This window comes from Pelodiscus sinensis, chromosome 17 (assembly GCF_052426305.1).
Source record: "Pelodiscus sinensis isolate ZL-2025 chromosome 17, ASM5242630v1, whole genome shotgun sequence".
Taxonomy (NCBI): Eukaryota; Metazoa; Chordata; order Testudines; family Trionychidae; genus Pelodiscus; species Pelodiscus sinensis.
In genome coordinates this window covers 35310165-35449388 of record NC_143068.1, presented here as the reverse complement: position 1 = coordinate 35449388, position 139224 = coordinate 35310165, and the positions used below count along the sequence as shown (strand labels likewise).

General features: G+C 57.7%; 1 protein-coding gene across 2 annotated transcripts; it reads left to right on the top strand.

Moving 5' to 3' along the window:
• The first annotated feature begins 45838 nt into the window (after nucleotides 1–45838).
• Nucleotides 45839–134978, top strand: CTNNBL1 (catenin beta like 1). Of its 2 annotated transcripts, XM_089769773.1 has the most exons (16): nucleotides 45840–45995; nucleotides 73054–73242; nucleotides 75832–75938; nucleotides 79077–79218; nucleotides 83700–83795; nucleotides 87248–87341; nucleotides 88631–88722; nucleotides 92104–92176; nucleotides 92410–92468; nucleotides 93442–93590; nucleotides 103945–104126; nucleotides 121920–122017; nucleotides 122884–122964; nucleotides 131625–131762; nucleotides 132245–132317; nucleotides 134393–134588. In XM_089769773.1, the coding sequence occupies exons 1-16, from the start codon at nucleotides 45966–45968 to the stop codon at nucleotides 134479–134481; spliced, it is 1692 nt and encodes a 563-aa protein (XP_089625899.1). In that variant the 5' UTR covers nucleotides 45840–45965; the 3' UTR covers nucleotides 134482–134588. The 2 variants fall into 2 exon arrangements, with proteins under 2 accessions (XP_089625898.1, XP_089625899.1); XM_089769772.1 differs by lacking the exons at nucleotides 121920–122017; nucleotides 122884–122964 and having other exon boundaries at nucleotides 45839–45995; nucleotides 134393–134978.
• Nucleotides 134979–139224: the final 4246 nt, after the last annotated feature.

Genomic DNA, 139224 nt, shown 5'->3' with positions numbered 1-139224 from the left:
GCGCTTAGCCACTCATTGTGAGCAGACACGGCAATACAGAGCACATCGAGGGGCAGCGCTAATCTGAGAATGGCCAGACAGCGATCTGACCCCCATGCATCCTGCCCCTCATTGCAGTGCACCCTGCCATAAGTGTGCTTGCCTGGAACCCCCTGTGACGTAGTGGGGGCACTTGCTGGGCTGTGGTGACCTCTGCTGTCTGGAGCAAGACCCAGCAGGGAAAACCTCATTATGCAAAGGTGACTCCAAACCTGTTGAACCAGCCACCCCCCATGGGGAGAAACTAAGGAAGGTGGAATGCTGCCCTGGCTGGGGGCAGGGCTTGGAGAGGGGGAGTTGGTTCCTGGCTGGAAAGCAGGGGAGAAGGAGCTGGGGAGGGGGGCTGGGACTATTTCAAGGGGAGCACTGAGGCCTCTTAGCCCCCAGTTCCTGTAACCAGATTACATCTGTGCTGTGCTATATCCTGGAGGGGCAATAAACAACCTCCATTCTACTGGCTGGTGGAGTCTGTTCATGCCATTTCGGGGGTGCAGGAGATGGGAAAATCCCGACGCGCAGTCACACCCGCCTCCCCATGCAACATGAGCAGTAAAGGCCAGGTGGTCGAGAGCCTGAGTTTTTATTTAGGGACACAAGGAAGCAGGGACAGAAAAGACGCTCAGGGCAGGAGCTTCGGGGGCGAGGGGAGAAGAGAAAGCGGCTCATTACGCCCCCGTTCAGCAATCGCACAGGTGTGAGAGTGACAGCCTTTTGTTCTGGGACACATCCCTGGGGTTGAGTGTGAGACCGCCCTTGACTCTCCCCTGCCCCCCGCCCCCGGGACCGTCGAGACATTCTCCTGTGTCTTTACTTTGCAATTCCTGGTCACTTTTCTCTCCCCACACCCTGCTCACATCGCCTGCAGCAGCGTTTTCCTCCACTCTCTGAATGGCGCCATGTCCAGAGGGACGGATCGCCTTTGCTCATTGATTGTCATGGCGAGTACGCTTTCGCTTGCCGATGGGTGACGGCCAAACAGCTGGAGGAGCCGGACACGGAAAAGTGAAGGGCAGGCGCTACAGGAGATACCTTGGGGAGCAGAAAACCCGATCTCGTAACATACAGGGACATCTGTCCAAGACAACAGGCTTGAACAAGGTTATGCTTTCAAGGGCCCCCTGTGCAGCCGGTAGAGCACAGAGACCTGGGAACAGCCAGACGTAGTTTGGTGGCAGGGACAGGTCGGGGATCCCTCTTTTGCTTCTGCTGTGAAGGGATGCACCACACAGTGCATGCAAATAGCAGCTGCTCAGCTAGACAAGTGTCAGCGTCTGCAACGGGGGCACGGTGGCAGCAGGGCAGGACCACGTGTCTGGCAACCCCGTTCGCTGGAAGAGTGCAACTTTCCCCTGCCACGGGAACCTGCAGGCGGGAGGGGAAGCTGGTCTGGGTGTTGCAGCGAGGCAGGGTCCCAATCGGCGCCCTGTCGGGAATGAGCCACCCGTGTCCTGCGGGTGTATCAGACACGGTCGCTCCCCCCGCTTCAGCCGGGTCGCCCTGCACGATGCCCATTTCCTTCGACTCACAGAGCCGATGCCGACTGAAGGTGGCCGGAGCCCTGGCTCTGACACTGATGCTTTGCGCTGCGCTGATGCCAGGGGCCTCGTGGCTGGCTCGCCGCGGGAAGGCGGCCTACCGGGGAGGAGGGCATCAGGCTGCCTCCCCAGCAACCTTGTGGGAAGTGTGACCGAGTTCCTCGGAGAGCGTGACGGGCTGTGCAGGGAGGATTCCCGCGCCATCTGCAGACATGGTGACAAGCTGTCCCGGGAGCCCCCGCTGCGCAGCCCGCCACGGATCACACCAATCGCCCTCACCCGCTGGTAGCAGGATTCCACGTCAGAGAGCTGCGTTTCTCGTGCTGCTTCGTAGTCTGCGAGAACCGAGTCCTCTCCCCAGGCAGCACTGGGGCCCGGGACCTCCTGCTTGCTCCACGCTGGTGCTCGTCGGGGAGCCTGGGCACTCCCGGCCAGGTGTGCTGCTCGGTGCTGCCTGCTCGCCACGCTGGCCACACGCGTAGCCAGGGCTTTTGCTGTGCACCCGCAGAGCAGCCGAGCTGAACGTCCTGGCCACAGCGGGCACAGCGGGGCGCTTGCCCCACTCCGGCTCTCCAGGCGAGGACAGGGCCCAGGCCTTACCTCGCTCTGTCCACGTGGCGCTCTTCCTGCGGACTGGGATTGACACATGGGGGCTTGTGAGCCCCTGACCCCCACCATCCAGCTGGAGCACTGCTGCAGGGCAAGCCCCCATCCCTCCTGCTCCCCAGGGAAAGTCTTTGACCCCATTCCTCAGCTGGAGTGCCAGGCGGGGCAGATGGGGGTGCACATCTCTTCAGCCCCTTCTCCTCTATTTTCCAGGGCTCCTGTCCAGAGCATCTACCACCCGCAGGGGAAGGAGAGGTGCCCCGAAGGTTCCTACCATCCCACCCTCCTGTCACTGTCCCCTCCCACTGTAAATCGGGGCCCACCCAGATGGCATGGTCTGCCTATGCCACTGGCTCGTACTTGGGAGGGCTGGCTCCTTACTCCACCAACCACAGCAATATTCGCCTCCTGCCAGGACCAAAGGGCTGGGCATTTTCCCAGGCAAACGGTACCTTGGCGCTCACGCCAATCCTAGATTTTGCCAGCTGTCTATACTGGCTGCTTGAATTTGCGCAAGAGCACTGACTTTGTAATGTACAAAATCAGTGCTTCTTGCGCAAATACTTTCACGCTCCCGCTCGGGAAAAAGCCCTCTTGTGCAAGAATAGTTGCGCAAGAGGGCCAGTGTAGACGGGAAGAACTGTTTTGCACAAAAAAGCCCCGATGGCTAAAATGGCGATCGGGGTTTTCTTGCACAAAATCGCGTCTAGACTGGCCATGGATGCTTTTGCGCAAAAGCATCTGTGCCAATCTAGATGCGCTTTTGCAGAAATACTTTTAACGGAAAAACGTTTCTGTTAAAAGTATTTCCGCAAAATCATGCCAGTCTAGACGCAGCCATAGGCTGTGTCCGCACTGCACCCCTTTTCTGGAAAAGGGATGCAGATGAGACAAGTCGGAATTGCAAATGAAGCAGGGATTTACATTTTCCCCGCTTCATTTGTATAAACATGGCTGCCGCTTTTTTCCGGCTCGGGGCTTTGCTGGAAAAAAGCGCCAGTCTAGACGGGGATCTTTCGGAAAATAAAGCCTTTTCCGAAAGGTCCCTTATTCCTGATTTTAAGAGGAAAAGGGGTGCAGTGTGGACACAGCCTTAGGGTTTAAACCCCAGCCCTGGAAGAGGGCTGAGAGAGCGGAGCCCACAGCAGCTGGGGCAGGCATTAGCCAGCCTGGCAGGGGGCAGGGCTGGGAGAGAGTTAGTTTCTGTCTGGGAGCATGGAGGAGACAGCCTAGGGGAAGGGGCTGGAATTTAGGGGCCCAGTCTCCCCATCTCAAGGGCTGAGGCATCCTAGGCCTGCCCTGTAACCAGATTCCATCTGTGCTGGGCTGTATCCTGGAGAAGCAATAAACTCCCTCTGTTCTACTGGCTGGTGGAGTCTGTCCGTGCCACTACGGGGGTGCAGGAGACGGGAAAACCCCCAACGTGCCGTCACACACGCCAACTTGCCTTTAACATGAGAGTGGCCAGACCGGGTCAGACCAAAGGCCCATCTAGCCCAGAGTCCTGGCTGCTGACAGGGGCCACTGCCAGATTTTCCAGAGGGTGTGACCAGATCAGGGAATCCTCACGTGATCCCTCCCATCGCCCATTCCCAGCCTCTGGCAAACAGGGCCAGGGACACCCCCCCGGCCCATCCTGGCTACTAGCCATTGCTGCACCTCTCCTCCGTAGATTTATCTAGCTCTTTTTTGAACCCTGTTGAAGTCCTGGTCTTCACAACATCCTCTGGCGAGGAGTTCCACAGGTTGACTGCGCTGCATGAAGGAAAACTTCCTTGTGTTTGTTTTAAACCTGCTACCTGTTCAGTTTGTTTGGTGGCCCCTAGTTCCCCATCACACACTGAGCCGAGCTGGTTGCCACATGGCCAGGTTGTTCCCCTGTTGCTACATTTTGCGTTAGAACTGGCCGGCCCCTTCCGGAGACTGGTGGGAGCTGAAGCAACGGCTCCCTTCTCCTGCGTCCAACGGAACAAACGGCTGCCCCGGGAGGGAGGCGGCTCTGTGCTGGGATGAGAGGGCAGCCCTTGGCCCTCCCGCGCCCCCGCTGCACACGCTGCACAGGCTGGTGTGTCCTGGCAGCCAGGGAGCGGGGCGCAGCCCAGTGGTAAAGCCCGACTCCTGGGCCGGGCGTCAGTGCTTTGCTTAACGTGCACGTTGGGGGGGGGGGGGATCGTGAGTTACCGTTTTAACACCGCGTTCCTTCCTGGCGTTTTAGTCAATTTCACCATAAAATGCAGGAAAAAAGACAATGCCCTGGCAAAGCGTGAACCCACTGCCCCAGGTTAGAACCCCCTCCTGCACCCCAACCCACCTGCCAGCCTGGGCCCCCTCCTGCACCCCAACCCCCTGCCAGCCTGGGTCCCCTCCTGCACCCCAACCCACCTGCCAGCCTGGGCCCCCTCCTGCACCCCAACCCACCTGCCAGCCCTGAGCCCCCTCCTGCTCCCCAACCCACCTGCCAGCCTGGGCCCCTCCTGCACCCAAACCCACCTGCCAGCCTGGGTCCTCTCCTGCACCCAAACCCACCTGCCAGCCTGGGCCCCCTCCTGCACCCAAACCCACCTGCCAGCCTGGGCCCCCTCCTGCACCCCAACCCCCCTGCCAGCCTGGGCCCCCTCCTGCACCCTCAACTTCTTATTTCTGGCCCCCCCTGGAGCGCATGGAAAGCCCCTCCCCTCCCCTCCCCTCCCCGTTTCCCCTCCCCTCAGGTCTGTGGGGCCCACAGCTGATTTTAATGTGGGTCGCTGGCCCTGCCAGAAGTAAGGGTTCCGGGCCCTGGCCTAGCTGTGCCTGGAGTGGGAGCGGAGCCCAGCCCCGGCGCACGGGAGCCCTCGCGGGGGGTGGCTGCAGGGCGGGCTCGTCACGGTGAGGGCGAACGCTGAATTGTGACCGCTGGCACTGGAGTCAACGGGCTGCGCTCCCTATAGGGATGGGCGGGGCAGGACCCAGTGGACAGGAAATGTGGGGAGCTGGCTTGGCCGTGGGGCAGAGCCGTGGGCAGGCCTCGGTGCAGCTCCAGGTTTCATGCGGGGCAAGGGCACCCTGCCACAGGGGTCCGAGACTGTGGAAACGGGACCAGAGACTCGCTGGGAGCCCCCGTGCTCGGTGACCTGTGCCCGGGCACCAGCAAGCCCGTCGGCATGGCCTGGGTTCAGCCCACGCCGCGTTCAGTGCAGCGCAGCGGGCAGGTCCTGGGGAGACCAGCCAGGGAGCGGAAAATCCCAGGGGCTGTTTCCTGACACGCCAGGCTCCCTGCGGGCCGGCAGGTGGCACTGTGGTACCGTGGATCCCAGGCCCTGGCGTCTCTGGCGGGCTCTGCGTTCTGCCTTTCCTGCTGCCCGGGTCTCCCAGCTGGAGGACGGAGGTGCTGGCCGTGCAAGGCCGGGGCAGGCAGCGTGCACCTCCAACAGTGCGCAGACAGCGCGGGCGTCCGGGCCTGGCTGCCGGCTGAGTGCCGTGCGTGGCACAAGAGAGACGGGCTCCTGGAGCAATGTCTTAGCAGGAGCAGCTCACCCGGTACCGTCCTTCCACAGGACCACGCTGCCGGCCTGCCGAGGGCCGTGCCTGGGGCCTGCCCCCCCGGAGGCGGCGCTGCCCAGGCTGGAGACATGAAAGGGCCGTCTCAGGGCACCACGCACTCGGCCGGGTTACTCAGCGACACGGGGAGAACTGGGGCAGATGGAGAACGCCCCCTTGCTCGGTGCCGGCAGCCCGGCCTTGGAGAGCTCGGCTCCTCCGCCAGCTGACCAGCACCAGGGGAGGTGGGCAGAGCAGGGCCTGGCATGCCACACCCTGGGCCACGGCGCTGTGTCGCCCGGCAGCCCTGGCCTTGTGCCATTGCCACAAACGCCGCCCTGCCCTGGCACCGGCCCAGAGGGGCTGTGACGGGCCCAGAGCCGGGTCTCCAGGAATGCGCCCAGGCATGAGAGCAGATGGGGAGTCACGCGTGGGGCGCACCCAGCGGAGGGCAGCCCTGCCACGCGCCCTCCCACGTTTGCTGCAGGCTGGGGCTGAGAACGCCCTTGGTCCACTCACCCGCTGCGCCCCCTGCTGGGCAAGGCTGGGGCTGGGAACGCCCTTGTCCCACTCACCCGCAGCGCCCCCTGCTGGGCAAGGCTGGGGCTGGGAACGCCCTTGTCCCACTCACCCGCTGCGCCCCCTGCTGGGCAAGGCTGGGGCTGGGAACGCCCTTGTCCCACTCACCCGCTGCGCCCCCTGCTGGGCAAGGCTGGGGCTGGGAACGCCCTTGGTCCACTCACCTGCAGCACTCCCTGCTGGATGATAATTACCAAGCACAGACAGCGTGCTGTGAGTTTCCCCTCCCCCAACCCCATCCCTGCCCTTGCAGCGCTTGCTGGGTTGGCCTCTGCCAAGCGTTGGACAGGGCAAATGAGCAGCTTAGCACAAACCAGATGAAAAGCCCCCAAAAGGGCCGGGTTCGCACAATGTCCACCTGCCCCAGGCAGCCCTGTAGCCCGCCGGGAATTCCTCCATTGTGGGGAGAGGAAAGTGCCCAGTGGGGCAGGGCAGGAGTGGGGAGTAGGCCTCATGCTGCCTGTTCTCGCGAGGCTGAGGAGAGCGGGCAAGCTGCGAGTGTGCTGGCATGAAGGGAAGAAGGACAATCCAGGGATTACAGGCCAGTCAGCCTTACCTCAGTCCCCAGAAAATCATGGAGGGACCCTCAAGGAAACCATTTTGAAGCACTTGGAAGAGAGGAAAGTGATCAGGAATAGTCAGCAGGGATTCACCAAGGGCAAGTCGTGCCGGGCCTACCTGATTAGCTTCTCTGACGAGGTAATAGGCTCTGTGCACATGGGGAAGGTGTTGGATGTGAGGTACCTTGACTTCAGCAAAGCTTTTGATCCAGTCTCCCACAGTATTCTTGCCAGCAAGTTAAGGAAATCTGGGTTGGATAAATGGACTGTAAGGTGGCTAGATTGTCAGGCCCAACCGGTATTGGTCAATGGCTGGATGTCAGGTTGGCAGTCGGTTTCTAGCGGACTGCCCCAAGCATCAGTTTTGGGGTCAATTTTGTTCAACAACTTTATGAATGACCTGGCTGAGGGGATGGATTGCACCCTCAGCAAGTCTGCAGGTGACACTAAGCTAGGAGGAGAGGCAGATACACTGGAGGGCAGGGATAGGGTCCAGAGTGACCTAGACAAATTGGAGGATTGGGCCAATAGAAATCTGCTGAGGTTCAACAAGGACAAGTGCACAGTCCTGCCCTTGGGACGGAGGAATCCCAGGCATTGCTACAGGCTGGGGGCCAACTGGCTAAGCAGCAGTTCTGCAGAAAAGGCCCTGGGGATTGCAATGGATGAGAAGCTGGACATGAATCAACAGGGGCCCTTATAGCCAAGAAGGCGAATGGCGTATTGGGGGGCATTAGGAGGAGCATTGCCAGCAGATCCAGAGAAGGGATTATTCCCCTTTATTCAGCTCTGGTGAGACCACATCTGGAGTGTTGCATCCAGTTCTGGGGCCCGCGTTATAGAAAGGATGTGGACGCAGTGGAGAGGGTCCAGCAGAGGGTGACCAGAATGATTCAGGGGCTGAAGCACATGAGCTACAAGGAGAGGCTGAGGGATTTGGGTTTGTTCAGTCTGCAGAAGTGAAGAGTGAGGGGGGATTTGAGAGCAGCCTGCAACTTCCTGAAGGGGGGTTCCAAAGAGGCTGGTGAGAGGCTGTTCTCAGTGGGGGCAAATGGCAGAACAAGGAGCAATGGGCTCAAGTTCAAGTGGGCAGGTCTAGGCTGGAGATTAGGAAAAAACGATTTCCCTAGGCAGGTGGGGAAGCGCTGGGCTGGGTTCCCGAGGGAGGGGGTGGAATCTCCATCCTTAAAGGGTTCTAAGTCCCGGTTTGACCAAGCCCTGGCTGGGCTGATTGAGTTGGGTCGGTCGTCCTTTGGGCAGGGAGCTGGACTCGGCGATTCCTGACGGCTCTGCCCGCCCGAGGGTTCTAGGATTCTGGAGCAAGGTGTTGGAAAGTGACAATGATCAGCACAAGCCACAATGGGCCAGCTTATCACAGCGTGGGCAAGCACATGCTGCTGGGCTCCAGGCCACCTTGCGGAGACAAGGGCAAGTCACAGGTCACAGTAATGCTGACAGGTCCAGGGACTTCCACACCCACACATGGGCACCCACAGCAGACAGCAGGGAGGGAGATGCAGGCTGAGGATCTGCTGGCCTGAACGTGGGAGGTTGAGTGGGTTATTGGCTGGGATGAGGCCCGTGCATGTCCTCCCCACTGCCCATACTGCCCCTCGCACACCCAGGTACTATCAGTGCCTGGTGCACAGCTAGCTTGCACTAGTGCAGCCCGTGCATCTCCTCCCCACTGCCCATACTGCCCCTTGCACACCCAGGTATTGTCAGTGCCTGGTGCACAGCTAGCTTGCACTAGTGCAGCCCGTGCATCTCCTCCCCACTGCCCATACTGCCCCTCGCACACCCAGGTATTGTCAGTGCCTGGTGCACAGCTAGCTTGCACTAGTGCAGCCCGTGCATCTCCTCCCCACTGCCCATACTGCCCCTTGCACACCCAGGTATTGTCAGTGCCTGGTGCACAGCTAGCTCACACTAGTGCAGCCCGTGCATCTCCTCCCCACTGCCCATACTGCCCCTCGCACACCCAGGTATTGTCAGTGCCTGGTGCACAGCTAGCTCACACTAGTGCAGCCCGTGCATCTCCTCCCCACTGCCCATACTGCCCCTCGCACACCCAGGTATTGTCAGTGCCTGGTGCACAGCTAGCTTGCACTAGTGCAGCCCGTGCATCTCCTCCCCACTGCCCATACTGCCCCTTGCACACCCAGGTATTGTCAGTGCCTGGTGCACAGCTAGCTCACACTAGTGCAGCCCGTGCATCTCCTCCCCACTGCCCATACTGCCCCTCGCACACCCAGGTATTGTCAGTGCCTGGTGCACAGCTAGCTTGCACTAGTGCAGCCCGTGCATCTCCTCCCCACTGCCCATACTGCCCCTCGCACACCCAGGTATTGTCAGTGCCTGGTGCACAGCTAGCTCGCACTAGTGCAGCCCGTGCATCTCCTCCCCACTGCCCATACTGCCCCTTGCACACCCAGGTATTGTCAGTGCCTGGTGCACAGCTAGCTCACACTAGTGCAGCCCGTGCATCTCCTCCCCACTGCCCATACTGCCCCTCGCACACCCAGGTATTGTCAGTGCCTGGTGCACAGCTAGCTCACACTAGTGCAGCCTGTGCATGTCCTCTGCCCTGCCCACACTGCCCCTCACAAGCCCAGGTATAGTCAGCGCCTGGCACTCCACGACATGCGTCCAGCTGGAATCTCTCCTGGGCCCTGCCCCTGGCCAAGGCCCGGCTTTGGGTGCCAACGGGGAAGGGCCAGCTCAGCGCTGTGGTAGCCGGGCATCTCCAGCCTTCCCTGCCCCTTGGCTGTGACTGTGGAACCCAGAGCCCTCCCTGGGCACAGTGCAGTGGGCAGGTGCCAGGGTCCGTCCAGCGTGCTCAGCTCCGGGGCAAGGCACAGGCAGCCGGGCGGGACCTGTCGGGCTGTGTAGCAGACGCTGGGCCCCTCTTCCCTGCCTGCCGGCGTGTGGGGCAGGGCAGGGCAAGGCCTCTGGGTGTGACACTGCCCATACTCCAGAGTCTGTGGGGGCATCTGTACCTGCCGCCAGGTCCCCAGCTCCCGGCAGCTCGGCCAGGCCCACGGGGACAGGCCGCTGCCCTGCTTGCCTGAGAGGAGGTGGCTTGCTGTCCGGTGTGGGGCAGGAGCTCCATGGGGGGGCATGCAGTGGGGCGGGGGCCGGCATCATCCTTTGATCCCCACTTTCCCGGGCCGGACTGTCTGTTTGCCCCCTCCCCTCCCGCAGGCTCCTGACCGAAGCCCCGTCTTCCCCCGCCCCCGTCCCATTAGCTCCGGCTCCTCGGGGGTTAATGACGCCAGCTGCCTAAACGCCTCTGCAAAGGCTGCGGCTCAATAATGGCCCTAATGGTGCCCATCAGTAACGCACCGAGCCCTGGCCGGAGGCTGGAGCAGCGAGGGGGTGTCGACAGGGCCCGTGCGCGTCTCTCCCGCCCTTCCCTCCCCGGGCCCGGGCAGTGGGTGCCAGGCTGTGACCCCGGCGGCGGCAGACCCCACGGCCCCTGAGCTCTGCCCGGGGCGCGGCGCGGTGCGCCACGGCCCAGCGGCCCCGCGAAGGCAGCTCCCGAATGGGGTTTTTATTACAGCCATACATCACCGCCGCCTGCTCATGCCGGCGGACGGCGGTGATTTTTCTTCATGGTTTACAGACAAATGAGGGGAAGGAAAATTGATGTGAACTTTGCTATAGCGAGAGGTCGGGCGCGGGGGAGGGAGTGATCAGTGCGGTAATGCAGAGCGGCGGGGCGCGGCGGGGGCTCCCGCGTTCGCTGGCACTGGCGTGTCTGCGCGCATCCGGCCTGCCCCGGGGGCTGAGCCTGGCCCGGCCCTGCTCCCGCACGGCTCATTGGCACAGGCAGGGACGGCTCCCGTGTCAGGCTGACAGCTAAACGGGCTGGGGCTGCGCAGGGTTTGGGCCCCATGGGGTCCCAGGCCTCTCTGCCCACTGTGCTGGGCTCTGGGGCCGGAACAAACCCACGGATGGCGCTGCAGCCTCACAGCCCTTCCCCTCCACTAGGACACAATGCAGATCCCTGGTACTTCGCTAATGGAGACTCTCCCTCAGCAGTAGAGGGGCTAGGACACTGCTGAGCAGTAAGGGGGGTAAGTGTGAGGCTATGTCCACATTTCACATGCTGCAGCCACAGCAGACATTAGCAGAAATCTCTCAGGCCCCTGCCTGCCCCACACAGGACAGCAGCCCCATCCCCACAGGCCTGACCCTAAAAGTTGTGGCTACCCCAACCTACAGCTGGATATTACAGCCAGAGGGCCGGGAGCTGGAGGGGCCTCTGCACTTGGAGCCAAGCCCCCACGGGGGTCTGCAGCCAGGGTGGAAGGGCTGAGGCTGTTGGCTGCGGACGCATTAGGAGAGCTGCAGCCAGGAGCTAAGAAGCAGCAAGCCACCTCCTCACTTCCCTCGAATGACCTAAAACCCGCGAGGGCCGCGGCGGGAGGGAAGGAGGCCTCCGAACAAGGCCGCCAGCACCAAGTCGAGAGCTGGTTAAGGAGAACTTGGACTGGCAAGGAATCACCTCGCAACAGCTGCACTTGTGAAACCTCATTTCCTTCTTGCTGCGTCTTTACGGGCCGCACTTCCCCACTGCGCGTCTGTCTGATCTGCCTGGTGCGTGGCTTGTTCCTGCCTGTTCCATAATTCATTTTGCTGCGGGGAATCAATGAAGGTGGCGGGGGAGGGTTGGTTACAGAACTTTGTCACCGGCTTGGCTAGTACAATGATTGGTCACGGTCCAGCTAAGTAGGACTCAAGTTTCACGATTTAAATTAGGGTCCTTAGGAAGTTCTTAGGGAACCAACTTCAGGACCCAGCCCTAGATCGGAGCTGCCAGACCCCAGCGCTCTGCCAGTGACAGTGGGAGTCCCCCGGATGGGCCGGATCAGTTCCGCGGTCTCACTGGGAGGGTGGGGATGGGATGCGCAGCGTGGGCGTGCGGTTCATGACCTAGGATACTGCCGGGTAAGACTCTTTCGCTGGTCAACAGCCCCGCACCCCCGCAGAGAGGTACAGGCGGGTGGGTGCCTCTCAAGGGGTATGTCTACACTACCCCGCTAGTTCGAACTGGGGGGGTAATGTAGTCATACGGAGTTGCAAATGAAGCCTGGGATTTGAATTTCCCGGGCTTCACTTGCATGAAGCCGGCCGGCGCCATTTTTAAATGCCGGCTAGTTCGGACTCCGTGCTGCGCGGTTACACGCGGCACGAACTAGCTAGTTCGGATTAGGCTTCCTAATCCTCGTTCCACTAGGCGTACAGCTAGTTCGGATAGGAAGCCTAGTGTAGACAGACCCTTCAGGATTACACCTTTGGCCCGAGAACAGGGTCAGGGCAGGTGCCCCTAGAGCAGTGGTCCCCAACGCGGTGCCCGTTGGCGCCCGCCGGGGCATTTATGTGCACTCGCCGAGTGATCGGGGCCAGCCCTGCCCTGGGTGCGCGGCGCGTGTGCAGTGCTGGCCCTGGGCGCGGGGCGCATGGGTGGCCGAGACGCGCGGTGCATGGGGGGCGCCAGCCCCGGGCACGCGGCACATGGGAGGCCCTGCCCCCGGGTGCCCGGCAGCCCCAAAAAGTTGGGGACCACTGCCCTAGAGCGTGTGGGTGACAGAAATGTGTGTGGGTCACAGCTGCCAGCTCCTCGTACTGCCACACTCCCGGATATTGGAGGCACCTCTCTGGCTAAGCCCCCCCGTGTGCACCCACAGCCGTGCCCCTGCGGCCCCTGCCGACCAGGCCTCGAGCCTCTACCCCAGCGCGGCTGTCACAAGGTTTGTCTGCCCCCCCCAGCGAGACCAGGCCACGCGGGGCCTCGGGCGCTGAAACGTGGCCCACTAGACACCAGGGGGGCAGAGCTCTGGGCGCTCCATGGAGGGGTGGCCGCGCAGAGGGGGTGCTGTGGGAACAGTGGGTAACCTGGGCCTCTCTAATTAGGCCAGAAGGGCGCAGCAACAGGCCCCCCTCAGTTCCTGGCCCCCGTCCCTGGGCCAAGCTGCTGTGAGGTGCTGCCTGAGGCGGACGCACTCTCTGCTGGGGTGCTCAGCTGGTTCTCCCTGCGGCTCTTTCACCCGCTCCTCCAGACCCGGCCCTGCCTCAGGAAACCTTCCGCCTGCCCTCAGCGCTCCTAGCCCGGGATGTGTGTGCGGCTGGTGCCTCTCACTCCCTTCATCCCCCCAGCAGCTGGCAGGGCCAGAGGAATTGCGGTTCAGCCGGGCTCGGGCCAGCGTCGAAGGCCAGGCCTGCCCTCGGCGGAGACAGCCGCTCCCTCCCGGCGAATGTGCGGCTGGCGTCGACAGCCCTTCGACCGACATACTGCGGCGACCCGCGGCCAGTCTCCATCTCCCGCCAAGTGGAGACGCAGGGAAGGTCTCTGACAGCTCGTGGGGAAACGCCCGCAGCGGGCTTGCCCCCGGCCAGTGACAGCGCCCCAAGCGAGCGAGGGCTGGTGCTCAGGCTGGGCCTGGCTAAGCCGGGGAGGCTGGAGACCCCCTCCCTGGTATCAGCCACAGCCTGCATCCCAGAGGGGAAGCCCCACAGGCCAGCTGCAAAGGAGGCGCCGGCTAAGGCAGCCGGGGGCCAAGGTGAGGGGCTTAACAGGCTCCTCGGGAAGCAGCCACTTGGCATATTAATAAAAGATACAAAGCGGGCTCCTCGGCCTGCGCGTGAATAGAAATCTGTCCCTATAATGGGCGAGGCTGCGATAAGGGAGTGCACACGCAGAATCCATTACGGCTTATCAGGCTCGCTGGGTGATCTCTCGTGACCCGCTGTGGAAAACACCCCGGCGGGCTGGCGGGAACCGCGCTGTCATCTCCAGGCCCTCGGAAGGGGGGGAGCCCGCGAGGCAGCTGCGAGCAGAGCCAGAGGGAGGGCAGAGGCAGCTGTGGATGGACACGAGGGCGGGGAGCTGCTCTCTGGGGCATCGGCCCTGGTGCTGTCGGAGGGGCCTGTGGCACTGACGTCAGTGGAGGGACGGGGCTGATCTCACGGGCGCTGGGGCAGCCCCGTCTGCCTCTTGACTCCTGGGTCTGTCCTGCCCCTCAGACAGCCCCGCGGGGGAGGGGGGTGCTGGTGCTGTGCCTGGGCACAGGGCCAAGCGCCGTCGCGGGGCGGCCTGCAGGGAGCAGCTGGGGCAGGAGAGGCTGCGGATGGGACCAGCCCAGCGGGAGTTCTGGGTGCCAGAAAACTCTAGAACCATGAGAACGGGCCCCCCCCCCCCCCGGCCCATCCCTTCATCTCCCACGTCAGCGATGCAGAACAGACCCCGCGCGTCCCACGAGTCCTCAGTGGAGAATGCGAAAGGTTCAGCTCCACAGCGCTCGGAGATGTCCAGCCGCCGAGCAGCGACGTGGGCAGAGCCGGCCGCGTCCCCCCGACTTCGTTATGGCAAGTAGCAGCTCGGCCCGGGGCCTGGCGGGCACTCACATGGTCTCTGCCCCACGGAGGCCTACGCTGGACGACCCGGGGAGGAGCCCCGAGCTGTGACCGACGCTCCCGTCTAGAACACCAGGGTGACCCGGGCTCGTTCCAGACCCCTCCATGCGGGAAGGGTCCAATCTCTGACCTCACGGATCAGCTCAAAGTTTCTGAAAGGTGGGGCAGCCCGACTCCACCCAGGTGTGCGGGGCAGGCCGGGAACGTCCGGTCCGAACCCTGCCGTGCACCTGCCCTGGCTGGCTGTGCCGTCCGCTCCGCAGGATCAGCCAGGCCTCTTCTTCGGAAGGAGGGATGGAGAGAGGACCAATCGGACAGTCAGGGTCTTGTCAAGTGATTGCAAGAGCGTTTTGTAAAATCCCTAATGAAATATCTTCTCTGGACTCCAAAGAGACGGATGTGTAAAAATAACCCAGCCACGACATTCCAGAGATGAATGGGAGCAAAACTTCAGTGAACAAGCAAAAGAGCAGCCTGCTGACCTTAATCAGGAGTAATATTATTAATGCCTTTTCCCCAGGTGCGTCCAAAGATTTGCATGTAAAGCAATTTGCACAGTAATGAGGAGAGCTGACCGAGCGTCACCCCTCTCACAATCTCCATCAACTCAATAGCAACAGGCTGGGGAACTGGTTTCAAAGCTGCCGGGCTTGGCTCCCGCTGCCCTTCCCTCCCCGGTGTTAGGAACCCGCCGCCCCTCCGGGGCCAAACCTGGCAAGGAGGTAGGTGGAGGGGCCTCCCTTTCTCTCCACTTCTCCGGCTTGAGCTCCAGCTGTCTGGACGTTGTGTCCCGGCCGGATGCTGCTGGCATCTCCTAGACGGCGTTTCCCACAGGCACAGCGCCTGACTCCTAGCCACGTTTGAACTGCCGATTGCATCCCCCGCGGCTTCCCTTGCATGGGGGTCGCAGCCTCCTGTCCCGCGCCGGCTGCGGTGAACCGGTCCCACTCACCCCGCCGGCAGCGGGGACCCCGTGCCAGCATGCCCCGCACTGCGGCTGAGACACACCGAGCCGAGTCGGGGGCAGGAAGCTCAGCACCCTGACCACCGGGGAGTCTTTTCCCTGCAGCTGCAACCGGAGCTGGTGAGCCCAGAGCCGTCATGGCTGCTGGGGGCCTGGGAAGAGCGGGGCTGGATTCCAAACCCCACCAGCCAGGACGAGGCCATAATCCAAACCCGGAAGGTCCCTGGCCGTGCGCGAAGCTGGCTCCACCCTTCAGGCCCGAAAGGGAGGGAAGCAGGGAGCTCCTTGCTCCCCAGCACCCCACCCTTGGTCTCGGGCAGGCCCTGCCCTAGGGCCATGCTCCTGCTGGCTTCCGTGGGCCCGTATGGCAGCAGGCTCCTCGGGGCGTCTCCACGGAGCCACGGCAGAGGGCGGGGAGCTCTGACCGAGGGGCCCCGGGCTGGGAGGTGCAGGTGCGGAGGGGAGGCTGGAATCGGCTCGGCTCGGCCCTGGCCGTGAAGCGGGGCCGTGGGCCCGTGGGAAGCCAAAGCTCTCCAGTCCCGGGGGCGTCTGGCTGGGGCCCCCCAGGGCTCTGACCCGCGGGGAGAGCAGGACAGGCCCCCCTGTGCTGGGGGGAGGGTTTCGCGCCCGGCGCCCGGGCCGGCACATTTCAGCACTTCTCATCGAGTTCAGGAGCTCACCTGGGCCCGTCGCCTGGCAACCGGAGCCTGCTGCTCCAGACACTCACCTGCGGAGGGAGGGGAGGCAGCGCCAGACCTGCTCCTGCCCAGCAAACCGCAGGCAGCCGCCGCCCCGGGGGTCTCCCCTCGGCCTGGGCTTTGGCTTCCCCCCAGCTGCTCCGGTGGGGCCCGAGCAGCGCCCAGCCCAGCTCCCTCGGCTGCACTGCGGCTCTCGCTGGGTGGGGGCCCAGGGCTGGCCTCCGGCAGGGACCAGGGCACTTTTCCCTCCGTGCCACAGAGACAAAAGCCTGGGGAGCAGCCCCCGACCACGCGGCACCCAGATCTGTGAACCCCGCGGCCTCAGCCACAGGCAGGGAGAGCACCGGCCCTGTGCCGAGCGATGTGCCCGGCACCAGAGCTCGCCTCCCCAGCCCAAGGCGGGCTGGCGGCCCCTCCCAGCACAGGGGCCGTGCGGGGCAGGCGGGGGGCTGCCACACGGAGCCCCGGCCCCGATTCCCACCTTCGCCAGGCAGTGGCTTCGGAAAAGAGCAAATACCAAATTCTTGCGCTTGAATAGAACTTAATATAGTGTAAAATCTACAGTGGCCGACGTAAGAAAACTTAATTTAAAATCCCCACACAAATAGACTCGGGAGAAGGTCAAACGGAAGATTAAATGCTGCCGGCACGTGACCTGCTGGCGGGTTGGAGGCTCGTTTTAATCGCCGGCATTGGGGGGAGCCAGCGCTGGGGAGGGGCTGCGTGTGGCCTGCAGAACGGTGGCCCTGTCAGGCCCTGGCCCGCCGGCGCGGGACGTCCCATGGGCCATGGGGAACCGGGAGCTCCGCAGGGGGCCGTTTGGAAACGGGCTGTGAGCGGCCGGCACCGCGCCGCCGAGGGGCTCGCTGCGCCTGCCAAGTGCAGAGGGAGCCCGTGGGCAGGGCCAGGCAAGGAGCAGCGCAGCAGAGCGGGGAGAGCCGGGCAGCGGGCCCAGGACCAGCTCCCCACAGGAGGGAGGGCAGCAGCCGCCCGTTGCCAGAGGCCAGAAATCCCCCTGGGCTCTGTTCGGCCCCAACAGAGCAGCCAGAGACTGGCCCTGGAGCGGAGCTCCCTGCTCGGCCCAGGCAGCCGGGGTGGCAGCCGCTGCTCTCTGCAGGGGCCTGCGCACCCAGGAGGCCACCCCGCAGCACTTCCCACTGGCCCCCTCCTCGCCCCCTTCCAGGCCAGGGCTGGCTCTTGTGCTTGCTCTGGGGCAGCCTGCCCCCGGGCACCCCCCACTGGTGGCACCACCCTCCCCGCCGCTCCCCCAGCCTGCCTGTGCCTGGGCAGTGTCGGCGGCTCCCTGGGGAGCGCTGGGGGTCCCCGCTGGCCCCGCACAGCTGCCTTTGTTAGTTCCCACCCACCAGCCTGGACCGGGCAGACTCAGCCGGCAGAGCCGTTGGTCCAAGCCTGCAGAATTCAGCCTGGCAGCCAAGGGGGGACAGCAGGGGCCCTGCCCAGGAGCGAAGGCGCACGGCTCTGGAGCGACCCGGAGCCCCTGGGAGAGGCGCCGGCACCAGCGGGGCAGTTCCCAGAGTGTCCACAGGGAAGGAAGGTGCCTGGCCCCGGTCACAGCAGGGAAACTGAGTCTCCTTTTCCCCTGTTGAGGCAGCCCCCCCCCCCCCCCACACACACACACACACGGCGGGGCAGGCGGAAGGGGCTGCAGGCCAGTGGCGAGGCAGAGGGGACGGGAAGCGGCGCGGGGGGCCAGGGCCGTGGCGCGAGGGGGGGCGGCTGGCGGAGCGGGCGCTGCCGAGGGACCTGCGCGGCGGGGAGTGATAGATGCTCACACTCATTTAACCGCCGGCGGCCGGATTCCTTCCGACAGGCGCCGCGCTCAGAATTTAGGGCACAGCTGCTGGGTTCAGATAAGGTGCGCAATGCGGCCGGCGCGCCACGTGTTACTCAATAATGGCCGGGGGTGATGGATGGGGCTGTCTCACGCACGTAACCTCTGCATTTGGAGCCGCTCAGCCCTGCAGCCATCAATCCCGGTCCCTGGGTGGCGGGGGGAGGGGGCGAGCGGCGGGCGGGGGGCAGCTTGTTTCACTTTCCTAGCACCCCGCTGGCGCCTGCTGGCCTGGAGCCCAGGTCACGTGTCTGAGGGGAGGGAAGGGGAGCTGGGGGCTCTCCCAGCATCGGCTGGCTCCCGCCTGCCAGCGCGCTGCCTCGTTCCAGCCCCGTGTCCCTTCCTCGGGGCCCAGCCGCCCTGCCTGTGCTGGCGGCAGGAAGGAAAGGGCGTGAGGGCAGGGAGCCGTCCAGCCGCGGGACGCGAGGCAGGGGAGAGGGCGCCAGGCTGGCTCTGGGGGGTCTCTCGTCTCAGCTCCGCCAGGGACGTTCGCGGTCACTCGGCCTCGTGCCACTGACCCGCCCTTGGGACACCCCTGGCCGCCGTCAGTGCTGCAGGGCCCCGTCCAGTGTCTGAGCCGCCTGCCCCACAGCGTCCCACGGCCGTTTCCCACACTTGGCTGGCAGCTGGCCGCCGCCGTGCCCCCTCCCTCCCCACGCGCAGGCAGGAGGGACGGGCCAGGGCTGACTTGCGAAGGCTTTGCTGGGTTCCACCATGACCTGCCCTCCTTTGCCCGCTGTGACGCAGTGTTGGTACCTTGCTGGGTGCTAGGCTGGGGCGGTGGGTGACCCTCACTGGCTGCTGTCTGGACCATGGCCCAGTGAGTAGCTGATGGGACAGGGAGGGGACCTGTTCGACTGGTTACCTCCCAGGGAGAGGAACAAAGGAAAGGAGGTGTGTGGCGATGCGTTGGGGTCCCCTGTTTCCTGCACCCCCAGAATGGCACGAACAGACTCCACCAGCCGGTAGAACAGAGGGAGTTTATTGCTTCTCCAGGATACAGCACAGCACAGATGTCATCTGGTTCCAGGGCAGGCCTAGGATGCCTCAGCCCCCCTTGATATGGGGCAGGGGTCTCGGAATCTAAACCCCCAGCCTGCTGCTGAGGCTGCTTCCTCCATGCTCCCAGACAGAAACTAACTAACTCTCCTCCAGCCCTGCCCCCCGGCCAGGGCAGCATCCACCTTCCTTTGTTCCTCTCCATGGGGGGTGTCTGGCCATACCGGTTGAGAGACCCTTTGCATAGTGACTCATCCTGTTTTGCTGGGTCGTGGTACCCACGGCAGCCAGTGGGGTTACCCCAGAGCCAGCAGCATAGAAACCAGCCAGGTACCCCCACTACGTCACAAGGTGCAGTGCAGCCCCTGGCTGGGGGCAGGGCTGGAAGTTGGGCAGTTTCTGTCTGGTATGATGGAGGAAGCAGCCTAAGCAAGGGGCTGGGATTTAGGGGGCCAGGCTCCCCCAGCTCAAGGGGGCTGAGGCATCCTAGGCCTGCCCTGTAACCAGATGACGTCTGTGCTGGGCTGTATCCTGGAGAGGCAATAAACCCCCTCTGTTCTACTGGCTGGGGGAGTCTGTCTGTGCCACTACAGGGGTGCAGGAGTCGGGGGAACCCCGAAGCGCTGCCACACCCGGAACAGCACCAGCCACCCCCCTTGCTGCTGGCCGGCGCGTGACGTGAGCTCTGGGAGCAGCCTGCCTGGCTCTAGGTTCATGCTGAGCCGTACGGGGGGTCTCTGCAGGCCTGAAGCGGGGAGCTGGTGTGGAGACCCCGTAGGGCAGAATCCCCCTGGTGCTGGAGCTGGGTTTACAGCCAGGCCAGGTCCTGCCTCACTCTCTGGGGCGCGGGGCGGAATTTCCTCCCCCTCCTGGACTGTCCGTCCGCTCCGCCGTGGGGCAGGGAGCCTAGTCTCTGGGCTCAGTCACCCAGACCCCTCCAGCCCGCACCCGCCGGAGGGCCTCCCCTCTGCCCGGGACAGGACACCCGGCGCCGTGGCAAGGGGAGACCTCGCTCTTCATGTCTCCTCCGCCCTGGGCCCCCCGGCCCCGTCCTGTCGCCGCCGGCTGAGCCGAGAGCGCCCGCCGCATGGCCCGCCTGCCAGCCGTGCTGTCGACGGGGCGCTGGCGTGTGGCAGCCGGGCCTGCTCCCGTGGGCCGAGGGGCGGGCGGGACTGTGGCCCGTCCTGCTTTGCAGTCGCTCCTCGCCAGAGGGACACGCCATAAATAACGTCCCGTTACAGGGCAGTGTGGCTGTGCTGAGCCACTTGTTTTGCTGGCTGCATTATGGGCGTCGTAACCAGACTCGTATATTTCCCAGCTGTTGCCCCGGGGCCGCGATGGCAGAGGAGCGTCGTGAGTCCCCCCCCCCGGGAACAAGGGATCCGTGGGGCGTGGAATCGCTCCCGCTGCCTTCGCGGGGGGTCCCAGTAGCACCCAGGCTCCTGCCGCCCCAGCTCCACCCTCCTGGACCCCAGCGTGGCTGCGGGGGGAAGAGCCAGGGCCCCGATCCGGTTCGCGCCGACTGAGCTCCCGAGCGTCGCTGGCTTGCACCAAGGGGGGCTGGCCCCTGGGGGAAGCAGGGCCGGTGGGTGGGGGGCTGGTTCTGGTCAGCGCCAGGGGCCGGTGGCCGCGTGGGCCCAGGCATGGCTCTGGCCAGTCCCCCACACAAGCACCCGCCTCGTGTGAGCCCCCCCACGCCTGGGCACTGGGCGCAGGGAGCCCGATGGCGCCTCGTGCCGGCGTGTGGCCCCTGCAGTGTTTGCCCACAGCCGCCTGGCTGCCGGCGCACAGGAGAGAGCCACGGCCACGCCCGGGGGTGCTGCCGGCAGCCAGGAGAGTGGCCGGGCGGGTGCCCTCGGGTGGGGGAGGTGCCACCCCGAGCGGGCAGGGGCAGGGGCAGGGGCAGGCGGCCGCTCGGCCAACGCAGAGAAAGGGACAGTGGAGAAACCTCCAAACCGGGGCCGAGCGCTCCCCCGCCCGGGCGCTGCCTTGCCCTTCCCTCCCCCACCGCGGGACGCAGGGGGGCAAGGAACAGGGGAGGGGCAGGAGCAGGTGGACGTGGGGGGACTTGGGGACAAGGTGGGGGAGGGGGCGTGCAGTTGGGGGGCAGCACGAGGGGGGAAGGGGCTCCCTGCAATTCGCTCCCTTCCAAGCCTGCTGTGGGGAGAGGCTGGGGCCCCCCTGCCTGCCCCTCTGTGCCCCGGCGGGGCCCGTTCCTCCCCCCTGCTCCCCCCCGCCGTCCCCGGCATGGAGCCGCCGGCTGTCGGCGTGATGAAAAGCCTCCTGCGGCAAGGCAGATAACGTACAAGCACAGGTCAGGCAGCCCCGTGTAGCCCATCCATCAGCCGCTGCGCCACCAGCTGATGCGTGTGATCCGCACAAATGGGTCTCCCCCCCCAGGGCGCGCGGCTGAGCCAGGCCCAGGCCCGGACAGCGCCGCGGGGCTCCGGCGCGGGAGCCAAGGGAAAGCTACATCAGGAAAAGGCTCTGCCCCTCCCCGGGGACGCCCGTGTTGGCATCAGCTCGCTGGCCGGGGCCCCGGGGAGCCACCTGCCTGCCTCGCGGGGGGGGGTTCCTGGCTCGCATCCTGCCCCGGCATCCTCGGCCTGGGCATTCCCGGCCCCTGGCTCTGCCTCTCCCTGTGCGGCGGCAAACGCCAGAGCTGGGGGCACTCGGGGAACGGAGCCATGGAAGGGGGTGGGGAACGGGGGTGGGGAAGGGGGCGCTGGGGAAGGGGGCGCTGGGGAAGGGATCCAGGGAAGGGGGCCCCCCCCATGCACTCTGGTTCCCCAGGGGGTCCCCACCAGGGGGCTTGGGATTAGCCAGGCAGGCTACGTGCCCAGCTCAGCCCCCCAGGCCCTCTGCATGGCAGGGCGGGGTTGAGACCTGCCCTGGCCCAGCCTGGTCTGTGCATGAGCAGAGCCCTTGCTCCCGGGCTCTCCCACCAGTGGGACCCCACTCTGCACACGCCGCCCAGGACAGCCTCTGCCTCATCCCCCGGCCGCCGGGTCTCCTGCCCTGGGCCCCCAGCTCCGCCAACTCCCCGCTAGGCCTCCTCTCGCCAGCTTCCATCCTGGAGCCTGGATTTGGGCTTGAAGAGAGCTGGCGTCCCTGCGCGCCCTCCCTGGGCTAGGCGGCCCCCTGCCAGCCCGCCCTGTGCTGCCTGGGTGTGTGGGGACGGCTCTGCTGCTGCCTGGCTGGTCCGGCCCCTTCGGCCTGTTCGTCCTGCCCGGGCTGCCGCTGGTGCTCACGGAGGCTGTGCAAGGGGCAGGGCGGGCCCCCAGTCATGGCCTCGTGGCTGGACTAACAAGGCAGGATTTCCAAGCGAGCCCTGGGAGCCGTCCGGGGGCCCTGCAGGGGCCGGCTCTGAGCCCCGCGCTCGCTACCACGTTCTCAGGGACCAGGCTGCACCCAAGGCCGGGGAGGGGTCACGGAGTCGGAGAGAGCGGGGCGCACACACGACGGGGGTTAGTGAGGCGGCGTGTAAACGCAGGAGCAGCCGGCCGGCCGTGGGCGCAGGGCGGGGGCCTCCCGGGCAGGCGGTGAAAACGTGGGGCGGGGGCAGGGAATCGGGTGGCCACGAGAACCGGGCGTGAGGCTGCGGCCAGCAGGGCCAGGGCAACCGGGGAGGCACAAGTGGAAATCTCGAGGGGGAGCAGAGAGGCCATTTCCCCAGGCGGCTCGCGGCCGGAAGCTGGGCCCGGCTCTTGGCCACGCTTCCTGGAGGATGCTGTTGACCTGGTGACAGGTCAGCGAGGAGCCGGGGGCCTGACGGAAGAGCCGAGGAGCTCCAGGGGGTCGCCGGGTTAGCCTGTGACTTCAAACCCAACGGCGCCCGAGCGCCTCAGACACAGAGGGGACGAGTGTCCCGGGCAGAGCCCGCTTCCTCCGAGGGGCGGGACACGGCGCGCCGCCAGCTAGGCTTGCAAGGAGAAGGCGAAGGGTGACTTGCTCGCCATCTGCAAGATTCGTATTGGGCGCCTCCGGCTAGCAGAGAAAGGGGTAGCCGGCCCCCCGGCTGGGCTCAGCCAGTCCACTTCAGACTTGGCAACTAGGCTTGACTTTTAACCGAGCTAATTCGAACTAGTGCATCCAGACTAAAAAACTAGTTCGAATTAGCGTTTTGCTAATTTGAACTAGCATGTCCACATTAAGTGGACCCTGAACCGGGCTTAAGGATGGCCGGAAGCAGTGCCGGCAGGGCATCAGAGGAGGACTTAGAGCGTGGAGCTGCTGTCTCAGGCTAGCCGAGGGCTGTGCTTAAAGGGACCCGACCCCCACCCCGGACAGACAGTTCTCAGGGGTGCCCCGCTTGCAAAGCAGTCCTGGCTTGGATTGCCTGGACTACCCACACTCGGCACATCACAGCACTCAGCCATCAGCCCGGCTGCACTTGCCGCAGGCTGCCATCTGGGGAGAGGGGGCAATTGGGGGGCTGCAGGAGAGCTTCCACCCCCAGAAGCCCACAGAGCCAGCCCAGTCCTCCCCATCGGGGGCTCGTACCCCATTCCTCCCTCACCTCCTTCCACTTACCCTTCTCTAGCCCCCCTTCCTGATGTATAAAATAAAGAAAACGTGTGGTCAAAAATAGAATCTCTCTTTATTGAACAAAACTCGGGGAGACTGGGAAAAGGAGGTGGGAGAGGGGAAGAGAGAGGGTGGGAGAGGGGAGGGCAACTAAAATGATCAGGGGTTGGGAACAGGTCCCATATGAAGAGAGGCTAAAGAGACTGGGACTTCTCAGCTTAGAAAAGAGGAGACTGAGGGGGGACAGGATAGAGGTCTATAAAAGCATGAGTGGGGTGGAGAGGGTGCATAAAGAAAAGTTCTTCATTAGTTCCCATAATAGAAGGACTACAGGACACCAAAGAAAAGGAATGGGTAGCAGGCTTCAAATTAGTAACAGAAAGTTGTTCTTCACAAAGCAAAGAGTCAACCTGTGGAACTCCTTGCTGCAGGAGGCTGTGAAGGCTAGAACTAGAACAGAGTTTAAAGAGAAGTGAGATAAAGTCATGGAGGTTGGGTCCATGGAGTGGTATTAGCCAGGGGGTAGGAGTGGTGTCCCTGCCCAAAGTTTGTGGAAGGCTGGAGATGGATGGCACGAGACAAATGGCTTGGTCACTGTCTTCGGTCCATCCCCTCCAGGGTCCCTAGAGTTGGCCGCTGTTGGCAGACAGGCTACTGGGCTAGATGGCCCTTTGGTCTGACCCAGTATGGCCATTGTAAGCTCAGGGCTCAGGGTCGGGGGTCTCAGTGGACCACCTTGATTTTCATGCACACCTGCTCCTGGGTGGCCAGGCTGGCAGCTCTCCTGCCCTAGCCGGCCACTTTCCTGTGCCTAGTGCGGAGATCATGGACGAGGTCCACGAGGTCCGCACTAGACCAGGCGGGTGCCCGCCTCTTGCGGTCCCGGGCAAGCTCCCGGGAACCGCCAGCCTGGTCCCGGGAAGAGGGGGAGGGCTGGGGGGCATCGGGTGGCTGGCTGGAACTGTGCCAGGTGCAGGGTCTGCTGGCTGGGTGCTGGCAGGCTTGCACCTGGCACGGGCACCGTAGCCAGCCCGTGCCCCTTTAAGGGGGCCGAGGCCGGGAGGGGGGCAATAGAGTTTCCCTGGTGTTGGCCAGAGTGGCCACCAGGGAAAGCTGGGGAGGGCTAGCCTCCCACTAGTTCGAATTAAGGGGCTACACACCCCTTAATTCGAACTAGTAAGTTCGAACTAGGCTTAGTCCTCGTGGAATGAGGTTTACCTAGTTCGAACTAAGCGCTCCGCTAGTTCCAATTAAGTTCCAACTAGCAGAGCGCTAGTGTAGCGCCTAGCAAAGTTAATTCGAACTAACATCCATTAGTTTGAATTAACTTTGTAGTGTAGACATACCCCAGGAGAGTAATTAGCCAGTGAAGGAACTTACCCGGGTCCTGGTGGATTCTCCATCACCGGCCCTTCCAGGGCCACGCGTGGCTGGTTAGGAGCAGACCAGCTCTAGGAGTCCTTGGGGGCAGGGCTCTGGCCTGGCCTGCACTCACTAGGATCCACGACCACAATGGCGGCATTGGAATCTGTGGGTCGATGGTTAAGCTCTTGTGGCTGCAGCAAAAACGTGACCGGGGCGTGGCTCAGCAAATGGCAACGAAACTGTCCTGACCATTGGAGTCTGGTGGCCGGGTCTGGGCCCCACGTTTCAGGAAAAGTAGAGAAGATCCAGAGAAGAGCCACAAAAATGATTGAAGGTCTAAAAACATGAGCTGTGAGGCAAGGCTGAAGGAACTGGGCTTGTTTAGTTTAGAAAAGAGAAGGCTGAGAGGGGACGTGAGAGCGATTTTCAAATATCTAAAAGGGTGTCACAGGGAGGAAGGAGAAAAATTGTTTCCCTCAGCCTGAGGACAGGACAAGCAGCAAGGGGCTTAAACTGCAGCAAGGGAGGTTGAGGTTGGACGTGAGGAAAAACTTCCTGCCTGTCCGGGCGGTTAAACACTGGAATAAATTGCCTGGGGAGGTTGTGGAATCTCCATCCCTGGAGATGGCTAAGAGCAGGTTGGGCAGACGCCTGGCAGGGATGGTCTAGACGGTGCTTGGTCCTGCCGGGAGGGCAGGGGACTGGACTTGATCCCTCGAGGTCCCTTCCAGCTCTAGTGCTCTGTGATTCTGTGATCTGCTATTTCTATAAATGCCCCTGCTTCTGGGGCCCCGACTGACCGGTCTGAGGGGGGCCGCTGGCCACGCAGGGCCCGAGTCGTGTGGCAGGACACTGGGAGCTGCTTGTGGCATTGGGTCTGGCCCTGAGCTGCTTGCAACTAAAGAGCAGGCCCCATTGCGCAGTCTGGACACCCCCGCCCTCCGCGCTCGTTCTCCTCCCCGCACGCTCCCTCCCGCCTGCGCCCTGCCTCCGCGCTGCTCCCTGCCAGGCCTGCCTTTGCCCTCGTTCAATGTCACACTCGGAGCCTGTCAGCTTGAAAAAAGGTTTGCATCCGATAAGCGATCGGGCTGTCAGGCGCCGAGTGCCGCTTGCCTGTGATTTACTGCAACGCTGCTAACCGAGCACAGATTTTTCTTAATCTAAATTGAAAACTGCTCAAGTAGAAAAATAATTTCATTGCTTCATCTTAAAAGGGGGGAAGGAGACGAAGAATTGTGTCAGCTCGGAGCTCATTTGGGGAGACGAGTGAGCCGCGCACGCGGGGCCGGGCACCGAGGCACTTCACCCGGCACGACTTGGCCTCCTGAAATGCTCAGGGCCGCACGGTGCAGGGCCCAGCGCACGGTGCGGAGGCCTCGGCCCCTGCCAGCAGCATCAGCCCCCAGCACCCCTGGGCCTCCGAGCCCTCGTCCGGGTGGGCGGCGCCGTCTCCCTCGGGCCCCGGACGGCGACAGGAGCACGGGGTGATCTGAGCAGGGGTCTGGCCGGGGCTCCGGGATTCTTCCGTCCGGAGGCTTCATGGCCAAGAGCACGGGGGACCCCTGACATGCAGCTTGGCCCGCGTCTTCGCCGTGGGCTGGGGCTGCCCCTGAGAGGAGCAAGCCACCCTGGGGCTCCCTTTGGGGGGAGGGCAGGAGACCCTGTGCCCCACCCTGAGTCTTGGGACCCAGCTACCGTAACCAGCTGTGGCCGGGGGGGGGTCCTGCGGTATCACGATGGCGACGCCACTTGGACGTTCCAGGTCCCGCCCTGGGATTCCCGAGCCAGCTCCGGGCTGCGGCGGCTCTGACCTGCCACAGGGCCTGGGAAGAGCAGGGCGCCCACGGGCGGGGGGAGCTGGGTTTGCTGGCTCCGGCGCTTGGCGCAGGGACGGACGGGAGCAGACCCAGGCCCGTGTCTTCAGGGGTGTTTCTGCCCCTGGCCGGGCCCGGAACAAGGGGCTGGCCCGGGATTCCCCCTGGGTGGTTTCTGTGCCAGCCAGGGCTGGACCCTCGTGTCCCGGGCTCGGGGGGCCCGGTATCGGTTTGCTGGGTTGGGAAATGGCAGGGCTAAGCCAGATGGCAGCGGGGCCGGCTCAGGGAAAGGGCTTGCGCCCAGATCCCAAAGTGGGTTTCTACAGGGCTGGGGTGCAGCTGGCGCTGGAGTCACCCGGTCTGGGAGGCAGCCGGCAGGCAGGCGAGGGGGCGGGGAGGGGGCAGGGCTGCCTGGAAGAAGGGAGACAGACACAGGGCAGAGGAGAGGTGACGCAAGGGGGGGACACGCTGGGTCACCCCCCCCCCCCCGATTTCTGCCACGGTTTGCCAGCCAGGACCCCTCCCTGTGCAGTAGTTCCTGGCCAGGCAGCAGCAAACAGCTGTGACGGGCTGCTGAGGGGGAGATCACTGCGGGGGGAAGGGCCTTGGAGGTGTGACTCAAGCAGGGAGGGCAGAGAAGAGGGGTGTGAATCTTTAACCTGTGCCCCCTCGCTCAGCAGGTTCTAGCTGTCTCCCCCTGGCCCTCTCGATGTGTGACCATCTGTGCCTGGCAGCAGGGAGGACTGGCTCCCCCCTGCGGTGTAACAGCTGCGGCTGGTCTCTACCGTGTACCGGCCAGGCCCTGTGCTGACTATCAAGGGGCAGGGAGTTCCCCAGGCTCGCTGTGCATCGCATGGAGGGGTTTCAGATTGCTGCTTCGTTTTGCCTTGGGAGTGAGGGTGAGCAGCAGGGGCCGGCTCCCCCGTGGCTGGCCACGCGTCGGGTCTCCTCCCAGGGGGCCAGCCTGTCCTCTCTGTGACTCAAAGGCCCTCTCAGCCGGTCTCCAAAACAGATGTTCCTGGCTGAGAGGGCCCTGCAGGCTCCGGTGCCGTGCTGATGCCCTCAGAGCCCTACGGGCCAGGCAGGAGTAGAAACAGGAAGATCCCACAGGGCAGCCCTCTGCGTCTCCACAGACAACGGCAGGGGCCATGGCCGGCTCCTGGTGCCTCCCCTCCGCTGGGCCCTTCTCCTGCTGGTGCCAACCGGGTCAGGGTGCCCGGCCAGACCGAGATGCCCGCTGCCTCCCAAGCCCTCCACAACTGGGCTCGGACTGCACCGTGACTGGCCCTTTACTCACCCACCAAGCAGCTCAGCCTTCCCCCACAAGGTTCCATCCGTGTGTGGAACACTTTTTGTTCTGTGCACTGAGGCATGAGTGGATGTGCACCACCACTAGGAACGCCAGCTGCCGGCTGTGGGCAGTGTGGCTGCTCTGCCAATCAGCCGGGGGCACCTAAATCTCCCGGGGCGGCCGCCCAAGCGCTCAGCTCACAGGGAGCCCTGCTCCCCCAATTGCTCCCCTCCTTGGTGAGGCAGCTCCGCGATGTGTCGCTGGCCCCCCGGCAGCTCCGCCAGCGCAGTCGTTTGCAAAGGGAGATTTCGCTCCTCGCCAGCGGGGCCGGGAGCACCTCAAGGGGATGAGAAGCGGCAGCACTGCTCAGAGAGCTCCGGGAGCGAGGGGAGGCAGGAAAAGGACGAGGGAGGGCTCCTTCCACCTGGGCAGCTTCCTGTCTGAGCCACCCCGGGCAGGAGGGGCTGGGCAGTGCAGGGAGGGGGGAGGGCTGGACCGGGCTGGGCAGTGCGTGGGACAGCCCCGGGGAGGAGGATGACACGACACTCCCAGCTCTGGGCGCAATGGCCAAAGGCCCCTGCTTGTGCCCCATGGCCACGGTGGCGTCTCAGGCTCTCCCAGGCCCTGGGGAACCAGCTCGGCAGGGAAAATGCTTCATTATCCGGAAGCACGTTTGCAGCTGTTAATGTGACAGCGCCTGTGTGGCTGCAAAAGCAGGTCCCCCGGCCTGCCGGTCCCCACGCCAGCAGCATGCATGTGACACGTGTGTAGGCACGTCCCATGAGCACAGACGGACACATGGACACTAGAAAGGGGCCTGAAAGCCACCGAGCGTTCAGAGCTGAATACAAGCCGCCCCTCGGCCCCGGCGGTGAGCAGAGCCGGTGCTCTGCTCTGGGCTCAGAGCCCAATCCAGCTTGTGCCATCTCTCCGCACGGCCCCGGGCCCAGAACTAACGGCTCTGCACATGCACACCCGTCCGGGGCCAGCATGGGGCTGAATTGCAACCCCTTCCCTGGCAGACCCCTCTCCCGAAGCTGGGGCGGAGTGCTGGGGATCGGCCGGGACCTCGGAGAGCGAGCCAGTGCCAGGAGCAGCGCCGAGCCGTGTCCCAACGCCCACCAAATCACAGCAAGCCTGTCTCCCTTTCCTGGGAAATCTCCGGGGCTCGCCGCTGAGCCCCGCTGGCTCCCCGGCGAAATCCGTCACTGGGATCGTCACCCCGTGCGGAGTTTCCATCCGGGAAGGTGGGTCACCAAGGAAGCCCCACGTCAGAGCAGCGGTGCCAGGGAACCCAGCGGGCAGCGTCCAACCCCAACAATCCCAGAGGCCTCTCTCCGGACTCCTCCCCGCCCTTCTCTGCCCCTTTGGCTCCTTTCTGTGCCCCTGGGACCCCGCTGCGGGCGCAGAGTCCCCAGACCACGGCAGCCTGGGCTGCGGCCTGGCGCACTGACCACAGGGGCACGAGGAAGGAAGGGAGCATCTGGGAAGATTAAGCTGGGTCGGTTGCTTGAGCAGAGCCAGGTAAATGCGAGCGCTGACCTGATCCTTTCAGCTGCCCTTGGAATGTGGCGACTGGCCACGCGGAGTGACCTCCCCTGCAGCTCCCATTGGCCATGATCCCCAGCCAATGGGAGTGCAGAGCCGGCAACTGGGGCGGGGACAGTGTATGGACCGCAGAGCACTCTGGTGTCCCTATGCCTAAGAACCGGGGGGACATGCCGCGGCTCCCAAGAGCGGGGCCTGGGCCCGGCAGGCAGGGAGCTGCCTTCCTCCTGCTGCACTGCCAGGGTCCAGATCCAGCTGAAAACCAGGCACCGGGCCGCCCTGCAGCCAAGGGAGGGCTTGGAAGTCAAGCCAGGAGCTGAAGCAGAAGCCGGACGTCCCCGGAGGCCCCAGCCTGAAGAGCTCCAGGGGCCATGGCAAGGGGGGATGGTGTATGTTGGGGGGGCAAGTGTTCCACGTGCTGTCGGGCCCGGAGCAGGGCAGAGGGGCCTGCGCCAAGTCTGATGGTGCGAGGGGGGTTGTGCCTGGCCCGTGCTCTGTGAGCCCAGAGCACCGCGGGGCTGGGGGCTGGGGCGGGGCTGTCCGGCGGGGGCAGCGTGGGGACTGGGCAGCTGGGCCGCGAGGTCTCCACTCCCAGGAGGGGGTGCAGACAGACCCGCCCCCGAGAGTCCCTGGGGACCCCGAGCCAGGTGGGGCCCCGGCGGTGTTCACCCTCCAGCCGCAGGGTCCTCCCACAGCAGCCTGGTGGGCGCCCAAAGCGGGGCTGGGGGTTACCCAGGGGCACTCACAGCCAGGCTCCGACAATGCTGCTGCGTGGGACCAGCCTGAACCCGATGGTCCCTTCCTTGTGCCTATTTGGGCCTGGCGCTGGTCCGCCAGCTCCCCCAGCACTGCTCCCCGCCTCCCTGGCAGGAGCCCCGCTTCAGCTGCCGTGGCTGGCGTGTGTGGGGCTGGTGGCCAGGGGCCTGGCTACCAGTGCGGCAGGATTTCCTGAACCCCCGCCAGCCTGCATCCAAGGGCAGCGTGGCCGGGTGCCCATGCTGGCATCAGCCCTGCCGGCCGGCTGCAGGCAGAGCTTATCATGTTACTGGGTTTTAGGGGAGCAGCCAGATCACTGTTGCACCCATGGGGGGTGTTTGCCCCAAAAAGTGGTACAAAGGAGGCCATTCCAAATGAACGCTTTCTTACACTGATTCTATAAATGCTATTCCTGTGATCGTATAATGGCTGCGTGTGAAGTTATAAACATGGACTCTGTGTGGAGACTGGAAGTTTCTCTGTATGTGGTTGAGCAATAGATGAGGAATGCTCAGCCCTGGCCATGCTAATGAGCAAAACTCCCGGGAACAATGGGCCTCTGGAGGCCAAAGACACACCTGGCGGGAGACCATGTGACTCTCTCCAGCTTGGAAGAAGCCAGGGAGGGATATAAATAGGCCATGTGGCCGACTCCAGCTTGCTCTTCAGATTTGCTCCTGACTCCAGATGCTGCTTCGCAGGGAACTAGGAGCCAGAAGGAACCGTGGACCCATCCTGGCATAGGATGTGCACCAAGGACTTTTAAACCAGCAGTTGTAACATCTCTGCTGCGAGCTGCATCGAGAACTGGGAGATTCGGTGCATGTTACGTAGGATCCTTTAGCAACCTCACTCTCAGGCTTTTCTTTCTTTCAGTAATAAACCTTTAGCTGGTAGATTCTAGAGGATTGGCCCAGCGTGGTTTGTGGGTACGATCCAGAGTGTGAATTGACCTGGGATCTGTGGCTGGTTTCTTGGGACCGGACAGAACCCGTTCGGGGTAAGAGAGATTGTCCTCTAATACCCCTAATGCCCGGGGCTGTTTGGGGCACAGAGAGCGCTGGGGTGTCCGAGGGGTTTTGCTCGTGAGGCTTCTGGCTGGCCAGGCTGGCAACTGGAGCGCTTGGTGTGACTGGTGTGTGGCCTGTTTGGGAAGGGCTCCGGTCAGGGCTGTACGGAGCCCCGAGTTTGAGCAATTCGCCCTCAGCGGTGCCCAGACCCGTCCTGGCCCGTCCCGGAGCTCAATGACCCTTCTCTTTTCCTCGGCACCTTGGCTGCAGATTGGGCGAGCCAGGTGCTGCTCTGCAGCGTGGGGCCCTGCGGGGCCCTGCGGTTCCCCTTGCCCCTGCCCCCCTCCTGCTCTTCTCATGCGCCGCTCTCCCTCTCCAGCCTCATTCCTCCCCCCCCGCGTGTGCCAGCCCTCCCCCCCCCCCGCGTGCCTTGCGGACACTTCCCAGCGCTGTGCCGGGCTCGCTGATTTCACAGGTCGGCTCCCTTCAATTAGCCGGGACTCCAGCCTCTCACCGCGCGAGCGGGAGCGGCAGGTTCATCAAAATCTCATTAACCTTAATTCCACCGCGGCTCCCTCCCCGGCTGTGCCTGGGTCAGGCTGCGGGGGACGCTGGCTCCCGCCCTCCACGCTCCCTGTGGCGGAGGCCCCAGCTGCAGTAGGCGGGGGCTCCTGCCTGCCACACCCTGAGCCCCGCGGCCCCCATCTACTGCTGCTCTTGGCTGGACACCTCGCCTCTGCGAAGACGGGACCCTGGGGGGAGGAGCCCACCGCTGCAGAGACTTGGCCCTTGCACGGGGCATCGCCCCCTTGCACCCCATCCTGTCTGGCGCCAGCAGCGGGCACTGGCTGCAGGACGCCTCCCTGGCGAGCTCAGATCCGCTGCGCAGAAATGGTGGTGCCCAGAATGTGCAGGGCCAGCGCCTCTCCCCATTCAGAATCCCCCCCCCTTGTAAATATCACCTGGGGGCAGCAGGCAGGGCTGGGGGCACATGGAGCAGTGCAGGGGGCAGCAGGTGGGGCTGAGGGTGCACGGGGGGATGCAGGGGCAGCAGGCAGGGCTGGGGGCACACGGGGGAGGTGCAGGGGGCAGCAGGCAGGGCTGAGGGTGCACGGGGGGATGCAGGGGCAGCAGGCAGGGCTGGGGACACACGGGGGAGGTGCAGGGGGCAGCAGGCAGGGCTGAGGGTGCACGGGGGGATGCAGGGGCAGCAGGCAGGGCTGGGGACACACGGGGGAGGTGCAGGGGGCAGCAGGCAGGGCTGAGGGTGCACGGGGGGATGCAGGGGCAGCAGGCAGGGCCGGGCCATGCCCTTGGGGGTCCACATGGGGGTGGCAGGCTGGGCTGGCAAGAGACCCAGCCCCAGACACTGGTGGGTCCTGGCCCCAGACAAGGAATATTCTTAGTGCAGGGGTCGCCAATGCCCATAGCAGGCAGGTGCCCGGCTCCCCCCGGCGGGCCCCAGGGCTCTAGAACGAGCTTCACCAGCATCCCGGGGATCCCGGGGTCCGTCGCCCTGGCCCAAGAGGGGCCCTGCGCAGCCGGGCGGGGGAGGGGACGCTCGACTGTGCCACCTCTGCCGCTGCCAGCTGGTTCGCACCCATGTGAAACGGGGTCAGATGTTACCGCAGCAGCCGCCGCCCATGGCAGCTCCTGGCTCCTTTGGTGCCGCCAAGAGCGCTCGACTGGGGGTTTCCCTCTCAGCTCCTCCCCAGCTGCAGGGCCAGGGAGCAAGGGAGGGGCTTTCGCCCAGAGCCCCAGGCCAGGCCCCACGTTCCCAAGGCGCTCCCGGGGTCCCCCTCTCGGCGGCTGCCAGGGGCTGCCGGGGGCTCTTGCAGGCAGAGTCTCTGCGCCCCAGCCCTGGCCTTGTTTAACTCTGCCATGCGGGGCCACGACCCGGCCACGTGCCCAGCGGAAGGACTCCGGCCGGTCTTGCGCCCGGCTCTGCCAGCTCGCCCGCCCCCAGGCGACAGACGCTGAGCCGGGCACGGCGCCCTGCAGCAAATGCAGCGCGTCCGCATGGGCAACTGGGGGTGCAGCGCCCTGGGCCCCGGCCAAAATCCTACTTGCTCAAGGGGGGGCCTCCTTGCGCCCCTCCCTGGTCCTCTGGGCGGCCCTCCCTGCCCCCCATGCGCGCTGCGGCGGCCGAGCTGCCCAGGGTAGACGCCGCCTGTGCCGCTCGGAGGGGCTCTCCCCGAAAGGGGCTAGCTAGCGCCGTCTGCACGGCACCTCGGCAGCTTCCCCCCGGCCAAGCCAAACCGACCGAATGCTCTGGCGGGAGCCTGGCCGTGGTCAGTTGTAGGAATGGGACGTGGGCTCCCCCATCACCTGGCTGCCTTTGCAGGGTGCATCCCCAGGCCATGTGCCCAGCTGGTTCCTGGGCCCTTCCACCCTCTGTGGCGGGATTGTCTGAGCCGGACTGTGCTCTGTCCGCCGGTGACGGTCAGCGGAGGCCCTGGTGTGCAGCTTGGGCAGGGAGGCCGAGCTGCGGCAGAAGCAAGCCGGGGGCTGTTTAAATAGCCGGCAGGGACCTGGGTCACGACAGGACAGGACCTGCAAGAAATGGAAGTTACTTTCCCCGCTGGCCCCGCCCGGAGCCGCTAGCAGCCAGCCCTTTGCTGCTCTCCGTCCCTTTCGGTGGCATTCCCAGGCAGCAGCAGAGGGCCGGTTCCCTCCCGCAACGAGAGCCTTGCAGTGGCCTTGCCTCCAGCTCCGCCAGCAATTAGAAAAGAGGGGAAAGCGAGACGCGCGTCCCTCTCTGCAGAGCCCCGGGCGGGTCCCGGGGAGAGCTCCGGAAAGGTTACAGCCTCTTTGCATTTTACCCTTCAGTAATTTCCACACTTACGGGTGCAATTAAGAGGCGAGTGCGGCGTTATGAAGCGATCAGTGCGCGGAGACCTGAATACTAACAAACTCCAATATGCATTTGCCTTCCTGGGCCGCCTGATTTATCAGTGATAAAACGGCAATAATGCCAGCAGATTTTCATCGGTCGCTGTAATGGGGCTTGACTACATTAAATGCACATTTTTTAACTTGTCTGATAGCCGGGGCTCCTAAAAGACATTGAAGTGATGGGTTTAGTGCTCATTATGGATAGGCCATTGATAGCCACCGCGAGAACAAGTCGTCTGTTATTTTAATAGAACTGCAACCTGCGACTCCTCCGAGGCCACTCAGCGCGTCCCCACAGCCCCGCGCCGCGCAGGACGAACTGCCGGGGCCTCCTTCCAGCGCGCTCCACGCAGCCTGCCGCAAGGCCCATCCCATCTCTGCCCAGGCAGCTGGGTTCCCACAGCCCCACGCCGGGCTGGCCTTTGCCGACGGGTCACATCTCCGCTTCCCAGGGAGAGAGGAGCTGGGCTGGGCGCTGTGACGCAGTGGGGGTACCTTGCTGGGTGCTAGCTGGGGCTGGGGGTGACCCCCACTGGCTGCTGTCTGTAGCACGGCCCAGCAGAGTAGCTGATGGGACAGGGAGGTGCCTGTTCTACCGGTTACCTCCCAGGGAGAGGAACAAAGGGAGGAGGGGAGGCCAGCCCCTGGCTGAGGGAAGGGCTGGAAGGGACGTGTTTAGTTTCTGTCTGGTATCATGGAAGAAGCAGCCTAGGAAAGGGGCTGGGATTTAGGGGCCCAGGCTCCCCCATCTCAAGGGGGGCTGAGGCATCCTAGGCCGGCCCTGTAACCAGATTCCATCTGTGCTGGGCTGTGTCCTGGAGAAGCAATAAACTCCCCCTGTTCTACTGGCTGGGGGAGTCTGTTCGTGGCACTACGGGGGTGCAGGAGGCGGGGGACCCCAACGCGCCGCCACAGGTGCCGAGAGCAGGCGCACGGGGGCGAGGCGGAAAAAATCCCGGCAGGCCGGGCGGCCTAGGAGAAGCGGTCAGCCCAAGCCGGCTGAGAGGCTGCCCTGCCTGGGGCCCTCACCCTGGCCCGGTGGCTCTGACTGGGCCGGGAAGGCCGCGCCGTGTGGCTTTGTGGGGTCGCCTGCTCGTGCTTCACTCACCCGCTGGGCGGTGAGTATTTTGTCCCTCTGGCTCTAGAACGGGGCGGCCCCGCGCCCCCAGAACGAGCCACCCTGGAGCCCAGCTCGGGAGGTCGTGACAGGACTTGGCCGAAAGGGGCGAGTTTTGTGCCCAGGCCCCGGGAAGCTGCCGGTTGCGAGGGGAAGTGGGGACCAAGCCCTGGTTGGCGCTGCTGCTCGATGGGCTCAGTGGATGATGAGCCTTCCAGTGCCCCGGGGCAGAGGGCCGGCGGGCAGGAAGCCCCCAGCCAGGGGAGCCTGCCGGCGGTGGGGATCTGCCCCCCGGCATTCATTGGCTCTACGCCAGACGCGATGCTGGGCCCGGGCTGGGCATCCGCCGCGCCCCCAGGACCCCGCTCCCCGTTGGGCATGAGTAGGCCAGAGGCTGAGACACAGGCCAGGGGCTGGGGCCTTACTCAGACAGAGCGACAGGGCTGAGTCCACCCCCAGGAGGGGGGCTGGGAGCGGCCAGAGGGAGAGCACCGTGCTGGAAGCGTTTGCCTGGGCTTCTCCCGTCACGGGGCCCCCTTGTCTCTGGACTGGCCCGGGCCCACAGGAAGTGGCCGAGGCAGGAGCACTAGGCGGGATCCGGCGATGGAGGGGCAAGGGCCGCTCGGCTCTGCTCTCCTCCAGGGGGGGCTGTCCGGGTGCCGGGGGACGAGGGCTGGGTTCTGCGGGGCCGGTTACAGGTGTAGAGCCCCCAAAGCCGGGGGAGAGGGAGCCGCAGCGCGTGTGCTGCTGCATTTCAGCCGGGTGCGGGGGGACGAGGGTTGGGTTCTGTGGGGCCGGTTACAGGTGTAGAGCCCCCAAAGCCGGGGGAGAGGGAGCCGCAGCGCGTGTGCTGCTGCATTTCAGCCGGGTGCCGGGGGACGAGGGTTGGGTTCTGCGGGGCCGGTTACAGGTGTAAAGCCCCCAAAGCCGGGGGAGAGGGAGCCGCAGCGCGTGTGCTGCTGCATTTCAGCCGGGTGCCGGGGGACAAGGGTTGGGTTCTGCGGGGCAGGTTACAGGTGTAGAGCCCCCAAAGCCGGGGAGAGGGAGCCGCAGCGCGTGTGCTGCTGCATTTCAGCCGGGTGCCGGGGGACGAGGGTTGGGTTCTGCGGGGCCGGTTACAGGTGTAGAGCCCCCAAAGCCGGGGGAGAGGAAGCCGCAGGGCATGTGCTGCTGCATTTCAGCCGGGTGCCGGGGGACGAGGGTTGGGTTCTGTGGGGCCGGTTACAGGTGTAGAGCCCCCAAAGCCGGGGGAGAGGGAGCCGCAGCGCGTGTGCTGCTGCATTTCAGCCGGGTGCCGGCAGTGGCCTCTGCCTATGTCGGACTTGGGGGCTGCTTTGTGCTGCGGGCGAGCGGCGGGCTGCAGGGATTGGGCCCCCCAAAGCACCAGTCCCGCTGACCAGAAGCCCCGCAGCCCATGAGCACAGCAGTCCTGCTCCCGCTTGCTCCTCCCCCGACGTGCGCGTGTCTTTTCCAAAAGGAGGGTGCTGGCCCTTTAAGGTTCATCACAAATTAATTGGATAGTTTGAGCTCGGTCTCATGATTTCTTCTTTTTTTTTCTGCAGCAATTTGGTCTGAGATTTCTTTCTTTCCCTCTATTATCCACTCTGATTAACTCAACTGCACCTGTCAGCTTTTATTCCACGGAGCGGGCAGTGGCTTGCAGAAACCTGTTAAAATGCATGAGTTTCTTCACATGCACTCTTTCCTGGCCAGCCAGGCTGAACTGGAGCAGGGCTGGGATGGAGCCGACGGGGAGAAGGCGCTGCTGGTGCTGACCCAAAGGCAGAGCCGGTCTGGCCAGCGCATCATAGAAACCTAGGGCTGGAGAGGGGCCAGTGGAGGGCAAGGAAAACGATTTGGGGGCTGGAGCACACGACCTACGGGAGAGGCTGAGGGATCTGGGTCTGTTCAGTCTGAAGAAGAGCAGAGCGAGGGGGGATTTGAGAGCAGCCTGCAACTCCCTGAAGGGGGTTTCAAAGAGGCTGGCGAGAGGCTGTTCTCAGTGGGGGCAGGTGGCAGAACAAGGAGCAATGGGCTCAAGTTGCAGTGCAGGGGGGTGGGTCTAGGTTGGAGATTAGGAAAAATTATTTCCCTAGGAGGGTGGGGAAGCGCTGGGCTGGGTTCCCGAGGGAGGGGTGGAATCTCCATCCCTAGAGGTTCTAAGTCCCAGCTTGACCAGGCCCTGGCTGGGCTGCTTTCGTTGGGGCTGGTCCTGCTCTGGGCAGGGGGCCGGACTCGGTGACTCCCGAGGTCTCTGCCCGCCCCGGGATTCGAGGATTCTCTGGAGAATCCCCCTGGGACCGTTGGCCCTCAGCGACCTCGACTTTGGGTGCCCAGCTTGAGAAACCCAAAGCAGCGTGCGCTGGGCAAACACGCAAAGCAGGGGCCACTTTCAGACGTTTGGGCCTCAACGTGCCCATGAGTGACAGGCAAGCGCGTGTGACCCAGGAGACCCCCCGGGGAGGCAGCGCTCTGGCGTGCCCGAGTCCTGCCTGGCCGAGGCATGCCAGCCACTCGGCCCCTCCGCCCGCTGCACCTCCCCAAATGGAGACAGGCTGAGCCTGCGTCGGGGAGAGGCTACTGGGAGCTTTGGTTCCCTCCAGTTTGCGCGGTGGCTGGAGAGTCTCCGGGGGGCGGGAGCAGCAGGCAGGATCCGGGGCGCTGGAGGGCAGCACCTCTCTCTCCAGGCGGCTGTTCGTGCTGCGTTGGCCGGGGAGCCGGCGAGCTCCTGAGAAGCAGGCCCAGGTGGTGCGCGAGGCCCTCCCTGCGCCCAGCCTCCATCCAAACATTTCTCCCTGGCTGCAGATTTACTGCTTTGCAAATGCTAATTTTACATTCCAATTATAACTTGTTCCCTTTTCCTCGTTTTAATAAAAACGAAAGCATCCGGAAACATTGCGGCACCCGGGAAAGAGCAAGATCTGACATAATTAAAAAGTGGCTTCAATCAGGCTGTTTTCCTAATGGTTTGTCATATCAACCCACAGCTCCCCGCAATCCCCCTTTACTCCCAACCCCCTGAGGCATCATTTACATTTCTTAATAACCCCTCATTAATATTCATGAGGTGGGGAGGGTAATAACGGCTGAGTGCACACCACTAATTCAATTTCAGTGAGCCTCAGTGTGTTTAGTTAATCACCGGGGGACCTGGGTGACTCAGTACAATTATTTATTCGGAATTAGATCTCGAGGCATCTGGATTGAAAAGTGAACCAGGAATAAAATTAAAAAGGGATTCTCCTCCTCCGTGCTCTCCCCCTTCTGTCACCCCCGCCCCAGGCACCCCCGCAGCGCCACGCACCTTCCCGCAAGGCAGCCGGGCGGCAGAGCCCCGGGCTGGCCTGCTGCTCTTGCGCGCGGGGAAATCATCCGGCGAGCGGCCCGTTTGCTTTTTCCTTTTATGAAACTGATCCAAGGCCGGGGCCCTCTGAACTGGTGGGACAGCCCCCGGCGGGTCCACCTGACCAGACTCTGGCCTCAGGGTGGCCCCAGGGAAGGCGGGGGAGGGGGGTATCTGACCCTCACGTCTCTGCACCAGCCAGGCCTGGCCCTGCAGCGGGCGCGGCTGCCCAGGTCCCGGGAGCTCAGGGACCCAGGTAGTCGCTTGGGCCTGTCTGATCCTGCCCCCAATCAGTGGGACTGGCCATGAGCCTTCACTCCCCTGTCCCCTCTGCTCCCCACGCCAGCCTGGCTCTCTGCACACTCCCTCCCCCTCCCCCTCTCCAGCTCATGCTCATTAATAATGGATCCAGCTGCCTCCCCCTGTAATCTGCGCAATCTGGCTCCGACATGGCTGGATCCCCTTCCCCGGGCACATCCCTCCCAGGGCAAGGGGATGGCTTGGAGAGCTCCCCATTGACAGCTGCTGGGGGGGGGGGGGTTCCTGTGCCCTGCTCCCTCGCTGGGCTCTGCTGTCCCTTGATGCTAATTTCCCCTCTGTCTGCAGAGAAGCAGGCGCTGAGCCTTGCAGGCGTCAGGGGTGGGAATATCAGGTCAGTAGGGACTCACAGAGGGGCTGGGGCAGAACCCAAGCCCAATCCTCGACCCCCTCCGCCCATGTCTGACCCCTAGGCAGCATTTCCTGCCACTGCTGTATCTGCTACCCACACGCGCGGCCGAGAGGTGCTGTGTGCAGCCGCAGCGGAGGCGAGACCTCAGCGCGGGGAAAGGAAATGCTAAATAATTTAAACAGAAAATGGAATCGCGAACCTCTGTCGAGCCTCCTCGCTGCGAATGACTCTGTCTCTGTCCTGGTGGAGCAATTTACATGGAAAACCTCCGACTGGCGGCTTAATAGCCACCCGCTCGCTCCTGGGGTGTTGTGATGCCTTCCTCTGGGTTCTCAGGCCTGGATTTGTTCATGCTGCGGCTGAGACGCGGGGAGCGCACTGTGCCAGGCTCTGCAGGACCATGTAGCGATCCCCAGGCCCTGGCCTCAGGAGCAGACAGTAAGCGGACCAGAGGTTGGAGGGGAGACAGGCCCTGTGAGGGAAAGTGACTTTCCCAAGGTCACACAGCAAGTCGGTGGCAGAGCTGGGAGCAGCCATCCGGTCCCCTGACCAGTGTTCTCTGGAAGCTGAGCACAGCAGCCACCAACCCAGGAGAAACTCAAATGCCGCCCAGCTGATTAGCAGAGCGCCCAGGGCTGGCAGCGGGTGTCTCTATTTGTGGTGCACTTCCACACATGCCTTGGTGCACATAACAACATTTATTCTGCACAGGGATGGGAAATATCAGAGGGAACCTTGCTCCTGCCTCCCCTCCCAGGGCCTTACGCAGAGACACTGCTGCTGTCCTCCAGTGCCAGCCCTAGGAGGTCTCAACGGCCAAGGTAGCACTTCCAGGAACAACTGTCCCTAGAACGGGGCAGTGCAATGAGGCACCCCGGCTCTCAGCCCCTGCCGGGTCTCATTCTGCCCTCGGACGGTCTGGTGCGGGAGTCAGGCAGGGGAGCCTGGAGCCAGCTGTGCAAGGGCCGTGAGCAGCAGAAGCCAAGCCCAGCGGGTACCACGGTGAAGCCCTGCTCCTTCACTTCTGCCTCCCAGAGCTGCAGCTCTGACACCCCTGATGTGTAGCCAGGGCCCTGCTCAGCTGATTGCTGTAATGTCTGAGATGATGGAAACGTGGAGGCGCCGGCTGAGAGCCTGGGCTGGAGACGCTTGTCATAACTTTATCTGCGGGGAGCCAGCTCCTGTCGCCGGGTGATGGACGACCCGGCGCGGGGCTCGGTGCACGGCACAGCGTGGCTTCCTGCGCCTGCTAACGACGCGGCAGGTGAAAAATGAGTTCCTGGGACGAGCCGGGGGCCGGGGGCGGGAGATTCTGGGGCACGTCGCCACCTGCACCTTCCACTGGGAGTCCTGGGGAGCTGTAAGGTGCCTGGCGCTGTGGTCACCGACCGTGGCTGCGCACGGGGGCTGCCGTGTCCTGAGCCGGCGCTCACGAGGCTCCCGTCACTCTGACTGTGGCCGCATAGTGCACCGCGAAGGAGAAGGAACAAGGCCAGGGAGAGGCTGGCGGTGGGTGCCAGGGAGGCGCGCCCTGCTCTCCCGGTTCAATTCTTCCCGGCTTGCTCCTGTGCGGTGCTTCGTTTAGGGCCCCCCTACAGAAGGCAAGAGGCAGAGTCTCCTCTCCCTTGGCCCCCTCCGAGCCAGTGGCCCTGCACAAGGAGCAGGTGCGGGGGCTGCCGGGGAGAGGCCTCCCCAAGGGCTGGCTCCGAGGGGAGCGGGCTTGGGGGTCAGTGACATCGAAACAGGTCGGGCCAGTCCCAGCAAGACTCCCCGGACTCCGTGTTACCCCGTGAGGCGCCGTCTGGGCCGGGCTGCCTGTAAACGTGCCGGGGCGGAAGCGGGGACCCCAGCCAACCCGCCGCAGGGTGGGTCTGCTTGGCCGCGTCCGGCACCGCGCGCCGGTGCTGATCTCTGAGCGCGCCACGTGCCTGGTTCTCGCAGGGGACGGAACGGTTAACCGGGGGATGTGAACTGAGGCTGGAGCAGCCCTCCCCCCATCGCTGGCAGGGGCCGGCCCAGCCCGGCAGGGCCTGCCGTGGGCATGGGTCGCTCCTGCCTGCCAGAGCAGCCCCTGTCCGCGGGGGCCAGGCCAGCTGCGGTGGGGGGCGGGCGGTTAAACACAATGTTTAACTGGTTACAGATTGGGGTGCGGGGGGGGGGCTGTCTGCTCTGTGACCCGGGGCCCCTGCACTGGGATGGGAGATTCTCACTGACTCTCCCAAATGTGGATTCACTCAGGCTCAGCCTCCCAGGGAGAGACAAAGGGGGGAGGGGGGAGACCAGCACCTGGCTGGGGGCAGGGCTGGGAGAGAGTGGGGAATTTCTGTCTGGGATCATGGAGGAAGCAGCCGAGGCAACGGGCTGGGATTTAGGGGCCCAGGCTCCCCCATCTCAAGGGGGGCTGAGGCATCCCAGGCCTGCCCTGGAACCAGATTCCATCTGTGCTGGGCTGTATGCTGGAGAGGCAATAAACCCCCTCTATTCTACTGGCTGGGGAGTCTGTCCGTGCCATCACGGGGTGCAGGAGGCAGGGACCCCGACGCGCCATCACAGAGATTAACCAGGATTTTACCTCCCTAGTTGCTGCTGCTGTTCTAGCCCCTCTGCCAGCGCACTAAGCCGGCCCCTCTCACGCCTGCCCCAGGGCCGACCGGGGGGCTGAATGGCAGGAGCTGCTTTGCGTCTGACTGTGCTTCCTGTCCGCCTGGCTCAGCGGCTGACAGACCAAGGCCGCCCCCCCCCCCGCCCCTCCCCCGGTCACAAAGCTGTGGGGAGCCGCTGGCAGGAGCAGGCCCAAGTGCCGGGGTCCGGTGCCGGGCGGGAGGAGTATGGCCGACACGTCCCGGGAGCCAGTTTCAAAGCCAGCTTTTGCCTGTCCCTTCTACTTCAGAGGCAGCTGCAGGCCCTACCCTGGGCATCCCTGCTGCATTTCCGGGGGGACAGAGGCCTGGGTTGAATGGCACTTGGCTTTCCACGCGCTGCCCTAGCGCAGGTACGTAGCACAGCCTCCATTACAGGCACAGCCCTCAGAGGCTCCGAGGGGTTAGGTCACAGGCCCAAGGCCACACAGAGCACCAGTGAGAGGAAAGACCGGAACCCCGGTTTCCTGGCACCAGCCCTGGAGTCTAACAGCAGACACGCTGCCTCTCCTCCGGCAGCTGAGCCCCGTTACAGGCGCGGGGCCAATGTATCGGGTGTCTCCCCGCTGTCTTCAGGGGATCGGTACCCGGCATGGACGGGGTCATGGCTGCACCCCCTTGGAATCGCTCAGTCATGAGCCTATGAAGCCACACTCCTTCCCTGCAGCCCACTGTCTCGTGCCAGCTACCGGGCTCCAGGTCGGGACCCAGACGTGTTGCTCTCCTCCAGCCCTGCTCAGGTTTGTTTCTAACGTAATTTTGTCCCCCTGCCCCGGCTCCCTTTATTGGATACACCAGCCCTGCAGCGCCTGGAGCGACCCAGCTCTGCAGGCAGCAGTGAGCCTGGCCGGGAAGCCTTAGGAGACAGGCAGAGAGTGAGCTAGGAGCACGTCCAAGAAGTGGCTGACGACAGCTGCCTCGCTGCCCCTTGCATTGTCCTGGGCTTCCTGGTTTCACCCTTGGCCTTTCCCTGCCTCCCAGCGCACTGCAGAGCCCTGAGTAGCAGGGCACCGTGGGCAAGACACTAACAGCCAAGGGAGGCACCCTGGTTAGTTTGAGAAGCTGACGGGAGACAAGCCGCATCTCAGAGACAAAGGGTCCTAATCCCGCCTCTGAGACTGAGGCCTGCGGTGGCCACCCTTTTCTCCCTCCGTTTCCCCATCTGTACAGTCAGAAGATTCTGCTGACCCGCCTGTCGCTCCGGGTTCTGCATGGAGGAAATAGTGTCTGTAAAGGACCTGGCAGCTGACAAGCGCTATCTACAGGTACACCTCGAGCAAGGATGCCATTGGCCACTGTGAATGAGTAACAACCTCTCTGGGCCTCTCTTTTCCCACCTGCAGGATGGGTGTAGTACAGCTCTGAGTCTGCCAGGATTTACCCATGTGCTGGACTTCCCCACTTCCCAGTGACTTCCACGTGTGTGAGCTGTTGCAGGATATGGGCCAATACGTCCCCGGTTCAGTCTGACAGCCCCTCTCTCAGGCGACCCCTGCGTGTGACCCTCCACGAGGTCGCAGGGGGAAGGATGTGCCCAGAGCGGTGTGACAGACAGCGAAAGGGAAAACGGTATTTTAGGCAGATCGTCTCATTCATCAGAAACAAACGCGGAGATGGGGGAGGTTAGAGCAACAAAACATCATGTCATCATGAAATGGAATGTTGTCTGAGGTTCCCACGTACGCCAGGTTTATGAGGCTTCTGTCTGTCTGCGGAGGGTCGGCACTCCCCTCTTCATGTGTTTTATTTATTTTACAACTCCTTATGTCTTATTTATTAGCATCACTTGTCAAGCTTTCCAATAACTATATCATGCTCCCAAGTATATGTCAATACTCATAGAATGACTGTGTTTTGCCTTCGCAGCTGGAGAATTATCTGAATGCTCCATAAAAGAAAGGCAGAGGATCCAATAATGATCTTCTACTTGTCTCTTCTTCCGAGTGCAGATTTGTTGAGTTAATTTTCTCATGACTGCTCTCTCTAGACCGCACTGAAACAACAGGGGATGCTAGGGGGCCTCTTTCTTGGAAAATGTTAGATACATTTTTAATTTCATGACTGTCCTTAAAGTAGACGCCTGCTGAGATAACGGTAATAGTTGCTATAGTTATGTTACAAAAGAGTTTTACCTCCAAGTTGATTTTTAAAGAACAGCTACAGTCTCTATTTGATAAGATTTGGGACAATCTGGCTCTCTGGCTTCATTGTTCCTTTTAAAGAACGTCAGCGAATGCTTCATAGTCACCTGAAAAGCAAAACCATTTGTCCTGGCCTCAGGAATCTGGGTAATTTGCTGTTGATCTGCTTTCCCCACTAGAATGGGAGCTGTGCTGGGGGCTTGCTGGGTACCCCAGGCAAGTCTGTGAGGTCAGATGGTCGTGGGCACAACACCCCTGAATCCAGCTGATGGGGGGACATGCAGCACTTCTGTGAAATCCGCATGGGAACCCACCCGATTAGGTGTCTAAATCCAACACTCGACACCCCCACGTGGCTGCCACCTCCCTCCCCTGCGGTGCATCTGCAAAGTCACCCAAGTCCTGAGCTCACCCCCAAGCTGCTGGGCCCCCTAGCTTAGGCTCAACCCAGCTGGCTGGATTCTCACCGCAGGCCTTCCTCTGCCCACCTTGCCTGATCTCATAGGTTGGGCTCAGAGTCCACTAACCCTGTGAAAAAAGAGAGTCGGGGCACTCTCTTGGGGGGAGAATCCAATTCTTCCTGTGACTGAGTCGGGGACGGGGGGGCCCAAACCTACCGGCCTATTGGCCAGAATGGGGCAGGGCTCACTAGATTGTCCCTGTAAACATTCATTGGAGCAGGGACTTGAGCCAGAGTCTCCGCTGTGAATGCCCCATTGCTGGGCGGAGCAGCACCCATCCCTCACTCATCTCCTCCCCCCACGGTTTTAATTCGTTGCCCCAAACGGACTAGCTTCCACAGGCAATCCTGAGACAGCCACATGGGCTGGTGCTTAGGGCACACCCCTGGCCCGCAAGGCTACGTCTGCATGGCAGCGCTATTTCCGGATGCCGGCGGTAACCTGAAATAGCCGTTCCGTGTCTTTTGAGCGCACCCACTATTTGGAAATATCACGGGCTCACTAGCCCGACGTCCCTGCAACCCTCATTCCACGGGGAGGAAGGGACGTTTCCGAATAGCGGGTTGTTTCGAAATACCTGCTGTGTAGACAGCGCCACATTTCAAAACAAGCAATTTCGAAAGAGCATCGAAATAAGAGCCACTGTGTGCGTAGCGCCGATTGGGTCTCTTATTTCCACCTACGGTGCAGTGGAGATGCACCCTAACGCCATTTTAAATAAGGCAATGAAAATCCTGTGCCCGCTGACTAAGGCTGTTTAATTGCAGTGCACAGGTGCGAGCTCGTGTTGAGGCTGGGTCTCTAGCCAGGATCCTGTGAGGTGGGAGGTCCCAGAGTTCAGGCTGGAGTGCAGGCCTGGAGGTCTACATACGAATCAGCTGGCTGGCCAGGGCTGCCCCCTAACTGCAGTGAAAACGTAAGTCCCTGTGCCGAATTGGACCAGGTCTTGCAGCTTCCTTGGAGAGTCCCTGTTTGTCTGCTCCCTGCACAGGGCCGGGCTGGCGGCAGGAGGGTTTGCAGCTGAGAAGCCCGAGAGGCGCCTCCCTCCAGCCTGTCAGTCCGGTGCCCAGTGCCCGGAGCCATGGCAGACAGGTGCTAAGGGCCTCTGTGAACACAGCCCTCGCCCTGGCACCTTGGCCCTGCATTGCGCCCTGGCCGGCTTTGGCAGCTCTTGGCTCCCTTGGCTGGCTGCCACGTGCCTGGCCGGGGAGCTGGGCACCGGGCGGTGAGTGCCACGGGGCTGCAGCACCGCAGTCCCCATGCGGACCCAGCCCAGCGCCCACTGGCCCCTAGGATGGGCACGGGCCAGGGGGTCAGCCTCAGCCAGCGCCCAGGGCCAGCCCCATCCACTGGGGGCAGGTCCTGCCCATCAGCCCACAGGCCAGGCTGCAGCAGGAGGCTGGGAACACGCGCCTGCCCCGCCAGGCCCCGCCCCCAGGCCACGCCCCTGCGAGCCTCGGGCCGCGTGCGCCTGTGCGGCCACGTGACTGGCGTTCCAGCAGGCTTCGCGGCAGTGTGGCGCGCCCCCTGTCGCGCTTTACGGCAGCGCGGCGCCGGCTCGCTTTACGGCGGCGTGGGGTCGCTCTCGCTCGGGCTTGGCGGCTGCTGAGGCGCGGGGGCCATGGACGTGGGCGAGCTGCTCAGCTACCAGGTGAGGGGGAGGGGCTGCGCCTGCCGGGGGGGGGGGGCTGCGGCCTCCTCACTCCCGGGCTTCCCTCGTCGCCTGGGAAACCAGAGCGGCCTGGGCCCCGCGGGGGGGGACTTGGGGGGGGGGGCTCGGAGCGCCCCACGTGACCCCCTGTAATTAAAGATTCATCTTCACTTCCTCAGCAGCCGCCGGCTGGTGCCTTTAGCCCCCCCCCCCTCGGGGCGCCAGGCCCAGGCAGGGGCAGCCTAGCCATGGGGGGGTAGCCCCGCCCCTTCGGCCCAGGCCACGCCCCCATCGCGGGGAGCGGGGGGGAGCAGCAAGGCCCCGCCCCCGGTACCCCTACAGCAGGCAGGGTGTGGGCGGGGCCAGGCTGGCGGTTTGGGGGGGGCAGTGTCCTACCCGCCGCCCATGGGCCCAGCTGAGCTTGGCCCCCCCCCGCGCTCACGCCCTGCCCTGCGAGAGCTGCGCCGTGCGCCCCGCGGGGCGGAAGGGCCCCTCTGGCAGGGAACGTTCATTTGCTTTCTGCCCTCTTGTCCTCCGCTCGCTCGCGCTGCAGAAGTGGCTTTTGCCCGTGGAAGCCCGTGGTCCTGTGTGCGGTTATTAGTGCTGCACGACTACTCCTGGGTTTTGAAGTTACAGACTAAGGCGGCTTCCCCTGAGACTTCATCTTCAACAGAAAGCAACGTACAAACCTTTGCCATCAATCGGTCTTCAATGGCGACTTATTTGGGCATGTCAAATGTTTACTGGTGTGCTTACTGGTTAACCATGAGGCTTACCAGCTAAGTGAGCTCCGGCAGCCAGCCATGCGGGGCCTGAGGAGCGCTTAGTCATGGAGGGGGGAGACAGTGAGATCTCACAGCTGTGGTGGACCAAGTGGCAGGTCTTAGGTTAAAAGTTAACTAGTTAAGACTTATCCGGTTAAATGATAACAATTTTAACATCCCCTTGGCCATCCAGGAAAGGCAAGTACATCAGAACGGCCAGACTGGGTCAGACCAAAGGTCCATCCAGCCCAGTGTCCTGTCTTCCAACAGTGCCCAAAATCAGGTGCCCCAGAGGGAGGGAACACAACAGGGAATCCTCAGGTGATCCCTCTCCTGTTACCCATTTCCAGACAGACAGAGGCTAGGGACACCATTCCCACCATAGTCATTGATGGACCTGACCCCCATGAATGGATCTAGCTCTTTTTTTAAACCCATTAAAGTCCTAGCTTTCACCACATCCTCTGGCAAGGAGTTCCACAGGTTGACTGTGCACTGAGTAAAGAAAAACTTCTTTTTGTTTGTTTTCAACTTGCTGCATGTTAATTTCATTGGGTGGCCCTTAGTTCTTATATTATGGGAACAAGTCAATAACTTTTCCTTATTCGCTTTTTCCACACCAGTCATGATTTTATAGACCTCTGTCATATCCTCTCTTAGTTTCCTCTTTTCTAAGCTGAAAAGTTCAAGTTTTTTTAATCTCTCTTCATGTGGGACCTGTTCCAAACTCCTAATAATTTTTGTTGCCTTTTTCTGAACTTTTTCCAATGCCCGTATATCTTCTTTGAGATGGGGTGACCACATCTGTACACAGTATTCAAGATGTGGACGTACCATGGTTTTATATAAAGGCAATAAGATATTCTCTCTCATTCTCTGTCCCCTTTTTAATGATTCCTAACATTCTGTTTGTTTGTTTTTTACCGCTGCTGCACATTGTGTGGATGTTTTCAGAGAACTGTCCACAATGACTCCAAGATCCCTCCTGAGTAGTTGTAGCTAAATTAGTCCACATCTTACTGCAAGGGTGGCCAACCTAAACCTGAGAAGGAGCTAGAATTTACCAATGCACATTGCTAAAGAGCAACATTTATAGGTCACCAGCCCTGATCATCTTCCCACCACCACTCTCAGCACATCCCACCCACTGGCAGCCCCACCGAACTGTGCCTCCTTTTCCTCAGTGGGAGACACTGGAGGGGGGAAGCAAGGGTGTGACAGGCTTAGTGGAGACGATAGGAAGTGGCAGGATCCTAGGGGGAAAAAGTGGAGGGGGACAGCACCTAGGGCAGAGCTGGGGATAGAACAGTGAACACCTTCCGGCCCAGTGGCAAGTTGGCACCTGTAGCTCCAGCCCTGGATTTGGTACCTATGTAAAGAGCTGCATATTAACCTCTGAAGAACTGCATGTGGCTCTGAAGCCACAAGTTGGCCACCTCTGTTTTACTGAATGTATTGTGGGATTATTTGTCCAATGTGCATTACTTTACATTCATCAACATTCAGTTTCATTTGCCATTTTGTTGCCCAATCACTTAGTTTGGTGAGATCTTTTTGAAGTTCTTCACAGTCTGCTTTGGTCTTAACTATCTTGAGCAGTTTGGTATCTGCAAATTTTGCCTGCTCACTGTTTACCCCTTGCTCTAGATCATTTATAAATAAGTTGAATAGGATTGGTTCCAGGACAGACCAATCCAAGTAGTCAGTCCTTATGAGCAGGGCTCGACAAATAATGCAATCTACTCGCCCGTGGCGAGTAGATTACAACCCGGAAGAGCTGGTGAAGAGCAATCTGTGCATGCACAGAGTGCAGAACTGTGTGAAACCGCGCGGCTGGCGAGCCCTGCTTATGAGACATTCCCAATGTAATGTCAAACTAGTGAAGTTCTTAGATCCATAAATTGATTTCCCCTCTCGCCTCCCCTGTATAGAGTTTGTAATGTCTTGGGAAGAAAAAAGACCCTAGGTTATATGTAGATCTTTCCACGTGCATGTCATTGGCATGCTTTATGCGTGCCTTTCTTTTAATTGTCTAAATGTTTTATTTGTATGTCCCCATAGGGCAGTATCTGTGCTTTTGGTGTACTCCACACACTAATGGGATGCTATTTGGTCACTTTAGGCACAAAACTTACAAGATCAATGGACATTTCTTCATTCTTTTTTGAAATTGCTATTAAAACTTTTTTTTTCTGCAGTGTTTGCCCCTCAACTGTAGCAGAAAAGTGAAACTGACAAGTTTGTTTTTGTTTTTTTAGCTGAATGAAATGCAAAAAATAGTGTCAACATTAATGGTGAAAAGAACATTAGAGTTCTAAAATCCTCATTTCTAATATGCCAGGGTGCAGCTTGTAACACAGGAGACACTTGTTTTTAAAAGACTTTATCTGATAATCCTACTGGCTATTCTTAATAATGTTTCCTTCATTGCCCTTGGCATCAGGTCTTTTTGTGTCCTTTGGTTCCTCATCTATTGTATGAGCCTCTTGAATATAATTCATCTACCTTCTCGTAGCCCTCACCTTGAGAAGTGGGTGTGTTGGAGGTGCCTAATCTCTCTTCCAACAAATATGAATAAAAATGGCCTAACGTTGTGTCTTTGGCCCCTAGCATCCCAGGCTGCTTTCTTGTGTGTCTCTTCTAATGCTGGAAATATGGCGCCTCAAGCTTTCCCAGCGAGCTGGATGACTACTGCAACACCCTGCTGATTTGTACTCTGCTGATAGCTCCAAGTGTTCTTGCTTTCTTAACTGTAGTTTAAAGGTGCTGTCCACAGCTACCTTAAATCTTTGTCCGGAATAGAGCCTGTGCTGATTTCACATCTGTTTTCAGTACTGTCAGCCATTATATTGCACAGGTCCCTTGGGCTGTATTTTATTCAGATCCTTTTCAATCCAGCTTCCCTCCTTCTCAGTCATGTGTATTTCATGTATAACATGTCTTACAATCATGTTAGCCTTATCAGAGACTGCTACATCTGACCCCAGGCCTCCAGAGTCCTCTGGCCTGCTGGCATGTTACTTGTCCCCTTCAGAATCCCCACCGACCTCCTCGTTCTCCTCTTATTAAACCTGCCTTTCCTCAAGCACCAGCAGTCAAGGTGAAATCAACTTTTTACTATTTTTCATTGCATATACAGTATTTCAGCTACATTATGAGTTAAATAGGCTTTTGTGGCTTAGCCTGGGAATCTAACAACCGCTCCAGGTGGGTCCTGGTTTTTTTCAGCTCAAGTTCAACACATCCTTCCGGTCCTTTCCAAATCTCTTCGTGGCTTTGCTCCTGTGTTTCTGATCTTGCCAGTTTCCCGTTCTCTTCCTCTTCATCCAACCATTTGTGCTGTCAGTACTAATCTTGCTGCTGCTGATGTGAGATCTTTCCCTCTGCTGTGCTTATATCTCTCCACTTTACCAACTTTCCAATTTCCAATCCCAAGTGAAAATATTCATCACTCGCCGGGTTCTACTTTCTCCATTTTCTCAGCCTCGGTTATTTATTTCTAAGTATTTTGTGGTGCAATTTGTACCTATGTAAGATGTTATGAAAGACAGCGTTGCACTGTATTTCATTCAGTTCACTTGTTTCAATATCCCTTCTGGAAAGGACGTTTCATTTTCACACAAGAAAAAATTGAGGAATAAAAGATCAGTCCCTGTTTTGATTCTGTTCTACTCCGGAGGGGAGGGCTTGCTCACATTTACTTAGAAATATATGGTATAATTTCGGATTCCTGTGAATCTTTTGGACTCCTTGTCACTGGGGCCCCCCATGCTTTATGAAAATAGGGTTATAAATAAGCCAAACTGGAAGGCGCTTTAGGTAAGTGCATCACGTGACATATTTTTAAAGTTAGTCTATGAATGCATGTGTTCTTTTCCTGTGCATGTATCATTCTTGTATGTGAAGTTAGAAAAATTGAAGTGAAAGTCTTAAAAAAATAAGTGGACCTGTAGCACCTTAGAGACTAACAAATATATATAGTATCATGAGCTTTCGTGGGCAAACCCCACTTCTTCAGGTGAAGGGAGTTAAGGGCTCCTGGGGACAAATAAATAGCAGAAAAAGAGAGGGGATGGGGAGGAAAAGAGAAGGAAAAAATATATTGTCAATTAGTGTCCATGGTAAATGAGGCTGATAGAGTACCTTTTTATGTCACTAGGGTGTTGAATGTAGCAGGCCATCCAGTTAAGGTCGTTGTTTAAAACGCTATTGCAGGTGTCAAACTTGTAAATGAAACCAAGTCCTGCAGCTTCTCTCTCCAGCTGGGTTTTGAAATTGCCTTGCAATAATATTGTCACCTTTAGCTCCATTAGTGGGGGCCCTGGCAAGTTAAACAGTTTCCCAACAGGGTTCTGTGTGTTACCATTTCGAATATCTGATTTGTGTCCATTAATCCTCTCTCGTAGAGACTGTCTGTTTTAGCCAATATCCATGGCAGGGGGGTGTTGCTGGCACTTGCTGGCACAGATCACATTGGTGGATGTGCAGTTATATGAGCCTCTGATGTGATGGCTGATGTAGCTAGGTCCTGTCATGGTGTTGCTTGAATAGATGTGTGGACAGAGTTGATTGCAGAGATGGGATCCTGGTAGGGATGTGAAGGACTAGTTGAGTATCTGATAAGCAAATGCTTATTGGATAGTCGACACACCAGTCGACTAGACGCTCCCCCCCCCCCCCCCCACCTTACTGCATCTATCAGAAAGAGGCAGCAAAGGGGGGGGAGGAGAGGAGAGTGGCAGCTCTGTGTAGAGCCCGGGGCCAAACCCTGGGCTCCACATGGTACTGCCGCTTTGAAATGCCATGGTCTGCACGCAGCATTTCAAAGTGGCAGTGTTGTGTGGAGCCCAGGGTCTGCTGCTTTGAAATGCTGGTGCAGCCTGGGGCCAGCTGGGGAGTCCCCAGCTGGCCCCAGGCTGCATGTGGTGTTTCAAAGTGGCAGCGCCACCTCCTCCTCTCTCCCCCTTCTTTTCCCCCACCATGCTTCCTGCAGTGTTTCAAAGTGGCAGTGCCGCATGGAGCCCTGGGTCAGCGGGAGAATCGGCTTGAGTCCCCTGCTGGCCCCATGCTCCCCGCAGCGCTTTCACCTTTGAAGTGTAGCACCAACCCTGAGGCTGTTGCTACACCTCAAAGGCGAAGGTGCCCTTATCGACTAATTCAATTGTCAATGCATATTGCATCGACTATTCGATTAGCCGATTAATCTAAATTTAACATCCCCAGTTCCTGGGTGGGTTTGATGGGGGTGTGCTGCGTGCTTGCTGGAAAGAATTTGTTTGAGATTAGGGAGTTGTATGTCTGCAGGCGAGGACTGGCCTGTCACCCAAAGCCTGTGAGAGTGAGGGGTCATTTTCCAGGCTAGATGTAGGGTGTTGATAATGCGCTGGAGGGGTTTCAGTTGGGGGCTGTAGGTATCCTGCTGATACCAGTGGTATCCTGTTGTTTTCTTCGTTGGGCTTCTCTTGAAGAAGCTGTTATCTGGGTACTTGTCTGGCTCTGTCAATCTGTTTTATCGCTTCTTCGGGTGGGTATTTTAGTTTTAAGAACGCTTGATATAGATCCTTAAGTGTTTGTCTTTGTCTGTGGGATTGGAGCAAATCCAGTTGTATCTTAGGGCCTGGCTGTAAAGAATTGGTTGGGAAATGTTTCTTGGCTGGAAGCTAGAGGCATGTAAGGAAGCATAACGGTGGGTAGGGTTCTGGTATAAAGTGGTAGAAACGTGGCTGTCATGTAATTGTATTGTAATGTCAAGGAAACATTGTTCAAGGTCAGCCATAAAGATGTTGGAATATTGTGGGGCCATGCGGGCACCCATACCTGTGCTGCTGACTTGAATATAGAAATTGTCTCCAGATTGGAAATAGTTGTGGGTGAGGAGCAAGAGGCAGAGAAGTGAGAGTCTGTTTATAAATCTAGATGTGCTAATGAGACCATTAGTGATACTCGAACATAGTGGCTCAGTAAGTAAACCAACAACTTGTCAATAGTCTAGTTTTTCCTGTAAGCCTGGATCCAGATTGGTTCTGCCAGGGCATGTGGCCAGGCCACCTGATGCTGGACCATTTTTGGTCTTGTGCTTTTTCACACAAGAAGAGAGGAATTTGAACTGAATACAAAGAATTCCTGCCCTGGGCAAAGGGGATAAAAGGTGGGAAACCAAACAATAGGGGCAATTTCCAGAAGTCAGGAGACATTTCCCTCTCTTTCCCGTCCCCGTCCCCACTTACCACTGTATGTGCCTGCTGGAAACGACTCAGACTGGACGAGGGGGGTGGGGGGAGAATCGAGCCCAAGCTAGGAGGCTGCCTAGCTTATGAAAAGGATGAGAACTACTGTAAGAATGTGCATATAATACGTTTCTTATTGTATTAGGCTTAACTAGCGAATTTTGTTCCTTTTGGCTTAGGAACTTACCTTGATTTGTCTGTTTTCATTTGAATTCACTTAAATTCGACTTCTACTTAATAAACCCACTCTTGCTTATTCTCAAGCACAGCGTAAATACTTGTTACTTGGGGGGAGCCACAGCTGTGCATATCTCTTTCAGTGACCAAGAGAGTGAACGGTATGAGCTTGGATGTATTGGGGGGCTTGCTCCCTTTTGAGGGTTGTATTCCCAGGTGCTATCTGCTCCCTCTATCTGAGGCTTCCCACAGCTGAGCTGTTGTCCGCGTCTGTATTGCTCTGCTGGGGGGCTGGTATCTCCACTCGGAGACCAGAGCTTCTGGCCCAGCAGGACAGGATGGTGGGGTGCCCCAGAGGGCAGGTAGGCAGGCTTAGTGGGATGATCATCAGTAGGGATATAAAAAGCAGAGATGGGGGCTGTTGAAGACGGATTGGAGTACCCCCTCCCACAGTGGGCCCCAAAGGCCTGCCCGCAGTGGGTGGGGGACTGTTCCAGCTCCTGCCAGTTAACTGGTAAGGTGGTGCTTACTGGTTAACCATTCACATCTCTAATCAGCACACTGGATGGTAGCCCCAAGGCTCTCCCTGATCTCACTGTGACTCACCCCCTCACATGCCTATTTCCCGGCGGGAGGCCTTCCTACCATAGGAACATGGATGATGTTTGAAGCACTGGGTGACTGTATTGGTGGAAGGAAGTGGATGAATAAACCCTCTTCCTCACAGTCCTCGTGGAATTGGCTGCTGTTCTTACCGCTCAACCTGTTCTCTGCCTGTGGATACTTAAATTAAAAATGACTATATCCTGCAGCTTTCAGTCAAACACTGTATTTGTATCTGAGGGTTGTTGTGCCAACTGTGTGCTCGTCTGGTCTCTCGCCTGAAGACAGAGGTTTCCTGTGTCAGTGATGATCGGGGTTCTCAGCCTTCTTTCTTTCTGAGCCCCCCGCTTCGTCGCCAACACGCTATTAAAATCTCCACGGCCCTCCGGTGTCACAACTGCTTTTCTGCATATTAAAGCCAGGCCCGGCATTAGGTAAGCATAAAAATTGCCTGTGGTTCCACGCCACAACACCCCCACCTCCAAGCTAAGAGAAACTACCTTTCGGAGGCAACAGTGAGAGCGGTTGCACTACAATGTGACTTTTGTTGGGGAAAACGCCCAGTTTTGGTTACAAAAAACGTCCTCCCCTGTGCCTCTTTTATTTTTGACAAAGAGCCAAGGTGGACTCTGCTGTGTGTGTTATGGGGAGACCTGGCTTCCGCTAGTATCCCACACTGCCTGCCCTGATGGCTCTGCTCAGCGTGTTGTGATCTCTGCTGCTCTGCAGGCCTGTGCCCCCCCCCCCCCTTTTAAAGCTCTGGGAAGTATCTGACAGCTGAGTGAGCAGCTCCCTTTGGGGAACAAACAGAGAGCAAATCATAGAATACTAGAACTGGAAGGAACCACGAAAATTCATCCAGTCCAGACCCCTGCCCTCATGGCAGGACCAAGCACTTTCTAGACCAGTGTTTCCTAAATGGCGTTCCATGGAACCCCAGGGTTCCGCAAAGTGAAAATAAGGGTTCCGCGAGAATTCCATTACAATAACATTTTATGATTAAAAAAAATTAATTGAAAACAATTTTCATTTGTTTGCCACTAAGTGTCCCTGTGTAATGCCATTTTAGCCAGAGCGGGGATGATGATGTCACTAGTCAGTGCTGCGCGCACACCTGTGATATACCACAGTTAACGGTTTGTACAAGTTAAATGTGATTTTTATTTTTAAATCATAGAATCATAGAACTGGAAGAGACCTCAGAAGGTCATCAAGTCCAGCCCCCTGCTCTAGGCAGGACCAATTCCAACTAAATCAACCCAGCCAGGGCTTTGTCAAGCCGAGACTTAAACACCTCTAGGGATGGAGACTCCACTACTTCCCTAGGTAACCCATTCCAGTGCTTCACTACCCTCCTAGTGAAATAGTTTTTCCTAATATCCAACCTGGACTTCTCCCACCACAACTTGAGACCATTGCTCCTTGTTCTGCCATCTGTCACTACCGAGAACAGCCTCTCTCCATCCTCTTTGGAACCTCCCTTCAGGAAGTTGAAGGCTGCTATCAAATCCCCCCTCACTCTTCACTTCTGCAGACTAAACAGACCCAAGTCCCTCAGCCTCTCCTCATAAATCATATGCTCCAGCCCCCTAATCATTTTGGTTGTCCTCCGCTGGACCCTCTCCAATGCGTCCACATCCTTTTTGTAGTGGGGGGGGCCCAGAACTGGACACAATACTCCAGATGCGGCCTCACCAAAGCCGAATAAAGGGGAATGATGACATCTCTGGATCTGCTGGCAGTGCTCCTCTTAATGCAACCTAATATGCCATTAGCCTTCTTGGCTACAAGGGCGCACTGTTGACTCATATCTAGCTTCTCATCCACTGTAACCCCAAGGTCCTTTTCTGCAGAACTACTACTTAACCGGTTGGTCTCCAGCTTGTAACTATGCTTGGGATTCTTCCGTCCCAACTGCAGGACTCTCTACACTTGTCCTTGTTGAACCTCATCAGACTTCTTGTGGCCCAATCCTCCAATTTGTCTAAGTCACTCTGGACCCTATCTCTGCCCTTAAGCGTATCTACCTCTCCCCCCAGCTTAGTGTCATCCGCAAACTTGCTGAGGGTGCAATCCATCCCCTCATCCAGATCATTAATAAAGATGTTGAACAAAACCGGTCCTAGAACCGAACCTTGGGGCACTCCGCTAGAAACCGACCGCCATCCTGATATCGAGCCATTGATCACTACCCGCTGGGCCTGGCCTTCTAGCCATCTTTCTATCCATCTTACTGTCCATTTATCCAATCCACATTCCCTTAACTTGCTAGCAAGAATATTGTGGGAGACCGTATCAAAAGCCTTGCTAAAGTCAAGGTATATCACATTCACTGACTTCCCCATGTCCACCGAGCCAGTTACCTCATCATAGAAGCTAATCAGATTGGTCAGGCACGACTTGCCCTTTGAGAATCCATGCTGACTATTCCTAATCACTTTCCTCTCATCCAAGTGCCTCAATATGGATTCCTTAAGGATCCCTTCCATGATTTTTCCAGGAACCGAGGTAAGACTGACCGGCCTATAGTTCCCTGGATCATCCTTCTTCCCTTTTTTGAAGATGGGCACTACATTTGCCTTTTTCCAGTCATCTGGGATTTCTCCCGATCTCCACGACTTTTCAAAGATAATAGCCAAAGGCTCCACAATGACATTTGCCAACTCCCTCAGTACCCTCGGATGCACTAAGTCCGGACCCATGGATTTATGTACGTTTAGCTTTTCTAAATAGTTCCTAACCTGTTCTTTACCCACCATGGGCTGTCCATCTTCATCCCATCTTGCATCACTTGGCACAGAAGTCCAGGAGCCGACCTTGTCCGTGAATACAGAGGCAAAGAAAGCATTGAGTACTTCAGCTTTCCCCACATCATCTGTCACTAGGTTACCTCCTTCATCCATTAGGGGCCGCACACCCTCTCTGATCACCTTCTTCTTGTTAACATGCCTGTAGAAACCTTTCTTGTTATCCTTCACATCCTTAGCCAGTCGCAATTCCATTTGCGCTTTCGCCTTCCTGATAACCCCCCGGCATTCTCGAGCTATACCTTTAAACTTCTCCCTGGTCATTTGTCCAAGTTTCCACTCTTTGTAAGCTTCCTTACATATTAATATGTTCAATTAAACTAAATGTTGATCTCATAACCTTGTTTAGCATTTGTTTATTATTATCCTTTCTTATTTGTGGTCTACTTTTTCAGCTCCATATAGCAGACTGTTATTAGGGGTTCCGTAAAACTCTTTCAAGTTTAAAAGGGTTCTTTAGAAGTCCAAATAAAATTGAGAAATGCTGATCTAGAGCATCCCTGCCAGGTAACTGTCCAACCTGCTCTTAAATATCTCCAAGGATGGAGATTCCACAACCTCCCCAGGCAACTTATTCCAGTGTTTAACCACCCTGACAGTTTGGATTTTTTTCCTCGTATCCAACCTAAACCTCCCTTGCTGCAGTTTAAGCCCATTGCTGCTGCTTCTAGCCTCTAAGGCCAAGGAGAACAATTCCAAGTCATGGGATGCTTTTGGTTTGCCTGCACTAGGAACAGGGCTGCAGGCAGGCTGCTGATGCAGGCAGAGTGCTGGAGAGCCATAGCACAGAGAGCACACACAGCTAGGAAGGCATCCCAAGAGGCCCAGGGATCAGCACTGCCCTGTGGGACACTTTCCACTGTGCTTTGCCCTGTTTGCTGGCTCCCCTGTCAGCAATGTGGCCAGAAGATGTGGACAACGGGAGGCAGAAAAACTGGTTTGACTGTTGAAACAAAAAACAGGACTATGTAGCACTGTAAAGACTAACAAGATGGTTTATTAGGTGATGAGCTTTCGTGGGCCCGACCCACTTCCTCAGATCAAATAGTGGAAGAAAATTGTCATGACCACATATACCAAAGGATACAATCAAAAAAAATGAACACATATGAAAAGGACAAATCAAATTTCAGAACAGAACGGAGATAGGGGGAGAGGTAAATGTCTGTGAGCTAATGATATTAGAGGTGATAATTGGGGAAGCTATCTTTGTAATGGGTAAGATAATTAATGTTTTTGTTTAGACCGTAAAGTGTTGAATTGAAGCATGAATGACAGTTCAGAGGATTCTCTTTCAAGTCTGGTGTGAAAAGGTCTTTGAAGCAGGATGCAGGTAATCAAGTCGTTGAGACAATGCCCTTTCTGATTGAAATGGCAAGAAACTGTTTTTTCTTTGTGATCCTGTCTAATATCTGTTTTGTCGGCATTGATCCTTTGGCGAAGTATCTGAGACGTTTGTCCAATGTACATAGCAGACGGACACCTTCGGCACATGATAGCATCAATTATATTTGTGGATGAGCAGGAATGTGTGATCTTGATCTTATAACTCAATTGGTTAGGTCCAATAATGGTATCAGCAGAGTGAATATGTGGACAAAGCTGGCAACGGGGTTTGTTGCAAGGGAAGGTTCCAGGGTTGGTATTAGTGTGGTATGTCCTGTGGTTGTTGGTAAGAATCATCTCTGCTGATAAAACAGATATCAGACAGGATCACAAAGAAAAAACAGTTTCTTGCCATTTCAACCAGAAAGGGCATTGTCTCAACGACTTGATTACCTGCATCCTGCTTCAAAGACCTTTTCACACCAGACTTGAAAGAGAATGCTCTGAACTGTCATTCATGCTTCAATTCGACACTTTACGCCTAGGTCTAAACAAAAACATTAATTCTTACCCATTACAAAGATAGCTTCCCCAATGATCACCTCTAATATCATTAGCTCACAGACATTTACCTCCCCCCCCATCCCTGTTCTGTTCTGAAATGTGATTTGTCCTTTTCATATGTGTTCATTTTTTGATCGTATCCTTTGGTATATATGGTTGTGCCATTTTCTTCCACTATTTGATCTGAGGAAGTGGGTCGGGCCCACGAAACCTCATCACCTAATAAACCATCTTGTTAGTCTTTAAAGTGCTCCATAGTCCTGTATTTTGCTTCAGCTACACCAGACTAACACGGCTACATTTCTATCACTGGTTTGACTGTTGTCACTTTTGGTGACTGTTGCATGTCGACAGCGCTTCTGCGGCCAGACCTTCCCAGGGCATAGACAGCCTTAGTTGATCAGGCTTTGGCTTCAGCCCCAGGTGCCAGGAGTCAGGGTGGGGGTGTGAATGGTTGGCCAGTAAGCCTTACCCTTAACAAGTGAGGCTTACCAGTTAAGGTGAATCGATGGGAACTGGAGCAGTTAGCTCCCTGCCCACAGCAGGGAAGGGGGAGGCCTGCCACGGAGAGGCAGCTAGAGTGCCAGAACAGCCCCTGCCTGCGGAGGGGGTGGAAAGGCTGGAGCAGGCCCTGCCTACGGAGGAGGGGCAGGCTGCTCCAGCCCAGCAGCAGTTGGGAGAGGGCCACTCAGCTGGGCAGGAGCACCCCTCCCTGCCCCCACCCTCCCCTTTAATCAGTTAACCAATTAAACAGGGCCCTGGCTCTCTGCCATGTGATCCCACTTGAACCCACAAGTCTAATGCTGGCTCTTCCTGGAGCCTCCCCACTCTCCGGAAACCTGCCCGGGCCTCTGGTGAGAATCACTGTGCTAGATGCAGCGCCTCACAATAGGCATTTGAGTGTTCCTTCTCTGAATCCAGACTTGCACATTGAGACAGAGGCTGGCAGCTGAAATAGGAGAGAGAGGATCAAAGTTCACCAACTCCCACCCCTGCAGCAGAGGCAGTAGATTTTGAAGGGTAAATCATCTTGATACTGGTGCCCGCTCCAGAGGTGCACGATTCTTGAAGGTATTTACATTTTTTCCACCAGACAAATAAGCCACACAATAAGGATCCTGTTCTATTGTAGCCATTCTGCAGAGTCCCTTGGTCTTCTCAGCTTTCCTATCACAATCCATAATAATTGCTTTCCTCCTCAGAGTGTCAGATTTCTCTCCTCCGAACAGTTAATGTGTCCCTACTTAATCAGGAAGCTGCGTTCCCTCCGGGCCAAATTGGGCACAGAAATTTCAGGCACCGCGCCTCTAATTCTGCACCAAGTGCTGGTCAAAATAGAAGACTGAATCTCTTGCAGCAGAGAATACAATTAAACTGACTCCAGCACTTGGCTGTTTATACAGAGCTCGGAAATCCATAAGCTTGATGCGCTGCTGCAAAACAGGTGCAGATGGTCTAAAGTGATGATTAAATATCCCTACATTTTTGCCCAGAAATGCTGTGCCCATGCCCTCTGTGTCCGGTTTCCAATGACCGTGGTAATGAAGGGGGAAAAGCCACCTCCAGCTATTTCCAGATCTCCCCTTCATGGCCTCTGGGTGGGGGAGGAGGAGAGGTAATTGAATTCTGCATTTGAGCAGGATTAACTGCTGTATGGAGTGGCTACAGACTGCTTTGGTTTGAGCTAGACTGTGTTTGTGAAATTAAAGGAAGTAGTGAAAGCAGAAATTAATGGAGTAAGGCTGAGCCACACTGGCTGGGGTTATCGGCTTAAACTGTGGCGCTTGTTAAATGTGCTAAGCTTGGCTCACAGTGGAATCTGTCTCGATTAGTGCGGGTGCATGATGGTGAACAGATAACTCGCCATATTTGCTGTAGAATGAATGAATGTGATGCCAGAGACAATTAGTGCAGCTTGAGAAGCTGTGGGACTTTCTGAATACTTGCAGCCTTATTACCCCAGTGCGTCTCCTGCAACGGCTAAGCTATTCCCAGTAACTTACAGCTCTAGGCATTCCTTCTTGCTAAAATAATAGTCCCTAGCACTAGCCATCCGATGCTGTTTGGAAGGCTTGCAAGATTCATCAGGACTTGGGTTGCCTGTTTGCACTTGAACACTCATTTCAGGAGGAGGGAGAGGAAAGGGGTACTGTGTCCAGTTCTGGGCACCACATTTCAGGATCTAGATGGTGCTTGGTAGGGATGCTAACTGTTGAGTATTTGTGTGAACGTGTAGCTGCTGGAAATTTTAACGGTTATGTGTTTACACACGGGGAGGTGGGAGCCAGAGCTCATGGGAAGCTGGCTCCCTGCAAGCACTGGTTTCCACCTTCCCTTTCCCCCGCTACCTCAGTAGGAGGCAGCAAGGGGGTGACTTTTTAGCTGGCTCTCCGCAGGTGCCAGCTCCGGCCCACATACTCACCACCACGCTGCTGCCTCTGTGGGAGGTGGCAGGGGAAGGTGGCTCGGCCGGTGCCCTGCACGTATCTGCTGCTCCTTCCTCCCCTTTACTGCTTCTGATCCAGAGGCATCAAGGGAGAGGAGTGCGCAGTGCGCGTAGACATCATTAACTGATAAGCCCAGGCTACCAGTTAATTGTGTAATCGACTACACGTTGACATCCCCAGTGCTTGGTCCTGCTGTGAGGGCAGGGGGCTGGTCTTGCTCTCTTGCGGGCCCTTCCAGTGCTTGTGTTCTGTGATTGCTTCCAACTTAAAGTCCATCGTGGCTGACGTGCACAGGTTCCCTTTCCTGTGGATGTGCTGGCTTGTGTGACTCACAACTCTCAAAGTGTTTGTGCGTTTTGGGGTTCTTGAGGGGTTTTTAATGCTTAGTTCTCACATGACCTAAATTGCTTCGCTCCTGTGAGTTACTGCAACAAGCAGTGAGACTGATAGCAGGCTGCTGTAACACAGGTGCTACTAACAGGGTTAAGAGGTTGACGGGATGGCTGGAGTTTTGGGACTTGCTTTCAGAAGTCATTCAAAATTGACAACTCATAGGTTTCCCTGAGGATGCTTTCCAGCTGGTTGTAGCTGGCTGAGATTTGCTCACAAAGGGAGTTCTTTCCCTAAGAAGATTCCTTTTGGGTGGCTTCAAAAAGTGATTTCCGGGCCCCATAGTGACAAGTGGCTCTGGCTCTGCGTGATGCAAAGCGGGGATCTTTGAGTTGTTAAAATGAGTAAGTGAGCCAGCTTTCTTTAAATCGGGCTGAGGTGCTGAGAGCAGCCAGGGCCCAAAATGTGTGCCTGCATTTCTGTGGGACACTCCATTTCGTTAGTGCTCCAGAGGAAGGAAGGCAGATGCTGCCTAGAATGATTATTCATTGATTTAAGGCACATTTCCTTTTTCTCACCTCCCCGACCGACAGAGCGAGCGCTCTTTCTCTTTTGTTACTGGATCCAGGGATAGAACTCGAGTTAGGGCTTGCTTGCGTGTGAAGGTTAATCTGGAAAGAGGGGTAGCCGTGTTAGTCTGTACCTTTAACAGTGAGTAGTACTGTGGTACCGTGGGGTTCATCGAGACCAGGGGTGGGCAGAAGTGCCTCCGTGGCCCGCCAAGCAGGTTGCTCCAGCCTGTGGAGGCCCTGCCAGTCCCCCGCCTCCAAGCCTTGATTGGCCTGGGGGTGGGAGGAGCGTGCAAGTTTCCTCTCCTCTACCCCTGCCCTGCGAGGAGCGCATGGCACTTCCAAATACCTCATGCTTTGGGTGGGAGGAGGCTTCAGCTGATTGGCCTGGGGGTGGGAGGCCATGGGTGCTTAGTTGGAAGGGCCCCTCCACTCCTAGAGCAGTCATGGTCTGTGGGTGGAGAAGCCTGAAGCATCCTGGCCACGCCCCTTCTGTTTGAGGCCCTGCCCCTTTTTGTGCGGTCCAAAACATTTTTGAAGTGGCCCCCAGAACATTTTTTTTGCCCATCCCTGGTCTAGACAGCACCCTGATCTTGGAATAAGCAATGCCATTTGCGGATCTTATTTCAAATGTATGTTGAAATTTGGTGCCGTCTACATAGCGCTAATTTCAAGAACATGCTATTTCGAGACATCCTGTAACCCTCGTGGAACGGGGGTTATGGGGATGCCGGAATAGCGTGCCTGTTATTTTGAAATCTGTTTTGAAATAACGGGCATGTGTAAAAGACGCGGAATAGCTATTTCGAGATACTGGCAGTCTCAGCTGTCTAGACAAACCCTTGGAGACTAAGAAAAATATATAGTGGGGGTGTGAGAGTGTAATAGTGTAAGCAGTTAACCAGTTAGCCTGGGCTCATGGATTAACCTTCACGGTTACACACAAGACCCCCTTCCCCACGCTGCTGCTTCTGTATCAGAGGTGGCATCATGGGGCGGGGGAGTAGGAGCTGGTATGTGCAGGGAGCTGGCTTTTAAGCAGGCTCCCCTCGAGCACCAGCTGCATGCTGCTGGCTGATACAGAGGTGTCGTACTTCGGTAACTTCAGTACCTTCAGACTGTCAGTGTCAGCATCGTCTGGCCGGGTTGTCCTGGCGCTGTCCTGAAGGACCTCTGCTCCGTCGGTGGTGATAAACTTTCGGCTGCATGCGTAACTGTTGGTGCTCCCTTTATCTAAAGTGTCAGTCCCCGTGCACTTGGGTCAACATAGGAGATCTCTGAAAGCCGGCAGAAACGACAGATGCGGGCCAGGTTTGAAATCAGTCGAGCAGGTTTATTGTCAAATGCGAAGCTCTAACGGTTGGTAACCGAGATCCTACAAGGTTACACCAGTGTGCGTTATGGCCCACGTGACAAGGTACCAACACCGGGCAGGCCTATTGCCATAGAACAGACATTAACAGCGGTTAGTCGGAGTTAAGGCACTGTGCATTCTGTGAGTCTAGGCAATGACAGATGCCTAGTGTGTCCCCCCAGGTCGGCCAGAGAGCACCCTTCGCGGTGTCCTTTTAAAGACAGGTACAAACAACTTACATCACTTCTTTACGTACCAGGTTGCCACCCTCTGTTGCTTAGTTACCACTCCTCACCTTACGGAAGGGGGGCTCACTTACTATCCTTCATGCTGTCAATTCTGACCTGGTCCTGAACCTAGGTCAGTATGTGCATTAGTTTTTGGGGAGTCTTTGTACTAAGACATTTCTTATTAAGATGTTCTGTTACTCCCCTTTGGCTCACAGTCTGTACCCAGTGCCTCCCTGTGTCCTTCCATGCTCGACCTAACTTACACCATCACACAGTTACCAATAGGGCCTCTCTCTTGGCTCCTGTGTTCCTGAACCAAAGTCTTGCTCACTAGATTGCTGCTTTCATGTTACAGGCCTGCTGACTCCATGTTACCGACCTTCAACTTACTACAAGAGGAACTGCCTCCCGCCTCCCCCCACGCAAACATGTACTCGCTGAAAATGTCAGTTGGTACTCGTTTACGAAAATGCATTTTAACATCCCTAATATATAAAATCATTAAGCTTTCATGGGCAAAACCCACTTCATCAGCTGAGCTGGAGTGGAGGTAACACACAAGGGGGCTGTGTTATTGTACACAAGGGTCTGTGTTCACTGCGTTCACCCATCCCCCCCCTCGCAGGGGGTAGGCAACTCCAGCTTCCCTCCCCCCCACTCAGCCAGGTCCTGCTTCTCTCTCGCTGCCTCCCTTCCCCCCTTGGTCACCTGGGCCCCTTACCCCCTCTCCTTCCCCCTCCCCCCCGACTGTGGCACTCACCTGGCCTGGCTCTAATCCTGGAGGCTAGGGAGGCACATGGGTGCCTGCCTGCCCCACGTAGGACAGTGAGGCACGGGTAGCCAGGGCACTGTAGCCTTGCTGAGGTGGGGAAAGCAGCAGTGTGTGTGTGTGGGGGGCCTGTCCTGTCCTGTCTGCGCTGCTCACCGCCCCAGCCCTGCCGGCAGAGCCCAGTGCTGCCTGTCCTGTCGTCTCAAATCAACCTCTCTCTAGATAGATATAAATAACAGCGAAAAAAATCCTGTCAGCTGCAGAACCTGTGTTAACTTGGCAGTGAAGTGGGCTGGATTTGTCACATTCATAGCTTTGGATATGAAAATGTGGATGTTACAGGCAGGAGAAAATTGGCTTTGTAATGCGCCAACCAGTGAATGTTTTTATGCAAGCCCAGGGTGCCAGTGTCAGACTTGTAGATGATACCAGTTCCACACTCTCTCTCTGTAACTGGTTAGTGAAAATCCGTTGCAGAAGACTGGCTACTGTTAGATCCATGATCAAGTGCCCGGGCAGGTTGAAATGTTTCCCTGCAGGTTTGTGTGTGTTCCCATTCCTGATGTCTGGTTCGTGTCCATTTGTCCTTTGTCACAGAGACTGTCGCGTTTGGCCAAAGTACGAGGCAGATCGGTATTGCTGGCACTGGATAGCATGGAGCACATTAGGGCAGAGATGGGGAACCGTTTTTGGGTTGGGGACCACTGACCCACAGAAAAATCAGTTGGGGGCCACACACAAGTGAGAAATTAAACAAAAAACCAAACCAGAACCAGACCCCTCAGTGATGTGGCCCCATCTGAGAAAGAGAAAGAGACCCACCACATCCCCCTTCCGTGCCAGAGCCTCACGGGGCCCATGCTAGTAGATTCTGTGTGCTCCAGCCCTGCTGTTGGGCAGTGAGAGAGTTGGAGTGCCAGCACAAGCTCCCCGGTGCTGGGGAGGTCCCTGCGCCTTGGGGGCCGGATCCAGGCTAGCTGGGGGCCGCATTTGGCCCCCATGCCTGGGGTTCCCCGCCCCTGCATTAGAGGATGTATGAGCCCCTGATGTTTTGGCTTATATGGTTAGGTCCTGTGATGGTAGATTTTGTAGATGGTCCATTGGTAGACTGACTCTGCAATAAGAGCACCCACACACAAGGCTGATCGGGAATAAAGCCTCAGGTAGACAAACCCTTAAGTATACATGTGACACAAACAAAAAATCTGTTCCAGGATGTGCCCTCTTAAAACTTTACATTTAATGATTTTTAACATTCTAGTGTAATACATTACACCTAAGATAATTAACTCAATGAGAGTAGAGTGAAAAGTCTTTGGTTTCCCATCAGTTTACTTTTTGCATTTGACAGCTATTTTATGAATATAAATTACACACACACCATTCCTCCAGTAGAGTCAGGTGGTCCTTGCTTTTCATATGTCTGCCTGGGTCTGTCATACAGAAACAGAAGAGACAAACGTGTTAAAAACAAGAAAGTGTGATGTTGAAACCACAAACATTTGCAAGGCGACTCAAGCAGTTGAACCTAAAATTACTTCAGTTTTTTTTAAAAGTAGACTTCAAGATTATGGTTTCTTTTAAATACCAGCATGCTGTTCTTTGGCTGCAAGAGCATGCTTTCTACAGGAGTTTTTAAAAAGATGATGGGAAAATGTTGACTGTTTAGGTTTTATTTACAGCAGGGTAGGAGACTGGTTATCATCCCGAATGAATACTTGTGTGGCTTGATATAAATCCAGATGATTTAAATAAGTTATTTTATCTCACTGCAGTTCAATCATGATTTCAATTAGAAAGCAGGAAACCTTAATTTTAAAAATTGATTTTAATCTTGTTTTGTGTGGATATTTTTTAGTTATTTTCCTAAAGAAAGGTTGAATCTTATTGATTGGTAACCATTACACCATATTGATTTGTAACTAAATATAGCCTGTATGCTAACTTTGGTAATTCTTTTGGGTAACCAGCGGGATATGCTGTAGCTACATACATGTATATAGCTATTTATTCAGTTTCTTAATTTTTCCTCTTTTATTATATTAGATAATAGTGAAATGACACATTTAAGTGCACAAAAAGCGCTTTAAAAATATTTTCATTAGTCAAGAATTTCCTTAAATGTGCTTTGTATATACAAGAAAAAGATTGATTGAAACTATTTAATCAATCAGATAGTTTTACATAGAAAACATGTATCTAGGGATGTGAATGCGTAATGCTTATCAGGTACCGGTTAACCCAGCAGCGGGCACTGCCACTTCCCTGCCCCAGATGAATCAGGGCCTGTGGGTGGGGGGAGCATGCGAAGTTTCCTCCTCCATGCCAGGAGCATGCGGTGCTTAGAAGTGCCTCGCACTCCTGGCAGGGTGGGAGGAGACTTCATGTGCTCCCTCACCCCCAAGCTCTGATTGGCCTGGAGCAGAAGGAGGGGGCAAGTGAAGTTGCCTGGAGGGAAGCAAAGACTTCACCTGCTCTCCCAAACCCAGACCAATCATGGTCTGTGGGTGGGGAAGCAAGGAAGTATCTTGGCCCCGCCCCTTCCACTTGAGGCCCCGCCCCTTCTGGTGTGGGCCAGGGCCACTTTAAAAATTCCTGAAGTGGCTCCTGGTAAAAACCCCTGGGTTAACCAGTACCTGGAAACAGCCCTTGGTCCACTGCAGGTGGAGGGCTGCTCCAGCACCGTAGGGGTTGGGAACTAGCAACCCTGCACAATGGGGCGGGGAGCAGAAGTTGGCCCGCCTAAGCGTGTGGCTGCCAGCCCCCTCCGCCCCGAACGGATGGCTTTTCATCAGCATGCCCTTCAAGATGGCAGACCTAAGAGAGCTCACCCTCTCATACCTCGGTTTTATCCATCCATTGGAAGAGAAAACAAGCATCTGGGGTTTTCAGCTCCTGCTTGGTGCCTCAACTTAAATGAACAAGTCATTGATCTGAGCAAGTTGAATGAACTGAAATGAAGAATATCTTCTCTGCACCTACAGAAGAGACTGTTGCTTGCTGGAGTCCTCAGCTGACCCCGTCTCTGTACAGTGCTGCTCCGGCCATTTTGGCACTTTAAAGGGGCAGCGCATTAGGAGCTTGGGATCAGCTGGAGACTCCAGCTGATCCCTTGTTCCACTTGTACTGCCCCTTTGAAGTGTGGGAGTGGCATTTGAAAGGGACAGCGCAGCATTAACGTGTTAAAAGGGTTAAAATGTTAATCCTGCCCTGTGTTAATCACAGGTGTTAATGCAGGTCAATTGACAGCCCTAGTCATAATGTGAAACCTAGCTCAAAATCAGTTTATTTTAAAAAGACAAAAATGTGCTTACAATGCAAATCTGATTTTTAAAAAAGTTTAAAAATCATACATTTGTTACACCAAGGTATCTGTAAGTGTAAAGGACAATTTAATTTTATGAAAAGTTGTTGTAACCCTGTCTGTCCCAGGATAGTAGAGAGACAAGGTGGGTGAGAGAATCTTTTGTTTGTTTGTTTGTTTTGTTGGTGAGAGAGACAAACTTGTGAGTTTAAAACAGAGCTCTTCTTTGGTCTGGGAAACACTCAAAGTGCCTCTTGACACATGTATTAATCTCTTACACTAAACAGTTGCTTCCACCTCGTATTTAGCTGTGACTCTGAGAACATTTCCCAGACCTGAATTGGAGCTCTGTGTAAGCTTGAAAGCTTGTGTGTCTCACCAGCAGAAGTCAGTCCAAATTAAGAAATTACATCACCCACCTTGTAAACTTAGTTTTAGATTGCTTGCTGTCTGGGTCAGGAAATGTCACTTACTGCATGTTTGCACAGCGCCTAGCACAAAGGGGATTGATTTGATTGAGGCCTCAAGGCACTACACTACAGCAGTATAAATATTGAATCATTTCCATGTTGTTGCATATTTACGTTTTCCTTGGGTTAAGATTAGAAGGTGTCTCTTGAGTAGTTGACATCAGAGGTTAGTTCTGTGAAATTGCGTGCAGCTAGAACTGGGCATATGGAAATCATGTAGGCTCTTAAAAGTATATGTTACTTACAGGCTTGTGGGCACCCGCAGACTCACTATTCTGCATTGTATGAGACTGGTGAAGCCTTCTGCTGCCACCTACACATTTTTTAAAATGTTTTTTTAAAGCCACATGGTTTTGAGAAACTTTTAAGATGATGATGGTAAGTTTATGCTGCGGGGGCAGAGTTAAGGTTGTGTACCTTTGCTCTGTCTTTATACTTTTAAATAATCAGAAATCCAGACATTTTACACTAACCCCAATTTACTGGGTTATTCATTAGGCTTGATACATGCAGTGTTTTTGTAGGGTTTTCTTTCCTTTATGTTTTATGTTCTGCTAAACCTTAACTCCCGCTTAACAAAGTTTGTCTGAGAATTCAATTACATTCTGTTGCAAATGTATTGATGGCATTAATAATTACACTCCAGGCATTTTCATAATTTGTCATAATGACTTTATTACTACGTATTAGAGAAGACCCCCCTCCTCCCCAAAAAGATAGTATAATTGAGGTCGAAACAGATTGTAAATGCTGATAATATAGATTGCATGCTCAGAGGAAATGGAGTTGGTTTCATGGTGCGGTTTTAATTTAGAATTCGTTCTGGTGATGTAGCCTCTTTCTATGGTACATTAGTTTGCATCCGACAGACCATTTGCCCTTCATTACAGCTATGGTCTCATTGCTTTTTAATTTAAAAAATAAGAGGGAGAGAGAACTGAGAAGCTGGAGTCGAGGTTACAAAGAGTCTGGGTACACAGGGAACATCCAAGGAAAATGCTTGGTTTTTCTTTAACTCTTTCATTACTTTTGTAGCCTGAACTCAGTTCCATGTTTTCAGCGGGAGTTTTTAGCAGGTGCTTGGGGTGACCCCAGATTTTTCTCCTGTTCGGTGTCCCCAGCTTCCTTCCATCCCACGTTCAACCCACACCTAACGCCCTTGTCTGTGGAAATGGTTGTTTGTGGGACAGGAGCATGCTTTGCCCTTCAGGGCAGCATGGAAGGCGTGTGTGTTTGCCAGCACTTTCCCCTGAAGTGGCATTAGCTGGAAGAGTGCTTTTATTGTTTGTATCCAAAGTGTGGCTAATGGGTAGTGGGGGTTTGAATGACTGGCTGCTGCAGACAGTACCTGCTTTCAGAGCGGATCTCTGAGGCCTTCTGAGTTGTTAATATGCCCAACAGGCCTGTAAGGAGCACGCTTGTTAGAAACAAAGAGCATTTTTCAATCCAAGGGTCCTGAAGTGTTTTCCAAACAGTGTACACACGGTTCTGCGCCAGGCACGGACATAAGCCATTCTGGGGCCGAGCCCCGCTATCTGAGAGTGCGCAGAGTGACTGCCTTGGGACAGGAAGTGAAGCAGCATACCCTCGCCGGTGGAAACCACAGGGGCAATGCAGGCAGACAGAATGTAGCTCACCGAGTTTGAATGAGTCTAGCAGGCGGCCAGGACTCAGCACTCACTCTTACAGCAGTGCCAAGCCATTTCTCAGAATGAGATGTGCACAGGACCTTAACTGTGCGTCTTCTCCCAGAGGTGCCGTCTGCTCCTGCCAGCGCAGTGCCTCTAACTATGCTGCTTTTATGTGCATTAAGCTGATACGTTGAGCTGGCTGCTCCATTAGCGTGTTGCACACAGTCACCGCGTCCAGGCTTTGGTGTGGGCAGCCACCGTTTGTGGTCTTTCGGTTGACTAAAAAATAGTTATGAGGGAAACAGAATCCTGGAGACGCTTCTCAGGGAGGTGCGGGCACTTGCCATTGCTTGGCGTCTCTAGGGTGAAATTAGTTCTCTTTCTAAAAGGCATGCTTTCATCCCGCTCCAGGGAGAAATTCTACGGCTTGTGTGTGGGGCGAGGAGGGGGGGGAAGGTTATGCTCGTGCTCCATGGTCATGGAATTCCCTTCTGGCCTTGGATCCTACGAATCTCCCTGTTTTTCGGTCTGCCTTGGGGAGAACAGAATTGCTTGCGTTGCCTTGTGATGGGGTGGGCAAAGCTGACCTCCCCACTGGAGGCCTTTCAGCACCCTGGCCAGGAGCAGTGGAAAGCAGCGTAGAGGGGCAGCCTGCACTGCAGCCTATCAGAACGCGGCAGGCTGCTATATAAGGAGCTACTAGCTAAGGCCCATCAGTTCCTTCCTGGAGCTCAGCCCAGGTGGACCTCTTGGCTAACTGGGACAACCAGAGCCTTGGACAGCTCCGAGTGGGAGCTGGGCTTTCGTAGCTAAGCGGATCTAGATCCTGCGGCCAAAGGCTAGCCAGGGACAACTCTATGGAACCTGGAAAAGGGGAACTCTGCAGCAAGGCCCTAGAGAAGGGCTGAATGAAGCAGCATCCCGAGGAAGTGGGATACCTACGGACTTTGAAACTCGCAGATATCTGCTACATATAGAGTCCCTGGGCCAGGACCCAGAGGAGTGGACAGGCCTGGGTCCCCCCCAGTCCCCTGCAAACCACACCGGAGTGAGCGAGTAAACGGGGAGGCCTGAACCTCGGCCACGGGCTGGACTTTGACTCACCTGCAGACAGGCAGGTTAAATATTACGAGACCCCCTTCAGCCGCCATGGGGCGCTCCCTGCCAGAACTGAATTTGTTACGGCCTCTTAATATGCCTGGAACATTTGCAGCTCTATTTTAAGACAGTGACTATACTCAGATCTCGTGTTTCATCTCCTCCCACTTGACTGCAGGGGTCAGGAAAGATCTCCGCCCCTGCCCCATTGGCCAGATGCATTCTGGGTTTTTTTCCTTCCTCTGGGGCATCCAAGACTAGTAACCGTTGGCAATGGGAAACTGGATGGGGTGGCCCGTGCTCTGAGATGGTCCAGAGAATCCTCCTTGATTCCTGGCTGGTGCATCTTGTTTACGTGTCCAGAGCCAAAGTGGTTACCAGATTTGGGATGGGGGACGTCCCCTGCCTTCCAGCAGGGTCACATTGGCGAGGATGTTGCTTTAGTTTAGGGTTTATTTTTATATTTTTGCCTTCCTCTGCCGCCGTGGGCCTGTGGGCATCGCAGCTAACCAATTCCCTGCCGGGGGGAGGCCACACCAGCCTTGGTCTCTGATGTTCTCTGCCTATGGACACAGTGGTCTCCTGAGGGCAGGAATATTTAGGCTAATTAAAGTCACTGGGGTCAAGTGAGGGAGGCTGGTGAAATGGAACAGCCTGTGATAGACGAGGTCAGACTAGATGCTGTGATGGTTCTTTAAATTCTGTTGCATCCCTGAAAATAAATGAAATGCTCAGATTTGGCACTGAGCTGATGTTGTAGCTGGTCTGCAGCAGGATCCTCATTTTAATCAAAATCGCAGCAGGCCTTGCCTTATGAGCCTGAAAGAATTGGTGCCTCCTGGGTTTCCAGTATTGCTGCGGAGCCGCGCTCCCCCGAAGTCTGTGCTCTTGTGGGACCTGGCAAGAGAGTAACACTCCCACTTTTCTGCTCCAAATTCTCTGTCTTCAGAGTCCTGATGGCAGTGAGCTGGTAGCTGGTACCTTTGTGGAGGTGGGCTGTGAGTGAGAGATTGTAGATAAAGGCCCAGCAAAGGAGAGAGTTGTGTGTTTTGATGTCTTAAGAAGACCAAAGCAGGCTTTTCAGAAGAGAGATCTGCTTTGTGCCGTAGAAAGTTAGATGGAGAGCTATGGCGGAAAGAGAGACTAAGAGGGATTTTACACAACAAATATCATGGAACTAAAACCTGAGCAGCTGGCAGAGGGGAGGAAATGCTGGTTAATTTTTTTAAATTAATACCTAGTTTATGCAGACACCTGTTAAACAGTTGGCAGAAAAGATTTTTGTGAAAGAATCAGCTGCTCTCTCTTCAATCTAGGGCTGAAAGCGCTCCCATTCCACCTTCTGTGTCCTCCAGCAAAACATACCATCCCTATCTCTCACGGGGAGGGGGGAGTCGATTGTTTCTTAAAATTCCAAACCTAAGCTCTTTGGGGCCACCTGAGAGAAGAAAAAGCACTGCCCCCCCCCCTTCTCTGTGGGTTCCCTTCAGTTTTGCCTAGTGAATGGTAACTGTCTGAAAATAACAGGCAGTTGCAAGCAAACGTCCAATGCACATGTAGTCGCTGCACTTTCGCGTCCTGCCTTTCCTGCACCATAGTCCGCAGGCCGCACGCTGCTTTGCCTATGCGAATGACGAGCCTGATTCTGCATAAATTGGGCATCAAACCCAAGGGGGATTTTGGTGCATAAAACAATTTAGAATTGGGTTTTCACCAAGGTGAGTCAGAGGATGAGGGTGCAATAAATTCACCACTAGACCCTGGAGTCATCTGAGAAGTGGCTCACAAGTGATACATGTCCTTGATTCCTCAGTGAAAATTTGTCCACTTGACAGAACTTGCCTAGTCAGCTTGGCCATAAACACTACTGAGATTTGATATTCAAGGAGCTTTGCAAGATAAATATGTGATGTCCTGATGGATGTTCATGCGCCAACACAGGGAGGAAGGTTGGCACAACTCTTGTTGGTACTGTTCACCTGTGTATGTGTCTTTCTGCATCCCTAAATTAATCCCCCTTTCGATGTTCAAAGTTGGTAAAAATATTGTAAGTTTCCACAGTAACCCCCACTCCTTCTTTTCCTCCCTCCCCTTCTCTCCTATTTATTTTGGGTCTGCACATCCTAAACTCAAAACTACCGTCATCTGAAGAAGGGGGCTGTGCCCACGAAAGCTCATGATCCCTTCTACATGTTTTGGTAGTCTATAAAGTGCTACCAGAACGTTGTTTGTTCTTTAAGTTTATCCTGTACAGACTAACTTGGCACGGAAGCTTCCACAGAAATCTGATTAGCTGAGCTTAACACACACATTTTCACTGGGGTTCTGTGATAAAAGGGAGACACAAGTTCTTGATTCACTCACTTTATTTCCTTTCTCTTTCCTCAGCCCAACAGAGGGACTAAAAGGCCCCGTGATGATGAAGATGAGGATCTCAAAGCACGGCGGAAACAAGCCAGCGCACGGGAGCGCAGTCGCCACCGGGAGGAGGAAGCTGCTGCGCTGGAAGAAACTGATGATGAGAAAAAGAAACTTCTACAGATAGTTGACAAGGAGGGGGAGGAGGAAGAAGAGGAGGTAAATCTCCAGTGTTCTGCGCGGATGAGCTGCCTGAGATGGTCACTTGTTGTTCCAATCAGCCTTTTCCACCACAAGCCTAATGAGAAAAATAAGGGGGGTTTAAGGTTGTCTGGGCCCCAAACTCTCCCCTCTTTTAAGAGACACTCAATACATCTATCCTATGGCTAGTTCTAATGGTACTTGTGTACTGCCCGGGGAGCGATGGCATGTGGAGGAAAGGGAGAATGGTTGCTTATCTGTTTTAACAATAGCAAATTGGGAAATGAAGGACTTAAGTCCTTTAGCGACGATTGACGTTTCACTTGCTTGGATGATGAAACTAACTGATTTTCCGTTTCCGGGGCTGTTGTTTCAATTTCCAACCCTTCAGGAAAACAGGAACTTTAAAAAGGGGCTTCTGAAATAATGAACAAAAGATCTTAAGGCTTGAAAAAAAACTTTCAAAATAAAAAATCTGTTTTAGGCATAAACTACTTTTCTCAAATTTGTGACAGGGAATAGCTTCTGGATTCTTATTAATTTTCTAAATCCATTAATGTCATAGACACTCTCAGCTTCACTCACCCACCCTCCCTCTCTTGCTAGCTCTGCAGCAGCAGCAAAGAAGCAAATCTTCTGCAGGGGGAAAGACTTGGGCCACAGACAATGTTCCCTCTAGTCCAGGGGTAGGCAATCATTTTTAAAAGGGGGGGGCCACTTTACAAATTTCTGAAGTGACCCTAGGCTGCCCCAGAAGGGGTGGGGTCTGGGGCGGAGCCAGGAGATGTCTATGTTCCCCCACTCACAGACCTAATTGGCTTGGTGTGGGGGGTGGGGAAGCGCTTGAAGTCTTCCTCTCTCCCCTCCTCCTCTTCCTCTCCGGGGCCTAGAGAGCATCGCCAGATGTTTTAAAACAGCTGGCAGTTCTCACAGCAGCAGGAGACCTCACATGCTTCCCCGCCCCTGAGCCAATGAGGGTGTGGGGGCAGGGGAGTTGGTGAAGTCTCTTGCCCCCTGCCCCACCCTGCCAGGGGTGCATGGCAGCTAGAGAGAACTGCTGTCTGTTTTTAAACAGCCAGCAGTTCCCTCTGATGGTGCCCGCCCCGTCCCCAGGTCTCGATTGGCCTGTGAGCAGGTGAGTGGCAGGGCGGCCATGGGCCGGATCCAGCCCACGGAGGCCCCTTTGCCCCCTCCTGCTCTAACGTTTTCCATCCATGTGCGGAATACATTATGTGCACTAAGGCATGTGCGTCTGTGCACCATCAGAAACAGTTTAGCTGTGGGCGCTCTGCTAACCAGCTGGGCGGCGTTTGAATGTCTCCTGAGCAGCTGCACTAGTGCCCAGCTTACACACCGGCCCCAGGTTTAGGGTAGGGCCTGTTTCCCCCTCATGGGCACCAAGCAGTGCCATTGAGATCACTTAAAGGTTTCTGCTCCCCGCTGCCACTTCTCCTGGACGTGGATCGTTCTCTTTTGGTGGGGGGTTAAATGCTGCGTCGTTCTCGGTGTTCTGCTCTGATAGCCCTGGCGAGCCGGTCTGCCTGATGGCTGGGGCCTGGCACTGTGTGCGCCCTCTCTCCGAGACCAGGGGACTGCCCCTGCGGGCGAGTCACACTGCGCATCTGTATGTCCCGTAAGGCAGGTAGGACCAATGTCAGCGCTTCCAGACCTGTGAACAGTCTCCCAGAGACTGCTCTGGGAACAGCTGGGTTCCCCCGGTTCCTAGGCAGTTCAGTTCTTTCTTCCTACAGCCTTTTGTTACAGCCACCGCGCAGACACTAGCCCTCCAAGTCTTGGCTTCAAAAGGCTGCGGGTTTGCATAACTGAAAGGGGGGATTTACATTAGCCTCTCCCTAGGGATTTCCCCAGACATCCACCTACCCCCTTATTGTCCCAAGAGTCCACATTCCCAGTTCTTGTCTCTCCCACCGGCCGGGTTACGAGGGCTCAGCCCACAGTAATACCTAACTTCTACAGTAAGGTCTTTCAAGGATCTTGTAGGAAATTGCCATATCTGTGTGTCAGCTAGAAACCCAGCGCTGGAATGGCCCTTCTGTTAAGAGCTGAGAAAAGATCCTTGTATAAATGTAACCCAAGGATTGCTCTAAATCCAGGAGAGAGTTGCTTCCGGCTGTCTGTGTTGTGTGTGATGAAAAACAAGGGACATTTGCCACCGTGGAACCACGTGGGCTTGTAAAATATCCTTGTCCTTTGTGTGCAGCATTTCTGATAGTCATCTCCCTTGAAACTCCAAATCCCTTTAGAATCCAAGTCCCCTGCTGGGTCGCTTGGTTCAGAGCCGGCTCTTCAATAGCTTTGTTATTTACTGAGTCGGGGCGCTCGTTGATGCAGATAATCTGTACGGGTCTCATGGAAACATTTTGCTAACTGGACTTGCTTAGTCGGAAAACGTGGCGGCTCCTTGAGCTGTGTCAGCCTTCCGCAGAGAGACTTCGGCTGAGCTTCCTTCTGATTGCCGTTGGCTCCTGGTTGTTACATCACAGGTTTATCCAGAATTGGCTCAGCCTGGTGGCCACGCTTACTTTTTGCCAGGCTGCTGTTGCAGCCATCGCTCAGGGCTAAACAATATTTGTTTTGCTGGTCCAGGATGAACCTCTGGATGAAAGTTCGGTGAAGAAGATGATTCTCACCTTCGAGAAGAGGTCTTACAAAAACCAAGAGCTGCGGATCAAGTTCCCAGACAATCCAGAAAAGTAAGCTCGTGAGCAGTCCTTGTGTCCTCCCTCCAAGAGCCTCCCCGCCTACGCTTGAGCCTGAAGTTAATCTCCCAATCGCCAGAGGCAGTTTCACACTCAGTTAAAGGTCTGACCTGTCAACTGGCTTTGAAATTAGTGTTTTTAATTTAAAAATTGGCATTGCTGGGACTCATGCTGGTAGTGGCTGTGTTGTGAGAGAGAAAAAGTTGAATGTTATTGTGATGACGCGTCGGGTTTTCCCGTCTCCTGCACCCCTGTAGTGGCACAAACAGACTCCACCAGCCAGTGGAGTAGAGGGAGTTTATTGCTCCTCCAGGATACAGCCCAGCACAGATGGAATCTGGTTACAGGAACTGGGGCTAGGATGCTGTGACGACGCGTCGGGTTTTCCCATCTCCTGCACCCCCATAGTGGCACAGACTGCACCAGTCAGTAGAATAGAGGGAGTTTATTGCTTCTCCAGGATACAGCACAGCACAGATGGAATCTGGTCACAGGAACTGGGGCTAGGAGGCCTCAGTGCCCCCCTTGAGATGGGGGGTGGCTGGGCCCTACAATCCCAGCCCCCCTCCCTAGCTCCTTCTCCCCTGCTTCCCAGACCGAAACTAACTCTCTTCCAGCCCTGCCCCCAGCCAGGGGCAGCATTCCCCCTTCCTTTGTTTCTCTCCCTGGGGGGTAGCTAGTCGGACAGGTTGAGAGATTCTTTTTGCGTAATGACTCACCCCCTGCCCTGCTGGGCCGTGCTACAGCCAGCAGCCAGTGGGGGTCACTCACCACCCACTGCCCAGCATAGCAACCAGCAGGTACCCCCCCTATGTCACAAAATATATTCAATTCCTTGCTGTGTTACTAATAGCTTCGATTAGTAGAGCCTGCAATTTTAAAACTTTTGTTTTAGTCTGGTTTTGGGCAGAGATTTAGAAATGGGGCTTAAAGTTAGGTTTGCGGGGTCTCTTTTAGGCACCTAAAGAAATGACCTAGGTTTCAAACGCATGAGCGCCCCGCTGCACCCTAGGAATAGACGGTCTTGTTGTCTCATGCCTGGAAGACTGGAGGGGCGTTGGCTAGAACATCCAGCCCCTCCTTCTCGTTTGCTAGTAGTCTCGCATCAAGCAGACTTTCTGTAAAGTCTTTTGCTTTTCCTTTGTTTCCCTCTTCACTCCCTGTTCTGTACTCTCCTCTCCATGCTGATGTCCTGTGTGGCTGTCTCTTCAGGCTCCCACCCTAGAATTCTTCACCCATTTTTGCATTCCCTCTAAAACGTTCTCAGCAAAACATTCCCCCCGTGTTGGATTTGGCCTTTTGTTGTTGTCCTCCCCCCCACCCCCCCGCCCATCTCTCCTCATCGTTACTGCTTTCCCCTCTGTGTCTCCACGCTTCGATGCTCTTTCCTTTCCTGGCTTCTAACCTGACCCCTTTCCAGCTCCACTGTGGACATAGGTGCTGTGCACATGTGAGGGGACTCCTGCCCCCAGGGGCAGATGACCGTTTTGCGGGGCCCGCCCTTTGCCACGGCGCATGCGCGGGGCTTTCTGAAGCGCGGGGCCCGGGGCGGCCGCCCCGTTTGCCCTGCCCTATATCCGCCCCTGCCTGCCCCACGCCATGGAAGCTTGGCGAATGCTTCAGACTAAGCAAGCTGGGTGTTTCCAGTCCGTAGTCAGCCTGGCTCTCCCTAGGAAGTATTTGTTTGAGCACTGGGAGCTCCCTTCCCCAGTTAGTCCGAAGCTCTTGCGTTGGAGTCTGCATGAGGCTCAGGCTTTGCTGTTTGTCCAGCAGTCCTGAGCTTTGTGCTCATCCTCAGTGGCGAGGGAGGGGAATTGTGACCGTGCGACACCAGTGCACTATTCTGTGACGAGCCAGACCAAATCCGCGTCCTTTTTGCAAGTCCGAGTTAGCATTAAGCGGCAGCGCTGGCGCCAGGTTGTTGCCCTCTAGCTTGATCCTTTCTCCCCTCTGGTGAGGGCCACGGCTTGGAGCCTCCGACGCCCCAAGACAATCCCCTCTGGAGCCCAGGTTCAGAAGGAGTGGAAGGTTCGGAGTGGCCCTTCACTCACACCCATGCAGGGACGCTGGGTCTAGGGGCGTCAAATCCCACTTAAACGGTTACTCAGTTAAACCTGGCGTTTAACCAGTTAACCAATTAAGGGGGAGGGTTTAATCAGTTAAGGTCTCAGCTAGGCTAGAGCGCACCCACCCGCCAGTGAGTGCGGGGGGAAGCGGGGGGAGCCCCTGTGCCCCCCCCAACCACCACCACCGCTCGTGATGCTTACCGGTAAGCCTTTCACATCCCTAGCTGTGTCTGGCGCACTCACTTTGCTGGGGGTTGCCTTCATTTCATTTAAAGTCAAGTAAACCTTCAGCTGGAGCTAGGTCTCTGTTCCTGTCCCTGGCTCTCTGCCCCAGAGGGACACCCAAGCCCCCTCATACCCTTGCTAGAGCGAGCGTAACCCACCTGCGCCAGCACCAAGATGCATGAGCAGAAGCATTCTCTGGGCATGCTCGTGTAACGGGATAACTATTGCACCCCTAGCCCCGGTGGGCGGAGGGAATGAGGGGGATAGGCCCAGAAGGGCTGGCCAGCAGCCAGCAGGGGACTAGTGAGGGAGGTGGTCTGGCGCTCCCCCTCCCTTCCCCCCGCACTCACTGGCAGCTGCGGCGACCCCAGTTGCTGTGCTCCTCCGGGCTGCGTTGCTCGGGGACGGGAGAGGTGGGACATGGTGGGGAGAGGCGGGGTCTGGGGCAGAGAGGGGTTTCCTGGGCTGGGGACGGGGGGATCTCTTGGCTGGTGGCCCCTCTGCCCTCCTTCACCAATCACCCTGACTCCACCCATCAGTCTTTCCTACCGTTCCATGGCTTTCCATTTGAATACACCAGCTGGCACCCGTGCTCTGGTAAGTGAAAGATGTGACGGGCTGGGCTGCTCTGTCGTGAAGTGCTTTGGGGGGCTCGTACCCCGCTGTGACCACGGGGACAGACCGGGCACTGGGTTCTGAATCCCAGGCCTGGCTGTCCCCGACGGGGGCAGACCACAGCGGGACGTTGGTTGGAGGATTGTGTTGCTGCTTTGTTCCTCTGCCAGGCTAGCTGGTGCGCTTGTGTTCCCACTGTCATATTTTGCCCTGCCTCTGTCCACAGGTTCATGGAGTCTGAGCTGGATTTAAATGACATCATTCAGGAGATGCATGTGATTGCGACCATGCCGGATCTTTACCACCTGCTGGTGGAGCTGAACGCTGTGCAGTCTCTCCTCGGGCTGCTTGGACACGACAACACAGATATCCTTCCCTTGGTAGCCGTCCTTGCGGGCGAGTGGGCTTTGCGTGGGCACCTCTGCAGTCTCTTGGTTCCATCGCCACGCAGGCTGCTAGGGATTTTCCCTCCTCCCCTCCTACCGCGCTCAGTTTCCATCCTTTTGTACTCACCTCTCACTCTGCTGCTGACGGCTTCAGGGGCCCTATTTTACGCTGTGGGCCTGTGGAGGCTAATGAGATGACGGGTGCATTGGGTTCCTTGCAGAAGGTTTGTTTGGGCCCTCATGTAAAGCGGAGGGCTAGCCACAGACAAGCATGCCGTGCACTTCCCTTACGAGAGCTGCCGAGGATTTCGCACCAGAGAGCTGCAGTTGCAACCTGTCTGCTGTATCCCAGTGCATTGCCTGTCCTGAACAAAAGCACCATAACTGCGCGACTGTCTTTTGTTGCCATGACTCCTGACCCTCAGCTGAGGTGCAAGACAGACCCAAGATCCCTGGCGTATTGGTGAGGGACAGAGACTTTCAAAGTGGCTGTAAAATTCAATTTGCTTTTCAAAGTGGCCAGTGTAACCTGACTTGAGAACATCATGCGGTGGCCTGTCCAGCGGGTGGGTGGAGGTGCGGTGTTTGAGCCGGCATTTGTGACCTCAGGAGGCAGCATTGCCCAAGCATAGGGCACTAGACTGGGAGTTGAGACCAGGAGTTGCTTCCGTGGGCTCACTGTGTGACTTTGGGCAAGTCACTTAAATTCTGTCTGCCTCCTTTTTTCCAGCTGCAAGACAGGAGATGGTAATGCCTGGCCATTCCGCCTGGGCCATTTCAGATGTCCAGGTTCAAAATGCTGTAAAAATACGAAATATTTATTGTTTGACTTAAGGGTTTCCTTTTAGCAATTTTGTTCTTGCATTTGACACTATATGGCAAAGAAATCACTATCTATTTGCAAAGGCTGTATTATAAACACATTTTAAAAATCTCATTACACTGCAGTTTCCATCAGAGAACACTGTTTACAGGGTTGACTATTTTAACTTGCATCTAACATAACCTTGGTCGGGTAGAATGCTGATCTCGGCAAAACAGCCAACACTGCCGCTTGTCTTATCTGTGATCTATAATAGAAATTATTCTCAAGTAGATGGTTGTTAACAATTTACTGTTGTACAGCTGGAACGCCTACCATGCATAACCAGTTTCATGCACATCGTGGCTTAATATTTTATACTTTCACCAGAGACCTAGGGCTTTTTGTGGACAGCGTGCACAGCACCAAAAGGTTATCTTGAATTTGTCATTCTCAGGGAAAACACAAACTGTGGGGATTTTGACTGGGATCAGAGGACTGGTTCACTGTGACCTTAAGTGCGGAAGCTTATGGGAACACAGCTTGTTTTGTCCTTTCAGCCATAAAAAAACCTTATCTTGGGATCAGTTTTGTTACGGGCTTGGCACTGCAAGCTCCCCCTCCTTTTCTTTTTAATGGAGTCAGAACTTGTTTATCAATTAGTTTAGGGGGCAGAAATTTGGCCTGTTAGCTGTAAATCTGGAAGAGAACATATTTCTTCTTACAGGCTTTTAGAAATCTTTTTCAGGTGTGTTAGAAGCAGGCGGTAGGCTGCAGTAACACCTCCATGTAATGCCAGGTGACCGCTCAAGTAAAAAATATGTAAAAAGTACTGAAATGAAGCTCCTAGACGCACAGGAAATGGGACTCTTCATTCAAGTCTGCTGATGACTTTTCTAAAGCTAAACAGGACAAGGTTTTAAAACAGTGTCCCCAACGGGAACACCAGAGGGCGAGTTGCAGAGTGCCTTGGAGGGGACAAATCCCAGGGGATGTGCCTAGGCAGCTGTTCCACTGAGTTAGAGCAAAAAATGTGAGTGAAAGATAATGAGGCTGCGACTTAAATTAGCAGAAGCCAGGAGAGCCAGAGAGGAGACTTTTTCCTTTCTCCTGAACTCACCTGTGCAACTGGCATTCTTGTGGGTGGACTCAGTTGTAGGGATATTTGTGTGTGAACAGCTGCTTAGCCAGCAGGCGGATGCTTCTCAGTTAACGGTGTCAGTTACACTCAGCGAAGCCACCTCCCTAGGAGCACAGCCAGGTGTGCAGGGGCTGCTGGCTCTGCTCCCTGGGGCCGTGGGGGTCAAGGGCTACTGGCTCTGCTCCCTGGGGCCGTGGGGGTCAGGGGCTGCTGGCTCTGCTCCCTGGGGCCGTGGGGGTCAGGGGCTGCTGGCTCTGCTCCCTGGGGGCCGTGAGGGTCAGGGGCTGCTGGCCTTGCTCCTGGAGAGGCTTCGCTGCAGGCTCTGTAGTATAAAGCTCAGCTTTCTACCTTAGATCCTGCCGTGCGGGCAACCGTGGAGCTGCGGAGATTGTCAGTGGTTGCATGGTAACCCGGTTTCTCCATTTTCTACCAGGGATGTTAAATATCGGTTAATGGAACAGTCGAGTAACCTCATGAATTCTCATTGGTTACTTGACTGTCCTATTGTCCCCAGCGGGGGGCCGGCAGCCAGTGCCCTCTGGCCTCACGCCCAAGGCTGCTGCTTGTTTCAGAGGCAGCGGTGCAGCGTGCCAGGTGGGAGCTGGTCCGCAAGGGGAGCCAGTTTAAAACCCAGCTCCCCTCGCAGACTGTCTGCCTGTCACCCAGTGCTGCTGCTTTTGATAGAGGCAGTCGTGCGGGGTGGCAGCAGCCCCTGCCTGTTGCGGGGGGGGGGGTCTGAGCTCCTGCATCCAGCCCAAGTTGGAACTGAGCCAGGCTGCCTGCCTGCCCAACTCCGAATACACTTGAAATGCGGAGCCGCAGCAGAGGTAGGTCCTGGACCCGTCCCAAGCAGGACTGAGCCGGGCTGCTGGCCAGTCTGCTAAAAACGATTCCTGGCAAGAGGGGGGATGCACGTAGTCTGTCGCATTCACCTGTGAGCTTTTGCTTATCGGTTAATCGACGACATGATTACATCCCCTTTTCAGTAGAGGCTCCATCCACGGCGGTGCCATAGGAACCCCACTACCTCCTGACCGCTAGGGAGACTGCAGCTAATTGCAGGTAGCTGGGGGAAGCCGTCCTGTGCTGCGCATAGTGCATGTCTGTCATGGCTAGGGGGGTTGTTTCTTTAGCACTAGCAATCTACCGTCGCCTTTAGTGGTAACCCGCCATTGGCTTGTAATGGGTCTTGGGCTCCTAATCCCTCTCCTGTACATTCAGGTGAACAGAGGCCTGATTTCGATGTGGTGCAAGCTTACCCTGGGCCCATGGATTTGTATCAGCAAAGCTGATCGTGGCCCCAAGTGTAAGGACCTGACTTCTACTTGATGTTTTTTGCAATTGCAAAGGCAAGAATCCAAACCTCCCCCTGGATTTGCCTGGAGAGGCACTAGTCTCACCTCACTAAGGGTAGGTCTGCTGTGCAAGTGGAGGCGCAGCTGTAGCACAGCGGGGGTGCACCAATGACCCCCTCTCTTCCCCGGCTTGTACTTGAGCATTCCCTCGAGCTGTGGTCCATTCCACCACATCTGCAGTGCTATTGCTGCCCATGCTCCTGCCAAAATCACATTGCTAGCTGACTGCCGCTGCATGTGAAGTAGGCATGTCGGTTTGACTTGGGCATGAAATGGCTGTCTTGTGCCAGCATTTCCTGGGTCTCTCACTGTAACCTTATTAAAAAAACAAATCCCCCTCCTTGCTTGCGTGCATAAGCAAACACACAAATGGAAGAATTGGATGACTAGTCTATTAGCCTGTGGGTTTTAAAGAGAACCTTCAGGATCTTGTTATGTAGGACATCTTGACAACTGGATTTCTTTTCTGTCTCAGTGGGAATTGGGCAGGATTGATCAGTGTGTCTGAGAGAATAGGAAAGTGGGTCTAATGAGAAGGAATCAGGCTGGCTGTACTAAAGAACTGTGGCAGTCGAAAGAACCATGTGTTTTGCAGCCCAGTGTTAATGAATGGAGATTGGGCTGGCAGGCTCTCTGCAGTGCCTGTGGGGTGCGTGGCTATAGACGCATGTTTTCCTAATTGGGCCTGGCCAAAGGGGTTGTCACTTCCTCCTCCTGTTATGGCCTTGTTTGTGTCGTGCACGCTGTACCAAGTGAGCCAGGGTCTCGCTGGGAGGGTCACGCACACATCAAACTGGGGCACTTTTCGGCGCTGCTCACTAGAGCTTTAACAATTGCTACGATGTGAAAGGGCTGGGAACCAGTTGTACCAGCGCGAGAATATTTAATTGGTTTAAAAATGAGAGAACCCCAGTGGCACTGGAGACCAGTGAACTTGCCAGACAGCCAATGCCTGCTCATGCTGCGGGATTACTGCCAGTTACTGAAATGGGTTTGTTTTGGTGAGAACGAGGGCTGCTAACGGGAGGCCTGTGCCTCTGTCTCTGCACGTGCTCGTTGCTGGTCCAGCCTCTGCAGTCGGTGAGCAAACAAAGGCACCTGGGGCCAAGTATGATGATAAACGGGGTCGTGATTATACGTTGTTCATCCTTAACATCCCTCACATGTGTCCATCGCCGTGGTGGACCTGCTTCAGGAGCTGACGGACATCGACACGCTCCACGAGAGCGAAGAGGGAGCCGAGGTCCTCATTGATGCCCTAGTAAGTAGCAGTTCAGGAGCTCCAGGCTAGGCTGGTGGGCTGATCAATGGCCATGCTCCAGGAGTGGAGGCGTGTGAACTCTGGAGCCACCCGTAGTGTGGTTCGATTTATGTTGCATCGAAGGGAAACCAGAACGCTCCAGGGCTACGCGGCCACTTTCTTATTTATTGCAAGCGCTAAGCAGTTCATACAGTTGTTTACGTTTTACAAGCCTTAAAAACAATGACTACACAATTTAACCCTTAAATACTATGCGTTCTAGAGCCATAAATACAGCACACAGCAATGCAAAAGCAATTCCTAGAAGATCTACTAGAATACAATACTACAGCCTGGTTCACTTACACTTCACCCGTATGCCCCCTACAGTACCAGGCAGGAGGTCTTGGTCTCTTTTCTTCCCACGCGTCAGGACGCCAGGCACTGGGTCGCCGGTGTGGAGGGCCTATTTACTTCTAGTTACATTGAGCAGGACCTGTAGGTCGACCCTGCCCGTTCCCTCCCGTCGATTGCTCTTAGCCCATTTTATAGCAAAGCGGGACTTGGTCGTTCTACTAATATTTACCCTTTGATTCCGTATTGTGCAGGATACGTCAAATGCCCAGTGCCCCTATCTGGAGTACACCCTACTCAGGGTGTGGCTGCTATGTGCGTAGTTGACCGTTCTATGGCTGCATCTGAAATTTTTCCTTATCAGAAACAGAAGTCCCAGTGCAAGGTTGCTTGTTGTGGTCTCGTGTACCATGCTTACTCTGCATTGTTATGCAAAATATTCCTGCCTCTCTCAGCTTCTCCCTCCCAGACCTTGCCTGCGTGCTTATGTGCACCAGACTTGAGACAGGCCTGGGCGTTCTGTTTAGGGATCCGCACTGTGGAAAAGGCAGGGCCGTGTAGGCTCCCCTACCACCACTGTTCCTTTTCTACCCGTGCTTCTCTGTGTTGGGCAGCGCTGCGGTGATGCGAGTGTATCGGATAGCTCCCTTTTCTTTTGAATGGCTTGAGACTGGGGGAGTACGGTCGTGATGTTCCTTTTCTGGCATGAATGCATTTTGGGGGCAAGTTCCTTCTCTGTGTCCCCAGCCCACCTGAGTTTTGGAAGCAATGGGCTGTTTTGTGTGGTGTTGAGGGACGGCAGCTTTCTGCGTCCCATCTCCCAGCACTTCCAGTACTGCTACGGCAGGAGAAGGAGGTCGATTCTGGGACAGCAGCACAGTGGCCTATTGAATGAAATAGGAACTTGATACTTGCTCTTCGGATTCCTCTGCAAAGCAGGGCAGTTCTGCGAGCTGCTCCCACTGGGACAGTTGAAATCGGACATAGGTTCATCGATTTAAAGACCAGCAGGCCATTGTGTTCCTCTGCTCTGGCCTCCTGCATGGGCGTCCATCCAGCATCGCCTGCGCCAAGCCAAGTCATTGGTGGCTGAGCAGCGAGGCAGGGTGACAGGTGTGAACGGCATGGCCCTCTCAAGGTGCATCTCTACTGCCCTTTTTACACACGAAAATAAAATGCTCAAAATTCTTCTTGTCCAAGGGGGCAAAGACACCCTGCTGCTCCCTCCTCCTAAGGGGGGCCGAGAGTTGAATGATCTCGTATTCCACAGAAACTAACCCACCCCCAAGCGTGGTCCTGGAGCAGCTGAAATGGCGCCCCTGAAATCTTTCCGTCCCGCTGTTGAGTTAGGTGTACAGAGTAGCGGTGGGGTAGCTGCTTTCGCTCGCGGCAGGGCGGCACAGCCCTCCTCTTACAGCACCCTGCCAGTGTGAGCAGAGGTACCTTGCAGGGGAGGGATGCCGGCGACCGGCTTGTAACTGTGAGCAAGACCATCTCCTTTGCCGCGGTTTCTCCAAGTAAACGGCTGCATTTGTGAGACGCCTGGGCTCTGGCTTGGTCCCTGACTCTTGCGCAGGGATTATGGATTTTAGAGGAGCAGGGTGAGTGCTGCTGTATTCTTGCTGCTCCAGTCCCTCTTGCCTGCTCGCTGCGCTGTTGCCTTCCAGAGGTTAATTACTGTGGCCCCCGTAGAGTTCCTCTGGCTGGCCTCAGCGCTGGTTTTAATTACTGTCCCTGCACAGGGGGCTGCTGGGTGAATGGAGTGGGCGAGGGGAACTGATAGGGAGGCTCCTGTCTGTAAAATGCCCTGACAGCAGCGCATGGAACAAAGGCCCTTTCTGTGTGTTTCTTGTCACCAGCCCACAATAGCCAGGCTTTAGAGGGTTTATTGTTCTCTTCTGAAAGAAACAGCTCAGCCATGTCTGGAGAGAACAGGAGACACCTGCTGCTAGATGACTCCTTTATTTTAAGGGTGTGGGCATAACCTGGGGAGGGCTGCGGGGGGGAGAGCTGCATTATCTGCCACAGCAAGGTACGCCCTGCTGATCCTGCACTCACGGAGCGCATAGGAAACCTCCGCTGGCAAGTGGGGCTGGCCATGGGGGCAAAGCGGAGGGGTCTCCCATCTGACGTGCACTAGGAGTAGGACTGACGTAAAGCACTTTGCCTAGTGGGCTGGGATCCAGCCGCGGCGGGCTCTGGATTCCTGTTGTGCTGCTGCCTTGCCAGGGGCACGTACTTTCAGCTGCTGGGCACAGAGCGGCGATACTGACGGGTGCTGTGGGCGGGGCTAGCACGTTCGGCACTCGGACGCGTCCAGTGCCGCTGACGTACGTAAGCTCCTTGGGGCAGGGAGTGTGGCACAGCCTAGAGCTAACTGACCAGCTCCGCACGTGCCTCAGGACTCCCTTGCGGGGTGGGGCTCTCGCAGGCTCCCTAACACATCGCACCTTCAGATCCTCGTCCCGGCAATGCCTGGGGAACACTGTCCCGGGCTCCCACGGACTGCATGCCGAGTCGGACTCGCCTGTGGCCAAGGGGGCTATGTGACGGCTCACGTAATGGAAGCCAAAGCAATCGTCGTCTTTTCAAACCTGTTCTTCTGCACCTAGAACTAAGCCTGCCTCCTGCGTGACTGCCGAGCCCTTGTCTTGTGAAGCTGCCGTTGCAGGCATTGTTTCAGCTGTTTTCTGACAGCCAAGGAAAAAACTACAGAGAAACCAGCAACAAGCAATTGAAACTAGGGGAGCTGCTTTTATAGCTGACAGGCAGCTGATACCCGGCTGGTTTGTGTGTCTCTCACTTTGAAATTCAGGGAGATTAGAAGTCAGTCAGGGTGACTTAGGGAATACCCGACTGTCACAAGGTTCATATTTTTCCTTCAGATGTTTTTCTGTTTTATCTGACACAAAAATTGTCTAATTAAGACAAATGAAGTGGTGAATTTACTTTGTGAAGCCTTTGGTAGCTCTGAGATTTCAGGGCAAGATTGTGGATGTCTCCTGATCAGAGGCATGCTTGTAGTGCTTACTGATTTTTTTTTCTTTCTTTCCCCTCTCCACACCACTCCCCCTTCTCCCTCCCAACCCTTTTCGCTGCATGTGGCCTCTGTGACGTAGGTTGATGGCCAGGTTGTGGCCTTGCTGGTGCAGAACTTGGAGCGCCTCGATGAAGGTGTGAAAGAGGAGGCTGATGGAGTCCACTACACCCTCGGTAAGGGGATGTTACGGGACAGGATCTCTGACCAGTCAGCGGGGGTGGGCATACGCCGTGAGCCATCATAGACGCCAGGAAGGGCCTTGTGTGAATTCCATGCGATACTGCTTTCCTTTAGCTCACACGTAATAAAGCATAAATCTGTTCAGCGCGTAATTTCGTTACAGGAAGCGAGATTCTTTTAAGGGGCTGCTGTCTCTTCATGCATTCAAGTGTTCAGCTTCTTTTCCTGTGGCCTGCCAAAGAGGCGTCTTCGTTTGCCACCACAGTGTTTTAGGCATAAATGTGCCATTAATTGGTTACATTTCCTGGGCTCTAGATGGTATCCTGTAACACAGCACTTCTCCGCTGTTCCAGTCTAGTGTACCCCTTTCAGGAGTCCGTTTGTCTTAGGCTTGGCTTTACTAAAAGTGCTTGCTTACAAAACCGGACATCCAAATACAAAAGTGGGTCAGTGCTCTACGAACAGCTACTTACTTCCTCACTGTCGCCTGCTAATTCTAAAACTAATCAGTTGGAAAACAGAGAGTACTTTCATTTCCATGTAGCGGATACGGGGCAGTGTACAGTGAGTATCGGTGTGAAATGTTTAGTTTATCCTGAGTTGGCTAGTGCTTTTTATGCAGACTCCTACATCTGTGGGCTATCTGCTAGCCGTGTTTATGTACAAGCTTCGTAGGAAGTGAGTCTTTTCTCTGAAAAATGCTGTTTCTTTCGAGTAAGCCATTAGATGCTCCATTTCATTTTTTGCACTCACATTTGTGGTCTGTCCCAGTGACCTGCAGAACATTCCGAGCTGTGCTGTCAGGGACTTTTGTTATGCACTTAAAGGTGTTGTCGTTTCTTTGGCTCTGCATCCTTTTTGAGAGCCAGAGGAATAGGAGACTGGCAGCAGGGCTGTTTTGTTCTCATCACTGCGTGGGAACTAATCTTTGTAATTCAGCCCCTTTCAGCAGGATGGTGCAGGAGCTCTGGCTCAGGAGGAGGGAATGGTAGTTCGCTGCTAACTCCGGCTCCCCCAGCAGGAGCTGGTAACACAGGGTCTGAGCGAGATCACCATGGAAATGAGAAAATCGAGGCACTTCTCTGCCTAGTGTAGCTGTTACTCTTCATTTTTTACCGGTGAAGTTTCACAAATAAGCCTTTGAAACAAGAGCAGTGGCCCCGGGGAGGACATTGAAACTGACAGGACAGAGTGGCCATGGGCGAGGTGCCTGTTTGGGAGAGGATGGAGCACAAGTGGAAGCAGGATGGTCTCAGACTGTGCTCTGTGTCTCTCTTGTCAGCAATTGTTGAGAACATGGCAGAGTTCCGGCCAGAGATGTGCACGGAGGCTGCACAGCAGGGCCTCGTGCAGTGGCTGCTCAAGAGACTGAAGGTGAGTTTAGTACCCTTTCATCTCTCACAACGTAGCTGAATAATAAGCAACAAGCCAGTGGCTTGGAGTCGGCTGTGCTGGAGGTGCTATCTGGCGTCAGTACCAAAGGCCCAGGACTGGTGTTGGCTCTTCCATTTAATGCAGATTTCACCTCCCTTGAATTTCTCCTTCCCTTCCACTCCCAGCACCTGTGATGGCCAGTCTTTCCTCTTGCAGGCTGGAAAATGTGCCTCTTGAATTTTTTGTGTGGAAGACTGTGCTTGGTGTCCTGCCACCTCTGTAGGGGAGTGTCCTGGCCGAGTCTCAGCCTGCTGGCGTTTCTGTAACTCACATTTTTACTGAAAAATGAGGAGTCCTGGGGCACCCAAAAGACCAACAGATGTAACTGGGCGGAAGATTTCTTGGGTGAAAACTGCTTGGTCTGGTGGCTCCTTGGGTTTGGGGGTTAACAGCCCCATTCATATGCTGTATGCATGCCGGGGTCAAGTCCTTGCCTTTGTCTTATTTGAAAGGTAGCACCTCTAGCCACGGTATCCCCCCGCCGACCCCCTCCCCCACAACCCTTTGTCATCAAAAGGTAACGAAACCGCAGCATGCATTCCCCTGCTTGCATATGCCTGCCAGTGTTCTTCTGGGCCCTCACAGTTGTTAGCAGAAGTAACCTATAATTCCAGGCTGTAGGTGGGAACATAATTATGTTTCTTTTGCCTAAAAAAAAAAAAAAAAGGGAGAATCTAATTGCATTCCAGTCAGGTATGTACAGAAGGCAGCCCTACTCTCTGCTATGCAATTACTCTGACAGCTGAAAGACTTAAAAACTTAGGGAAGCAAAATTATCACCACTTGGCTTCCCCAGGGTAGTGCAGCCACACGTGCAGGCTGACAGGCGGGAGAGCCTGGGCTGAGGCGGGCATTGTCTTCCTTCTGCGGGGTGGGAGTGCGGTACGGACAGGCGGCCTTTGTTCTTGTTTGCAGCTGGCATTGCGGGAAGGTTCGCAAGCCTGACATTTCATCCTGTGACCTTTGCTTCTGGCAGCGCGTGGCTGATGGGAACGGTTCTGCCCGGCAGACCCGTGCCTGCCTCCGCCCATTGCTGCAGGGTGGGAGGGAAATAGCTTCTCTGCTTTGGGGGGGCTTTTGGTCAGCGAGCCCCCCCCTCCATCCGCTAAGTTGCATCTCCGCCCTCGAGAGCACGTTGCTGCCTTATTCCCCAGAGCAGGTCCGTCTGGCTTCTTACGAGCCCAGCGCGTCCCCCTTGACGTGCAAACAGCTGTGCTTGTACGGGAGCAGGTCTTGGGCTGGCGTAAGCATCAGGAGTCTCCATCCAGGCTCTGCAAGCAGAGTCGTGCGCTGCCCAGGATGTGGGGGTGGTGAGTCAGGCAGTGCTGTTGTGGGAGGAGAGCATGAAGCCAGTGCGGCAGTGGGGGAGAGGTCCCATCCTCGGGGGGAGGTTTAGAACAGAGGCTCTGGGCAGAGGTCCTCTGGGAGAGGAAAGCTGTGAGAGCTCTGGGTTCCCGGCTGCATTCTAGCTTGGTAATTGCATCTGTCCATCAGCACGCCTTCCTGCTCAAGGGAGAAGTTAGGGTTCACTTCCTCCCTATACAAACGTGTGTGTGTGTGTGTGTGTGTGAGTGTGAGTGTGAGTGTGAGTGTGAGTGTGAGTGAGACTGTAGATAAGGCGGTGTTCCCTAGTGCCTGGCATGCCATGGAATCGGAATGCATGGCTTTTCTTGGATACTATTACAGAGGGCCCGCGATTGCTGCCATGATCCATCTCCAGAGCTGGCAGGTGATTGGTACAAGAACATAACCTAAGAATGGCCTTACTGGGTCAGACTGAAAGCCCATCTAGTACCCTGTCTTTGGACCACACCCAATACAAGGTGCCCCAGAGGGAATGAACAGAACAGGGAATCATAAAGTGATTCATCCCCCGTCACCCATTCCCAACTTCTGACAAACAGAGGCTGCGGACGCCATCCCTGCCCGTCTTGATTGGTGGACCTATCCTCCATGAATTCATCTAGCGCTTTTGAACCCTATTGAAGCCCTAGGCTTTACAACATCCTCTGGCAAGGAGTTCCACAGGTTGACTTGTATTAAGAACTGCAGCCTGTAGAGTGCTTTGGGATCTTCCTGGGTAAAAGGCTTAGTCTAAACAGAACATTGGGCTCTTCGGTGCATCCTGCTTTTCATTATTGCCACCTGATGGAGTCTGTTTTATCCTCTCTAATGTGGCGGCAGACTGTGATGGTGGCCCAGGGGGCGCCTTGCATGGTGACTGCCCCCTTAGAGAAGCTGCAGGTAGCTATGTATTGCAGGCAGAGTGGAGGGTGATGCACACTATTGGAAGCCTAACCCCTTTTGTGTTGCTACTTCTTTCTCTTTGTGCAAGGGAAGACGACTAGCCAGGCAGTGGAAAGGAAAAGGGGTCTGCCTGTTCTGTAAACACCTTTAGCCAAGGGCCCCGCAGGAGTGCTTCACAGCTGGTTTTGTCTGGTCTGTTCCCTCAAATGACACCCCTTGGTAGGCAAAACGGGGGGTTTGACTGCACTTCCTGGTCCCAGGCCAGGGGTCTCATCGTTCTTCCAAGAAAGCCTCCCAGCCTTTTCTCTTTCATCAGGCCAGAGTGTTAGTTCAAGGTACAAGGCCGAGACCCAGAGCATCGCTACAGCCTCAGCGGGGCCTATAATCACTGTGGGCTCCTGGGCGGGGGGGTGTGGTTGAGGGGCCGGCCAGTCCCCAGCACCACTTGGACCACGGCGCCTCTTCCCCTTCCCTTCCCGTCCTCAGAGCCATGCAGAGCAGCACTGCACCACTCCTGCGGCAATTCAAAGGGGTCCAGGGCGCTCCCCCTCCCACTGGTGGGCCTGGCCATGGCCATGCAAGAGTCCTGCGAGCTGCCGGGCTTGGTGCATCTCAGGCCCTCGTGTCAGAGCGTGCGAGGTCAGCGTTTGCCGCTGAGTGGCTTTGCTGTGACTTGCCGTGCCCTCGTTCCGTGCCTGGGGAGGTGGGCGTGGCCGTTCCCCACGGGGCGAGGATACATGCATGCGCACCTAGCTGTAGCCTCCGCTTCGGGGGGGGCGGGATGGAAAACCTGTCAGAACAGTGCTCTCTAGAAGCAAGCCTCCTTCAGCAGCCAAGCCCCCTGCCAAACACACACAAGCTTCTGCCCCGAGGATCCTGGGAGGAATCCGAGTTGGTTTGATGTTTTTAAGTCGGTGAGGAGGATTCATTTTTCCGTGATGCTGTGAAATCAGCAGATTGTGAGACGATCGCTGTTTGTGTTAATTGTTGCCCGTGTGACTAGCACGTTCTAGAAATCGACATAAGCACCCGGAGCGGTGCCTGCCGGGGTTCTCAGCCTTGTTTCTCCAACAGGCCAAGATGCCGTTCGATGCCAACAAGCTGTACTGCAGCGAGGTGCTGGCCATTCTGCTCCAGAACAACGACGGTGAGACGATGCCCTGGTATTGATATTCTGTTAGGGTAGGATCAGGCTTGTTTCGGCTCATGACAGCGCTCTCTGCTGCCTCTGGCTTCCCCGGGCTGTCTGTCTCTCTCTGCAGCTTTTGTACTCTGTCAGACTGTATTGATTTTGTTTGCTGATGGATCAGTGTTAGACGGCTGTAAAATCTGACAGTTAGCTTCATTTTTTCCTCTCTTTTTTTTTTTTTCCCCCTCTAGACAACAGGGAATTGCTCGGGGAGCTGGACGGGATCGATGTGCTGCTTCAGCAGTTATCTGTGAGTAATTCATATGCTTCTGCTCTGCCATTGAGAGCCGCGCTGATTGGGGCTGGAGCAAAACTAGAGCAGGGAGGGAAGCGCATGGTCTTGCGAGGCACCGCTCTGTCTTGGCGGCTTGCGGGCGTGGTAGCACTGCAACGCTCGCTCTTCGGCGCACCCCCCGCACTTCCCAAACTTCAGTCCGGCTCGCCCCTCCCCGGCAGCGGGGCTCTCCCCAGTTCCTGGTTTCCCTGAAGCCACCTCCAGAACTGGCGCTGATGCGAGGATTAGCACACACGTGTCCCGGCATCCTCTGCTCCGTGCTCTAGACCGCTTGGCCTCCTTGCCGTCTAAGGGATGGAGTCAGGGCTGAGTGCTTAGCTGCTGCCGGAATCCCGGGAGTTAACCAAGGAGAATAGTGACCAGAGGGGAGGGCTGGTGTTTGGGGGGCAGAAGAAAAAACGCCCAGCTGTGTGGCATGGTTGGGCGGAGATTGGCTGGGAGGCGGTCAGGAGAGACACGTGAATATCGGGGATATGTGTGGTACATTGGCTGTTACAAGTGGTTGTGGATTCCTCTAGTGCACGTGCCAACTAGTTCAGAGAGGAGGTTACCGGAGTACACAGTCAGCAGCAGTTATGCCTCTGCTAATCAGCTGTCTCCTCATTAGTCTGGAGGTCAGGTAGCCGACCTGCTTTCACTTTTCCGGCACGCTCTCCGGCGTGCTTTAGGTCTGATCCCATTTGCTAGCAGCCATTTGGGACATGGCCACAGCAGCCTCAGTCCTGCCAGCTGGCGGGGGGGGAGCAGCGCAATGAGTGGTCGTACAAGCGTGTGGTTGCCACCGTCCCAGCTGCAGGCGTGCGTAGGGCTGTCGTTCTCAAGGTGGACTCCGGAGCTTTGCAGTGCCAAATGCTCATGTCTGTGTGCGCCGGTGTCTGAGTGCCGCCAAGTGAGGACGACTTCCCTTTGTGTCCCCACTGACATGCAGGTGTTTAAACGGCACAATCCCAGCACAGCTGAGGAGCAGGAAATGATGGAGAACCTGTTTGACTCGCTCTGCTCCTGTCTCATGCTGAGCTCCAACCGTGATCGCTTCCTGAAAGGGGAAGGGCTGCAGCTGATGAACCTCATGCTCAGGTACAGCTACGTCTTCCTATCCTCACTCTCCGTAACTCCAGCAGCTCCTGCCCCTCGTGCACAGGCGTCTCTGCCCTCGCGCTCAGCCCCTTCTTTTCTCCCTCTGCTTTATTGGACCGTCTCAGATCTACAAATCTCTTTCCTGAAAAACCTAAGAACACACACACTCCCATCCTCACCAGCAACCCGCCTGGCACAAGAAGAGGTGGAAAATGTGCAGCCGCTAGTGAAACACATTGGGTGGAGTCTACTGGCCAGCTGGCTGGGAAATGCAGCTGGAATCAATCCCGGTACCGGTTGAACCTCTCTACTCTGGTACAGTCTGATCCGGCATGATCTTAATGAGCTGGGCGTCCCCTTCTCATGGGCGTGGCCAAGTTTCCCACAGTCCCATCGAGTTGGTTTGCAGCTGCCAGTCCTGGCTCTCTGTGTTCTGGGCTGTTATTTAGCTCTAATTAACCCCTACACGCCTCCTAAGAGCCCAGCAAACAGTGAACATAAGAATGGCCAGACTGGGTCAGTCCAGTGGCCCACCCAGCCCAGTGTCCTGTCTGCCAACACTAGCCAGGGCCAGGTGCCCCAGAGAGAGGGGACACAACAGGGAATCCTCACGGGATCCCTCCCATCACCCACCTCCAGAGAAACAGAGGCCAGGGACACCATTCCTACCCAACCTGGCTAATAGCCATTGATGGACCGAACCTCCGTGAATCTATCTAGCTCATTTTTGAACCCTGTTGAAGACTTAGCGTTCACCACAACCTCTGGCAGGGAGTTCCACAGGTTGACTGTGTGTTGAGTGAAGAAAAACTTCCTTTTGATGTTTTAAACCTTCTGCCTATTAATTTCATTGGGTGACCCCTTATATTGTGGGAATAAGTAAATAACTTCCTTATTCACTTTTTCCACACCAGTCATGATTTATAGACCTCTATCCTATCCCCCGCCCCTCCCCCGAGTCTCCTCTTTTCTAAGCTGAAAAGTCCAAGTCCTTTTAATCTCTCTTCATATGGGACCCGTTCCAAAGCCCTCAGCATTGTGTTGCCCTTTTCTGAACCTTTTCCAAAGCCAATAGATCTTTTTGGAGATGAGGCGACCACGTCTGTACGCAGTGTTCAAGATGTGGACGTCCCCTAGTTTTATAGAGGCAGTAAGATATTCTCTGTCTTATTCCCTCTCCCTTTTTAAATGATTCCTAACATCCTGTTTGCTTTTTTGACTGTTGCTGCGCACGGAGTGGATGTTTTCAGAGAACTGTCCACACTGACTCCGGGATCGCTCTCTTGAGTAGTTGTAGCTAAATCAGCCCCCATCATATTCTATGTATAGTTGGGGTTGTTTTTTCCAATGTGCGTTACTTTACATTTATCCACATTATATCTCATTTGCCATTTTGTTGCCCAATCACTTAGTTTGGTGAGATCTTTTTGAAGCTCTTCACAGTCTGCTTTGGTCTGAAATACCTTGAGCAGTGGAAGTGTTCGTAGAATCCCAGGGCTGGAAGATACCTCAGGAGTCATCCAGTCCAGCCCCCTGCCCAAAGGACGACCAACCGCAACTCAATCATCCCAGCCAGAGCTTGGTCAAGCTGAGACTTAAAAACCTCTAGGGATGGAGATTCCACCCCCTCCCTAGGGAACCCAGCCCAGCGCTTCCCCACCTGCCTAGGGAAATCGTTTTTCCTAATCTCCAACCTAGACCTACCCCCCACCCCCCCGCACTGCAACGTGAGCCCATTGCTCCTTGTTCTGCCATCTGCCTCCACTGAGAACAGCCTCTCTCCAGCCTCTTTGGAACCCCCCTTCAGGAAATTGGAGGCTGCTACCAAATCCCCCCTCACGCTTCTCCTCTGCAGACTAAATAAGCCCAAATCCCTCAGCCTCTCCTCATAGGTCATGTGCTCCAGCTGGTAGACAATACTGACCTTCCATGGTTCGGCAAATTCTCTGGTTCGATATTGGTCAGGTCACAAGGGCGCTGACTAGAGACGTTCAGCCTGGGGTTTTGTAGGACACGTTTCTTTTGGGATGATGCCTTTTTGTCTCAGCACAATGTTCCCCTTTGATGTAGGCAGAGGTGGTGAGTGTTGTGCTTGTGTGTCCATCCAGTCCCGTCTCATATCTCGTATCTCAGTGAGAGCGTGTCCATCCATCTCACCCTGGTAGGCGGGTATAAGGATCCCAGCTGGGAATGTTCCGCTCAGGTTAGTGTTTTGTTTTGTGACTTCCCCTTGTGAGGCATCACTGAAATAACGTCGCTGCTGGCAGGTGCGAGTAGAATTCTGTCCTGGGCAGACAGCAAGGTGGAAGGGCACTGCAGTCAGCCCCTGACCCCGAGAATGTGGCCTCCCACAAAGACAGACTCTAGCTTGCAAGGGCCTCTGACCTGGGAGTTTTCCTTTTCTCCGGCTGTTGTCCTCGCGGCGCTGGTTGCCCTGGCGCGTAGGAGCCTCTGTATGAGAACTGAGGTGAAACGGCTTTTGTGGAGTGGGCTAAATGAATGTTCTACCCCTGCCCGTGTGGTGGCACGTTAACTCCCCAGGCCCCCTTCGCTGTTGCGACGTGTGTGCTCTGTCCTGCCGGTGGCGCGTGGAGCAGGCGGTCTGTCCATCTCTCCTGGGTGCGCCGAGCTGCCTGTGGAGGCTGGCTCGCAGGCGCCAGTGAGAAATGATGTATTCCTGCGGCGTCTGGTCGGTAATGTGCAGCAGTGGGGAACTGAATAAATAACCAGAAATTTGGCCTGTTCAGATAGGAACGCTGTGTTTTCTTAAGGCTAATTAAAGCAAAGCTCCAAAGCCAAGGACAAGGGAGAAGCTCCCCCTGCCTCTCAATTTTTTCTACTACTAAGCAGCTAGTCTAGTCTTGCAGAACTAAGTACTTGGCGTTCTGGTGTCACGTGGGTGGGAATTAGCATTTGGGTTTTTAATGGCTTTTTTCCCTTTTTTGGACTGTGCTGTTTACCGTCCTCTGCACTAGGGTCCCAGCTGGAAAATTATGACAAGGGAAAATGTTTCCCTTGACACTTTTTTTCCTTTGTTTAGTGGCCATAAAGGAGCAGCGAAGGACAAAACACAGTTAAACCACCAGAGCTGTGGGGTTGCTGCAGCCAGAGTGGGGCGGGGCAGAGCAGAGCAGTGACCGAGCCAAGCTGGAGCAGGAGTCGCTAGCCTAGAACCATTCAAATGCAGAACAGGCCAACAGTAACCAGACCTCATTGGCATCTGGCTGTTTGGATGAGCTGGCAGCAGGAGTTGGTGTTCTGTCTGGACAGATGTTCATCGCCCCTGACCACCACAGCACCGGGCAATGATCTGTCCCCTTGCTGCGCATTTCTGAGGGAGCAATCACTGCCTAAGTTCGGAGAATGGTTCCTGCAGGTCAGGGGTAAGGGCACCGAGTGGGCCTATGCGGTCTGTTCCTTCGCTTCCTGGGGGCTGCGATCCGACCCGGCTCGACTGGTCAAACCATTCCTTCCCTCTCAGGGTGCAGGAGAACCCGAGCATCGGCTGTCTGCGCTGTGGCCGTGTCTTTGAGTGCGTGTTCCGCAGCGCAGGGGCCTTTTGTTCAGTGTTCAGGACGGTGCAGAGCTGAGCAAGGCCTGGCCCTCACCCAGCAAAGCGCATGCGGCACACGCAGTCAATGGCGCTTACTGCACCTCTGCTGAAAGCTCTTCGTGCCCTGAGTTGGGTCCCAGTGCCTGCTGGTTGCTAGGAGTGCCAGCCGCTGGACTTCTCCTGAGCTTGCTGCTTCCTCTTCGGTTGGGGCGGGGCCAGGCCGCGCACAGCTGCAGAGGTCGGACTTGACTACGCCACTCGGGTCTTCAGAGTGGCAAGGCCGTGGTGCTGGCCCGGGGGTGCGTTAGCCCAGGTGGAGCCCAGAACGCTGGCTGGCGCTCTGCGTGCAGTGTCTGGCGGCAGAGGTGAGTGAGGGAGAATGAGCAGTAGCAGCCGGAGTGCCCTGGAGACGCGCTGGAGGGAGTGGTGCTGCGGGGGGTGGGTCTGCCAGGAAGGAGGAATCCGAGTGCCCCGGCATTTGAGAACTCACGCCTCCTCCCACGACGGGCCATTCGCCAGCGCAGTTAAGGGGGCGGCAGAAGACACTCCTCACCTCCCTTCGCAGATGGCAAAGCAGTGTCTGCTCTAAGCCTGGAGACCTCCCTGGAGCGATTCCCAAGAGCAAACGTGCCGGGGCTCCAGCTGGCTGGTCCGAGGATTTCCTCAGCCCCCTCCTCTGGGGAGAGCAGTGACCTAGGCCGAGAGGGTTCCCTGCAGCGCCGTCTGCGTGTGTGAGATCTACGGGGGTCTGCAGGGCAGCCCTGGAAATAAAGAACTCAGCATTCCAGTTGGTTGCTTCACACCCCTTCCCTGAGGGATCGTCTCAGCCGGCCAGGGAGGAGTACTGGGAACTCACTCCGTTCGCGCGGGCTTTGTTTGCAGTGAGTTAGGGTGCCCTCCCTCTCCGTCTCTGTTTTACTAAGGTGAGGGGCAGGTTGTTCTAAGAAACGTGTCCTTCCCCGGGTGAGAGAAGAGCAGTGTCGGCATGTTCGGGGGCGTGACTCCGGGTCCCTCCCCGGGGCAGGGGTCCCTCTGTCCAGTGCTCCCAGGCAGGTCTGTCGCAGATGTCACTGCTCCGTTACTGAGACAGGCAGCGCGGTGGCCTTCGATGAGCGGACCCAAGAGATTCCCGTGTTCGGCGAAGGCGTGCCAGCGGCTGGGCTGCTCACGCTGAGATTGCCGACGGGGTGTGCTCCCGCAGAGGAGACTGGCAGCCCGTGTGAGAGGGTTTTCTCACGTCCCTTAAGGCCTGGTGCAGCCTCCACCCACTGGCCCAGTAACCAGAACCCCCGGTCAGTGCTGGGCTGGGGCAGTGAAGGGGCGAATCCGAGCCGAGTGCCCCCGAGGGCTGTTCCCACCTCTTGTGCGGACCGTGGGCAGCTGCTCGGGGGGCGGAGAAGCAGTGGGTGCAGGCCGGGCAGGCAGCTTCACTCACGAAGGCGGTTTTGAACTGAGCCCTGAAACGCAAGGGGAGCGGGCAGTGGTTTTCAGAGGGGCTTTGCGGTGGGCAGGGCCCTGCGTGCGCCCGGGCAGATGGGCAGCCTGTTGCCGAGGAGACGAAGGCCTGGCAGGGGGCAGATGGCTGGCATGCAGAGGCAGGGGTAGACTGATTTGCATGCAGCGAGTCTGGACGAAGGGGTGCCTGAGGCTGTGGCCGGCGGCCCGGAGCCGAGCTCTCAGGCAGGGGAGGCACAGAGGGGACAGGACTGCTTGAGGATGCACCTTGTGCCCAGGCGTGGAGCCTTGTTTATGCTGTGGGCTGCCTCTCATGAATGAGATAATTTATCAGCAAGATGGTAGCCACCGCAGGAGGCTCAGAAATGTCACATTCAATTAAAGTCTCTCTGCAAGCACAATTGCGTTTTCTGCAGGCCAGGAGGCACTCGGTGCAGTGCGGGATCTCAGGCGCTGCCTGGAGCAAAGCCGGCTCCATTTATTTAAAAAGGCAACAAAGGGAGAAAACCTGAATTGTGTTGTCAGCTTCCTTGAAAACACTGCCGCGAGGTTATTGCTTTTGGTGTGAAAGCCTGGTATGGCTTGGACAAGCAGCGACCGCCGTGTTCCCCAGGGACGTGTCGAGAGGGCTCTCTGTGTGTCGCAAGAATAAAGTGAATCTGTCGTGGTTATTAACTGGCAGTGCAGGCGTGCGCGCACAGACAAATGCAGCAAAGGTGGTGCACAGACATGTCCGTGGCATGGACGACAGACGTTTCTAGTCTGAAGAAATGCTCAGTGGCTTGCCTTAGCCTGCACAAAGCACTCCAACTGTGCCGCACAAGCCAGGGCAGCGTGAGCAATACCAGGCACATCAGACAAGCGCGACTGCATGTGTACGGCTCCACGCAGCTTGTCTGTAGCCTGGCAAGGTGCATCTTTCATGGCGTGGCTTGGCTTGCCTGCTGTTCCCAACGAGCCCTACAGAGCTCAGAATTAGTCGTCTCCCCGAACCGTTCTGATTAAGCACAGACGTTTGGCCTGGCATTGGCCTCGCAGGGTCTGACCGTTGGCCTGGCGAGCACGTCTTGCTTCCGGGAGTGGCCAGTCCCCGGTGTAAAAGCGCTGATGCTCCTGGATGCTTGTGCAGTACTGCTCCTTGGGCTGGGGAAGGAGCAAGAAGCTCTTGTCTGACCCCCGTGTGGGTCATCGACGCAGTGAGTGAACACAATAGACTTTTGGAGTGCGCCTTGTGTGCGGAGGGTCCAGTGCAGCCCGCCAAGCCACTGGATCTGGCCCGCGGACACTGTGGGGAGCCCCAGGCAGGCTCCCCACTCGCCACACCCTACCCACCCACTGCTCAGAAACGTGGCCGTGGGGTGGGTTTTCTTAAAAAAAAAAAAAAAAAAAAAACAACAACACACCTAAGGAGTCCTAAGGAGAGTGGGGAAAGCTTTAGGAGCAGCTCCCGCCCCCAGCACAATCCTATTGGCTGGCTTCTGGCCAGAAACTGACCAGTGGGAGCTGCCTGTTTCAATAACAGGCAGCCACGAAGCATAAGGGGCTCCAGAGCACATGGCTGCAGCCTGTGCGGGGGTGGGGCAGGCAGGGAAGCTGATTCAGGAACAGCTGCTGGCTGGTAAGTCTCCTGGCAGAGCCTACCTCTGGCACCCCAGTCACTCCCTTCCCCAGACCTCTGCCCCCCTCCTGTACCCATATCCCCTCCCAGATCCAGCACTCCAATCCCCTGCCCCAGATCACAGTCCCCTCCTGCCCTAGCTCACAGCCCAAGCTCCTGCACCCCCTCCTGTACCCCAATTCACTGCCCTAGGTCACAGTCCAACCCCCAGCACACCAGTCCAGAGCCCCAGGTAACAACTGCCTCCTTTCAGCATCCAACCTCCATCCCAGACCCCCACCTCCTCCATTAATATCACGGAAGAGCACAGCCCTCGACCACTTTCCAGATTCTTGGAGTGGGCCCCCGTCCCCCCCAACAAAAGTTATTGCCCACTCCTGGTCGAGTGTGCGTTTGAATTTTTCACAGCCTTTTCGCTGCATCACAGAGTGCTGTCTGGGGCTGAAATAAATACACCAGCGTGAATTCCTGAATGGGGGGAAATGGGCCGGGAAGACAAGAACGTACTTAATTTCAGTTCCGGAAGTGGCTCCCGGAGAGGCCCGGAGCAGAGCGTTGGCAAATGTAGCTGCGAATATTCAGGCTTGCACCTAAGAGAATACCAAAGTGCTCGGGTCCTGAGGCCCCAGAACAGAGCGTGCTGTGGTATAGTTATTGCTCGTGGTGCTCGTGGGGAAACGACAAACGTGAAGCATTAAACCCTTTGCGAAAGGCGACTGTGAAGCCCATCCAGGCCTGGTAGATGCGGGCAACGAGTGGGGTGCTGGATCTGCTGTCCACAAGAGGCCGCTTGTGCCAGTAAGTGCTGCTGTTAAAAATCCTGCAGCTCTGGGGGAGGAGGCTGTTCTCTGCCCACCGCATACTCTAACCTGGGAGTAGTGCAGAGGGGGAGTGCATGCCTACGATGGATTGAGTGGCTTTAGAAAACCCTGCTCCGAAGAGACAGGGTGATGTATAGGTCCAGGGCTTGTGATAATCGACTTTCCATTTGTGCCAATGTGGGGGTCAGGGAACCTTGGCAACTCTGCTTTTACCGGAATAGACTTTACAAAGGATTCTTCTGACACCAGCAGCAGCAACGCAGGAAGCCGACGGGTGCTCGGCACAGTGGGCAGGCTCTGCAATGGAGTTGGGCTTTTAAACCTAGATCACTCTTTATTTGGCGGGCTGCACGTATGCTTGTGTTTGAATTAGTGCTCAGCTAAAAGATACTTCAATAAACCCAGATGAGACTAAGATAAACTACTTGTCCTCCAGCAGAATAAATATTTCAAATAAAATCAACCCTAGACAGTCCAGTCAAGCAGCTATTGATCTGTAAAAGCCTGAACTTAAATCCAATGAATATTCCAGAGATAGCTCGGAGCAACCTGCCTAAATGCTGATCAATATGCAATTACTTCCCTCTGAAAATGTTGCTTAGGCTGTTCAGCCAAAAAGAGGACTCTAGCTGTTTGTTACTTACACCCCGAATGCGTGGGAGGGTTTGCAGTGGGAAGGGCAGGGAAAGATCGAACCCCCAGATCTCAATTTGCGCTCTTCTGTTTTTAATTCCGGGCATAATTAGCACCAGTAAGGCCAAGGTCTTGGCAGAATGTTTTTTAAAAAGACACGTCGGGGTATTGGAACTAGCCCCAGTGACGCTCGGCAGGGTGATGGGCCATAGAATGGCGTGCCTCAGGCATAGGACGACCGCTAATTCACAGGCCCACTGTGGACATACTGTTCTGTATTGGTGCATTGGGGGGGTCTTGCACCTGTCTCTGAGGCAGCTGATGCTGGCTGCTGTCAGAGGATAGCGAGCTGGATGGTCTCGTGCTCTGTGAAGCCCAAGCATGAGCATTGCGATTGCGGTTCAACCAAAGAGCTGCCCTCCAGGGTGTGATTCCAGGGGGCTGCGTTGTCTCTGCTGTCGGACCTCCCCGCCGCCAGCAAGAGATGAGCGTGCTCGTCGCTATTGCCGCTGTTACCGTTGCCAGAGAGGCCACGCCGGGGGCTTGGCCTGGGTGGCAAAGTCTGTTCCTTCAGCGCTAGCCGGAGCAGTTGCTTTGTAGGCTTGTGTGGGGAACCTTTGTGAGTTTATTCTTCGATTGTTTTAATGGGGACGTTGTGTGGGGGATTCCACCCCTCCAGCTGAAGCTTCTCCCAAGTTATGCTCCTGCTCTGACGTGCTTAGGGTGCGATTAGAGTAAATAGAACCTAGGAGATGCAGGTGCTTAAACGTGCCTGTAGTGCAGGGCTGGGCTCAGGGGCCGCTGACGCCCAGAAGAGTCAGTCGGGCCACACACAAGTGAGAAGCCCCTGACTGAGAAGGAGAAAGACCCTCCCCACATTCCCCTCGCACACCGGGGGGGCTCGGCCTAATAGATTGTGTGCTCCAGCCCGGAGGGTGGGTGGCAGGAGGCTGGAGCACCAGCGTGGGGGGATCCCTGAGCCTCGGTGACTGGATTCAGGCAAGCTGGGGGGTGGATGTGGCCCCCGGACCTGAGGCTCCCCTCCCCTGCTCTAGTGTCTCCTCAGAACGAGAGCCAGATTTGCAGCTCGGGGGAGGGGAGGTTAGTTTGCAAGCCTCCTGCACTGTGAGAGCTTGGTGTGGAACCGTTGTAAGGCGCCTGGCGTGTAACTGAGCGCTGCACAGGTGTGTGTCAGAGAGCTGGTGTGTTTGGGGGTCAGGCTGGACAAGGCCGCTGCGTTTTCAGTGCAGTTGTGGTACGTCCGTCTCTCCGGGTATGCATGTGGTCCCCTCTCTCGAGTACCCGAGAGCCTCCCTGCTCTGAGCCGCCTTATTCTCTTTGGTCCCTGTGGTTTAGTCTCTTCGGACGAGCGGGGCTGTGAAACGAGCGTGCTGTTGTGGGAAAGCTTGGGCAAATAGGTGTCTTTTCCGTGTGCCTCTGTACATGGCGGATTTGGGGGGGGTCAGTTCACGCTAGGGCTGATCGGTTTCAGTTCATCAGCTAATCGAGTAGCCCATGTCATTTCCATCGACTACTCGATCAGTCGATAAGGGGGGCGCTCGCTATCCCCCTGGCCTCTCCCTCTGAAATGTACCAGAGCCGTGGGCAGGGCAGCTCGTGGAGGGGCGCAGGGGGACTCGGCAGTTCCCGCTCGCGTGGGGCCCGACTGCTGCGCCTCTCCCTTTGGAATACATGGCGCTCTCTGAAATGTAGCTCAAAGGGAGAGGCGCAGCAGTCGGGATGCGGGGGCTTCTTGGGTCCCCCGCTTGCGCCCTTTCGCTGCTGCGCCTCTGCCTCCCCTGCCCCTCCCCCACCGCGCCGGTGCTTGTCTGGGGGCCAGCTAGTCGCTTGCGTCCCTAGATCGTACCAGCAGGCGCCCCTGCTTTCGTGCTCTGGAGTCCTGTCCAGCAGCAACGGAGCTGAGGTTCCTCGTGTCTTCTCAGCTGACCTCGCACTGACTTTGAATCCTGGTCTGTGCAGTGTAACAGCGCGTGGTGCAGCGCAAAGCACCGGGCTCTTGTACAGCCCCTTGTCAGAGCCTCTGGAGGGAGAGCGCTCGGTCACAGCGGAAGGGTGTGTCGCGGCGCCCTTGCCCTCGCTGACTGGAGAGGGAGCGGTCCAGGGAGTTCACGTTTCTGCTTGTTGCAGAACAAGGCGCTTGGAGGAACTTGTGTATCTCCCCCGTCCGTTGTTTTGGCTGTGGTGATGTCAATAACGCTCCGCTCCATAGCTCTGTGCATCATTGACCCTTAGCGTGGCCCTTTTCTTTTCCAGAGAAAAGAAGATCTCCCGCAGCAGTGCTCTGAAGGTACTGGACCATGCCATGATTGGACCCGAGGGCACAGACAACTGCCACAAGTTTGTGGACATCCTGGGTCTCAGGACTATCTTCCCTCTCTTCATGAAGTCTCCAAAGAAGATCAAAAAGGTTGGAACAACTGAAAAGGAACATGAAGGTAGGACTCAGCCTGCATCGGCCCTGTTACCGTGCGGGGGGAGGGGGAAGTGCATTGCTGAGACGCCCTCTCGGGGGTTACGAATAAAACACCAGCAGGTTTCATTCCTCCCCAGCAGCATAACACGCACGCCGGCCTGTGTAGTGACGTTGGGCAGGCGTCGCTGTCCACGGACCTGCTCTGCTTCGTTCAGTGCCAGCAGCTCGGAGCGGGTCCGTTTCCGGCGGGGCTGTTGTTAAGCTGGTGTAGATGTGTGCATGCGTCTGTTGTTTGAAGAGCTGTCTCTTTGATGCAAAACTCTTTTGAAAAGAGTAATGAGGCAACCACAAATGTCACCTCCAAAGCAGGGTTTGCATGGCGCTGAGCATTGAAGTGTGGCTCAATGAACATCAGGCATTGCAGAAATAAACTAGTAACAGCAAAAGTTCCTCTTTGTTTCCCTTTTCCTCTGGGAGAACCCTGCTGCACAGAATGCTTCAGTGGAGTGCTCCAGACCTGGGTCTGGCCCAGTCTCCTCCTGCTGCTGTCAGTTGCCATTCCCCCCCGGATGCGGTGTATAGCCGAGATGCATCTTGAGGGACAGCTGTAAAAACTGACAGTGACGCTTGGGCTCTGTACCAGAGGGTTCGTAGCACAACTCTCCAAGGAGCCATTCAGACTGTTGGCAGAGCCAGGGAGGAGTACGAGCGTCTGAAACAACATCTGAAATCCAGCCTGAGTTGCTGTAGCATGCTGCGGAGGCTGGCCGCCGAACACTAAGGACGTAAGAGTGGCCGTACGCTGGCCCACCTAGCCCCGTGTCCTGTCTGAGTGGAGCCAGTGCCAGATGCTTCAGAACAGGGCAATATGGAGATCGATCCAGTTGTCCAGTCCCAGGTTCTGGCTCTTGGAGATCTAGGGAGCTTGGCCAATAGTCCTTAATGGGCCTATCCTCCATTAGCTCTGCTAATTCTTTTTTGAGCCTGGTTATTCTTTTGACCCGCACCACATCCAAGGCCAACGAGTGACGTGTGACTGTGTGTTGTAGGAAGAAGTCGTTGCTTTTGTTTTAATTCTACTGCCCATTGATTTCGTTGGGTGACCCCTAGTTTCTGAGTTACACTAAGTGGGAAACTTCCCTGTTTCTTTCTTCCTATCGTGTGTGATTTGATCGACCCCTAGCATGTCCTCACTTCGTCGTCTCTCTTTAATCTCCTCGCGTGCTAGCGATGATGGTTCCAAAAGCTGCGTGAGTGGTAACAGCTAATGTAGACGGCATTGTTTTGTCTGTATAGTTGGGATTATTTTCCAGTGTGCAGTACTTTGCATGTATCAACATTGACTTTCATCTGCCATTTTGTTGCTCAGTCGTGAGATCCCTTGGTAAATCTTTGCAATGTGCTGGGGGCTTAGCTATTTTGTGTAATTTTATGTCATCCCCAAATTTTGTTCCCTGGCTGTTCATCACTGTTCCCGATCACTTAGGAATGTATCGAGCAGCATTGGTCCCAGTACGGCTCTTTGGAGGACCCTGCTATTTTCGTGAACACTGACTGTTCATTCCTACGCCTTGTTCCTATTTTTAACGAGTTGCTGATCCATGAGAGCACCTCCCCTCTTACCCCATGCCAGCTTGCTTTGCTCGAGAGCCTTTGGTGGAGAATCAAGTGCTCTATACCCACTGGGTCACTCTTTTCCATGAATTTGTTGATGGCCTCAGAGAACGTTCTAGTTTGGTGAGGCGTGATTTCTGTTTGTGAAAGCCGTGTTGGCTCTTCCCCAGTATCTCATGCTTAATTATGTGTCTGTTTTACTGTCATTTCAACCATTTTGCCTGGTTCTGAAGTTCAGCTCGCTGGCATATAATTGGAGCTTTTTCAAGAAATCTGTCGCACTAGCCACCCTGCAGCCATGAGGTACGCAGGCTGGTTTAAACTTGAAGTGGCGGATTACACGCCGCGGTCCCGAGAGTCCCTTTCCAGCTCTTGGTGAATGCCATCTGGTCCCAGTGACTTATTGTTTAACTTGCCCCAACGCCACCTCTACTGACACTTCAGTCTTGAGCAGCTGCTCCGATTTGGCACCTACACAGAACCCTCTGATGTGCGGCTCTCGCCCACAACCTCTGCCGCAAAGGGGTCGCGTAGCCCCCCACAGCGAGCCTCTTGAGTGCTGCGTTGGCCCCTCGATTGCCTGGCAGGGTCCGGTTCCCGGTGTATTTCCAGAAGCGTGGCTGTTGGCTTGTGTCTTTCTCTCATTGCTCTTCGCATCCTTCCCTTGGATTTGGCGAATACCACGCCCTCTCCGAGGCAGCGTCCCGTTCCCTGCTCCTGGCCCAGGCCCCTCACCGACCAGCGCCAGCATCTGCAGTCGGGGTCGCCGTGTCACTGGTTCCCAAGAGCAGTGCTGAACAGCCGCGGAGGCGGGCGGGGGTTGGGAGCCTGCCCTGGGCTGTGCTGGAGAGGGAGTCTGGGTGGTGGGGAAGGAACGCGACAGATTCAATGAGCAGCTGTTTTCCTCCTGAAAAATGTGCCAGTGGTGAGCTGGTAACAGTACATTTGCTTTAGCGCACCAGCGTTAGACGTGTTGATAACATGATATTAATGAAGGCAATGGCTTGGCAAGACAGCTCCTGGCAGGCATGTTGGGCTGTAATAGCTGTGGAGATGAGCTCTGCATCGTGAATACAGCGGGGGGATGAGCAGACAGGGGATGCGGGCCTGGCCTGCTGCTGCCCTTCTAGCTGCGTGTGCGGGGGTGGGCAGGGTGCTCGGTGCCAGGCCTGCTGAGGCATTGTGCCCAGGGAGGCCGGGCAGGCTCCGTGTTGGTGCCCCGTGTTCTCCGTAGCCGGGGGCGAGGAGGAGCCTGTCCCTGGGTCTGTGGACAGTGCCGTAGGGAGGGTTCAGGTGAGGCTCTGGTGCATTGGGCTGGTTTGGCATCGTAGGCAATTCCCCGCAGGCAATAGCACCCGCCTCGTTCCCTTTGGGGGCTCCCTGGGCGCTGTGCCGAGCCGTGTGCCAGGGCCTTCGTCTGTGGGGTGGCCAGTCACTTGGCCTCCCTCCTCAGTCTGTGAACAGTGCCTGTCTGCCTGCCAAAGGGCGGCGGTCTTGTGGCTAGTGCGCCGTCAAGCAGAGCTCTGAGCCCTGGGGAAAGGGGAGTTCTCGTCACTCTGGATCAGGGGAGAGGGTCGGGGTCGGGGACACTGACACACAAGTGAGAAGCAAAAAACCAACCACCCCAAACCCACAAGCCTCACTGACCTGGCCTCCAAGGGTGTGTCTAGACTACATGCCTCCGTCGACGGAGGCATGTAGATTAGCCAGATCGGAAGAGGGAAACGAAGCCGCGATTAAAATAATCGCGGCTTCATTTAAATTTAAATGGCTGCCCCGATCTGCCGATCAGCTGTTTGTCGGCAGATCGGGGCAGTCTGGACGCGATGCGCCGACAAAGAAGCCTTTCTTGATCGACACAGGTAAACCTGGTTTCACGAGGCATACCTGTGTCGATCAAGAAAGGCTTCTTTGTCGGCGCATCGCGTCCAGACTGCCCCGATCTGCCGACAAACAGCTGATCGGCAGATCGGAGCAGCCATTTAAATTTAAATGAAGCCGCGATTATTTTAATCGCGGCTTCGTTTCCCTCTTCCGATCTGGCTAATCTACATGCCTCCGTCGACGGAGGCATGTAGTCTAGACACACCCCAAGTGAGGAGGAGGGAAAAACCCCTCAGACGGGGCCCCCAGCCACACAGGAGTGATGGGAGGCACCGAGAGCTTAACCCCAGGGAGAGGGTCGGGGGCTAGTGGATTTTGTGGGGGGGCCATAAATGAGGGGTTTAGTGTGCAGGAAAGAGCTGCCAGGGAGGCGGGCTGGGGGTGCAGGGCTTGGGGCAGGGGGGTGGAGGTGCAGGACCTGGGAGAGAGGGACAGAGGGTGTGGGAGGGAGGAAGGGGGTGGGAGCAGGGAGGGGGTGCGGGGCCAGGGAGGGAGGGAGGGAGGTTGGGGGTAGAAGTGTGGGGCAGAAAGCCGTGCATAGGATGAGGAAGGGAGTTGGGTCCCCTAGCTGGCGCGGGTCCGGGCAGGGCACAGGTAGCTCCACACAATGCAGGGAAGTGCACCCTGCCAGCATCGCCCCCCGCCGGCTGTGATTCTTCCCCCCGCCAGGCAGAGCCTGTGGGCCAACGAAGCTCAGGCTCCCCCCTCCCCACCCCCCGTGAGCTCAGCTGCTGCGGGGGCAAGAGGGGGTAGGGCCGAGCCCCGTGGGCCGAATAAGCTCCCCACCCCTGCTCTAGATCATTAGTGGGCTGCAGGGATGAGGCCCGGAGAGGCTGAGTCCAGGTGGTTTTGGAGAGCCCTGTTTCCCGGAGCCCAGCGGTGGCCGGCGGCGCGGGGCAGGTGTTGGCGACGGGTCTGTAGCGGGTTCCCCTGGAGCTGGCCGGGCCGTTGTCCTGAGGGGCGTTGCCAGAGCTCACCGCAGCGACGCGACCCGACCCGAGTGCTGTGCCGGTGCGAATGCCCTCGCTCCTCGCTCCTTTCTGGGCTGTTGTTCGGGGCCGGGCTGCCTCGAGTGCCCCGCGCGTGGGCTCTGGGGCACGCTCAGGGCCCTGCAGTGCACGTGTGGGGTGCCGATCCAGGGCTCGTGCAGCAGCAGGGTGGCTGGGGGGCTCTCCCCTGCCGGTGTGTCAGTCCTGGCCCGAGGTCGGGTGGCTGCGGCCGCGGGAGCTGGTCAGACGCGGGTCAGAATAGGAGCCAGGGCGCCTGGCAGAGCCTGGCTGTGGGTTTGACAATGGAAGGGGGCGGGGGCGGGGGCGCCGGATGCTCGTTGCTAGGAGTGTTGCGGTGACCACATCCCCTCGGGGACCGGCAGTGTAAGCTCTAGGGCTTGGCCCGGGCTCCGCTGTGGCGGCGGGGGGCGGCTCAGCTCAGGCTTCTCTGCAGCATCTCTACGCTCTTCCCTTTCCCTGCCATAGGTGGTGAAAGCGTCCTCTCCTCCGCCCTGGGCCCCAGCCCAGCCTGCACCAAAAGCAGCTGATCACAGTGACAGCCGACCCTGTGCCACGGCCCTCTCGTCCCTTGTGCACCCAGCCGGACTTCCTTCCCTCCCCCTCAAGACCCTGTGTCCCTTTGTCCTTGCGGGGTCACTTCCCACGCCCCTCTGCAGACAGGGCCGCCTGGGCACTCCCTTGTCTGCCTCTCTGCCTTGTTCCTGCGAGGTTCTTCCTGAGCTGGTCCAAAGGCCACTGTCCTTGCTGACTAAAAGCCTTCCCTAGACCCCACTTCCTCTGCTGGCCTCAGGAATGAGCCAAATCAGACAGGCACCGATGAGAATTCCTGCTCCGTCGTGTGGTGCGGTGGCTTTTGCAGAGTCCTTTGCCCTCCAGTGCATCCCTCGCCCCATTGCATCGTGTCTCAGGCAAGCGTCCTGGGGCCAGGGATCTCGCACGCATCTGAGGGGCTGAAATAAGCCTCCTGGTAAAACGTGTTACACGGGAACGGGGTTTCTCTCCATTTTGTTTTTCCTGAGCTTGGAAATTGTGACAGGGATTTTCTGCCTTGCTGTGGAAGCTTAACCAGTGAGCAGAGGTAGATGGCGTTCCATGGTAAGAACGGCGTTAAGCCGCTTGCTGGCAGGCATTTCGTTAAACCGGATTAAAAGGTGAGACTCTTTCCTGTTGTTGTGCTACTTTTCCCTGGCCCGTCGATCGCCCGCTGCCTGCCGGGGACACGAGCCGTGCCGAGGGGCAGGGCTCCCCTTGCTGATCGGTGGTGCGAGATGCGTGGTGCTCTCCACGCGCTGACGGTCTCCAGAGACGATGGGAGTGAGCCGGGGCGCGAGCCCAGGATCAGCGACTGTCCGGGTGTGCATCATCCTCCGGCGTGGCACAGCTTCCCGGGGTCTGTCTGCTCCTGCCCTGCCTTCCCGGTAAGCCACTGCCCCATGCTCCAGCCTCCCGGGGGACTTGAGATCTATGGCTCCTTAAGACTCCTGTTCTGTGATGCCTGCGGTGGCCAGGCCGCCTGGCTGCGGAGACCGCTGCCCATCAGCCTGAGCAGCCTTGTCTCCTTCGCTCCCTTGTGCTCCTCTGCCTGTCTGGGGCGAGTGTGTCCAGCACAGCAGGGCTCCTTGGTGCTGTGGTCACACCAGTGATGACTGCGCTGGCCTCTCCCTGCCCTTGGGCCTGACGCTTTGACCCCCCGGCAAAGCTTGGCCTCCTGGGGTGTCTATGGCGGGCTGTGTTCTTAACGGGGCGGAGGGCTCCCTGAGGCATACGGCCGGACGCGTTGCAGTGTGCGCCGAGGGGCCCCGTTGTTGCAAGTGACTCTAGGACTCTCGGCCCCGCGTGTATCCCTTCGTAGCTGCTGGCCCCGTGTGCAAGTGGAGCTATTCAGTCACCCGCTTGCCCACTTACCTTTCGGTGCTGAGGGGAGAAGTGAGCGGGCCTTGCTTCAAGGAGTGGGGGCACGAATCCCTCGCTGTGCCGGACGGCCACGCTTTGTCGCCAGGAGCTGACAGCCGGGACGGGCTGCGCACTGCAGCGTGCCTTGTGTTGTGCCAAGCGCCCGGCCGCGCTGACGGAACATTCCGCCCCACGAGGAACGTTTCCTTCCCTTGGCTTCTGTGCCACATGGACACAGGAGGCTTTTTCCATGCGGCTTGGTCTCCGGGAAGTTTCAGGCAGTGCCCCAGGCAGCTCTGCTCAGCGCTTTGAACTCTGCTGCCCTGCGGCCAGGCACACAGCAATCGGCCCTTCCCTTGCATCCCAGGGACATTACATTGCATTCCTGCTGCACGGAGCGCTCCCCTGGCCTCTTCCCCGCTGGAGCACCACAGAGCTCTTGGACCTGATCTGTGTGTGGGGAGAGGGACCCACAGGAACTGGGACCTGGGCAGGCAGATTGCAGCCCCAGCGGTCGACTTCCCCACTCCAGCTGACTTGCAAGAGTCTGGTAGCAACAGAGGTTGCCACTTCCCAGACGGCAATCCCCCCCCGCGCTTTGCTGCCGAGAGCGCCGCTCTGGTGTGCGTGTGCCGCGGTTCCGGGGCCAGCTTGACGCGCAGCTCAGGAGGGCTGCTTACCACGTCCTAGCGTCCCGCAGCCGCTGCCCCGCGTGGCACTGTGCTCCCAGCCCAGAAGTGCCCGTCTGCCCGGGAGCACAGAGGCAAGATGGGGCTGCTGTCCACCTCGCGCAGAACGTCTGCCGCCTGCGAGGCGTCTTCCTCCGGCGCAGCCTCAGGCGTAACTGCTGCAAAGTGCGGTGCTCTCCCAACACTGGGCTCCGCGGGGGAGAGGCCTGGGCTCCCTGCAGATGCTGGCGCCCGCGGCAAGGAGAGGAGTTGGGTGGAAGAGGGGTGTGGAAGGAAGCCGTGGGCCCCTGCATAGCTGGGAAGCAGCAGTGCCTGATGGTCTTTTGCCCAGTCCCGAGATATGCGGTGGCCCGGTCCGTGTTCCCACAATGCCTAGTGACAGGTGGTGTCGCCGGGCACTGTGGGATACGTCCCCACAGTGAGTTGCTCACGCTGTCGCCGAGGGAGCCAAAAATGTGTGCAGTCTGCTGGCGGGGAGCCAGCGAGCTCGCCTTGTAACTCTTGGGCAACCTCTGCGTGTCAGCATTCCTGTGGACACGCTTTCAAGAGCCGGGGATACCCGGGCCATGGGGAAAGCTCACGCACTGGGGGAGTGTAAAACACACACGCTATGCCCAGCTAGACATGGGGGTGCCCTTTATCATACAGTGTATCCAAAAGAGGGAAGTTTAGTAGCTGCAGAACTTTGATTACTGAGGGAAAGCGCTGAGGTCGTAAAGCGCAAACTAGAGGAATTATGGAAACGCAGCTTTGTCATTGACAATGAGCGAAAAAGAGATGTTTGGAAAACGTGACCAGGCTCTTGCTTTTCAGTAGATTTTCAGAGACGCGTCCCTGTGTAGCCCCCAAGAATGTTTTTTGGATTGTCCAGTAGCTGTGATATCGCTACAGGTGTATCAGTGATTCCGTTAGCACCCCTATGGCATGGGCACCGTAAAGCCTCTGAAATGTGCCTTGGTCGTCCACATTGGCATGGGCGTGCCTCTGTCATCGCTTGCTGTGCGCAGTGCACACATGGTTAAAATAACATGAAACTAAATTGCTTCGAGAAAACAATGTTGTGCACTACTTGGCTGGAGACAACACAGCGGGGAGTTCTTAGTTCCTGAGAAAAGAGCTTTGTGTGTGGACTCTTATTCCAGAGTAAAATGGCCTGTTCCTGTGTAACTGTGTTCGGAAGTGGATTGAAGATCAATAGGAACAAAGCACGTTGGAAGTGTCCACAACTGGAGTGAGTCAGGAACAGTTACACAGGGAGCTGTTCCAAGCCCTGACGCTTCAAAAGAGCATTTGAGTGATTCTTACAGATACCGATGAGCAGTCGCTTTTCACGTGACTGTTCATAAGCACTTTATCCCCCACCTGACGCGTGGCTCCAAACAGAGAGATTCTTTTCCAGTGGGAGACTACAGCTGCAAACTCTCAACAGGAAGGACATTTTTACTTTGTCTGGGCATGGGAAGAGGGGTCAAAATCAAACATCATCATAATGCCTTAGCATTAGCTACAGGTTGAACTTCTCTTGACCAGTGCCGGACAAGAGGATTTGCCGAACCATGGAAGGTCAATATTGCAGGAAGGAGGGGGGGGGGGTCTATTTTCATTTCACCAAGGTGAATAAATGAGAGAGTGCTTGCACAGCTGCTTAATTACGACCGACTGTCCTGAGATACCTTAATAAGCTTGTGCCTAGCCAAGGCTTGTTAGCTCTCTTCATAACGGAGTGTTAGCGCTGTTACACGATTGTACTGTATTGGCACAAGGAAACAAGTAGATAAAACATAAAACCATGTTTACCCTTTGCAGCATTGCTGGCACTTCCGCTGCGTGCGTGGCTCTTCAGAGCTAAAGAACAGCATAGAGCACCGAGAGCCAGGACTGGTGGCTGTAAACACTCGTTATGGGTGTGGGAAACGTTGCCACATCTACGATAAATAGACCTCCAACTAACTAAAATTGTGCCGGACCATAGATATTGCCGGATTAGAGAGGTTCAACCTGTACTGTAATTTCATAATAAAAAAATCTATTTTCATCAAAAGTTAACTTGGTTGGCCTCCGTGCTGTAAGCAGATCTACGAGAGAGCAATTGAGACGGCATCTAGACGCTCACACCTTGCAGTGCAGTGGTTTGTATCTTTCTTCAAACATCTGAACGTCAAAGCCTCATTGCCTTTTAAACGCTGACCCTGTGTGAATGCTTTGCCACTGGACAGTGTACAAAACCCATTCCTCAGTAGCACTTGTGAGAGAGCCAGTACCCACCGGAACACTGATGTTTCTGGGCCACAGTCATAAGTAACTGAGAGTTGTTTCCTGATCCAACAGTCCTACCATTATTATCGTATTTTGGTGAAGCCTGTGGCTGCTTTAAAACATACTCCTTTGAACTGTGTTGTGTGCGCCTGTCTTGGTACTAGCATAGTGTTGAGTTTAGACTTTTCAATCCCACCGAGGCAAAGCTGTTAGCCTTCATGTGATGAATCTTTCAGGACTTTATCTTTTTGCTTAGTTTGGTGCATTTTATTATTTTGATATTTTGTTGATACTTCAATTCCAATGGCATTCCAGTATCAATGACATTGCTGTTTGTATTATCTTTTGCAAACAAACAAAACTGCCTTTGATGAAGACAAATTTCTTCTGCCTTGCTTAAAAGTAAAGACAATAGTGTATGTAGTAGTCTTCAGGCTGTGTGGGGGGAGACGCTGAGTATATTTGATCACAGTGGAACATTTCCAATGTTACTATTGCGAAAAAGTCGCTGCAGTCCTGTCTACTACTGTGCTCATGCAATCTCATTTTTGTATCCGATCATAATGAAGATTTGGGATAAGGGGAGAGGGCACACATCCGCCTCCTCCCAAGTGGAGAATTTTTTTATTTGAGAAGCCCTCTCTAGTTGCTATAGCGTCGTACCAAATAAAACTCCGTTGATTTGGTGCTTGTCAGCTTCTTAAACACGTTACTTGTTATCTAAAGAGCAGTGTGTTGAGAGTTTGCCCTGTTGCAGATAGGGTCTTGCTGTTCTTGGACCTGGTTATCTAGGCCTTTCCAGATCTTGTCTGAGATCACTGGGACACAGGGAAGAGAGAGGAAGAGAAATGGGCTTTACAGGAAAAGGTTAATTCCACTAGACACTTTGTATTTGTTTTTTAGGATTAGCTATTTGCCATAATCCTCTTGATGAAGGATTATGCTGCCTGTAGACGTGTAATCCAGATGAGCCTCCCGGTAGATGACTGAATACTGTGCATGATTTCCTGTGCCGGGAGGGTTGGGAAAGGCCTTTCTCAGGCTGCGTAAGGCTAAACGAGATGTTCCCTGCACTCCTGTCTGCAGGCAGAGGGGAGGGGGACTGATCAGGAGCAAGGGGGCTGCTTTGTTAGGAAGATGGTTCGACTCTCGACCAAGGCGAGGAAGGTGCTCGAGTGGGACTCAGTGCGAAGGAGGCTCAGGAATTCTGTTCTAGCAGCGAGTCATCGCTGGAGGATTGACTCTTCCATCTCTGGACAGATCTGGCAGCAAGATGCACGGCTGCCTGGTAGCTGCAGGGCACGGGATATCTACGTGGTAGAGTTCGGCGATTGCATGCTGAAGATTTAAAGGGGAGTTTTGTATTAGATATGGAAATGTGAGGTAGATGGGGTACACTGTTCTTCCTCCAGGTACGTGGGCCCAGAACATCAAAACGAACCAGAGCAGGTAACGCTCCTAAATGCCAGCAAGCCGAAGACGGCAGTGTATTCGCCTGGCCAAAAAGCCGAGCTCTGCCGGGTGCCTTAGAATCCCCCGGGGGCGAGAGGCCTGCTGCTGCTGAGCAACCGGTGCCTTGGGAGCAAGCTGCTGGTTTGAAAATCCGCAAAGCTCTGGGTTAAACCAGAGGGAAACAAATTGAGCTGAGAGGCAAGAGCCTCCTCTCTGGGTTGGGGGGCCTGTTGGGAAGCAAGTCTTATGAGCTCCATGTTGGCTAGTGAGCCCAGCCGGAGAGGAAACAATCTCTTCCTTTCGCGTCCGATTGTCACACACTGGGGGCATGTTCCTACCAAGCCCCGCAAAGTAAACCGCCTTCGCTGTGCCCAGGTGTCAGGTTATTTCACAATCATTTCTTTTACAATCTTAGCGGCTGTCCAGCCATTTTCCAGTTGACCGATGCCTGCAGTGTGGGTGTTTCGCCAGGCTACCCCATCATAAACAGCAGAGAATGAGAGTGACACCTTTTCAGTCTCCGTTGGAGGACTAGCGCTGTTATTGAGAGTGCTCTCCTGATCCGTGCTAACGGGCACTGAGATGTAGCAACACCCGTTAGAATGAGCATCGACCACGTGACTAAATTCCCAGGGCATGAAATGGGTAAAATACGATAGAAAAACTAACTTGACAGAGAGAAGCTCTTCTAACTGAACATCATCTGGGAACCAGCAAAAATACTTTTCCCGCGGTCTGCCGAAATGAATACCTGCGACAGGAGTCTTGAAACACGTTTATTGCACCGACTGATTGCTTTTGCCACCAACTGTTGGGAGCACAATGGGACCCTCCGACGTGAGCGAGTCCTAGTTTAGTGTTTTCAGTTAGGGGTTTCAAATAGGCTTTAATGTCTATATATATTTAAAAGAAAAAGGGTTCCCTGTGGGCCGACAGAGGGATGTCACTCATCACGTCATTCTGGGTCGTGTCTGCCTCCTCCCCTCACATTTCCCCAGTGCTCGGCTGCCATGCGGGGCCTGAAGCCGCAAGTCATATGGCCTGGGAGCCTCACAGCCTTTTCTCTCCCCCCCCCCCCCCACCCCCGCCTGGGTGCTTGGGAGGGGCAGAAGCTGCACACCACATGCCCTTTCTCCTCCCCATCCCCTCCCAGTGTTCCCGGTAGGGTTGCCAGATGGTTTAACAAAAAATACCGAAACTCCTCCTCCTCCCCCCCCTCCCCGGGGAAACAGGAAATACTGGACATTTCACATTGTTGTTTTTTTTATTGAATGGAGGACCCAAATAACAGACAGTCCGGGTGAAAACCAGACACCTGGCAACCCTAGCTCCAAGGGGTCTCCCCTCTGTGGTGATCCGGGGGGCTGAAGCCGCACCCTCTCCCCGCACCCCAGCCTTCCTCACACATCCCCTAGGTCGGGGGGGGGGGGAGCCAGCCTTGCCCTCCCTTCCCCCCCCCCCCGGCGGCTGGAGGGAGGAAAGAACCAGGGCTGGGGGATGGGAAGGGCAGGGGGAAGAGCTAGGTGGCCTCAGGGCTGGGGGCAGAGGGGAAGAGCTGGTGCCCGTGGAGCGGAAGAGTGGGTTGAGTGGGGTGAAAGGCCTGGGGCAGTCTTGGGGCCGGTGGCAGGGCTGGTGTGGTCTTGGATCCTCCCAGTGGGAGAAGGGAGAGCCCCAGCCTGGCCCAGCCCCTGGTGACCAGAGGGAGAGAGCCCAGCCCAGCCCCTGGCGGCCGGGGGACAGAGAGCTGGGGCTGGCCTGCCCGTGGGGGGCCTGGTGGCTGGGGGGTGAGACTCGGGGCTGCCTACCCCCAGAGAGGAGGGTCCCGCCCCCCAGTTAGTTTTAAAGATGATTGGTGGTTGAGCGTTCTTGTAATCCAGAGATTGTTCTGACTGACTTGGCTGCAGGTTTGTGCCATGTGGCTCTCTCAGCTGCCTGGCTCCAGACACTCGTGTGCCCGGACAGCCGGCCCTCTGGGCCTCACTTTACCCCCCAGTGAAATGGAGCAAGGCCCTCAGGTGTGCTGGGTAATTCATCTTTGTGCTGCCGTTCCCCAGTCGCGATTGCAGGGCTCCAGCAAGTGCTGAGAATTCCCATAAATCAACGCACGAGAAGCCTAGAAGGGCCGGCTGTAGACTTGCCCAGCACTGCCCTAGAATTCCAGGCGCCGTGAGCGGACGTGTCCTAGCGCCTTCTCCCTTGGATTTTCAACCATCTCAAGGGCTCAGATTGATCCCGCTTGTTCCACAGATCAGTGCTCAGAGGGTCCTTGGCCTGCCCCTTCCTTTCCCTCCTCCACCAAGTCAGGGCTCCCGTCTCTTGGCCTCCCCCCCCCCCCCCCCAACGTGTACAGCTGTGTCGGCCTGTGGCAGGGCGCCTGTTCAATCTGCATCGCTGCTCCCCTGGACTGTCCGTGCACAGCTCTGCTCGCCAGATGCCCCGTGTAACGCAGCGTAAGGGGGAAATAACAGCCCAGGCAGAGGGTAATGTTGTTGCTTGGCTTGACAGGCCCTCCTGCTTTTGCAGCTGCCGGTGCAGCCGTGGGCTAGATTCATCTATATTCCAGCCAGCCACTGCTGAAGTCAAGATCAATCTAATTAGGGTATTTTAAGCACTGCTCGCGTCCTAAATCTTCCTGCCTAGGCAGGCGCAGGGAGGCCGGCGAGGCTCTGAAGCGATGCCGGGCTGAGGACACCCCCGGGTGGGGTAGGGAGACGTGTGCCAGACATGAGCTGCCTAGAACAAAGGCCAAGGAACCAAGGCCTGGCCTTTGGGCCTCAGTGGCTTGCTCACACCTGGCCCGCCCGCTGGAGAAGACAAGCCGCCTGCTAGGCTCCCGGGAGAGTCCGGAGGAGACGCTTTGGGGACCGGTGCTGCCTGGCCCTCCTGCAGGCTCAGGATGCACCTACCCCGGGAAAGCAGGGGCTGGTTTTGAGGCGTTCGCAGGCCACAGGGAAGAGAAGGCGGCGAGCTGCTGTTTTCCTCGCCCTGCCAGGAGGCTCTGTGGCCTCCGGTGTGTCTGGGCTGGCTACCGATGGGAGGGCCCTTTCCTCCTGAGGCAGACCAGGCTTTTGGGGCTCTGGGTCTGGTGCTTTCCCAAGAGAAAAGCGTCTCGGCCTGTTTGGGAGGTGACAAAAGGATGCAGGTAGCAGCTTTGGCCTCTGCCCCCCTCCCCCCAACCTTTTCCAGGCAGGCTTTGCAAAGCTTCCGGGATCCATGGAGCCTGAGGGCCGTGGGCGAGGCCGAGGGGGGCGGGAATGGCCTGTGGAGGGAGGAGGCGGCCTGAGGTTTCTCTTTTGGTCTCAAAGCAGCAGCAGTTTTGAGTCCTCGCTCTAGGCGGAGCCGGGCTGAGATCCCCTACTCGTGGTGTGAGGGGTGTGGTGCTGCAGGGCCCTGCCACGCCAGGCGTGTGCCCACAAGGCAGGTGGCTCTGGGCCAGTGCTTGTCACTAGCCGCACACACCTGGCTTTCAGCGAGTAACGGACCTGCCGAGTTCGGGAGAGAGGCCAAGCACGGTCTGTAGTGGAGGAGCCAGCCGCGTGCCGGTTGATTGGGTTGCAGGGTGCGCTGCCGCGTGTTCACCAGAAATAGCCACGCAAGATGGTTTGGGTTTGGAGAATAGTTCTGCCATGGTTTGAGGAGGGAGCGGAAGCACAGAGGCCGGACCCGACCTAGTGCTCGCCATGGGCCCGCTCACGTCCGTGAGTTTGCTCCCCGTAGTAGACCCTTCGCCCGCTGGCGAGTGTGCGCTCAGGTCCTGTATCGGAACACAGACCTCGCGTCCCTGAGTCTGGAGCACGTCTGGAAAGTGAACCGGGCGGGCGGGTCTCCACAGAACAAACACTCACTGTCCTTACGGCGGCTTGGTGCCCTTGCGTGTCTCCCTACATCGGTGACTGAGAAGCTCCAAGCTGGTCCTCCTACGTGACTGCCTGGATGTGAGCTCCCCGGAGCGGGGGAGCTCCAAGTGGGTGTTTCTGTTGGGAGGAAGAGGGAAGTGTGGGGTCTGTTACATCGGCGCTGGAATTCAGCGTCCATCCTTGAAAACAAGGCCCTTGTGCCTTGAAGAGCGCCCCTTTAGGTTATCCATGAGAAAGGTAGCAAGTGACCTGGTCGTTGTGCGTCTGGCCCTACACGAGAGAGGCCTCTTAACTCTACCAGACAGAAGGCACAAGATCCGACAACTGGAAACTGACGGCAGAAAACCTCCGACGGGAAATGACATTCTTGGCAGGGAAGGGAACTAGCCACTCGCTTTGAAGGGACGTGGTGGAGTCCGTCCTTCAGGGTCTTGAAATCCAGCCCGGGTGGGTCTCGAAGGCAGACACACTCCCTCTCCTCTGGAAGGACTCGGCGTGGTGCAGAACCCCCGTGGTGTGCACTGTGGAGGTTAGACACAAGGCCATTCTGGTCTCTCAATCGGCAGCAGGGTAGACCGGCCCTAGGGCGCCTCGGTGACACGGCCACCGTATCTGTGTCCTGGAAAAACGGGCTGGGTGCTCGGTTGCTGCCCACACCCCCGACAGGTACGCAGGAGAGAATAAGCCTGGCAAAGGGGAGCAGGGTGTTTTGAGGGGTGGGGGAGGAAAGAAAAGATCAGGCAGCCCAGTACAACAGCATCTTCCTCCTCCTCCGGGGGCCCCACCCAATCGTATGCTGGAAATGCTCATGTCTAAGCCAGCAGCACAAACTGCTACGCCGCTGGCGGCTTGTTTGCACGTCCTCTTCCTTCTAAGGAAATACGGGCTCATGGCACGCTGGGCTCTTCGTCCTCCTCTTGCCCAGACAGCTGATTTGATCTAGCGGCTGCCGTGCGCTCGCCTCTGCTGTGCCGAAGGCCCCGCTGCAGGGAGTCAGCTTCGCACAGTCCGCGCTGGCGTCTCCAGAGCCATCCTTCAGCTCCGGTTTATCCTGTCGAAATGACAGAGCAGTTGAGCGGGGCTGGCCACCAGATAAACCTGTTATCTCCTCTGCTCTCCCTGCCAGCAGCTCCCCCCATCTCCTTGGCGCTTGAAAAATTGACACCACCTCCGGCAGAAATCTGTTCCCGGGGAAGCGACATTTATTAGTAGCTAATGAAACCGTTGGGTGGTGCGTGTGGCGGCTTGGCTGCCCGTGCGGCATGCAGATAACCTGTGCTGCCAACGGGAGGGTCCCACCTGGGACCGGGCACGCGGACTGCTCAGGTGGCTCCTGTCGCAGGATGGAGCGGAGCTGGGGGGTGCTTTGGAAGTGCCCTGCAGCAGAGAAATGGCGCTTGGTTCTTTCTGCGCCAGCGCCACAGAGCACTGCGTCTCTTGGCGGGGGGAGCAGGAGCGACGGCCCCGGAGCCGTGACAGCTGTCAGGGTTTGTGCTTGGTTGGATTGGCCCTGAGGGGCACTGCCCCATCTCTGACATTGGCGCATGCTCCGCAAGCGCCCGTCCCCAGAGCGGGGTGGGTGCAAGTCAGTGCAGCGGGCGGCCGCTGCTGTGGTTTCCACAACCCCCCACATCTTCCCCCCCCTTGTGCCCCCAGATCAGTGTGAATCCAGGTGGTGTCAGCACAACAGTCAGCCGGGGCAGCGTGTGAATGGGCAGGAGAGTGGCCAGGGAAGGAGGGGCTGAGAAGCCGTTGCAGGAGGAGGGCTTGGCTAGAAAGGAACTGGGATGTTTGGTCACGTTATTTGGAATAGACGTAGAGCCACAGAATTGGTCCTAGAATTGTCGGACTGGAAGGGATCTGTAGGGAGCCGCTCGCCCAGGCCCTGTGGCTACGCTGGCACGGCGAGTCTTTCAGCCAGGGCCACGTACGCAGTAGACAGAGACCCACCGAGAGACTAAGATCAGGCTGAAAACCAGGCCCTGTGCGAGCGAACGCTGGCGAGGCCGGGGTTGCGTGTGGATGGGCCTTTGTACTTAATGGAGCTCTGGGGGCCTCCGAACCCGCATATGGGAGCCACGATGCCCCCTGGAAGCAGAGCGGCCTAGACCGGAGCTTGTCCCTGCCTGAGAGACGTGGAGTGACCCCAGTTCCCATGGAAGGTGGCCAGTGCTTTGCCGAGTCGGGCTCTGGCTGGGAGGCTGCCACCGTGTCCTGTCAGCCGGGTTCTCGGGCGGGGATCCCGCTGGGCCAGTGAAGTGCTTGGGAAGGGGATCTACAAAGAATGGAAGAGTTAACACTGCGGCGCCGGGCTGTCCCCTCGCTGAGTGTCCGGCTCCCCCGGGCGTGGCGCTTTGCGGCGGAGCGGCAGGATAGCTCTTCTGCAGAGAGCACCAGGAGGCCCGCAGAGAGAGACTGTGCACATCTGAGGCAGTTGAGTCTGTCCCTTCAGACCCGGATTTAGTGGGGGTCGCCGTGATGGGGGGTCGCCCAGTTCCAGCGCTGCGTGTTCTCTGGGCTGGGGGCCGCTGGCCCGGCGTGGAGTCTGGAGGGCTGTGGAGCAGGCGTGTTGCGGGTGTTTCCTTGCGCGTTGCGCTGGATTTGTGTTCCGCACGCAGGAGTGTCTGTACAGACGAGATCTGTTTGAAGATTTTGCTCTGGCTAATGCCAATTAAATCTCTGCAGGAGCCACGCGCTGGCATGCGCCCGCCTTGGAGCGGTGTTCTGACAACTGCTCCCTGCTTGGTAACGGACGGGTCGCTGGCCCGGCCGCGCCGGCTTCGGAAGGGAGCCTGGCTTGTGTCCAGAGCAGCGGTTGGCTGGGAAAGCAGCAGCCGCGGCCCCCGGCCCGGGTGGAAGTGCCAAGGGACGAGTGAAAGACGCTGGCAAGCGCCCAGCCAGGGGAGGTGAACGGAGCTGGGTTTGGGGTTAGCTTGTAGCCTCCCTTTCCTAACAGCAGGGCGACACCCAGACAGGCTCAGCCTAACACCAGAAGGTGCCACAAGCCGCCAGAGGCCTTTCCGGCTGTCAGGCGAGCCCAGGCACCTGGGGGCCCGTTGCCCCATCCCACGCCCAGCGCCCCTGCCACGGGAGCGGGAGGTGCCTCTTGTGCGAGCGAGGAAATGATCTGCCCTTCCTGACCCGCGTGTCTCTCCCCCAGAGCACGTCTGTTCCATCCTGGCCTCCCTGCTGCGGAACCTGCGTGGGCAGCAGAGGACGCGGCTGCTGAATAAGTTCACCGAGAACGACAGCGAGAAGGTCAGTGTGCCGGCGGGCCAGCCGCGCGCCCTCCGTGGGAATACAGGGCCGGGGCCCTGGCGTGGCGCGGCCCACGGGCCAGCCTGGAAAATGGATCTCAGCTGCTGTACCTCCACCAGCCCTGCCACTAGCAGGGAGACGCGGGAATACGCTAGTTACTCGGGCTGGCTGGGCTAGTGCGTCCCTCGCCCCTTCTGTGGAGCGGTTCACCCTCCCGCGCCGAGGGGACGGCCAGGGCAGCCCGCTGCAAAGAAGCAGCTTTGGCAAGCCACTTCCTGCCGTGGGAATCGGAAACTCCGTCAGAAGTGGGGTGACAGGGCAGGGCAGCCGGGCTGGAGCCGCCCCTCGCTGTGGCCGGGCCCACTGCACCCAGGCCGGGCCGGTTGACTGTGAGCCATTCACATCCCTACTCGACAGCCGCTGAAACCCAGCCAGGTCCCGGGTAGCGATCCCAGTCACCTGGATTGACCAGGCCAGGCTGCGGTGCACTGAGCCGTTGTGCCCCAGGGAGAGCGAGAGGGTCGTGAATGCCCCAGGGCCTCGTCCGTCTGACCTGGGAATGGCCGTGGGCATGCTCCTGGCAGGGGAGCAGAGGCCCCTACCAAGCATCCAGGGATTCTCTCCAGCCCGCCCGCCCTGGGGTGAGCGGCCCTGCACCTCCGCGCACTTGCAGCAGGCTCTCCCCAGCTGGGGGCTGCCGTGGAGAAAGGCCTTGCACTGGGCTAGGGAGGGGGCAGCTGTAGCTCTCATGCCTCTGCTCTGGGGCTGCAGCCTGGGGTGTGGCACCGTGTTCGCCTACGCCCGCGGCTGCTCTGGGCGTGGGAGGGAGCGAGTCTCCCTGAGCGCTGCCTCTCCTGCCCTCGTAGGTCGACCGGCTGATGGAGCTGCACTTCAAATACCTGGATGCAATGCAGGCGGCCGACAAGAAGATCGAAGGAGAGAAGCACGTACGTCCCGCAGCCAGGTGCTGCCAGCGCGTGTCCCCTCCTTCCTCCGCCCTGCCCTGCAAACAGCTGCCTGCCCTGCTGCCTTCTGGGGGGGGTGCCCTTGGGACAGGGCGGTGCCCGGGGCTGGCTAGTGTGCTGCCAGTGGGCAGGGACGACAGGACCTCTGGGTAAGCGGCAGACGCACCGCAGCCGAATCAGGGCCAGAGGCAGAGCGGAAGCACAGGCCCTGGCAGAGCTCTCTAGAGAAATCTCCTGTCCTGACGGGCCAGCGAAGCTGTGATAGCACCGCCTGCTAGCCAGGGCCACTTGGAAACACAAGTGTCACTGACTCGGCTGCGCTCCCGCCGTGCGCGGGGCCCCGGCGTAGAGCGTTTTGCACTAGTGCGTGTGTGACTCTGCGCCCTGAGCCTGCGGAGGGAGAGAAGGGGCGAGGGAAGCAGGAAGCGGTGCCGGGCCGTTCCGCACACACAGCTCTAGGGCAGCAGTACCTGGGGTTCTCTGCGTGCACTTTTACCAGCCTGCAGCGTTCCTGGGGCTGGCAGCTGGGGGGGAGGGAGTGAAAGGCAGCGTGACGGTTACATGGTAATGTTCAAGGCCGCCTGCCCGCCTCTTTGGCGTTCCGATCAGCTGGGCGGGGTCGTCTGTCGGGAGGAGATGGGGCTGCAGCCAAGAACCTGTGTCCGCCGGCCAGTGGCTCAGCGTGCTGTGAGCTCGGGTGCCGTGTAGGACGGTCTTGGAACCGACGACCCTGCCAGGGAGAATGAGCTGCTGGAGTCAGGAAGCGGCTGCGGGACTGGGGGAGTTTGCCCGGCTTCTCGCAATATGATCGGCCTCCGCACGGAGGAGGGTGTGAAATTGATTAGCACGGAGGGGAGGTAATTGCAGCCGGGGCTCTCCCCAGGCACAGGAGCTGGCTCTGCATGGCACAGGCTGCATCTCCCCCCTGGTCTCCATGCCGAGGCCAGAGCGCTGGGGAACAGCTGCAGGGCGTCCGTGCTCAGTCACGGCTGCTCAGAAAGGCACCGGGTGAGCGGGGAAGGGAGTCTCGGCCGCCACCAGCGTTCTGGCTCCCCGCAGACAGCGGCAGCCTCGCAAATTAGCGTTTGCCGCCCTCCCCCACCGCCTTTTCCAGCGGAGCAAGTGCCGATTTATCCGGGGGAGGGGCGGGTTGCAGGGTGCTGGGAGCAGGGCTGTGGACGGGGCTGGTGCTTAGCAGAGTGAGGGCAGCTGCTCTTTGGGGCCTCGGCCTCCTCCCGCCCCGCATTGGCTGTTTGCTGTTGACTGAGCATCTTGCACCTGCAGGTCCCCTTTGCCCTGGGGGTGAGGGCAGCAGCCAGCCGGCACGTGGCCTGGCAGGAGAGGGGCCTGTCTCTTAGTGCGCCAGGGTCCCTCAGTCGCCGAGGGGGCAGGCAATAGCGTTCAGCTGCACAGAGCTTGCCTCGTCTACACGTACCCGCGAAGGGCTGATCGGCCCCTGCCACTGGCATCCATAGTTCAGCTCTGCGGCTTGCACCGCTCCCTGGAGCTGCCACTCCTCCGTGGCAGGCCCCTCCCACTGGGGCTGTGCCCGGCTCTTTGCCGCCTCGCTTGCCCCTCGGCTCCCATCCTGCTGAAAAGGCTGCGCCAGTCCCCCGCGGGAGCGCCCCACGGTTTGGGGTAAGCGGCTCTCCCCTGGGGAGGGGTTGGGAGGAGCAGAAATGCCTGTTGTGACGGGGCGCCGGTCTCTGCCGCCGCGGAGTACACGGCATCCCGCACTCTCCAGCATGCCGAGGGCAAGGGAGGCGCCGGCGGGGACCCCGCGGCAGCAGAAGGTGCCAGGAGTCGAGACGCGCGGATGGCCCGCCGACTCACGCGCCCCGCCTGTACACGGGTAGCCGGGGGCGCGGACGTCACCGGCGAGGGGTTGTTTTCACGCCGCCCGCATGGGCACCACCGGAGACGGGCGTCCTGACTGCCGCCTCCCGCTAAGCTCACAGAACGTGGCCTTGAGGCTGGAGCGCGCTTTCCCAGCGGCTTCTACTTTCAGCCCTCTCCTGGGCACTTGTGGCGTCTGGCTGGGGGTCGGGCCGGGAGGGGCAGGTGGTCCCTACGACCGGGGAACCCGACACTCGGTGTCTCCTGCTTTCCCTGGCCGTGGGGAGGGCGGCGCTGCCTGCCGGGGTGGCTGTAACAGGCTCCAGGAGGAAGGGCCCCACCGAGGCAGGGTTGCTTAGCTGGCGTCTGGGAGCGGGGGCCCAGCGCAAGTGGACCAGGCTCTGCGGTGGTGGAGGATCCTGTCTGGCTCGAGTGTGTTGCTCACCTGCCTGGCGTGAGGCGTTTCCAGCGCTGTCTCTAGAGCCCTGCGGATCTCCGCTCATACCCGGGGCCGCCGCGCTACGGATACACGTGTCCGCGCAGGGCTCCCACCGCCAAGGTCAAAGCAGGAGCGTGGGCCCTGCGGTCTGGAAGGGCTTGGCGGTACCCACTTGCTCTGCTTAGCAGCCCCATTCCCCTACAGGGGGCTCGGGCTGTTTCCTCCTGGCCCGTCGGTTCTGTGCCCTGCCACTCGGGTCACCACGGCGCCAGAGCCCTTCCGCCAGGCGGGGCTGCCTCTGCTTTGGCCGGGATTCCCTGCTTAGCAAGCTCAGGGACCGTTCTAGGCTCCGCTCAGCGGAAAGGGATCGGCTGCTGCTAGCAGCATTCAGCCTCCCTGCCATGGGAGCCCAGGCAATACGGGTCTGTGCAGACCCTGGCCCGTACCAGGACTTGGTGCTTTTCGCCCGCCACTCTAGCAAATGAAGCCCAGCGAATCCCAGTGCCTGGGTTTGGTCCGCTCGTGCGCGGCCGGAGGAGCTGCAGAGCCCCCGGTTCTTGGCGCTGCCTCACGAAGGTGCAGTTATAGACGGCAGCAGCCACTGCCATCCCTGGAAGGGGGAGGGGAAGGCACGAGACGGTTTAATGGATTTTTTTAGTTCCACCGAGAATGACACTCGGCAGGTTTGAGTGCAGTGCTAACACAGATCCCTTGCGTGCTAATGACTCCCAAACGACATGCTAATTGTGCAGCCGTTAAGCCATTCCACCCGTGCAAGGGCAAGATGGACGGAGCTGGGCCCGAGGCCGGGTCCGCAGGTTTGGGTAGCGTAGCGGGCGATGTGCGAGGCTGGTGTTTGAACTGCCTGGAATTGAATTGCGGGCCAGAGCGAACGAGGGGTTAATGGAAGTGGGAGGCCTGTACCTGTGTTCACTGGTGGGCGTGCAGCCTGCTGACTGCCTCGTGTACCCAGGCACTCGCTCTCCTGCTGCACCGGGAGCTGCTTTGGGGAGCTGTGTAGCTCTCCGGCTGGGCTTGCAGGGGTCTGGAGGCCCGGCCTGCCCGGTGCGTTTGCTCGCTGGGTCCAGGGAGGTGCCGGGCGTGGTAGCAGTGACCAGCCCTTCGGTTGCAGGGGCCGGGAGCAGACCTGAACAAACGTCCCAAGAGACGGCGAGGCTGCTTTCTGGTGTGCACGGCTGAGAGCGTGGCTGCTACCTTGGCGTGCCCTGGCGGGGGGCCTGCCCTCTTGCCCACAGCACAAACTGTGACCCGCATCCGGACACGGCCCCGAGTCCTGCCTCTCGGGACCTGATGGCAAATCCACATGAGAAGCTGCTGGGGGACGCGTCCCTTGTCACCGAGGCGGCGGGGCTCTGCATTGGCGACCGTGGCCGTAGGGCATGTGCATTGAGCCGGCGCTTGAACAGGGCTGGGAAGGCTCCCTAGGCCACGCGGCACAGCAGCGCAGCTAGGGCCTGCTGGGCTGGAGGGGCAGAATGCCGGGCCTCGGGGTTTGTAGCACTGTCCGTCTCCCCTCCCCCCTTTTGGGGGGGCCGTTGTTCCAGTTCACTGGGCGTTGGGCTGCAAGTCTGCACTCGGCCCGGCTCCTTCCTGACCTCCGACTGACGTGCACCCCGGTCCCTGCGTGCTCCTGCTGTCCCGCATGCATGACGCCCCTCAGACACCCCCTTTCCAGCCTCCCTCGGGTCCCTGCCCACAGTCCGTGCAGCATCCAGGGCCTAGCAGCGGCTGCGTGTCTGTGCCCGAAGTGCTGGAACCAGGTCTGGCTTGTCGCGCCCGCTTTTCTGAGGCTGCTCAGTGCTGACTCGGGCCTGCTTTCCCCCGGGACCCCTCAGCTGTGTGCCCCCTCGGAGGGGCGGGACCCCCTGCCACAAGCAGCACTGCCGACCGAGCCCCGGGGTAGACGGTGCCAGGCTGGAGGAATGCTGCCGGGGAGGTGACGTCGCCATGCCGACAGACGCCGGGGGGGAGCATCTCCTTGGAAGCGCTGTAGCCGGACCTGCAGAGTGGGTGTGCTCCCCGCTGCGCCGCCAGCCTCGCTCTCCTGGGACCAGGGGCCGCGCGATGTCTGCGGGGAAGGGCAGGGGGTGACTCAGGCCCGCCTGGCCGGAGATGGGCGCTGCCTCCGCTGTACTGGCAGATCCGTCAGCCTCAGGTTTGAGCCTGTCAGTCCTGCCTCATTAGCGAGAGGGGGGCTCTTTGGAGTGCCGCAGGAGCCCATCTTCTCGCTGTCTTCTCCCATCAGCGAGGGGCACCTCAGTGCCTGGGGGCAGCGGATTGGAAATGGCATCTCCCTCTCGTTTGGACGGGAGCTCCGCGGGAGGCAGAGTGGAACGGCGGCTCGGCGGCGGGGTTCTGCCAGACACGAACATCGAGGGCGGCTGTGGCGAAGAGACTCAGACTGGCACTGGGCACCGTACGTCCCCCCGCCCCCGCGGTGCCTCGGGAGCTGTGGCTGCTTCCTTTGCTGGTACCCAGCAATCCCTCAGGCGGCAGGCCTGGTCTAGCAGGACAAGGGACGAGCCGTCTTCCCTGCTGCTCCTGCGTAGTCAAGAGCAGAGCCGCACGCCGCTCTCCGGATCCCTTCTTCTCCGGCAGCGACACAGGGAGGCGGCCTTTGAGGAGAATATGGGAAAGACACACCTCTCCGGTTGGCCCGCATGCCCGGTGTCCCTACCCACTGCGTATTAGGGCTCATTTCTCTCCGGGCTGGGGACAGCAAACGGGGAGGCCACGTCCGCCTGTCTAGGCTGGTGCCTGTTTCGTTACCAAGAACTGATTAGGATCCGCACAGGTGACTGGTGTGTCCTGGAGATGTTCCCCGACTGGACACTGGCGGTCAGTGACGGGGAGCCCGGGCCGCCGGCCGTGTGACTGGAGACGGAGGGGCCGTTGCACACCGAGGGGCTGCTGGACGTCAGGAGTCTCTGGGTTCTCATGTTGCCCTTCGACTTGCGCTTGGCTTTGCTTTTCCACCCTTGGGCTCCACGCGCTGGCTTGTTTGGGAACGGCCGTTCTGTGGCCGTGGCTCCCAGGCGCTGCCACGTGGCTTGGCCTGCCCCGAGCTGTGCTGGGGGCCTAGTGAATCCGGCGTGGTGGCAGCCCTGGCGCTCGGCGCCCCTCACCCGTGCTCAGGGTGGGAGTGAAGCACTGGCGGGAGCGGGCGAGGGAGGAGCTGCTGTGAATGGAACTTGGAGCATTAAAAGGGCCGACCTGGCCCTCTGGCCCGGGGATGCTTCAGAGACCCAGCAGGGCCTCCCTGAGCATCATAGAGCACTAGAGCTGGTAGAGACCTCGAGAAGTGATCGAGTCCAGTTCCCTGCCCTCACAGCCAGACCAAGCACCGTCTAGACCATCCCTGCCAGGTGTCTGTCCAACCCGCTCTTAAATATCTCCAGGGATGGAGACTCCACCCCCGCCAATTTATCCCAGTGTTTCATCACCCTGACAGGTGGGAAGTTTTTCCTCATGTCCAACCTCAACCTCCCTTGCTGCAGTTTAAGCCCCTTGCTGCTTGTCCCGTCCTCAGGCCGAGGGGAACAATTTTTCCTCCCTGCTCCTTGTGACACCCTTTTAGGTACTTGAAAGCCGCTCTCGTGTCCCCCCTGAGCCTTCTCCTTTCCAAGCCCCGTTCCTTCAGCTTCCCTCCCTGCTCGCGTTCTCTAGGCCTTTCATCCTTCTGGTTGCTCTTCCCAGACTCTCAAATGGCAACAGCTCCAGCCGGGGTGGAGTAGAACTGGCGCGGCAGCCCTTGCCGGGTGGGGGAGCATCTGGGCAAGCAGCACGGGGCTGCACGCAGGGGCACAGCGAGTTCGTGGGCAGCTGCCATTTGGGGCGCCCCGGCCCCCTGCATGGCCCCTCCTCCACTCTACCAGGGAACTCCCCTTGGCCGTGGGGGAGAGGCTGGCCTGGAAGCCTGGCTGTGATCCGGGAAGCTCTCCTCCCTGCCGGGCTGAACCGACCTGCCCCTCGTGCTGCGCGGGCCTGTCGCCGCCTAGTGGGGAGCTCTGCCCTGCCGTGGCGTAGTCTGGCTCGGTGGGGTGGCAGCGAGTGACGACTGGGACGCAGCAGAGCGAGCTCTCCGGCAGGCGTGTGCCAGGAAGCCACGCTCCTGCCTGTGACCTGGCTCCGTTGTGGGCGATGGTTGTGTTCACCGGGCCACTGCTGGTCTGCCGGTGGGCACAGTGAGTCCAGCCAGGCACTGACACCGGGGGGAGGGGTCTCTTGGGGCCTGGGCACGACACGGGCTGGGGCAGAGGAGATCCTGGAGGAAGACGCTCAAGGGCAGGGTAAGGACTCAGCCTCTGGTCTGGTCTGTTTTGGGGAGGGGGAGGAGAGGTTAGCCCCCTCCCCCCACCACTACAGGACTCTGGAGGGCCCTGGTACTTGTCACTGATGCTGGCCTGGCAGCACGCCTGCTCTGGTCCCACGAGCGCCTCCGAGAGGGGCCGTGCCCGCTGCACCTGCTGGGGGATGCCGTCCCCGCTCAGGGGTTGCAATGGGGCGAAGGCGTCACTGTCCACCTGGCAACTCGGGTGCTGCCCGGGATTGCAGGGCAGAGGCGGGCTCAGAAAGCCAGGAGCTGGCAGCCGAAAGCAGCTTGTGGCACTTGTGACCTTGTGTGTGTATTTGTCTGCAACGCACAGACACGCGCGCGCACACGCACACACACAGGCCGTTCTTGCAGGTGGAGCGCGCTGGCTGGCGACAGCGCTAATGAGGAAATATTGCTCCGCTGGCGTGTGCCCACCTGCCACCCCACTGCCTAATCAATCACGCGCTGCAGAGCGCCCACAGGGCCTGCCCCACTGCTTCCTGGGAGATGAGGGGTCGCGTGCGAGCGGAGTTCCAGCCGGTCTCTCTGGCAGCCGAGGGAGCCGCCCCAGGGCCCTGCCCAGGAGGGAGCCTCTGGCCGCGCTGGCTGGTGGCTGCCCCTTGCCCTCCACGCCCCACGCTAGGGAAGAGCGAGGACTTGCTTTGGCAGCTTCGCCTGCCTATTGCTGCTGCCTGGGCCTGACGTCCACGGTCTGCGGCAGCCGGGACAGAGCTCTGCTTCCAGGTCCTGGTGCTTAGCCGGGGGCGAGAGGGCGAAGGCCCCGGGTTGCTCTCTGGGTCCCATCGACTGACTAAGGGCGCTGCCTGGCTTTGGAAGGAAGCTCTGTCGCGGGGGGGTGGGGGGGCACTCCAAAAATATGGTAAATGGCTAAGGGCTGCCTTTTTCCAGAATATTAATGGAGGAGGCGCAGGGTCCTGGAGGGAGCTCGGGGAAGGGGGCTGGGATGCAGGGTCCTGGAGGGAGCTCGGGGTAGGGGGTTGGGGCGCGGGGCAGGGGGTTGGGGCGCAGGGCCTGGGAGGGAGCTCGGGGTAGGGGGTTGGGGCGCAGGGCAGGAGGTTGGGGCGCAGGGCCCGGGAGGGAGCTCAGGGAAGGGGGTTGGGGCGCAGGGTCCGGGAGGGAGCTCGGGGTAGGGGTTTGGGGCGCAGGGCAGGAGCGGGAGGGAGCTCGGGGAAGGGGGTTGGGGCGCAGGGCCCGGGAGGGAGCTCGGGGAAGGGGGTTGGGGCGCAGGGCTTGGGAGGGAGCTCGGGGTTGGGGCCCAGGGTCCGGGAGGGAGCTTGGGGTAGGGGGTTGGGGCGCAGGGCCCGGGAGGGAGCTCGGGGAAGGGGGTTGGGGCGCAGGGTCCGGGAGGGAGCTCGGGGTAGGGGGTTGGGGCGCAGGGTCCGGGAGGGAGCTCGGGGTAGGGGGTTGGGGCCCAGGGCCCGGGAGGGAGCTCGGGGAAGGGGGTTGGGGCGCAGGGCCCGGGAGGGAGCTCGGGGAAGGGGGTTGGGGCGCAGGGTCCGGGAGGGAGCTCGGGGAAGGGGGTTGGGGCGCAGGGCCCGGGAGGGAGCTCGGGGAAGGGGGTTGGGGCGCAGGGTCCGGGAGGGAGCTCGGGGTAGGGGGCTGGGGCGCAGGGTCCGGGAGGGAGCTCGGGGTAGGGGGTTGGGGCCCAGGGTCCGGGAGGGAGCTCGGGGTAGGGGGTTGGGGCGCAGGGTCCGGGAGGGAGCTCGGGGCAGGGGGTTGGGGCCCAGGGTCCGGGAGGGAGCTCGGGGTAGGGGGTTGGGGCGCAGGGTCCGGGAGGGGGGATGGTTATGAAGTGGAATTGGGACCATCTTGCTTTAAAGATTCCACCTCCCCGTTTTCTCGCGCCTCAGCCTGGTTTAGGGGCCGTGCCGGCGATTCTTGGCTGGCGGGAACGCCCGGCACAGCAGAGAACCCCTCGAGAGGGAGAGCGCGGAGATGCCGGCTGCTTGGTTCTCTTGTAGCGATACGGGGGAGAGGCCGCCTGCTGACTCCTCCTTGTGCCGCCCTTAGGACATGGTGCGCCAGGGCGAGATCATAGACGACGACACGGAGGACGAGTTCTACCTCCGCCGCCTGGACGCCGGTCTCTTCGTTCTGCAGCTCATCTGCTACATCATGGCAGAGATCTGCAATGCCAGCGTCCCGCAGGTAAGCGCCAGGCCGGCCCGGACCCGCACGGCCCTGAGCCCCCCCCAGCTGCTCCCACTGCCCGGCCAGGAGAGCGGTTGCCCCAGGGCTAGCAGCCGTGGCCGCACCAACGGGCGTGTTCACCACCACGTCCCCTGGACCCGCCAGGGGCGGGACCGGCAGTCCCAGGCGCGACGCCTGCCAGTTCTCCCAAGCGCTCCTGGTGGCACCGCCCAGGTCTCCTGTGCACTGGCTCTAAGCGTCTGTGTCCGCGCATGGCAGGCTGCAGGCCGTGGCAGTTTGTGGCCTGGGCTGGCCACACCCTTGCAGCCCCTTTGGGGAGCCTTTCAGAACTTGCCTGTGTGAGAGCAGCGGGCTGCCCAGGTAGCTGGGTGGCGCAGCCCTCCGAGGAAACGCGGCGTTCCTGGCGAGGCGGGGCCTGGGTCTCCCCGCCGCGGGGCCGGCAGTGATGTCTGTCTGTCTGCCCCTCCTCTCCCGCTCAGATCCGGCAGAGGGTCCATCAGATTCTGAACATGAGAGGCAGCTCCATCAAAATCGTCCGGCACATCATAAAGGGTGAGTCCCCCAGGGAGCGGGACCGGGCCGAGGTAGCGCAGACTTGGCACCGCGCCCCAGAGCCCCTGGCATGCCTTGGCGGCCCAGCGGCGAGCCCTGGGAAGCGGGGAGGAGTCGCTGGCCTGGCGCTTGCTGGGCTCTGCCGTGGCCTGGCGGCGGTGGCTGTAGCGTAGAGGGGAGAGGCGCATCTACGGGAGGTGCCGGGCCCCGGTGATGGAGGCGGCTCCGGAGCACTTCCTGCAGGCGTGGCCCTTACGCCTGAGAGCTGAGCTGAGCACGAGCGTGCTACGCACTCCGGAAGTGCAGGGGAGTCTCCTCTCCTGGCCCCACGGCCCGGCCTCCTGCTCCCAGCGGTATGAGCCTGGCTCTGGGGCAGACTGCACGGGGTCCCACGGCTGGGGAGAGGGAGCTGGTGCCATTTGCCTCCTAGTGCCAGTATCGGGTTTGCAGTTCGTACTGCTCGGGTCACGTGACAGCCGAGCCCTGGGGGCTCTAGCGCCCCGGCTCCGGCCCAGCCCGTCTCGCCAGCGTCACTGGGAGGCTGAATCGAGCCGCAGGGCAGGCTGCAGAGCTGATCACCCACCGGACCCTCCCCCCCCCGACTTGTCCCGCCAGCTGGCTGCTCTGGTAAGGGCTGGCTGGCTGGCTCCGCTGTTCATCCCCACCCGGCTCAGGCTGCAGGTCCTTGCGCACCATGGCAGGGTGGACTGGCCCCGAGAGCTGCCTTGGTACTGGGGGGCGGGATTGAGCTGTGGAGAGCACTGCTCAGGGCTCTCCTGGCTGAGTGCAGCTTCCTGGCTGCCGGCCTGGCCCTGCCACTGACCCTGGCCCTGTCTACAGAGAGCTGCTGGTTCAGCTGTTCAGGGGGAGACAGAGCTGGGCACTGGGGAAGCTGGAGGATCTTAGGGGCTCCAGCGTCCAGCCCAGCCTCTGCAGGGCTGGCCACGGGGCAGAGTCCAGTCTGAGGCACTTTGCACCGGTGCAGCAGCCACGCGCACAGCGCTGGGGAAACAGCCGTTCAAACCCCCCTCCCACCCGATCGCCACGTGAAAACCGGGAGAGGCTCCGATCTGGTTTTGTCTGCTTGTTCCACGTAGCGTCCGTGGGCCAGGAGCCCTTTCCCAGCAGGCCGTGCAGTGCTCACCAAACACTTCGGAGGGGCCAGTGCTGGGGCTGGGAACGTTGGAGATCTCACAGGCGGGGGGGAGCTGTCAGCGACCCTGGAGCAATTACGCTTGAGCCAGCTGCTGGGCGCTTTTCCCTTGAGCAAGCCCTGAAGAGCCAGCGGAGCTGTGCTCCGGCTCGGCTGTGCCTCCTGCTCTGCGGCAGAGGCCAGGAAGGGGCCTGAAGGGAGAGGACTGGAGGAGGCTGGGGCCCCTCTGCGACTCGGCAGGGCAGGACACTGGGGGACAGAGCCGGCTGCCTGCCCCCAGGGCTGCTCTCAGCTTGGTGCGGGAGGGACCTGGGCCCGCCAGTGCTCCCCGCGCCTGGACTCCGGCCCACGGCTCAAGGGCTGGTGGCACCAGCGTCTCGGTGCAGAGACTGGCAGCTTCCGTGTGGAAGGGCTTCCCCGAGGCCTCGGCAGAGAGCTTCCTGCTCTGGTGTGCATGAGCCGGCTCAGGGCTCTTGCAGTGAGGCTTGGCACAGCTGTCTGCCATGGCTTGGCCCTCCGGGCCCTGAACACGAGCTGCTCTATTGTTGGAAAACCCCTTCCTAGGCGGCAGCCGCCCGTTCCCTGCGATGCTCCTTTGGTTCTTGGTTTGCAAAGGTGCAGGGTGAGCCGCTCCCGGCACTGACCCCGCTCTGGTGACTGCGGCTTGGGCCCCCGTCCTGCATGGTCTCCTCTCCGGAGGGGCAGGCTGGGGGGTTCTCTGGCTCCTTGCTGGTGGCTGGGGACGAGCCTCTTCCGGCGCCCCCGCCCGTGGGAAGCGATTATCGGCCGCGCTTGTGCCCAGGCAGATGAGCCGGCGCTGTGCCTGGTGACTCAGCCCGGCGCGGGTGCGAACGCCCCAGGGCAGGCCGCGCATGGGGAGTGCCGGCGGTGGCGGCTCAGGGCTGTCCTTGTCCTTCGACAGAGTACGCCGAGAACATCGGGGACGGGAAGAACCAGGAGTTCCGCGAGAGCGAGCAGAAGCGGATTCTGGAGCTGCTGGACAACTTCTGAGGCAGCGGGTGGGCGCGAGGGCACCGCGCCGTTGGCCCCGCGAGAGTGACTCCTTGGGGGAGCAGTTCCACTGGTTCGGAGCCATTAAAGTCGATGTTTTTATTTCTCGTTGGGCGTTTCCTTGCGGGGTGTGCGCAGGCCGGGCACTAGTGCAGCTTCGCCCCACGGCAGAGCCCTGCAGGAGAGGAGCCGAGCAGAGGGGAGCCTGGCTAGCTCGGGGGGTAGCGAGACACCCCCCATGGGCACCGTTGCTCAGGGATATTGCACGTGGGCTGGTCTCAGGTAAGTCCCCTGGACACAAGTGTGCCTGTGCCCCGTGCTGCCGGCCCCTCTCCAGGGCAGGTGTACGGTGCCCTGCCTGGGCTGCCCAGGGGTTAGGCCCGGGGAATGGAGGGGAAAGTGTTTCCACAGCTCCCCTGCCAGTTCCAGCCTCTTCAGCCCCTGCTCTGCACAGACGGCTCAGCTTCGGGCTCCACCTGTGAATTGGGTGCTGGTGGAAAGGCAGGCCCTAGGTGCGCTGGGCTGGGAGTCACGGGAGGAGCAGGTGGGTTGCCGGGTTGCCGAGAAGCTGGCCACAGCCCCTTTCTCGCTTGCCCCCGTCGCTAGCTGTGCAATTCCAGATCTCAGCCTGCCAAAGCCAGGCCTTCTCTGAGCAGTGGCTCCCAGCTGGGACAGGAGGCTGCTGAGCCGAGCGCAATCCCTGCAGGCAGCATGGAAACTTTTCAAAGCCTCCATAACGGAGGCTCAGCTGAAACGTAAACCCCAAATGAAAACCCCCAGACAGAGATCCAAACCCTGCCATGGCGGCTCCGCACCGCGTCGGAGAGGCCCGGGCCTTGTTTAAGCGTGGGCGTTAGAAAGGAGCAGACACCCTGGCAGGCGCAGTGTAAAGCCAAACGAATTCCTTGCAGCGCTGTTCCCTGCTGAGGTGGGAGGGAGATTCCCAAACCTGAGCCGCTCAGCGTGGGTGCCAAACCCGAGTGTCGTGAGAGGAGCGTTACGTTAAACCGTGGTCAGGCACCAGGCCCAGGTGGCATTCGCCCAAGAGTTCTGAGGGAACTCGGGTGGGACATTGCAGAATTCCCAACTGTGGTGTGTAACCTGTCCTTTGCATCAGCCTCTGCACCGCATGGCTGGAAGAGGGCGAATGTGATGCCAGTTTTTTAAAAGGGCTGCAGAGGGGATCTCGACAGTGACAGGCTGGTGAGTTGGACTTCGGTGCGGGACACACTGGTTGAAACCAAGGACAGTGTCGTCTGACACGTGGATGAACATCACTTGCTGGGGAAGCGTCAGTACGGTTCTGTAAAGGGAAATCGTGCCCAGTCGACTAGCATTCTTTGAGTGGGTCAACAAGCATGTGGACAGGTGGACAGAGGGTGCTTAGATTTCCAGAAAGCCTTTGACAAGGTCCCTCGCCAAAGGCTCTTAAGCAAGGTAAGCTGCCCTAGGGTTAGAGAGAAGGTCTTTTCATGGCTTGGAAACTGGTTCACAGACAGGAAACAGAGTGAAAGGAAGCAGAATGGAGAGAGGTATTCGTGTGTACGCAGGGCACCAATGCTGTTCAACACAGTCCTGGATGATCTGGAGAAAGGGGTAAACAGAGAGGTGGCAAGGCAGAGTGCAAAGAGCCACGAACAGCGTGCTCAGAACTGGCCAATAAAATGGTAGATGAACTTAAAAAACAACCAATGGTCTGGTAGCACTTTAAAGACTAACAAAACATGCAGATGGGATCAGAGCTTTCCTGGGCACAGCCCACTCGTGGCAAATGAAATTCAGTGTTGATCAATGCAAAGTAATGGCCATCGGGAAAGATCCCAACTAGACATACAAAATGATGGGTCTAAATTAGCTGTTGCCATCGAGAGAGAGCGAGATCCTGGAGTCATTGTGGATAGTTCTCTGAAAACATCACTCCGTGTGCAGTGGCCGTCAGAAAATAGAACAAAGTTGGGAATCCTTAAGAAAGGGATAGCGAATAAGACAGAGAAGATCTTACTGCCTCTCTAAATCCATGCTATGCCCGCATCTTGAATACTGCACAGAGATTCGGTCACCTGACCTCAAAAGCCATCTTGGAATTGGAAAAGAGAAAAGGTTCAGAAAAGGTCAACGGACATGGGGCAGGGTATGGAACAGCTTCCATATGAGGAGAGATTAATAAAACTGGGACTTTTAAGCTGGGAAAAGACGACTAAGGGGAAATTGAGGTCTAGAAAGATCATGACTGGTGTGAAGAAGATGGATAAAGAAGTGCTGTTTACTCATAAGAACTAGGGGTCACCAAATGAAATGAAATGAATAGGTAGCAGGTTTCAAACAAACGAAGGGAAGTTTTTCTTTACACAATGCAGAGTTTACATGTGGAACTCCTTGCCCGAGGATGTTGTGAAGACCAGGACGTTAACAGGGTTCAGAAAAGAACTAGATAGACGTATGGAAGTTAGGTCCATTAATGGCTATTAGCCAGCATGGACAGGGATGGGTGTCCCTAGCCTATCTGCCAGAAGCTGGGAATGGGTGACGGGAGGGATCACTTGATTCCCTGTTCTCTTTACTCCCTCTGGTGCACCTGGCACTGGCTGCTATTGGCAGACCGGATACTGGCCTGGATGGACCTTTGGCCTGGCCCTGTCTGGCTGTTCTTTTGGGAATATTCCTGCTTCCTTTTCTGTGCTGCTAGAGATAATGACGGTCATCACAAAACAGCAGCGCTCCTGCAAGCTGGGCCATGCCTAATTTAGAGAGATTTGCATGCTGGCAGCATTCATTTCCATCTCAGACAAAATGTACTGTCGGGGACGCTTAAAGGCTCCCTCCAGTCGTGGCTTCAGGAGGCGCTGCTGCCCAGCTGGGCCTGAAAGCCGTTCTGCAGCAGATCAGCATGGGAGTCAGGGTGGCAGCAGCCGCACAAAGCTGTGTTTGTGATTGTTTGTGGTGCAGATATGATCCCTTTTGCCTGTTTCCCGCCCTCCCTCCTCCACCCGCTTGTAAAAGAGGATCTGTCCCGTGATCCTTCCAGGGCCGGCGCCAGCTCTTGGTGCCGCCATCCCCTGGAATTCGTCCCTTTCCGCTGCGGAGCCAGTGAGGACCTGGCCTTTGGGCTCGCCTGCAGGAAGGTGGCCTGTTGGCAGCCATTTGGCTCCTTCCCAAAGCTGCACTTTTCACCAGAGAAACACACGGGTAGGGGCTGGGCAAGAGGAGGTGAGCTGGAGCCGGGGGAGGCGGGCAGAGAGCAACGAGGAGTCCGGACCCTGAGAGCCGCGTGCTTAAAAAAGGGAGCAAGGGGGGCCTGGCTTTGAATGTGGGGAGCAGCGAAGAGTAATGCGGCGCATTGACGACAGGCCAGCTGGTAGAGTCTGGATCTACAATTGTGCATGAAATTTGCACTCGGCTATTGCAGCTGCATTCGCACAAGGGACCCACGTGCGCAGATCAGCAGGACGGGCTGTTTCCGTGCATGGGGGCCCACGTTGTGCCTTTCGTCCAGCCAGCGAGGGTGCAAGCAAGGGGCACGTTCTGCGCTCAGCCGCACCGCTCGCCTCTGCTGCCTTGGGGCAAGGTTCGCCCCCGCTCTGCGGCCGGGCTGGGGCTGCTCTCCCGTCTCGCTGCTGGAGCGGGCTGAGCTGACAGGCGTCTCCGATTGGCGTCCCTTGGTGGAGCTGGGCGCCCCGGCAGGGCCCGTTTTATCCAACAGCCTCTCTGCGGAACGGGCTTTTGGCTCGCCTGGCGATTTGCCAGCTCCCTCCCCGGCTGCGGAGAGCGCCGTGGCCGATTCCTGCAGCCAGCTGTTTGCTCAGGCTGGTCACATGGGGCAATTTCTCTTCCCTGCCTTGACTCTTGTCCCTCCAGACCCCCCTCGGTGCCCCCCTCGGTGCCTGTGCTCTGGGCCTCCCCCAGGCGCCCGTGCCTGCAGATGCCCTCCCTGGCTGCATGGGGGGCGGGGGGTGAGCAGAGCGAATGTTAGCAGGGGACTGGCAGGTCAGTGCTCGGGCTTTGCCTTGGCTGCCTCCTAGGGCCTGCCCGGCTTTCGGCCAGTGACCCATGTGCCCTCCTGCTTGGAAGTGGGGGCCAGCTGCTGGTTCTGGGCTGTACCCATGTCAGAACCAGCCTCTTGAGAACCACGGGGTGGGGGGGGGGGGGAGAAGGTGCAGAGGCAGCAAGATGGCTGAGCCTGGCCCCCTCTGCCTCCCAGGTGGGGTGGGAGCTTGGGGCATGAGGCCTGCAGTGCACTGCCTGTCCCATGCTGCTGCAACGGCCTCCTGAGGCTGCTCCGGCTTATGCCGGAGTCAAGCCAGCGCTGGGGCCGGGGCAGTGGAACGCTGCCCTCCTCCCTCTGCTCAGCCCCTGTGCTGGTGTAACCCACTGCCCCACGCGCGGCCCGTGGCCCACATGCAGCCAGAGAGAAGAACAAGGGAGCTCTGCAGCCGAGGCTGCGCGCCAGCCGGCTTCTAGCTCAGGCTGGAGAGGCTCCTCCACTGAGGTCCCAGGTTGAGATCTGCCTGGGGGCGGCTACACGAGCTCGGCCAGCAAACCGGGGCCCTTATCATGCCGCTGACACGAGCCGAAACCCCCTCAAGCGGCAATACCCGCCTTCTGCTTGTCTGCTGGGCTGTTAGCCGAGGCAGCGAGCTGCCACCGAGCACCCTTATCTGACCCGTAAGCCAGCCCGGGGGCTCGTGCTCGGGGCAATGCGGCAGCAGCCGAGACAGTGGAAGCACAAAGAGGCCGCGCTGGGCC

What these genes read in the sequence shown, in the direction of transcription:
- CTNNBL1 (XM_089769772.1), top strand. Translation starts at nt 45,966, where the DNA reads ATGGACGTGGGCGAGCTGCTCAGCTACCAG. An exon ending in TTGGACACGACAACACAGAT is followed by an intron (nt 79,219 to 83,699) that starts ATCCTTCCCTTG and finishes CATCCCTCACAT; the next exon opens with GTGTCCATCGCCGTGGTGGA. An exon ending in TGCTGCTTCAGCAGTTATCT is followed by an intron (nt 92,469 to 93,441) that starts GTGAGTAATTCA and finishes ACTGACATGCAG; the next exon opens with GTGTTTAAACGGCACAATCC.